Here is a 144,179-nt window from a genome sequence, read left to right as displayed (position 1 = left end):
AAAAGATGTGGAGAAATTGGAAAGGGTCCAGAGAAGAGCAACAAGAATGATTAAAGGTCTTGAGAACATGACCTATGAAGGAAGGCTGAAAGAATTGAGTTTGTTTAGTTTGGAAAAGAGAAGACTGAGAGGGGACATGATACCAGTTTTCAGGTATTTAAAAGGGTGTCATAAGGAGGAGGGAGAAAACTTGTTCACCTTAGCCTCTAAGGATAGAACAAGAAGCAATGGGTTTAAACTGCAGCAAGGGAGGTCTAGGTTGGACATTAGGAAAAAGTTCCTAACTGTCAGGGTGGTTAAACACTGGAATAAATTGCCTAGGGAGGTTGTGGAATCTCCATCTCTGGATATATTTAAGAGTAGGTTAGATAAATGTCTATCAGGGATGGTCTAGACAGTATTTGGTCCTGCCGTGTGGGCAGGGGACTGGACTCGATGACCTCTCGAGGTCCCTTCCAGTCCTAGAATCTATGAATCTATGAATCTATAGCTTACGCCCATTGAAACAGAACATACTGTGTTTTCACATTCTTGCCTAAATCGTACTAGTAAAGGTAAGTGAAAAAACAATAGGGCTTTTTTTTTTTAAACTTCTATTGACATCTTTATGAAAAGCTTTGTTAAAATTTCTGTGAATTAGACGTTGCAAGGGGTATCCCGGCTGTTCAAAACACGGAGGCAAGGGGAAGGAAAGTAGCGAACATTCTGAGCAGCTGTGAGAAATAGGATCAAATACACATACAGTGAAATTCTTCAGCAGGTGCCCATAGGTAGGCCGTATGGTCTAGTGGCTAGTCCGTTAGCCTGGGCTTCTGTAGACCCACATTCTGTTCCCTGCTCTGCTGCTGGCCTGTTATGTGACTTTGGGCAAGTCACTTCAGCTCTTTGTCTTCCTTTCTTACCCTCCCACCTGTTGTCTGTTTTGTCTAGTTATACATTCCTTTAGTGTCTCTCACTCAGGTATGAGCCTCTTCCCGTCCACACACAAAGTGTGACTCAGGTCAGCAAGCACTCAGGACCCGGTCAGAGCCCGAGTCCTGCTGTGATTTGGGTCCGAGCCCTGTCGTTTTGCTGTGTGGACGCAGCTCAAGCGGCAGATCCAAAGGTCTGCATAGCACAGAATGGACATATTCCTGTGGCTGAGAGGCCCAGGTCTAGTAATTGTAAACCCAGGTTTACCATGCAGCGTGGACACTCAAGTACGGGCTTGGAAACACTGAGTCCACAAGCCCAGATCCCACAGACCCAGGTTAGATGTGCCGGGTAGCCATGCCCTATGTGTGCCTAACACAACGGGGCCCTGAGGAGCCCATAGGTGATGCTGCAATACAAGTAAGAGCCTCTTTGCCATGTAAGGCTTGTGCTAGCCCTACCTGAGCAGTCACACATGGAGGCCATGGCCTCCCCCGTCTGCTGTCAAGGCGAGGGCTGTGTGCTGGTTTGGATTAAACTGATGTACCAAGGGCAGCCCAGGGGCACGGCCCTAGCTGTCCACTTACCTAGATGCCAGTGTTGTGATCTGGGGCCGGGCTCCGGTTGCTCTTCCAGCCCCGAGGCCGGACTACTGGCTGCAGAGAGGTTGCCTCGCAACCTGCAGACTTCCAGCCCGGATGGGGTTATCTGCACGAAACCCATTTGCCCTCTCTTGGTTCTCGGTGAGGGTGACTATCACCCCCATGGAGTGATGATCAGAGAAGTAGCACGTGATCTGCTTTTATAAAGAAACAGCAACTGTTTATGGCAGAAAATTCACAAACACTTATTTCTCAGGGGGTTGCGCTGCACATGGGCCACAACTTGCTGTTCTACACCGGGGGGGTCCCGAGTAGGGATCAGGGGATGTAAATACTATGTCCATCCCATATTGCTGGCTGGGAAGAGAGTCCCACAATGCAAAACCGTCGCAAACTACTGCACCATCCCCTCTGCTGCCACTTATCAGCCATGTAGTTGCCTTCGGTTCCATTTCTTTCCACTCCAAACACCACGCTGGCAGGCCCAGCAGACTGGAGCTTTGCCGCAAGCCGGATTGAAGCTCACGTGATATTTTTCTTAAGGACTCAAGTACAAATGTTTGACACGTGTCTGGTTTTCTAACCACAAGAGACGACATCTTCTTCCTCTGGTTACCAGAGGGGGAGGGGGCTTCAGCCTCTCCCCCACCTCTCCAAAATGCTCACACAAAGCCATGAGTAAATAACCTAGAGCAAAGGTCTCCCTCCGATCCAGGCTGGGATCTGATAGCCCATCAGGCTTTGCCATAGGGCCCTGATCCTGCAAAGAGGCAGGGTTAGGGTTCAGAGCCCCCCTAGAGTCTCTAGTTGGGGTTCATGTGCTCACAGAGACACCTACATGTTGTTCCTTGAAGCCTCGGGGCCTAAAAGAGCTCCGCACAGCAGCTCCAGTGGCCTCCTTTTGGGGCCTTCCCCATAGTTCAGGGTAGAAGGGGGCAGGGAGGAGCAAAGGGGCCCGTCTTCTGCCTCAAGGGCAAGGTTAAACATCAAACGCAGTTTAAAAGGAAATAAAAAAAAATGTACGGGCACAGTATTTTTTTTTTTCATTCGACACAGGAAACAGGCATCAAAGTACCCACAGTAACTGCAGGGTGTCAACCTTGCAGCTCTTGTATCAGCTGCCCTTTGTGCTTCATGATCTTTGTTGTTCCTAGAAGGAAAAGGCAAAATGGTTGCACTCAGTTTTTCAGATGGATAAAAATGCTTCACCAGAGCCCCTGTCCTTGTGCTCCAGGAGCCCTGGATGTGACTGAAAAATCCATCCCCAGCAGTAGTTTAAGGTAACCCAGAGCACATCCCTCTACCAATTCCCTCGCTGTACACCTGCAATTCGATGGAACCTCTCCAGTTTTCAAACGCCAGGCTCATTGTTTTCCTAGGCAATGTGCCCTGGATTATTAGTGTCAGGCCGAAAGGGCGATGGGAAGACATTCGTCCCACTCCCTGGCACTACAGGCAATGCCAACATAATCTTCCCTGGCCCCTGCAATGAAATTCATTCGCTTCCCCGGTCACTGATCCATTGTCACTGCCACAGCTGACATGTGCCTGAGGACAAACGTTTTGCCATTGAGCAGTGTACAAGGCCACACCGATTGGCAAGTACCTTCACTAGCAGATCCCTGAAGGATGAAGTCCCCAGATTCCCCCTGCCCTCCCGCCTCTGAAATAGTTTGATCTCCCCCTAACAAGATTGATAACAATCAAAATATTTGCGATTTAGCAAGTTTCCAAGTTTGACCTCAGACATTGTTTTTGCCAAGGAAGATTACCCAGAACGCACTGGGGTGTTCTACCTAAGAGCCGGATTCTGCTCTCGCTCTGGTGTCACTCCATTGGTGGCACTGATTGTCTCTAATGTACGTGAGATCAAAATTGGACCCTCAGTACCTGGCTCTCTTCTGAAGGGCACCTTTGTTCTGAGCCCAGATCGGCAGCTCTTTCTAGCTCGGTTTCCAGAGTTCTGTCTCTGCCTTCTACTTCTCCCCCCTTTTGTTTGCCTCACCATCTGTGTTATCAGCTCCACATCTGGCTATCAAGCCCATGCTGACTCATTGCTAGATTCTGGTGAGCTCTGGTGCAGGTGCACAGGACAGGGGAGGGGCGTCTGGAGACTTTGCTTGAGTGGCCTGAAGAAGGGCCAAGCGGATTTGCAGTCGTTGCACTTGAAGGAGCTCAGGGGCTGTCCCTTTGCTACTTCCCAGGGGGTGCACGACTCTGCAGACAACAAGAGGCAGAGATGGGCCTCCTGTGTCAGCCCCAACCTGCTGAACTGGCTGGCTCCACAAGCCCAGCAAGCTACACTCCGTAAAGGGGTGTAGCAGTGGGCAGGTAGAGCCACACCACCCTAACATTGGGCTTTATCTACAAGGCACAATCAAGCTCTCTGCTCCAGGCTTAGAATCATAGAATATCAGGGTTGGAAGGGACCTCAGGAGGTCATCTAGTCCAACCCCCTGCTCAAAGCAGGACCAATCCCCAGACAGATTTTTGCCCCAGATCCCTAAATGGCCCCCTCAAGGATTGAACTCACAACGCTGGGTTTAGCAGGCCAATGCTCAAACCACTGAGCTATCCATCTGTAATGATGCTGGTTCTGGCGGGACCCAACTGAGAGTGCCAGTTCAGGACAAATTGCTTAAAACAGGGCAGTTACAGCCCTAGGCTGGGGTTTTTCCACCTCTAAGGCAAACCAAACCAGCCAGACAAAGAGGACTTTGGTCTCACTCCACTGGCTAACCACAAATCACACAAGCAATTCCCTTAGACACTCCAGTTTCCCAGTATCACCACCAGTGCCACTCGTTATGGGGACAAATGGTTATGAAAACCAATACCCCATTAAAAGAAAAAAGGTTCTCCTGATCCCAAAGGATCAAGCCCCAGACCCAGGTCAATATACAAATCAGATCTTACTCACAAATCACGCTGTTGCCAATCCTTTAGAATCTAAAATCTAAAGGTGTATTCATAAAAGGAAAAAGATATGGATGAGAGCCAGAAATGGTTAAATGGAATCAATTACATACAGTAATGGCAAACTTCTTGGTTCAGGCTTGTAGCAGTGATGAAATAAACTGCAGGTTTAAATCAAGTCTCTGGAATACATCCCCAGCTGGGATGGGTCATTCATAGGGTTACCATATTTCAGCAAGCAAAAAAGAGGACGGGAGTAGCCCCGCCCCTGCCCCTCCCACTTCCCGCCCCCCTCAGAACTCCCAACCCTCCCCTGTTCCTTGTCCCCTGACTGCCCCCTCCTGGGACCCCTGCCCGCCCCCTCCTGGGACCCCTGCCCCTAACTGCCCCCCAGGACCCCACCCCCTACCTAAGCCTCCCTGCCTCTTGTCCCCTGACTGCCCCCTCCTGAGACCCTCCCCCCATCCTAACTGGCCCCCTAGGAGCCTACCCCTACCTGTACCCTGATTGCCCCAACCCTTATCCACACCCCCACCCCCAGACAAACCCCTGGGACTCCCACACCCCATTCAACCACTCCCCACCCCCTGACAGCCCCCCCAGAACTCCCAACCCTCCCTGCTCCTTGTCCCCTGACAACCCCCCCAGAATTACCGACCCATCTAAACTCCTCTGCTCCCTGTCCCCTGACTGCTCCGATCCCTCTCCCCACCCCTGCACCCTGACAGCTCCCCCCCAGAACTCCCAAACACCCCCCCCGCTCCTTGTCCCCTGACTGCCCCCTCCTGGGACCCCTGCTCCTAATTGCCCTCCAGAACCCCACCCCCTACCTAAGCCTCCCTGTTCCTTGTCCCCTAACTGCCCCCTCCTAAGACCCCCCCAAACTGCCCCCCAGGACCCTAACCCCTACCTGTATCCTGACTGCCAAAAACCTTCTCCACCACCCCCAAAAAGCCCCCCCCCGAACTCACGACCCCCCCGTCTCTTGACTGCCCCCTCCAAAATCTCTCTGCCCCTTCTCCTGCCCCCTGGCCCCCTTGCCCTGCTGCTCAGAATATGGTGTTGGGCTCTGTGTGGAGCCGGACACGTGGCTGCGCTCCCCAGCGCAACACACAACCCGGTCCCTGCCCCTGCACCGTGCTGCCGGAGCGGGGCGCTGGGCTGCAGGGGAGGAGGAGCTGCCGAGGCCGATGCAAACGGCCCGGCAGGCCGGCCGGCTCGCGGGGAGGAGGAGCTCTACAGCTGCCCCGGAGTCCAGCCCGGCAAGCTGCGGGGGAAGGGCTCTGGCTGCCAGAGCCCCATCCGAGAGGCTGACTTTCCTGCAGCCCTCCCAGCTGCTCGCTCTGCTCTGCATGGGGGGGAAATCCCGGACATTTTTAGTGATTTAAAAGTTCCCCCCCGGACGCAATTTTTAACACAAAAAGGAGGACATGTCCGGGTAAATCCGGACGAATGGTAACCCTAGTCATTCAGTCCTTTGTGTAGAGCTTCAGTTTGTAGCAAAGTCCCTCCAGAGGTAAGAAGCAGGATTGAAGACAAGATAGAGATCAGGCATCAGCCTTTTATAGTCTTTTCCAGGTGTAAGAACATTTCTTTGTTCTTACTGTGGAAAATTACAACAAAATGGAGTCTGGAGTCACGTGGGCAAGTTCCTGCATACTTTGCTGAGTTACAAGGCGTATCTGCCTTCTCTCAATGGGTCAATTATATAGCTGATGGTCCTTAATGGGCCATCAAGCAGGCTAGGCAGAGCTAACACCAACTTGTCTGGGATGTTTCCCAGAAGCATAGCATAAGTTTGAAATACAGACAGTATAGAGCCAATATTCATAACCTAAACTACAAAATTGATACACACATAGAGACAGCATAATCATAACCAGCAAACCATAACCTTGTCTTAGACACCTCATTTGACCCCCTTTATACAAGATTTGGTGTCACTACAGGATCTTGGTTGCAACCATGTTCTATACGGTCCCAGTTCAAGTCAATAACGTGACACCCTCCTTCCTGGTTCCTGCACATTCTTCCTATCTCCAGCCACCTTTGGGCTCTCTCTTTTAAAATCCTTTGAAGACCATTTAGTAGGAAGGATGGTCCAGGGGTAGGCCACAGGCCTGTGACTTGGGAGACCTGCATGGTTTTTTTTCTGGCTTTGCCACTGACCTAGAATAAGTCACTTAACCTACCCTATACCTTAGTGCCCCCTCTGTAAAATGGGCATAATACTTCCCTATCTCACAGGAATATTAAAGAGGATAAGTCCACTAATGACTATGAGGCGCTCAGTCACTATAGTGATGAGGGCCATATTGATATACAGATAGACTCACATGGGATCTGACCCTAAAGTTCAGATCAACTCCTTCCCTTGCCTCTAGAAAAACCACAGTCATTATTCTAGTCTTTTCAACAGTGAATCCAACACGTCCCCCTTCAGCAGCGTGGGGGGGAAAGAAATCAAGGCCTGCCGACACCTTTGTAACTCACTGCAAATGGCTTCACATCCTGCTTAGATAGTTGGATGAAAGACGGTGCCTGGCCAGATCAAAGCCGCGCTCACTATCTTTGTATTCGCTCTGCTGTACATGAACACAAAGACTGGCTTCTCCCTGACCAGTTTGACTCGATATAGTACAGAATCATCCTCCCTTCTACTGTATAATGTCATTATGGGATTCCTAGCGGCTGCAGAGAATTAAGGCGGTAACCAAGAACGGTTTGGCAAAGGCAAAGTGATGACTTTGCAAATCAGACATTTTTGCGATTAGGCTTTAGACCAAAGTGTCCATGGGAATGAGGGAGGGCTCTGGGACAGGATGTTTCAAGGGGGTTGTAGTGGGATTAAAAACCTTTTGCTTCCAGGTTACGGGCTCAATGCTGGCAAAATAATGACCCAGTGGCCTCTGCAGACTGTTTGGTATCTTCTGTGAGATAAGCAGCATGATCAGACTTCAGTTCCTACAGTATGCGTGTCCACAGCAAAAATTCATCACCGGGATTTACACTAAGGGACAGTGTCAGCAGAGAGGCCCAGGACTGCATGGGCCATGGATACTGGATTCCTCTCTCAATTCTATGCAGGTGGAGACTGAAAGACAGTATATAAGGAAAGCTCACAAGGCCAATGGATCTTCTATGAAAAAAAGGGACTTAGGCTTGAAGGTTGTCAGCCTGGCACCTTTCAATCACTCAGTTCTCTACAGAGAAGAATGCCTCACTTTCAGATAGCATTTTTCATCAGTAGATCTCAAAGCATTTTACAAAGGAGGTCAGCTCCCTTTTAAAAATGGGAAACTGAGGCACACAGAGGGGAAATGACTTGCCCGAGGTCATCCAGCAGGCCAGTGGCTAAACTGGGACTAGAACCTATAGCTCTCGAGTCACAGCCCACTGCTCCAACCCTGCCTCCTTAAAAAGGATTCCGCTCTAGTATTAAAGTCTTGTCTACATGGGAAAGTCATTCCAGTCTCTCTCTCTGTTTGTGTGTGTGTGAGAGAGAGAGAGAGAAAATTTAAAGCACTTTAGCTTTTCCAGACTAACTTCATGATTCCAGAAAAGTGTGTCCATATGGGACCTATTCTAGAATAGCTATGAAGGTTGATTTTCCCATGCAGACAGGCCCTAAGGCCAAGAATTTCAAAGTTACTAGTTTCAGAGTAGCAGCCGTGTTAGTCTGTATCCGCAAAAAGAACAGGAGTACTTGTGGCACCTTAGAGACTAACAAATTTATTTGAGCATAAGCATCCGATGAAGTGGGCTGTAGCCCACGAAAGCTTATGCTCAAATAAATTTGTTAGTCTCTAAGGTGCCCCAAGTACTCCTGTTCTTTTTAAAGTTACTAGTGATTCTGGGGGCCTCATTTTTGGATGCCGAAACAGAGACACCTTGAAGGCTTGACTTTCAGAGAGTGAGGGCTCGGCCTTTTGTACAAATCTTGTCCCTTTTAAGGTGTCTCCAGGTGGGCAGTGACCAAATGGAGGCAAACTCCAAATCGCTAGTTACTTTTGGCAAGCTGGGCCTAAGAGTAGGGTGACCAGATAGCAAGTGTAAAAAATCAGGACAGGGGGTAATAGATGCCTATATAAGAAAAAGCCCCCAAATCAGGACTGTCCCTTTAAAATAGGGACATCTGGTCACCCTACCTAAGAGTATTACTCAGGTTTCTTTCCACTCTGCTGTTTCTTCCCAGTTTTTGAACTCTGTGATTCTCAGAAGAATAATGACAATGTGTGCAGACATATTCAACCTGGGCTGCTTTGAGATCAGCTGAATATTGCCTTGAGAGTTCAATGTCTCATTTATGCAAATAACTTCAATATGACCTCAGGGATGGCAAAAATGTCTATTTCATTTTGCTGTTTCCTCTTCATTGCCCACCTTTATGAAACAGACACACCCCTGTGTTATTTAGATCAAAAGAAGAGACTCTCTTATACCATCAGGGGAAGAAGGTTAGTGGCCAATATCGAAACACAGTTTATATAGTGAGATGTTCAGCACTGGCCTAACTCTGCTCCTCTTGAAGTCAACCCTTTTGAAAATCTCATCTTAAAAGTTCTTCTCATGGTAAAATTAGCATTCCAGCTCCTTCAAATGCCAGTTTTTATTTAACACTTTATTGTCTTGTACGTCTGAATTTTTAGGTCGCTTTTAACATTCTGGATTTTCTACACCGTGGTCACCTAGTTACTCATACACATAATTTCCATTGACATTAATGTGGGTTGAAACACCACACTACCCGTTGAGATGTATTGTGTATTTAATTTATGTTAATTGTTCTTTATTTATAAAATGTCCATCCACTGCTCTGGCTGCTGTACAAAAATAAAAAATACCAGGCCAGATTCTCAGCTGGTATAAATTGGAGTCACTTTGACTTCAGTGAGGCAACACTGATTTACAGCAGCTGAGATTCGGTATATTTTAATAGGCCCAAAGATCATTGATATATATCCCTCCACCCTGCTCAGCCCCCATACAACAAACAACTTCCACAGCTTTATATAATTACAGGGAAAAAAAGGTACCCTTCTGGGAGGAAGTAGTATAACTTAGTGGCTAAGCTGCTGGCCTAAGGTTTTGGAGACAGGGGTTCTATGCCTGGCCTGCTGTCAATGAACTTCTCTGTTATGTGCCACAGTTTCCCCATCTGTGAAATGGGTATGTGTGACGTTGTGCAGTCTATATGGTTTTATAAAAACTTACTATCAAGTCAATATAATGTAACTGGGATAGTTTTAGAGAAAATACGGTAATAAGTGAATGTAAGTAACTGGGATATGCCTCATGCAAAAGGTCTCTTGTAAGGTATCATTACAAAGCTTATAATCTACTGAGTGTGATCATCTGATTTGTATAAATGTACCACTCTTGTATCTAAAACTAGAAATATAAAATGTAACTCTGAGGGCCTATTGTAATTGTGTAAAGTGTGGACCATTAATGATGGTTTGGAATCTTGATGACTCCCATTGTCTGCAGATGGCTGTATTTACCTGTGAGTCTTCCTGTATATGTGTGTGCTGGCAAGTGAGTAATGAAGTCTTGCAGTGACATGTGATCATGTCACCTGAACTGGAATCCATCTTTAACCTGGTGCTTTTCCAGTGAGGGGGGGTGGAAACCCAGAGAGACAAAGAGTTCCCGCCTTATGCAAAAGATATATAAAGGGGGGGAAGAGAACAGAGAAGGAGAGAAGCCATCATGAAGAATCCCCTAGCTACCACCTGAGCTGCAACAAGAGCTGTACCAGGGGAAAGAATTGTGCCCAGGCCTGGAAGGTGTCCAGTCTGAGAAAAACTTACTGAAACATCTCCGAGGGTGAGATTATCTGTATTCAGTTTGATCAGGCATAGATTTGCGCATTTTATTTTATTTTGCTTGGTGACTTACTTTGTTCTGTCTGTTACTACTTTGAACCACTTAAATCCTACTGTCTGTATTTAATAAAATCACTTTCTATTTAGTAATTCACTCAGAGTATGTATTAATACCTGGGGGAGCAAACAACTGTGCATATCTCTCTATCAGTGTTATAGAGGGCGAACAATTTCTGGGTTTGCCCTGCATAAGCTTTATGCAGGGTAAAACGGATTTATCTGGGTTTAGACCCCATTGGGAGTTGGGCATCTGAGTGCTAAAGACAAGCACGCTACTGCGAGCTGTTTTCAGGTAAACTTGCAGCTTTGGGACAGGAGATTCAGACCCTGGGTCTGTGTGTGGAGCCAAACAGGAGTGTCTGGCTCAGCAAGACAGGGTGCTGGAGTCCTGAGCTGGCAGGGAAAACAGAAGCAGGGGTAGTCTTTGCACATCGGGTGGCAGCTCCCAAGGGGGTTTCTGTGATCCAACCCGTCACAGTATGATACTACTGACCTCCTTTGTGATGCACTTTGTGGTCTACTGATGAAAAATGCTATATAAGAACAAGGTAGTCTCATTTATGACATCGAAACTATCAACCACAGGAACTGGTTACACTAACGAAATTTCAATGCTTTTTGCAAAAATATTTCACACTGTTTTGTGAAAACCTTTTACTATATTAATAAAAAGAACAGGAGTACTTGTGGCACCTTAGAGACTAATAAATTTGTTAGTCTCTAAAGTGCCACAAGTACTCCTGTTCTTTTTGCGGATACAGACTAACACGGCTGCTACTCTGAAACCTACTATATTAATGTCACTTTATAGAGAAGATGGTTGAATTTTTTCAAAAATTCTATGATGTTGATTAAAAGTTTTGAAAAGTTTTCATGAAAAATGGGCTACATTTTTTGACCAGCTCTATCAACCACATTTCCAACCACTAGTCCGACCCCCTGCTCAAAGCAGGACCAATATTAATATTATATTATATTATAATAAATCATTCCAGCCAGGGCTTTGTCAAGCCTGACCTTAAAAACCTCTAAGGAAGGAACTTACCCCTAGACATCCCCTTCCTGCGCTAGTGAAAGCCTAGAATAACAGGTAGGGCCTGCAGTAGATCTTGAAAATCATAAAATACAGGCTCAAGAACTAAGGGGGAAGAAAATTTCAAAGGCAGGGACCTTCACTTGAGCAATTCAGCTGACCTCTGATGCTAGTGTCATCATAATACATATGGAGAGAGAGGCTTGCTCTTGGGTAGATTGGATCAAAATTGCTTGAGGTCTGATCCAAAACCTATTGAAGTCAATGGGAATTTTAAGATTTAAAAAACAAAACCAACACCCTAGCCGTGGAAAATGATTGCTGAGCTGGTGCCATTTCCTTTAAATCACCAACATGTATTATATTTAAAATATATTGAAAACGACTTATACATATAAAATAATTAAAACAAATACCCTGCGTGTTAATTGCAATCCCATGTCCTGTAATGAACAAGCTATCCGATATGTCTTGTGTACAAGAATAGCAGTGTTATCTAGTGACAAGAGCAGAAGATTCAAGAAAACATGCCTTATAGAGATAGACTCAAAGCGCTCGGTCTATTTGGCTTAACAAAGAAACGGTTAAGGGGTGACTTGATTACCGTCTATAAGCATCTACATGGGGAGCAAATATTTAACAATGGGCTCTAGAGGTAGAACAGTACAATGGTTGGAAGTTGGAGCTAGACAAATTCAGACTGGCAAAAAGGTGTCACATTTTTTCACAGTGAGGGAAAATAACCATTGGAACAATTGACCAAGGACCATGGTGGATTCTCCATCACTTACCATTTTTAAATCAACACTGGATTTTTTAAAAAGATCTGCTGGAGGAACTATTTTGGGACCATTCTCTGGCCTGTGTTATAGAGGTCAGACGAGATGCTCACAATGGTCCCTTCTGGCCTTAGAATCTAAGACGAATAGGAGACAGTGCGCCGGGGTTCTAGTCCTAGGTCTGCTGCTGAATGATATGTGACCTTGGCAAAGCCATGCTAGTTGCTCTGTGCTCAGCAAAGCAATCATAAAACCAACAGTATTGCGCCATTTATTATTACAGTAGTTCCAACATGCCTCAACTGAGACGGAGGCCCATTTGTTCCAGGCACTGGGCAAACACATAGTAAGACAATTCTTGCAGCTCACCACTTACAATCTATGGGGAGGAGAAACTAGGGTGACCAGATGTCCCAATTTTATAAGGACAGTCCCGATTTTTGGGTCTTTTTCTTATATAGGCTCCTATTATCCCCCATCCCCCGTCCTGATTTTTCACATTTGCTGTCTGGTCACCCTAGGAGAAACAGAAGCACAGAGAAATAAGGCAACTTGGACAAGATCATGCAACAGGTCAAGGGAATAGAACCCCACTCCCGACCCAGAGCCCTATCCACTAGACCGGTTTGCCTCTGAATTCTACCCTCACCCTTCAGCACGCTCACATGAGTAAAGCTCTGTTGGTGCTTTAGTGTTTGCAGGATTGGGAGCTTCCTTCATAGTAACTTCTTTCCTCTTTAGTAAAGATGATGGCACTTTCTAGACAGGGTTGTGTGAGAGCCAATCCTGATTAACGTGCCTTCACAACATGTCTCTGCTGGGGCCATCAGTTGCTGCAGAATATACCAAGAAACAGTCTAGCACAAAACAATACTGTAGGAAAACACTGCATCATTTGCATTCAGCCCAAAAATTCACATGACTAATAGGTTACCGAATTTTGCCGTTGTCTGGTAAATTCAAGGTCTGTACCATTACCAACGGTTCATATTGCCCTTCCCCACTTCCCCTGGCCCCCAAAGTAATCTTTCAAAGCTGAACATTTTTCGTCTATTTCTAACAGAAAATAACTGTGAGCTTGTGATTTGGGGTGAAAAACCAGGGTTTAATATGTGTTGGTGACGCTAAGGGAGTATTTAATTCTTTGATCTTTTTGAAAAACAGATACAGTAATAAAGACAATCCGTTTGATTTCCCTCCAGAGTGGAAAAGATGAGTCAGTCATAAACAAGCATTGTGCTTCAATCGCCAGTCCCCGATGCTGGGGGAAACCAGGAGCGACACGAGCGAGTCTAGAGAGTTACACCACGGTGACACTACTGTGAGAAAAGTGTAAGGCTGTGATCAGTGGGTTTACTTCACAGCTGCATTTGTTTTGGCCGCGGAAGCCTTTTCCTATTCGACTTGATACAGAAACAAGTTGTGCCTTGCTTCTCTATGGTTCGGGGCATCCTTATTCTTTACTGCCTGGCTTCAAATTGATTCCTCAAGAAAGGCTAAGAAAGGATGACCCAGCCTGTTCATTAAAGGTACAAAACGGAAGTAAATTTAAGGGTATTAGTTGCTGCAAATGTTTGCCCGCACAATCATTCGAACGTATTTATCTGGCCCCCATTACCACAGTAGCTGAGCGCCTCACTGTCTTTAACACGCTTATCCTCCCAATGCCCCACTGAGCTAGGACAGTGCTCTTATGTAGGGTGACCATATTTCCCTATACTGAAGACGGGACACCTGGTAAAATTACTCGAGTTCAATGGCAATCAATCGTGCCAATGTCAAAGTAACATCACGTTGACTGAGCCCCTGTTAAAAAGAAATACTGTGTAGCTGGATTCTTTTTATTTACCTTTTTATCTTTAAGGCTTTAGGGTTCACATGGGGAGGGGTGTCACACACACACCCCTGTACACCTCTTTCACCGTGAACGACCAACCCGACCCTCCCTGCCCGGTGCTCTCCGCCCTCCATACCTGGCTGGGCCCCCGGGATGGACCTGCCTTTCCTGGTACCTGGCCCCACGTCGTCCCGAGGCAACACATGGGCGGGGGGCACACAGAGTCAAATGCCCAGCCTCCCCAGATTTCTGCCAGGGTTCACACCTGAATGTGGCCAGCAGCAGCCTGTCGGTGCTGTGTGGGAGGGAAGGGATGGGAGCTGCTTCCAGCTGCAGGGGAGGAGGAGGAGGGGAGGAAGGGATGACCTGCCCCGTGTCTTTGCAGAGCTCTTCTTCTCTCCCCTCCCCCTCCAGTGGCTGGAAGCAGCTTGTCCCTTCCTGCCCGCACAGTGTCGAAAGGCAGCTAACACCTCCAGGCTGGCCACCGACATAACCCAAGCTGCCTCCTGTCTCCCAGCTACCGCGCGGGCAGGAAGGGGTTAAGTCCTAAGGACACATTATGCACCAGGGCCCAGGGAACCTGACTGCTGCGGCTTCAGCGAAGCAGCCAGAGGGGAGTGGGCCTAGGGGATGGAGCAGCCCCACACTCCCTGGGAGCAGGACCCAGGCGGGAGGGGCACGGGTGAAGAGGGTGCTAAGCCCCTGCCCCGGGGGCTGCTGTGGAACCTGCAGGTTCAGGGTGTGAACAGGCTGGAAATGGCTTCCCCCACCCAACACTCCAGAGCTTAGCTGAAGGGCGGAGAGGCTGCCTCATGCCAGCGCTGTGCGGGGCTTTGGCACATGCAGGGCTCGGCTCCTCCTGGCCAGCGCCGTCGGCCGGAGGGTCTTGGGATTTCCCAGGGCATTGGCCCAGCCAGAAGCAAAGGGGGAAGGAAGGAAGGAAGGGGGAAGGAACCTGCTTGCCAGGCTGTAGGTGAGCTGAGTGCTCCGACCAGGGGCTGGTTCTCCACACAGCGCTGGGAGCGGGATGCACCCCCCTGGGGGGGATATGGCGGAGCAGCGGGGTTGGGGCAGGGGCAAGGGACAAAGCAGGGAGGACAGCGAGAGGGGGAGCACGTAAAGGGCCAATGGGTGGGCAGCAGAGGTGACACGTAAGCGGTGGCTGCCTGGCACCTGCCTACACTCAACACCCACCGCAGCTTGCAGCGCGCAGCCAGCGCCGGCTGGAAACGGGTTGAGGGGGTGGGGCCCTGCTGGCCGAGAGCCGGCACACAGCGGGGGCTGTGCTGACGCACTGGCAGGGGGAGTGGCCGCCCCCACGAACTGCATCTTCACCTTGCCACCAGCCTTGCACACCAACCCCATCGTCAGCCACTGGACCCCCCACCACCACCGGTGGGCAAGTGGCTGGCGAGCAGGGATCCAACTAGCAGCAGGACCCACCAGTACTGATGGGAGGAGACAGAAGATATAGGACAATTTGTCCATTTAAAAAAAAAAAAGTCAGGACACCTGCAGGAGGGCTTAAATACGGGACTGTCCCTTTAAAAACGGGACGTCTAGTCACCCTATACAGATGAGAAACTGAGTCACAGAGGCTAAGTGACTTCCCCAAGGCCACACAGGAAGTCTGTGGTGGAACATGGAATTGAAGCCAGGGCTTCTGAGTCATAGGCTAGCAACCTAATCAGTGGACCGGTATGCTAACCACTGGTGCGATAATTATTGCTAGTTCAGCTCCCAAGGGGAACTAGGTTCTTTAAAATAAAAAATTAAGACACAGGGCCAGATTGTCTGCTGTGTCCAGCAGACGCAGAGCACAGGAAAGGGGTGAGGGGCTTTCAGATAGCCAGTTAGAGACTCCTAATTCTCTAACTGTAGGGCACAAAGCATCCTAGGGTTACTCCAAGCCGGGCCCAGATGGTCTATGAACCTTTTGACAAAGCCAAGGCCTGCCCCTTGACTCCCAGCGACTTTGATGGTTCAGTCCCTAAAAACAGCTCTTCTGTGCAGGTCTAACCCATTCTCCTTGTCTGTGTACAGGACCAGGGCTGCCCAGAGGATTCAGGGGGGCTCGGGCAAAGCAATTTCAGGGGCTCCTTCCATTAAAAAAAAGTTGCAATACTAAAGAATACTATATTCTCATGGGGGCCCGGGGCAAATTGCCCCACTTGTCCCCCCCTCCCTCCCCGGGCGACCCTGGTACAGGAGACTGCCTGCTCTATGGGACAGATTTGCCCCCTACAGGCAGTGTGTGTATGTGCAAGCTGTATCCCCCCTGCTCCCACAGAGGTGGCTTTCCAGAAAGAGAATTCATCCCAGGTGAAATCAGAGGCAGGGTCACCACTGCTTTCCCCAGGGGGTTCCACCAGAAGCGGGCAACTGGCTCGCCAGAGGAGCTCTGCTGGAGGTGGTGGCTCAGGACAGGCACTGAATCAGCACATCTCTGAGCCAGCCAGCCTCTATCCCGCCCACACCTGCTCCTAGCTAATCATGGCTGCACCGCCAGCTGCACTTCCCAAACACTCAGCAAATGTCTTGTGTCAAGGTAAACTCACTGCCCCAGAGGACTTCAGTTTGGCTGGTGCTGGGCTAAGCAGGGAGGAAACCTGGCCCTTTCAGTACTGCATTGACTGGGCAAAATGGGGGTGGCTAAGGCTAGAACTCCAGCCAAACAGCTAGTAATTTCCAGGGCTGCCCGGGGGGACAAGTGGGGCAATTTGCCCCAGGCCCCACAGGGGCCCCCACAAGAATATAGTATTCTATAGTATTGCAACTCTTTTTTATGGAGGGAGCCCCTGAAATTGCTTTGCCCCAGACCCCCTGAATCCTCCGGGCAGCCCTGGTGATTTCCCTGGTTCTGTGGTTTCGTGCTGGGCCCTCTGAGTTACCTGCATCTTATTTCATGATTTAATATATCAAAACTGTTTAGAAGCACTTGTGAATCAAAGGAGATTGAAATAGGCAGCAGGTTTAAAACAAACAAAAGGAAGTATTTCTTCACCCAGTGCACAGTCAGCCTGTGGAACTCTTTGCCAGAGGATGTTGTGAAGGCCAAGACTATAACAGGGTTCAAAAAAGAACTAGATAAATTCATGGAGGACAGGTCCATCAATGGCTATTAGCCAGGATGGGCAGGGATGCTGTCCCTAGCCTCTGTTTGCCAGAAGCTGGGAATGGGCAACAGGGGGTGGACCACTTGATGATTACCTGTTCTGTTCATTCCCCCTGAAGCACCGGTCATTGACCACTGTCGGAAGATAGGACACTGGGCTAGATGGACCTTTGGTCTGACCCAGTATGGCCATTTTATGTTCTTATGAGATTACATCTATTCTGATGCATCTTCCATGGCAACAATTAACATCCTTGTCCATCTCACTGTGCTGTTGTGATTAAAGTGGTGTGCTGTTGTGTAGCACCGGGCTGATGATATATTCTATATTCAGAGAATTTTTCTTTTCTCTTTTTTTAAAGGAAGCCAGCTAGAGTAACTAAGTTCATTAAGTCTCCACCATGCCAAGGGCATACAAACCATTTGTTAAGGGAACCAATACACACAGGTCAAAATGCTGAGTATATTGAAATACAATACAGGTACCATGGCAGCATAATGGATCGCTGACAAGCAAAGCAGGGTGGAAAGTTTAAAAGATTTATAGATTTCAGATTCAGTATTTGAAGCTTCTACTTTTTCATAAAATGGAAATAAGGTGTAAAATTTTAATAGACAGAGTAATTAAACATTAGAACAACTTGCCAAGGGTCATGGTGGATTATCCATTGCTGGCAATTTTTAAATTAAGCTTGGATGTTTTCTCTAAAAGAGATCCCTGAAACAATTCCTAAGGTAAGTTCTCTGGGCTGTGTTATGCAGAAGGGCAGACTAGATGATCACTATGGACCCTTCTGGCCTTGGGATCTATGAAAAAGTTTGCATAGAGCTGTTTAACTCCTCTCTTCCCCAACAAATTATGGAGCCTGTAGTAACAGAAGAGCTAGGAGGGGGTAAAATACAGCCTAGGCAGATCCATTGGTCCCATTAGCACCCACAACTGTACAAGGGAGACCCCTCCACACATACTCACATTCTGGGGGGAAGTAGGATCCTGCTGGTGCCTCTCCACCCCCTCACCATGTGGCCTTGGGGGAAGAACTGCCAAGAGGAGCCAGGGAAAGACCCCAGTTGGCAGGGGCAGAACCAAGGACCTTTTCCAGCTTTGAACGTTCTAGTCAAACCTATAGAATGTTGTGACTTTCTCTGCCCTGTGACGATTGGCTCCTTGCTCCAACCATCTCCCTCCCTCTCTTCCACAATCACAGACTCATAGATTTTAAGGCTAGAAGGGACCATCATGATCATCTAGTCTGACCTCCTGCACATTGCAGGCCACAAAACCTCACCCACCCACTCCTGTAATAGACCCCTACCCTCAGGCTGAGTTGCTGAAGTCCTCAAATCATGATTTAAAGACGTCAAGTTAGAGAATCTACCTTCATCTTAGCTTTACTCCACACCTGCCCCCTGACCTTCTCTTCCCCTGTCCTGTCTTCCTCCTCTTCCCCTACCTTTCCCTTTTCTTTCCATTTAGCTGATTCCCTCCTAAGTAAATCCACCGAAGAAAATAATTGTGGCATTACTATGAGGTTTGCTGCCATCACCTTGTTCACTCGACCTGTGTGTTCTACCCCTTCCCCCACCCTGTGTCTGTCTAGTCTATTTAGATTGTAAGCTCCTTGGGGCTGGAACTGTCTACTGCTAGCACATTCTTGGTTGGTCCTTAGGCACTACCATAACATACATGATCAATAAGTAATGATAGTAAGGGGCTTATCCAGAGCCCATGTCCATTGTCTTCAGGGAGCTTTGCATCAGGCCCTACATTCTCTTCGACCCACCCAAAATAATTCCCTTCTGTCCTGGATGTTAACACCTTTCAGATGTATGTGGACATTTTCCCCCCTTACTCATTGTTTAGTAGGTCTGGTGGGATGGGGTGTTCACCCCCACACTGCCCTGAAAGGGCTAATGCAGATGGAGAAGGGGGCTAATTAACCCAACAGGCCACAGCTCAGGGGAATCAGGTGGCTAATCAATCCGGTGATTGAATGAGGAAGCCCTGCCGAGAAAGAACAAGCTGGGCTGGGATGATAAAGGCAGGAAATTGGCAGTCACTCCCTGGGAGAAGGGAGAATTGTTCAGGCCGGCAAACCCAGAGCAGAGGGAAGCCAGGAAGGTAGGACAAGGCTCAGGGAAAGGCAGTAAGGTCTAAAGGGGAACAGACCTTGACTGCTGGCGGGAGGGTCCCTGAGCCAGAACCCAGAGTAGAGGGCAGGCCCAGGTTCCCCTGGGAGCCACTGACAGAGTGGCACTGTGAGGCAGTGAGTAAGAAGACTGCCTGATCCGGTTTGTGGTAAGAGACTTTCCAACCCAGGACGGGGAAATCATTTGGTGACCTGGCTAGAGGGCTAAGTCATGAAGAGGTAGCAGCAGCTCGTGGAGTGAGAGAAGGAGCTTTCAACTGAATTTGTTTGTGAAAAATGTCTGCTTCCAACTGAAGTCAAAGGGGAGTTTTTCCATTGACTCCCTGGGCACTGGGTCAGACCCTAATGCATTTGGTTTGGACTGTATGACTTTTCCCCTCCCCCGCCTTAGTTAACCTTTTCTTTGCCAGTTACAGTCCATTCCATCATTAGAGCTGGGTGAATAATCCTGTCCCAGGGTTACTCACCACATTTGCGCCTCCTGCTGGGCATTTTGGGAATTAGCTCAGTCCCAGTGGGTGCACCCTCAGGTGATGGGGCCTCTCCCATCCTTGCCTGCGCCTGTCGACCCTTTACTGCTCCTTCCTCTCAGCTTCTGCTTCATGGCCCTCCAGCCATGTCACCATCCGTCCGTCCGTCCCGCCCCCACACACACACTTCTGGGGGACTCCTCCAAAAAGAGCCCAGCCTCTCCTCAAAGCAGCTTGGCAGTCTAAAGCCAGGCCATTCCTTCAGTGGCTAGTGGGGAGGGCCAAGCCCGCCCATTACTCCGGGCCCCATCCTAGGGACCCTACAAACAACATCTTCCTGCTGCCTCTTCCTTCCAGCTCACCATTTCTATTCCCTGGGCCACTTCCCCACAGCCTCAGTTCCTTCTGCTGCAGCCTCTGGCTCCAACTCCTTTGCCCTCTTCCCAGGGCCTCAAGCCTGCAAGTCCTGGCAGCCAATCAGGAGCTCACCCTAGCTCCCCCAGTCCCTGCTAGCCTTTGCCCTTCCTCTATAGCCCTCTAGGAAGCTAGTCTTCTCCCTGGGGCTCCCTACAGCAAATTAACTCACTCTGATCTGCAGCTTCCTTTTTTATGGGCCATCTGGGCCCTGATTGGCTGGTCTAGCCACTGCCCTAATTGGCTGTTTCCCCTGCAGCCACTCCTCTGGCTACCTCCCTAGGCTGGCTTTAACCCTCTCAGGGCCAGTGCGGGGCAGATGCCCCATCACAAATCCACACCAAATAAACTACTGGTCAATTTTCGCCTCTCTTCCTGTTTGCACGTTGCTCATAGGCGGATTGTGATTTCTCAAAAATATTTGGCAAATAGTTTCTGTGAATAATTCCTCATCATCTGATTCTGGGCAAGAGGTTGCAAGTGTTCAGTAGTCCAAACTGGAATTGTTTTGACTGGATAAACAGGGCACACGGTACCTCTCTGTCCCCTGCCTGGGTGAGTGTAACTCTTAGGAGAATTGGGTTTGCAGTCCAAATATTTATGATTATTAATTTGCAATTTGCTTCCCATGACTATTCTGCAATATTATCTTAAAACGTGGCCCCTTTGGTGAACGTTCCTGCCGGGAAACTCATTCACTAGAATATGTAGCTGAGGCCTGTCCTAAAATGTGTAATTAATACATAGAGGGGGGCCTCATTTTTAGAAGATAGGATTAGGGAAGGAAATAAATTATTAGGTTGAAAACAGAATGTTTGTGTTAAACAAAATAAGTAAACAGTTAGGGGGGGAGAGATAGCTCAGTGGTTTGAGCATTAGCCTGTTAAACCCAGGGTTGTGAATTCAATCCTTGAGGGGGACACTTAGGGATCTGGGGCAAAATCAGTACTTGGTCCTGCTAGTGAAGGCAGGGGGCTGGACTCGATGACCTTTCAGGGTCCCTTCCAGTTCTAGGAGATAGGATATCTCCATATATTTAAAAAAAAATAGCTAAATCAGTTAGCTAAGAAGACAGACTGTATGAGCCAACTAAGATAAGAGGGAGAACACCCAGGGAGCTATTTACTATGAACTACATAACAAGGGACATGGAAAGTAGAGATGAGGTAAAGAGGAAGTCCAATCATGGACAGTGTGTGGACTGCACAGGGATTGGTTCCTGCATAGTAACCAAGTCAATCCAAAAAGGGTGATGCAATGTGTAGTAAATTCAGTGAGATGTGTCATGTATTTAAAGGGAGAGGGTTACTTTGGAGCTGTGATGTACCCTGCATCCATCCCTCCTGTGTTTGAGTCTGATCAACTCAGCCTGGCATTGCTGTATGCCAAATAAAGATATCTGAGTGAGGCTGGAGTCGAACTGAGTTCTTGGGAACCGAATGGAAAGAGGTCTCAGAGGGAATCCCAACAGCATATTCATGGTCCATAACACAGCAGAGATGAATTAGCTTTACAGTTTGAAGGAACGCTTGCACAGCATCTGCCTATCTCTGAATCAATACAGTGATAAGTCCTAGGTGGGTGTAACCCACGCTAGGAAAACATGGGTCTTTGTCCCTGTGACGGGGCAGAGCGACCCCACACTGGTACAGCAAGGGTTAACCCTTCTCTCCTAGCAGAGGAAGCCACGCCCCAGAAGCTCTGCTGGGCATGCTCCAACTGGAGCACAGCTATAAAAGCCTGCAGAGCAGCTCAGTCTGGGCTGACTACCAGAGGAGAAGGATGCATGCTGCTAGCTCCTGTAGAGGGAGGGCCTACGAGCCAAGAACAGGGAGGCAGCCATGCTGAGGCACTACCTGAAACCCAGATGGAGGGTGTCACCGGGGAGGAACAGACTGTAGGACCCCCTGCCACAGAGGAACTGGTATTCATGGTAGGAAGTGACCCAGGGGAACTATAAAAACAAATGGTGTTAAAGCTGTATTGATGCTTGGCATCCTGCCAAGTGAGTGGCAAGGAAAGCTTGCCGCTACCAGGGCCCTGGGTTGGGGCTTGGTGGAGAGGGTGGGTCTGAGTCCCCCTATTCCCTCACCACCCAAACCGTGAGAGATCTTATATGGACTCAGGCTGCTAGGCCATGCTACCCTGCTCAGGAGTGGGTTTGTATGGACTCTGACCGCTAGGTCATGCTACTGCTCCAGACAGGGGGGCAGTAGAGAGGAAGGCCGAGAGCCCGTAACAGACCACCCACAGAGGGGCAGCCACAAGGACTGTAGAGTGGTGAGGTGCTGACACCCCATCCTGCCCCAAGGGGGTGCTGCAGTGACAGCCCTGCCACAGTCCCCCTCTAGTCGCTGGGAGGGTATGAGAGTCTGCTAATACTCTCATCTTTGAGGCTTAGTCTTTTAACTTGAGTGGTAAATGCTTGTGCTGAAGTTGCTGGGTTCAGATGCCAATGGGATAAATTACAGTCATTCCCTTCAGCTGCTGACTTGACCCTTGGCGATTATAGATAGTTTGTGACTAACTGTGTAGTTTGGTATTGTAGATCAAAGGAACTTAGTTTAATATACTGTGATGGAGATGACTGTGGGACTGTGTTTCTATTACAAAGTCCATTATTAAGTTATCTCCTTTGAGTGATGATGATGGATGTGCTCTTTGGGGGGTCATTCTTCAAAGGCTAAGATGAGACAGAGAGATGAGGAAAAAAAAGTTAAGAGAATATCACCTCTGTGTGGAGATATTTAAAAAAATATTACTTTAAAAAAATCAGCACCTCCAACTGGGAATCTATCAGGCGGATTCAGCTTTGACTTATCCCAGTGTCTATCTGGAGTTACTGCCATGATTTCAACTGAGTTACCCCAGTGTAAGCGAGAGCAGAATCAGGCCCCAGGTACTCGTATACCAGATATTCATTCGTTTGCTTTATTTTGATATAGATAGATCATGTTACTAGTATGGAGCTATATTAAGAGAAGGTGCCTGGTCACGCTGTTCAAGGAGCCTCCCAGAATGCCCCAGTTCTGCTGGTGGGGAGCACAGTAGGTGACACCCTTCACCACCATATCCCCTGCAAGGTGACCACTGGCTGGCAAACTGGGTGTTGGCATTGAGTCATGGCTCCATCTACTTCCCACCATCCCTGCCCTTTCTGGCAAGTTGCTCAGTACTAGCCCCCTACTCTTCCCGACAATCAGGGGCTGCAATCCTGCCCTCCTTAGGTTTAGACTGTAATTACTTTAGGGCAGAGGCTGTCTTTTATTTTATGTTCAGATGTTCATATATTTTTAAGACCAGAAGGTACCAATAGGATCCTCTAGCCTGACCTCCTCTAGAACCCAGGCTGAAGAATCTCATCCAATAATTTCCGCATCACATCCATAACTTTCCGTTTCAGCTAGAGCATCTCTTGTAGAAAGGTGTCCAGTCTTGATTTAAAGACTGCAAGTGACCAAGCCTCCACCACGGTGCCCTAGGGAAGTTGAAGCTAATTACCCTCACTAAAAACTGGGCCTTGTTTCTAGTCTGAATTTGTGCAGCTTCAGCCCCCAACCACTGGATCTCATTCTGTCATTTTCTGGTGATTAAACAGCTGTCTGCTATCAAAAATCTCTTCCCTACGTAGGTACTTGTAGTCCATGATCAAGCCGCCTGCTAACCTTCTCTTGGATAAACTAAACAAATTAAGCTTCTTTAATCTCTCATTATAAGGCATGTTTTCCAGACTTTTCTGAACACTTTAGAGTTTGTCAACCTCTTGACATCCAAAGTGGACACAATCAGGGCCAGCGCCAGCATTTCTGCTGCCCCAAGTGCCCCCCCCCCCCAAAAAGCCACGATTGCGACCGGTGGCGACAATGGGGGGGAAAAAAGCCGCGATCGGCGGTGGCAGTTCAGAGGCAGGTCCTTCGCTCCTAGAGGGAGTGAGGGACCTGCCGCCCCCGAATTGCCGCAGGTGCTGCCCCTCTCCCTTGGCCACCCCAAGCACCTGCTTGTTAAGCTGGTGCCTGGAGTCGGCCCTGGACACAATAGTCCAATAATGCTCTCACTAATGCGGCATGCTGAGATAACACCACATCCCTGATTATTCCCCCATTTATACATCCCAGGGTCACATTCACCCTCTTCTCTTAGCCACAGCACCCCTCATGTTTAATTAGTTATCTTCCATGATTGCAAGTCCTTTTCAGTCACTGCTTGCCAAGATACACTCCCCATCTTATAAATATGACCTGCCTTCTTTCTTGCTAGATGTACAATCTTGCATTTGGCTAAGCTGAAAAAACAGGTTAAGGACTATTTAGAAAAGCTGGACATACACAAGTCCATGGGGCTGGATGCAATGCATCCAAGGGTGGCTGATATGATTGCAGAGCCATTGGCCATTATCTTTGAAGACTTGTGGCGATTATAAGAGGTCCCGGATGATTGGAAAAAGGCAAATATAGTGCCCATCTTTTAAAAAGCGAAGAAGGAGAATCCAGAAAACTACAGATCAGTCAGCCTCACCTCAGTCCCTGGAAAAATCATGGAGCAGGTCCTCAAGGAATCTATTTTGAAGCACTTGGAGGAGGAGAAGGAGATCAGGAACAGTTAACACAGATTCAACAAGGGCAAGTCATGCCTGACCAACCTGATTGGCTTCTATGATGAGAACTGGCTCTGTGGACATGGGGAAAGTGGTGGACGTGATATACCTTGACTTTAGCAAAGCTTTTGATACGGTCTCCCACAGTATTCTTGCCAGCAAGGTAAAAAAAGTATGGATTGGTTGAATGGACTGTAAGGTGGCTAGAAAGCTGGCTAGATCATCGGGCTCATGGGTGAACAATGGCTCAATGTCTAGCTGGCAGACAGTATCAAGCGGAGTGCCCCTGGGGCCAGTTTTGTTCAACATCTTCATTAATGATCTGCATGATGGTATGGATTGCACCCTCAGCAAGTTTGCGGATGTCACTAAGCTGGGTGGAGAAGTAGATATGCAAGAGGGTAGAGATAGGGTCCAGAGTGACCTAGATAAATTGGAGGATTGGGCCAAAAGAAATCTGAGGTTCAACAAGGACAGGTGCAGACTCCTACACTTAGGATGGAATAATCCCATGCACTGCTACAGGCTGGGGACCGACTGGCTAAGCAGCAGTTTTGCAGAAAAGGACCTGGGGATTATGGTGGATGAGAAACTGGATATGAGTCAGCAGTGTGCCCTTGTTGCCAAGAAGGCTAACGGTATATTGGGCTGTATTAGTAGGAGCATTGCCAGCAGATCGAGGGAAGTGATTATTCCGCTCTATTCGGCACTGGCGAGGCCACATCTGGAGTATTGTGTCCAGTTTTGGGCCCCCCACTACAGAAGGGATGTGGACAAATTGGAGAGAGTCCAGCAGAGGGCAACGAAAATGATTAGTAGGCTGGGGCACATAACTTACAAGGAGAGGCTGAGGGAACTGGGCTTATTTAGTCTGCAAAAGAGAAAAGTGAGGGGGGATTTGATAGCAGCCTTCAACTACCTGAAGAGGGGTTCCAAAGAGGATGGAGCTCGGCTGTTCTCAGTGGTGGCAGATGACCGAACAAGGAGCAATGGTCTCAAGTTGCAGTGGGGGTGGTCTAGGTTGGATATTAGGAAAAACTATTTCACTAGGAGGGTGGTGAAGCACTGGAATGGGTTACCTAGGGAGGTGGTGGAATCTCCATCCTTGGAAGTTTTTAAGGCCTGACTTGACAAAGCCCTGGCTGGGATGATTTAGTTGGGGTTGGTCCTGCTTGGAGCAGGGGGTTGGACTAGATGACCTCCTGAGGTCCCTTCCAACCCTAATCTTGTATGATTCTATAATTCTATGATCTTCCTTTCCTCAGGAGATGGGCTAGTCATTTGGGTTTTTTGCATATCATGACAGAGAAATGACTCAATAAAAACAAGGGAAGATAGACTATTCTTGCCACGAGAGTTTATTAAGAACAGGACCCTGTCTACGCCGCAGTTCTGAGGTCACAGAACTTACTGCCCCTTGCAGCCATATGTAAGGGGACTGTTGCCCCCTTTACTAACGTTCAGTGGGGTGTTTTGGTTGGCTAGTTCCCAGCACTAAAAGATTGGGGGAGAGGCCAATGCGCCAGGTCAGCCTCAGCCTCTGAGCCTGATTGACAGGGCAGGTAGGCTAATCGGGAAGTCAGGAGGCCAGGGGGGTCCCGTCCTCTGTGTGAGCTGGAATTGCCTGGGTCAGACAGTGAGGCTGAGCTAAGGAGACAGCAGGGGCCTGAGCTGAGCTGAGGAGCAGAGCCGTGCCAGATCCAGAGGGACCACAGAGCCAGAGACGCAGCCCAGGGAGAGAGCAGATCCTGTGCTGGGAGCAGAGCTGCAGCCACGGAGCCAGGTGTGGTGAGCAACTGGGGCCAGCCAAGGGGGGACCTTGGGCAAAGGGCCCAGCGGAGAAAGACACCCCCAGCCAAGGGCCCTTGCAGGCCAGACTGGGAGGGAGATCTTAACCTGACGGGGGGGGCTACCGCTGGGAAGAAGGGTCCCACCACCCAAAGCGCAGAGGTATGTGGCCACCACCATTGCAAGTGTCCAACCCGCAGCATCCCTGCAGCACGACCAGGGCCTGAGAAGGAGACTTGGGACCTACAAGGAACAGATTGTGACGTGCCCTGATGTCCAGAGACGGCAAAACCACTGTAAAATAACTCAATAGACTCCCAAGCCTTAAAGTTCAGTTCTGGGCCTAGTACTGAATTTTTACAAAAGTGTTGAGTTCCTGGCTTTTTTGAGTCAGGCACATCTCCAAATAAAACACTGCAACCAGTTCCAATTATTCTGACTAGCAGTGGTAAGAGAGCGCTAAGAGATCTTGACTGAGATTGAGGCTCCGGACAAACACACAGGAAGAGGCACCTCCCGCCTTGAAGAGCTTGCAGTCAAAACAGACGAGACAGGTAGAAGTATTAGTAGCCTCCTTTCCCAGATGAGGAACAGAGGGATGAAGTGGCTTGCAGGAAGTCTGTGACAGAGCCAATCTCCTCTATTTCAGCCAGCGTCTTATCCAGTGGGCTACCCTTTCTCGGTCTGCACGGCAGCTAAAAGCTATGCCAGACATATTTCATCTGGACAGGCAGTTTACATGGTAAGAAGTAATAGGAGAGGGCACCCATGTATTGGGGGAAATTTCAAAACCAAAATCTCCATGTGAAACTCAGGAGGTGCAAACACGCTTGCAGGGAAACTGAAGGAAACGTTTGTATCAGCCCTTGCAAAACTGCTGCGGAGTGTACAGCAGCACGGCTCTATCTAGCAGCGACTGACATGCTATGAAACGGCTCCAAACCCCTGCCTGCAAAGGCTTCCTTTTCCAGCTACACTGCATAAAAGACTTGTATACCATGTACGTATTGGCACCAGGCCAGTCTTCATAGACTCCTCAGACATTTGAAGACTATGTAATGAAGCTACAAACGAGGGCCGGTAATCACCCTTCCATGCATAATTCTATTATGGCTGCAAAGACATGGCCACCTTCGATTTCATGGTTGTCACTACACTGCACACCGGATCCATTAAGAACTGCGCAGGGCCAGCAAGAATAGACCTCAGACCCTTCTGCTCCTTCTGCCCTACTGCTCAAGTTACAATAGATCTCAGCTGACTCCTTCCTGGTCAAATCTCAGCCTCTACTCCATTCTCATCCATCCCTTCTTATTTCTCAGCTGTTTTTGTCACCGAGTAGCATACTGTCCTTGTCATCTTGCCCTCCTTTGGCCTTTTGTGGTCCTCTCCTCTTTGTTCTTCTCCTGCCCCTCTGGGGATTCCCTCAGCACCTCTTTTTGCTCAAGTAAGGACTAGAGAATGTGGCCATCAATCCTTACTCAGGGCTGGATCCCAATGCACTGAAGTCAAGGGAAAGACTCCCATTGATTTCAGTGATCAGTTGAAATGGCTTCAGTGGGATCTTTGATTGGAGATTTGAGCTTCGAGTGGCTTCACCGGCACAGCAAGGACAATTGTTCTCAGCACCATTAATATATTTAGGATATTAGTAAATGGAACCTGCCTCCAGTCACTGGCATTCCTCCCTTGCCAGTCGTCATCCAGTTTACTCCCGATCTCTCTCTTCCTTCCTTTCCTGGCCGCCTCTAGTTGGCTGCTGCTAAATAAATGCTAAATAAAAATCATGGTGAATAATGACCCAACTCTTAAACCCTTGTACCATAATAATGGCAATTTATTTGAACAGCCTGTTTTGAAAGCTGCTGTATCGAGCTCAGCACAAGACCAATTGACATGCAAGAGCCTTTTATAACCTTGTTCTCCATGCACTCTCGTCAATTATCTCCTAATTAAACAACAAGGTTCCCTCAAAAGGCCCCCGGTTAGACATCATTACTAAGCATTTTCCCATCATTTACTGGATTAATGTCACTAATTAAACAACCTGAAGCCTGGAGTCAAAACCATCACACGGCAGCTGAACGGAAGTCTACGAATCTATACATTGTTTTAAGTCAGAGCCTGTTCATCCTTTATTGACACAAAGGATTACTCAGCAAGTCAATGGCTTTCTTTTATTTTGTCCACCATGGAGTGGAAGAGGGGTACAATGGACGGATGACTAATTGTTATTGGAAATGCAGCGCTTTTCCCCATTATGTGAGACAGATTGCATACCCGGCTCATAGGGGTGGGCGTGGGGTGTGTGTGTGTGAGAAGTGACTTTCTGTTCTGATTTTGCAACAAGGCCTGGACACTGGGATGGATCAAAGAACCACAATTAAATACTTGAATCAGCTCTTAAGCATTCATCTTCATCTGCATAGTAACTGGGATGTCTACACTGAGACCACAGCCTATCATGTTGACCAATGCTTTGTCTCATTGTTTACCTGCACTCCCCAGTTTCTCAGTATCCATCTGTTGTCTCTTGTCTTGTGCTCAGGTTGTGAGCCCCTCGGGGTGGGACTGTCTTTTTGTTCTGTATGTGTACAGCCCCTAGCGCAATGGGGTCCTGGTCTACTACCAGGGCTCCTAGGTCCTACAGTAATATAAATAATAGATGCTGGATCAGGACACAGCATAACCATACAACAGGGTGACCAGACAGCAAGTGTGAAAAAGCGGGATGGGGGTGGGGGGTAATAGAAGCCTATATAAGAAAGACCCAAAAATCAGGACTGTCCCTACAAAATCAGGACATCTGGTCACCTTACCATACAATCAGGGGGCTCCATCCAGCTCCTGTTGAAACCAGCAGTATCCCATTAACTCCAATAGAAAGAGGTATAGGACTATGGTGTCAATAGGTACGCCTGCGACTTAACGTGACTGATGTATTTCCATTAACAGAGCGCCAATTAGTTAAGGTTTTTCCTTTTGACTAAAAGGGAAACGCCACAGTAAACTTATTTCTATGAAACATGTGGGTTCCGTGAGTTCAGTTACGCCAGCAGCTGGCCGTAAAAGTCCTTATTCAGCTGCGGAGACTCCGTTTTGGTCCTTCCGGGATCAGGCTTTAAGTTCTGCAGGATTGTGAGAGAAGCACTCGGGATGCCTGGCTCAAGGGCCTATGAGGAGAAAGATTTCAGGGACCAATAGCTACGTAAATACAGCCCAGGCCCCTAGCCTCCCATACTGTGTCACACAGAGGCTTGGCAGGATTTGATTGAAATCAGTCATCATCAGCAAATGTCAGTTTCACTTGACACACAGAAACTGATTGGAAAAAATATCCATCAAGATCAGTCAGCAAGTGCAGTCTCCCCTGCACCGGCTCCCCGGCCCACACTGTCATGGCCCTGCTCACTCACTCATCGGCCAGGAGCGCAGAGGCCATCCCAGGGTAGGAGCTGTTCACCAGTCGGGTGTCCTCCCCTGCATCCAGGGGCTCCTCCTCCTCCTTGGAGTCCTGGCTGGGGGTCTCTGTTCTGCCCCACCAGGACCACAGCCTTCCCCACTCCTTGCTCCTGCAGCGATCTAGCATCACTAAATAATTCCTGGCTGACACCTCTCCCCCTTTATTTCCTGAAATCATCAACATTTAAATAGATAAAAATAAAAACTAAAGTGAAAACCCCTAATGTCACACAACCACGAACATTAAAATCAATCAAACCTAAAAAAAATGGCTGAAAAATAAAAACTCGATGTTAACCGTCAAACTGACAACCAAATAAAAATTGAGTTCTGCCGAGGTTAGTCAGACCCCTTACACCTAAAAGAGCTACTGGACAGTCATCAAGAACCTGGGTTTTAACCTGGATGGATATTGAAGAAATGGTTTGCCCGGAGACGGCCGTCTGTGTTTGCACTGCGCTTTTTAAACAGCGCCTGGGGAGCAAGGAGAATGACTACAGATCCCAAACTTTTCAGGACTCAGAGAGAGAGGTGCTTTATTTTTAACTTGCACCAGACAGAACAAGAATCTGGGCTGGTAACCAGCACTAAACCTTCCCCAGCACACCATTGCTTAATTTTAGCTCATTAATTGGAAGCCGATACTCAAGCCTGACACTTACCGTAATTTACTCATATTACAAGCAGCAGATGTCCAGGAATCCCTGCTGAACCTCTCACTGGATCCAGAACAGAGCTGCAGCAATCAGAACATGCAGACGATTAACCCCAAACTCTGAAACACCCAGGGCTGTAATTACAACTAGCCAGGAGCCCGTAGCCCCACCCCACCAAATCCTCCTATCATCCAACATAATTTTCTCGATCAGAATGAAATGCCAGTGATTGAATGATTTATAAAAGGCACCTGGGGGAAAACTCTGCCCAAGTGCTGTGCTTTATGGCTCAGGCTCATCTCTGTGGGCTAGACTGTGGCAGTCAGCTACAAGCCCTGAGTAGGGAACGGTAGGGAGCAACGTCACGCAGGAGAAACACTGGGGCAGATTGTACTTCAGGCAGGTTCAATCTCCTCCAGCTCTGGGGAGGAGCACATTTCAGACCAACCTTTAGGCTGCCACGGAACAGTCCCCACCCCACAGGCTGAAGCAGGCTATGACCCCGCCTCCTCCCCGCCCCCTTTTCACAGTCCTGCCCTCTGGATGCTCCCCACAGTACAGAGACTGCTACTGTGAGTGGCACCGGTGCAAGCCACGCAAGATGGGGGGGGGGATTTCTTGCATGCCCCCACCTCCCCAGCGCAGCCCCACTCCATGTGGTCTTTGCTGTGTGCGAAGGAACTTGCCTGGTGGGGAGAGAGTATCCTCAGCTGTAATAACATTCCCTTTATTTCTTCACTGGTGGCTAATGTTTTATAGCCAATTGCTATGGGGACCCGCGAGTCCTTTGCAACACAAAGTGCCTCATTCCCATTCACAAAGCCAGGTAGGGTCGAGAATCATGAGGCACGTGGAAGACAAAGGGAGGTACCCTCATGGAATCCTATACATTTATATTGCACTAAAATCCATTGGGTTATCTGTGCTCTGATCTGTGGCTGCTGGCTATAAGCTGAATGCCACATCCAAGTGACAGTGGTGCTGGCGTGCAATGTGTCCTGCTTGCTCTTGGGTGTCAACACTGGGCATTTAGATCCAGATTCGTAATCTGGGGGTTATAAAGTAGCACGCAAACTGAAAACAGCCAGAGTACATCATAGAAGGATACACCAAGGATGCATTATTCAGATCCTGTTCTGGGTGAGCTGCGAATTACTGTCCAGTGTTGAGGTTTCAGGCTGAAACAGGGTTGACGTTTGGGGTTCAGATTGGAAAGTGTCAAAATCTTGCGAGTTTTTCTTGTGTTAGGAAAAAAAAATGACCCCTCGGGCACCAAGCTACATAATTAGCTAGCCCGGGAAATGAGGGACCTATATAAACTAGAGCTGGGTGAGGATTGGAATATCAAATATGAACTTCTAGGGGGGAAAGTTTGGGTTTGAGTCCTTGGCTCACAATCCACCCATATGGATTAGTCCCGTACCATGGATTATTCCATTGCCATAGAATTCACCATGCAGCTCCTTGCTGCAAAACTGTGCTTCAGAATCCACGTTTACTAACACCTGGTTTACACCTGAAATGTAGGTCAAACAAGCTACATCTCAGGGCTGTGAAAAATTTCATACCCTGGGCAATGCTTGTAGGTTGACCTAACCCCCACTGTAGACTCAGGTAGGTCGAAGGTAGGTTGACCTAGCTACCACCTCTCAGAGGTGGGTTTACTACAGCAGTTGAAAAACCCCTTCTGTTGCTGTAGTGTCTACACCACAGCAGTGTGGCTGCAGAACTGTAGCTGTGGGGATTGTAGTGTAGACGTACCCTTAGATTCTTCTCTGGGATAGGGCATTGGGCTGGGAGTCAGGAGGCCTGGGTTCCGTTCTTGGATCTGCCACTGACCAGCTGTGTGACCTCAGGCAAATCACTTGAACTCTGTCTCCCCTCTCTGTCTGTCTTGCCCAGTTTGTCTGGAAGCTCTTCAGGGCTGGGATTATATGTTTGTATAGAACCTAGCACAATGGGGTCCCAGTCCCTAATGGGGCACATAGGCCCCACTCTGATAGTAATAATAACTCTTAAGGCAAATCAGTGTAGCTCCATTCATGCCAATGTAGCTATGTTGATATACACCAGCTGAAGATCTGTCCCATAGGGTACATCTACCCAGCAGAAAAAACCCACCACGGTGAGTCTCAAAGCCCAGGTCAACTGACTTGGGCTTGAGATGCAGGGCTAAAAATAGCAGTGTAGACATTTGGGCTTGGGCTGGGCCAAGCAAGGAGGGAATGTCTTGTCTACACTACTATTTTTAGCTCCGCAGTGCAAACCCCGCAAGCCTGAGTCAGATGACCAGGGCGCTGAGAGTCGCTTCTATCAGTCTTTTTTTTTTTTTTTTTTTTTTTTGCTGTGTAGATGTACCCCTAGACTCATTCACATGTGCAAAAACTGTTTCAGGATTTATAAAGAGCTAGAAGAGATCACATTACTGAAATTCTATCCATGCTATCGAAATATTACTAATGTAAAGGACAGTGATTAGGATGGCCCATTTGTAGTAATTTGCATATGCAAACATCCCCAAAAACTGCACAGGAAAAATAGCTGACTTATTAACGGTCCATCATCAGTCTTCATAGTAGATGGCTTAATAATGCAAAATTAAATGAATTTTCATTTACAAATGAAATACCTTTCATTTCTGTATTTACCTTTGGTACCTTGAACTGCTCCATTAGTTGGATGTTCGTGGGAATCTTCATTTAGCATAAAATTAAGTAATGAAGGATTCAAACTGAAACCATGAAAATTGACACAGTGGCTCCATGGTCTCTTACAACTTCTTGATCATGGAATTCTTGCTTTATGCTCTCGAATTATGCCACCCTCTTCTACTCAGGTGCTTATCCTGGGCCCATCATTGTGGTATCTGACCGCCTTGCAGTAGTGCATTAAGTTATGTGACTGCCATCTGTCATGTGTCACGTGAATTAAATGAATTCATACTCCACCACAATTGGCCCGTGTTAGCAGCTTTTTTTATAAAGTATTAATATCATAGTGCCTAAGTGCCTACCACGATCAGAGCCGCATTGTGCCGGGCACTATACGAACACAGAGTGAGAGACAGCCTCGGCCCTAGAGAATGTATATTGTCAATAGACAAGACCGACAAAGGGTGGGTGAAAGATATATTACACACCATTGTGCGGGGTGCTGGGTAAACATACATAAAATGACAGCCCTTGCCCCAAAGAGTGTATGATCTATGGCATCAAGATGCGGGGGGAGGAAGGACAGTTAATATAAGGAGATGTCAAAATCAGCGGATGGTCGTCTTCAATAATAAGTGTATCGACATGCCAAAAAATCAGCGCTACGTACATTGTGCAAGCTGCTGATTGCAGTGTGGAGCTGCATACGCAGAGGCATAAGAAATCACGTAGAGCAAGAGTTTGTGCCCTGACTTTAAGGGAAACACACACTGAATATCACCCACGCCCCTCAAGTTCCCAGGGCGCGGCAATGGACAGTGACCTTTTAAAAGTGTTATTGGCACTCCCTGCTTCCTGTGTTACTGTAGCTACCCTCACTCTGGGAACTTAAGGCTTTTCATTCAAATTGTTTTGCTGATGAGAAAGGGCGCCTCGGGTTCCCTCCGCTTCTGGAAAGGAGCTGTGACTAATGCTACAGGGAGTGGAAGACTGGGTAAACACTATAAAGGGACAATAGGCAGTGTAGGTGCTGTGTGCATGGATTAAAAGAAGCTGGTCCCCATTTTAATTTTTGAACCAGATTCAGGGTTACCATGTCTTGATGGCTTAGAAGAAAAGGAATCAATCCTCCACACCCTTATTTAAAGATGAAACCCGGGGTCATTACTTAAGCCTTCAAAAGAGTGTTGCAGTGGGAGTGAAATGGTGAGTTAGCTTCCTGCACCGGGATCTATTATAATGTTTTCAGAATACGGTCAGGCTTTTCTTTATATACACCCAGTTTGGATCAGACACCAGGGAACTGATTTCAGGTTTGTCCTTTGGACTAGAGGCAATACTGAACAGGCTTCCGGAAAGCTAGACCTCTACAAGAACTCTCGATAAGAATCAAATGAACCAGAAACTAGAAAAGCCGCAAAGAGTCCTGTGGCACCTTATAGACTAACAGACTTATAGGAGCATGAGCTTTCGGGGTGAATACCCACTTCTTCGGATGCATGCTCCTATATGTCTGTTAGTCTATAAGGTGCCACAAGACTCTTAGTCTGGATCTGTAAAAGCAGCAAACACGGCTACCCCTCTGATACCAGAAACTAGAAATGATTCATATATTTCTCTTCCTGTTTAATACCATCTGGGAAGCCGAACGCTCACACCACTAACACCAGAGTCAAGAGATCATCAGCCTTGATTTCAGTGACCTTTTAACATTTAGTGAGCCCTCAGGAGACAGCGTGGCTGGGGTGAAGGCACCATGGGTGAGGGTCTGGACTGCGCACAGGGCCGGCTCCAGGCACCAGCCGACCAAGCACGTGCTTGGCGCGGCACCTTGTAATAGGGTTACCATATTTCAACAAGCAAAAAAGAGGACGGGAGGAGCCCCGCCCTAGCCCCGCCCCTGCCCCTCCCACTTCCCGCCCCCCCAGAACCCCCAACCCTCCCCCCGTTCCTTGTCCCCTGACTGCCCCCTCCTGGGACCCCTGCCCCTAACTGCCCCCCGGGACTCCACTCCCTATCTAAGCCTCCTTGCCTCTTGTCCCCTGACTGCCCCAACCCTTATCCACACCCCCACCCCCAGACAGACCCCTGGGACTCCCACGCCCCATCCAACCACTCCCCACCCCCTGACAGCTCCCCCCAGAACTCCCAACCCATCTAAACCCCTCTGCTCCCTGTCCCCTGACTGCTCCGATCCCTCTCCACACTCCTGCCCCCTGACAGCCCCCCCAGAACTCCCAACCCATCTAAACCCCTCTGCTCCCTGTCCCCTGACTGCTCCGATCCCTCTCCCCACTCATGCCCCCTGACAGCTCCCCCCCAGAACTCCCAGCCCCCTACCCCCCGCTCCTTGTCCCCTGACTGCCCCCTCCTGGGACCCCTGCTCCTAACTGCCCTCCAGAACCCCACCCCCTACCTAAGACTCCCTGTTCCTTGTCCCCTAACTGCCCCCTCCTAAGACCCCCCCCAACTGCCCCCCAGGACCCTACCCCCTACCTGTACCCTGACTGCCCAAAACTTTCTCCACTCCCCTCCAAAAGCTCCCCCCCGTTTCTTGACTGCCCCCTCCAGAACCTCCCTGTCCCTTCTCCTGCCCCCCCTTACCCTGCTGCTCAGAACAGGGTGTTGGGCTCTGTGCCAGCCGGACACATGGCTGAGCTCCCCTGCACAACACAAAACCCGGTCCCTGGCCCTGCACAGGGCTGCCGGAGGAGGAGCTGCCGGCCGGCTCAGAATGCAGGGAGGGGGGGGGTGGGAGGAGGAAGCTGCTCCGGAGTCCAGCCCGGGACTTTCCTGCAGCCCTCCCAGCCGCTCGCTCTGCCGGGGGAGGGGGAAATCCCGGACATTGTGAGTGCTTTACAAATTCCCCCCGGACGCTATTTTTAGCACACAAAAGGAGGACATGTCCGGGTAAATCCGGACGAATGGTAACCCTACCTTGTAAGGGGCGGCCAATCTTCGGGTGGCAGGGCAGCGCTCGGGATTTTTTGGTTTGGCGGGGCAGCCCTCGAGGTTTTTTGTTTGTTTGTTTCGGCGGGACAGGGCAGCGCTCGGGAGGGGAGGGGGTGGTTTCAGCGGGACATGGCAGCGCTCGGGGGGGAGGGGTTGTTTCGGCGGGGCGGCGCGGTGCTCAGGGGGGTTGTTATGGCGAAGCGGTGCTTTTTTTGGTTTTTTTTTTGTTGGGGCAGCAAAAAAGTGAGAGCCGGCCCTGACTGCACAGAAAGCACAGAACTCAGGGTCTAGGGAGAGCTATGGTGGCTTTAAGCCACTTTTTCACTTTCCCAATCCTGGGCTCCTCTGTATTAAAGTTACGGCATCTGGCCCAGTCTGTCCCATGGACCACAGCACTGCCCACAATCTCTGCAGGCTGCTGCCTTACCTCCAACGGGCCCCTCCTATTCTTCCCCCCCCCACACATCGGGTCTTTTGAGGGGTGCTTTAAGGCATCCCGTGGCTGTCCTCCTCACTTCCTTTTCCCCAGCCGACTCTAGAGTCCCGTTACCCGGCTCCGGCTCCGTGTAAAGGGGCCAGAGCAGGGGTCAGACTCCCCCCTAGTATTGTTATTAACCTCAGAAGCATTCAGCTCAGACTGACTCTGCTCAGGCTTCTGGAAACATCTAGGTCACACTAAGCAATCGCTGTGGCTTACCAGAGTCATTAGTGTAGTTTCTGCTGCAAGGCCAGCGTATCCTCTCATTAGCTTATTCACTCCCTTCCTAGTAACTACGACAGTCATTGTCATTAGTGGTCTTTAATGTTGAGTGTCAAAAGTTTGACCTGGAGACCTATCCTCGCCCAGTGAATATGAGAAAAGTCAACATCTGGAGAGTCCTCATCTCGAGACTTTTGTGGCTGTTGTGGAAAGGACATGATCTCTGTTTTCTTTACCACAGCTTGACATGTTTCCATTGGTTAGAGGTGACGGTAAACACACAGAGAAATGGACTTTTCACAAACAACTGAAGAGCATCGGAAAAATCCTTTGACCTTCCACCCTCCTCCTCCAAAAGAAACGAAGCCGGCAAGCTTGTCCCTTGCCCCCCATAAACCAAGATGGCCAGGTTTGAAACAGCAATGCTCGGGGACTCTGTTATTTTTCCAGTGGACTGCCGTACATTGTAATTAAACAACAAAGTTGAGATGACAAAATCCATGAACTTTGCTGTGGAACATACCACATTTTACTCATAGTTATCCAATTACTCAGGAGATCTCAGCACACTGGCATTTTTCATCTGGAAACAGAATACCATCTACTGCCACCCGAATTCTCTTAAATCAAGCTGCCAGTGGAGGGGAAATTTTCAGGGAGTATTAAAAGATTCTATGACACCAATAGCTCTTCATTGTCTATCATCATCTAGTCCAGGATTAGGGAGATGTTACAGTGTTAATGCAGAAAACTAAAAATATGGGAAGAAAAATTCTAGCAAGTGTTTACTACTGTCTTGTTGGCCCAGACTGCCGAGCCGTGCTTTGGCTGCAGGTCCAGCTAAGGGAGGGTCAATACCACATGTTACCAGAGGACAGCAGCTGAGCCTCTAGTGCAAGATAGAGCAGCCCACGCCCAAAGTTCAATCACCTGAGAGATGGGAGATTCCTGTTCAAATCCTCTCTCCCGCTTTTGTAGAGAAGGGGAAATTGAACCTGGCTTGCCCACGTTCTGGGTGAGTGCTCTAACCACTGGGCTAAAGGGTATAAAGCGGGCACTGTTGCCTCCTCTGGCTGGATTTTGAATGGGACCCAGTCCAGCAAGCATGCTCAGGGGCTGCCTACTGGATTGGGCCCCCCATCTGAGTGAGGTGGCCAAACACCTGTCTTCCCCAGTTTGTGGATCATTCTGGGGCTTAAGTAGGTGATAGGCATACAGACATCCGGAGGGAATCATAGAATATCAGGGTTGGAAGGGACCTCAGGAGGTCATTTATTCCAACCCTCTGCTCAAAGCAGGACCAACCCCAACTAAATCATTTCAGCCAGGGCTTGCCAGGAAGCAGCAGTGTGCATGCTCAGAGCCTGAAACATAGCACCTAGGAAGCTTATACCCTAAAAACTCAGGCACTGAGTGAGTTTAGGTGCTTACAGGGTTTGGCGGCAGTTTTGTGGAGCATCTACACTGCAAATCAACCCCCCCCCCCCCCCCCCCCAGCAGCAAATCTCAGAGCCTGGGTCAACGGGCTTGGGCTCATGAGGTTCATGCTATGGGACTAAAACTAGCGGTGTAGACGTTCCCACCAGGGCTGGAGCCCAGGCTCTGAGACCCACCGCCTTGCTGGATTTCAGAGCCCGCGATGGCACATCCACCCTGATACTTTTATCACCACAGCATGAGCTCTGCAAGCCCAAGTCAGTTGACCAGGTTCAGTGATTCAGTACCGCATGGGGTTACTTGCAGGGTAGATGTACTCTTAGAGGCCTACATCTGGAGTTTAGCAACCAAAAGTGCCTTTGGGGATCTGGGCTTGAGCGTGTCCGTTCCCCCAAAGCGGAGAATAGCACTGCCCTACCTCACAGGGGCGTTGTGACGCTAAATATGTTACAGTGCCCTGTACTCAGCTGCTATACTAATGATCTTAGCTAGAGAGGCGGACTCAGTTTGAGGCCAGCAGAGAGTGAGGGCATGACAAAGTGCAGGGACTCAGCCACTCAGCCCATTCACAAGGAGACTGACTAAAAGAACACAGGGAGGGAGTTCAAGAGGAAGAGAGAGACTGGCTACTAGGGCCTGCCAAAAGCACGTTGGCCGGGAAGAGACACCTTTTCTTCCCACACCTTTGGAGAAGGGGTAGTACCATTGGAGGACATTGTAAAAGCTGTGATTGCATCCGTATGCAGAAGGTGGTGGAGTGAAGCACTGTAAACTTCACCCTGGTAGCTACACAGGAGGTCTCTGAGCTGTCTGGGGAAAAAGCAAAGTGTGACAGTCTATACCAAGATGTTCACCACTTTTACAGAATTATGACACATTTTGTACAAAGTATGCCTTGTGAGAGATCGTTTGAAAACTCATCATCTGCTTAACATTTTTGTCCTGGTACAGGGTGCACACCAACATCGTGTGTAAAGTTATAAGCTTTTACTGTATGACATTGCTGTAATATAGTCCAAGTTAGAAAAACAGGCTCAAAGCAGTTTTTCAGCGACAAAATTACACTGGCGTGCGAGACAGGTATCAACAAAGTCAAGTGAACGATCACGTAGATGAGCGACCATTCTCTGGCAGGGGGGAGGCATGAACAAGAAATTTGCATTTCATCACAAGGACGGTTCAAACCTCACGTCCCCAGAAGTGACTGTTTGTCACCAAGACTCAGCAAGGATGTTTCTAGCACAAGAAATTGAATTATAAAGAGGGGAGAAAAACACTTGACTTCAGTCTACTTCATCTCTGCTCAGTCCATCAACGGCTCTTAAATTACTGAACTTGGGGGGTGGAGGGGTGAGTCCTGGCTGGAAGACTTTTCAGCCAGTATGGACTGCTGTAAGCTTAGGGTGAGAACAAAAAAACTTTTTCTTTTAGGTTCATTTGGCTTGTTAGCTTGCATTTTATTTATTTTATAACCAAGCCTGACTTCTATGCCTCATTACCTATAGTCACTTAAAATCTTTCTTTTCTTTCTGTAGTTAATAAACTTGTTTCACTGCTTTATCTCACCACTGTGTTTGGATTAAAGTGTGGGGGGAAACTCCATCTGGGATAAGACGACTAGTGCATATCATTTTCCATTGATGAGATGATGGACTTCAGATGAGCTTGTTTTGTCCAGGAGTTTGCTGGGCAGTACAAGACACACATTTCTGGGGGAAAGTCTTGGACTAGAGAATCTCCTGGTGTTCTTCTGCAGCATAATTCATGAGTGGCTAGCTAGTAGCACTCAATACGGGGTAGCTGGGAGCAGGTTACATGCTGGAGGCTGTGTTACCTGGCCAGGAGTGGCAGTTCACTGGTAAAGCAGTATAAAAGGCAGCCCAGGTTGGAGAACTGAAGAGACACAGCTATGCAGCAGTCGTACCCTGACGAGTGTCATACAGAGAGGATGGGAGCAGAGAGTGTCCTGCCACGGGAGGGTTTGACTCGCACCTCACACAACGGGGCCCTGTTTTGGTTGGGGCCCCTCAGCACTACCGTCATACAAGTAACAAAACTATGTGAGTTAGTTTGGCGTCAAACCAACATGAGATGGGAACTCAGCCCCGAATGTCTTCCACTGACCGCTGGCTGTTGAAATGAGTCTATGATCCCTGCCCAGATTCCAGGAGACAGCTGGCCAGTGTCCGCAGCACAAAACCACCACCACGTTTGGCCTTAAGCAGCATCTTCATTTGCTGTCTCAGAAAGCAGTGCAAGACAGTAGATTCCTAAAGTACAAGGCTGGGAGCTGGGGAGATTTGGCTAGTGTCTTTCTCTGTGTGATACATGAGTGGCTCTGGGAGCATTCATGCAATCCAGCTCGGTGTGTGGCACCATATCCGGTTGTACTGAATGGTAACAGCACCTGGAAGGGTTTGCTGCTTGCCACCAGTAAGCCATTGTGAGCGACAACCCAGTATAGTGAGAAAAGGGGGCACAGAAGTCCCACAGTCCCAGGTTGCACCCCGGGGATCCTGTCACAGCTTCTCAACTCTTCTTTAGTACATGAGACATCATTTGTTTGGGACACAAATTTCCCTTTTCCCTGGTGTTATCTTACGGTTTTTTCCTGTCAGTTTTACATCAGAAATATTAAATCTTGCATATGAGGCTATCGGAAGTGCAAACGTAATGCAACATCCCTGGCTCAGGTGTTGGGAGCAGGGATCAAACCCAGCATGAACCTGAGATCTCTGGATCAACAGCCAGGAGTCTCTTCTGTCTGAACTAAAAGACCCTGGCAGCTCTTTGCTCAAAAGCTGTACAGCCTCATACAACTCCATGTGGGCCAACCACTAGAGGGGGACAGAGAGCTACACGGTATAAGCCTGAGATGCACACTCCCCCTGCAAGGGAAGGTCATCCTGACATTCCGAGTTCCACTGCAGCTCAGATCCTGGTACAGGCCACCACTTTGATAACACAATACTTGTAGGTGGATTGTCACTAGTAGGACTCAAACCCAGACCTTCTGCATCTACCGTCGATAAACCTTTACCCTCTCAGCTAAAACCCCAGCAATAGGCAATAGCAAACTCATAAACATCTATGCAGTTCAGGCACTAGGAGGGGACAGAGAACCATGTTATACAAGCATAAGGTTACAAAAAATAAACATCAACATTAAAAACCCTACTAAGTTCTTGGCCTTCTTGATTTCTGGTGGCAATGAGTTCCACAGGCTAAAATTGTGTGGTTCATAAGAAATGTAGACTAAACCTCATTGAATTGGGTAGAGGATAGATATGGACATAACACGTGTTAAATAAAAGAACCCAACATTATTTGGTTTTTTTTGTTGTCTACTTCCCTTGGGGTATACATCACATATGTAAAAGGGGCGCACGCTGGCAAGGTAGCATGAGTACACTGTTCTATGTGTCAACAGGAGATGTTAATCTCCAGTAGTTCAGGACCATCCACTAGCACCAAATTAATTTTCAAATATATATTAAAAAACACACCTACCCAGCCCGGTCAGGCATGGTCTACATTTCTCATTTCCTTATGTAAATGGGTCAAGTGTTTTAAGCATACTTGGCCTGTGGAACTCATTGCCACAATGATCACTGAGGCCAAGAGCTTAGCAGGATTTAGAAAAGGTACTGAACACTTCGAATGAAAACGATTTGTTAAGCTCTCTGGGGCAGGGACCATTGTTTTTTGCTCTGTGTTTGTCCAACATCTCGCACAATGAGATACTGGTCCGTGACTGGGGCTCTTAGCTGTTAGTGTCATAATTAATAATGATAATAACCACAGCTATACTGATAGAATTTCTGTTTAAAGTTTGGAAGGGATATAAATCCACATGCCTCAGGGTATAATCCAACCTGTAACTCCTGGAGGCTAGGAAGGAACTTTCCCTGTGGGTTGGTTATTCCATAATTGGCCACTATGGGGCTTTTCCCAATTCACTTGCAGCATCTGTTACTGGGCATTGTCGCAGGCTAGATGGGCAAATGGTATCTCCAAAATTGCCTCTCCAATATTCCTACTATAAGAAAAGCATTAGCTTTGAAAAGTACCCACAGTAATGACGCGTGTTCCTTTCTTTATGGCAAGTGCACCGGCTTCTTAATGCTTAAATCCAACTAACTGAACGCAGAGAGGGAGAGCATTTTTTAGCCTTCTTCCATGGCATCTACTGGATTTGGGTCTCCTGGCCATTTAATATCCCCTCATGGCTAATAAATAACTGTACATAACCAGTCATTAAAAGAAAAGAAAAAAATAACACTGACAAATATTTTGAGGTGAGATACTGCAAAGAGGCCCTTTGCTTGGGTAAAAATGCTTGATCAGTTGCATTTTTTACTAAAAAATGTGGGTGGTTTTCAAATACAGGAAAGAAAACACAACGGCTTGTGGTGATATTTTCCACCAGAAAGATGCAGCTTTAAGGGCTTTTGGTTTCCAAATGCCTACACCTACTTTGAAGGGCCTCCTGTGCTGTAGAAGGTAATGCCCAATTAGCTCTGCATGTAGAGTGAAGTGGCAGCAGTCAGACACACCAGTCACACATATTGCAATGGACGCTCTGCATCAACTGCCACCAAAGCTTCAGCGTCATGCAGCCCAATGTGATCGGCTCTGATGAGAAACCGTGCAACCTGCATTACTCCTCCAATTCATAGACATAGAGCCCACGGGTCCTTTCTTTCTGTAACACCCACCCTTCTCTTGACCATGACCAGGGATCTCTAGAGCTAAAGCCAGGAGCATGTATAGATTGAGCTGGGGAACTACATCCCGAGGCTGGTAGCAGTAGCAGACTCACTGCCTCAGTGGGTCAGGCACAGAGGGGGACCCACAACACACACGGACAAGTGACTTAGACTTCCGCATTGAAATCTCCCATTGACCCTATTGCGAGTTTTGCCCTAATATAAAATGTAGCTTTGGGCCTGAAGAAGTCTGCCGCCAACTCTCACCTCCACCGCAGCACCTGCTGATGTAAGGTCAGTTTAGGGTCTTTCCTTTCAGCTAAATAGTGACGGCTCTGTGATCCCTTCCATTTCCAGATCAGGAATGATCTGCAGATTTAGAAGGCTGAGTCCCCCTGGCTTATTCTATGTGGGGTGCCAGGGGCAGATCAGTGACAGTGTGGGTGCTATTGAAAAGAAATAATAAAATGGTAATAATGATCAACCACTGATTAGACTGCAAACACTTCAGGGCCGGGGTGCGTTGTATAAAGCACCAGGCATGTGTCCAGTGCTATATAAAACTCAAAATTTGGTTTTCTGCAGCTCTCCTTTAGTTTTGGATGCCAAGGAAACCTTTATGTCCTGACCGCTTATGATACCAAAAGCAAATATAATACACCCTGATGTGGACAAGAAGGCGGAATACGTAACTTAATGGAATGAGCGCAGCTAAAATGCGAGATTGTCAGTCTCATGAAATGCCATTTGCGTTCCCCGAGTTGATCTTTGTTTCAATAACAAGAAAATGATTGTACTTGATTGAAATTGGTCTAGTGTATGTCAGAGAAGGGGGGCAATTGGAAGGTTGTACATTTATTTACTCCCTGACTTCCAAAAGCCAAATAGTCTTTTCTTTTCCTCGAGCTCCCTTTTGGGCTTGCCGGGATGATATTTTAGGAAACCTCAATTAGGGTGATACAATAGCATCTAGCATCTACAGCAGCATTCAAACAACCATCCCGGAGTGCTTTAAACTCAGAACTAAAGCTGCCGAATGATTCATTTTGAAAATGCTGAAGAGCACATTGCCCCTTCTAAGGCCGGATTTGGGAGATCTGACAGACAATTGCTCCTTACGTCAAATGTCAATGATTCGCCCCAGCAAAAGTGCAAGGGGATTTAGGTCTTGCAGCACCTCACCCTTAGACACCCTGTCAGCTAGTGGAATCCTCAATGCCCTGGCTCCCTGTACCATGCATCAGGAGATACAGATCCCTAAGGAAGGTGTTCTCAGAAGCCAGTAAACTGAGTGAAGAACTGCCTAAGCTACCTGGGAGTGAAATGCAGAGGAAAGGGACAGGGTCTAAACCCCACCCCTGGGATATATTTATGCACCCAATTCCTATTAATCTGGAGTTCCAAACATCTGATGGATGGGCCAGAGGGATGCATCCTCTGGTGTCCAGTTCCAGCTTCTGGCAGTCAGAGGTTTAGGGACACCCAGAGCATGGGTTGCATCCCTGACCATTTTGGCTAATAGCCACTGATGGACCTACCCTCCATGAATTTATCTAATTCCTTTTTGAACCCAGTTATACGTTTGGTCTTTTCAACATCCCTTGGTAACTCGTTCCACAAGTTGACCATGCATAGTGTGAAGAAGTCCTTCCGTTTGTTTGTTTTAAACCTGATGCCTATTAATTTCATCAGGTGACCCCTGGTTCTTTTGTTATGTGAAGTGGCAAATCATTCTTCCGTATTCACTTTCTTCACACTATTCATGCTTTTATAGACCTCTATCATATTCCCCCTTAGTTGTTTCTTTTCTAATCTCAACAGTCTCAGTATTTTTAATCTCTCCTTTTATGGAAGCTGTTTTCTTAATTGTTTATGTTGCCCTTCTCTGTGTCTTTTATAATTCTAATGTATCTTTTCTGGGATGGGGCAACCACAGCTGCACACAGTATATAAGGTGTGGGTGTACCATGGATTTATATAGTGGCATTATGATATGTATTGTCTTCTTATCTATCCCTTTCCTAATGATTCCTCATATGCTGTTTGCTTTTTTGACTGATGCTAGACATTGAGCAGATATTTTCAGAAAACTATCCATGATGACTCCAAGATTTCTTTCTTGAGTGGTAACAGCTAATTTTGACCCCAACATTTTGTCTGTATAGTTAGGATTATGTTTTCCAATGTGCATTACTTTGTATTTATAAGTATTGAATTTAATTTACCATTTTGTTGCCCACTCACCCAGTTTTGCGTAATCCCTTTGTAACTCTTTGCAATCTGCTTTGGACTTAACTATCCTAAGTAATTTTGAATCATCTGCAAACTACTACCTCACTGTTTACCCCTTTTTCTAGATCATTTATGAGTATGTTGAACAGCATTCATCCAGGTTCAGATCTTTGGGAGACACTGCTATTTATCTCTCTCCACTGTGAAAACTAACCATTTATTCCTACCCTATGTTTTCTATTATTATTTTAAACAGTGAGAAGACCTTCCCTCTTATACCATGACTGCTTACTTTGCACAAGAGCCTTTTGTGGCAGACCTTGTCAAAGGCCTTCTAAAAGTTCAAGTATACAATATCCACTGGATCACCTTTGTCCACATGTTTGCTGACCCTCTCCTATTCTAATAGATTGGTGAGGCATGATTTCCCCTTACAGAAGCCATGTTGACTCTTCCCCAACATATTGTGTTCATCTATGTGTCTGATAATTGTGTTCTTTACTATAGTTACATCCAATTGGCTCGGCACTGAAGTTAGGTTTACTGGCCTGTAATTGCCAGGATCATCTCTGGAGTTTTTTTTAAAAATCGGCATTACATTAGCTATCCTCCAGTCATCTAGTACGGACGCTGATTTAAGTGATAGATTACTTATCACAGTCAGTAGTTCTGTAGTTTCATATCAGAGTTTCTTCAGAATTCTTGTGTGAATACCATCTGATCCTGGTGACTTATTACTATTTAATTTATCAGTTTGTTGCAACACTTCCTCTGTTGACATCTCAGTCTGGGACAGTTCTTCAGATCTGTCAAGTAAAAAGAATGGCTCAGATGTGGGAATCTCCCTTATATCCTCTGCAGTGAAGACTGATGCAAAGAATTCATTTAGTTTCTCCTCAACAGCCTTTTGTCTTCCTTGAGTGCTCCTTTAGCACCTTGATCATCCAGTATCCCCACTGATTGTTTGGTAGGCTTCTGCTTCTGATGTACTTAAAAAAAATTGCTGTTAGATTTTCTATCTTTTGCTAGTTGCTCTTCAAATTTTCTTTTGGCCTGTCTAATTATACTTTTACACTGGACTTGTCAGAGTTTACGCTCCTTTCTATTTTCCTCATCAGAATTTGTCTTCCAAATTTTAGAGGATGCCTTTTTGTCTCTGCTTCGTTTACTCTGTTGTTTAGCCATTGTGGCATTTCTTTTTGGTCCTCTTCATTTTATTATTATTATTATTATTATTATTATTAGGAACATATATTTAGTTTGAACCTATATTATGGTGTTTTTAAAAAGTTTCCATGCAGCTTTCAGGCATTTCACTCTTGTGGCTATTCCATTTCATTGAGCTAGCTTCCTCATTTTTGTATAGTTCCTCTTTTTGAAGTTAAATGCTTCTATGGTAAGTTTATTTGGTGTTTGCCCTCCTATAAGGATGTTAAATTTAATTGCATTATGGTCTCTATTACTGAGAGGTTCAGCTATATTCACCTCTTGGACCAGATGCTTTGTGCCATTTAGGACTAAATCAAGAATTGCCTCTCCCCTTGTGGGTTCCAGGAGTACCTGCTCCAAAAAGCAGTCATTAATGGTGTCTAGAAATTTTGTTTTTGCATCCTGTCCTGAGATGACATGTATCCAGTCAATATGGGTATAGTAGAAATCCCCCAATATTATTGGGGTTTCTGTTTTGGTAGCCTCTCTAATATCCCTGAGCATTTCATAATCGCTGTCATCATCCTAGTCAAGTGGTCGGTAATATATTCCTACTGTTATACTTTTATTATTCAAGCATGACATTTTTGTACACAGAGATTCTGTGGTACCATTTGATTCATTTAAGATTTTTGTTATATTTGACTCTGTGTTTGCTTTCACATATATATTGTCAATCCCTCACCAGCACGATCTACGCTGTCATTCCTATATATTTTGTACCCTGGTAGTACTATGTTCCATTGATTATCATCATTCAAACAACTTTCTGCCTTCTGATGTTCTGTGATGCCCACAATATCAGTATCTTCATTTAATACCAGGCACTCAAGTTCACCCATCTTAGTTTTTAGACGTCGAGCATTTGCATACAAGCATTTATCAAATTTGTCAATATTTAATTGTCTGCCTTCATGTGATGTAACTGAATGAGACTCTTTTTCCATTTGACTGTTTCTCTTCAGCTCCTACCTGTACCTTTATCAACTTCTATCCTCTCCTCTTTACTAGGATATAGAATATCCACTTTAATAAACCCTCCCCTAAGTGATGTCTCTGTCTGAATTGTGTGTTCCTCCACATCAGTTGACTTTCCCCCAGTTTAAAAACTTCTCTACAACCTTTTTAATTTTGCATGCCAGCAATCTGGTTCTGTTTTGGTTTAGGTGGAGCCTATCCTTCCTGTATAGTCTTCCCAACAGGTTCCCCAGTTCCTAATACATTGAAATCCCTCCTCCAAACACCATTGTCTCATCCACTCATTGAAACCCTGCAGTTCTGCCTGTCTCACAATACCTGCACAGGGAACTGGAAGCATTTTGGAGAATGCTACCATGAAGGGACTGGAGTTTAATCTCTGACCTAATAGCCTAAATTTGGCCTCCAGGATCTCTCTCCTACCTTTCCCTACCTAGGTACCATGACCATTGGCTCCTTCCCAGAACTGCACATAAGTCTATCTACAGGTTTTGAGAGGTCCACAACCTTCACCCCCAGCAGGCAATTCACCACGCAGTTCTCTCGGTCATCACAAACCCAACTATGCATATTTCTAATAATGGAATCCCCCATTATAATTACCTCTCTCCAGGGCCGACGAGAGTGGGGGGAAGCTGGTACAAATTACCGGGGCCCGGCAGTCTGGAAGGGGGCCCGAGGCCCGGCTTCCCCGGTTTCGTCGGCCCTGTTTAGCCGGTCCGCCCTTGCTGGGGGGCCCGAAAAAAAAATTTCACCGGGGCCTGAACCCACTCTCAGCGGCCCTACCTCTCTCTTCCAAATAACAAAGGTTCCCTCCCCAAGAGGGATCTCTTCAGTGTGAAAGGACACCATGACATCATTTGGAAGGTAGGTCCCAATCATGGGATGGTTTCTTTCCACTCCAGTTTGCTAGTCTCCTTCTCTGAAACTTCCATCCTCCTCAACAGCACAGAGACCATCAGACTGGGGACGGGACCGGTGTCCTGAAAGTCTCATCTGTGTACATCTCTTTCTCCCTTAGCACCTCCAGTTCAGGCACTCTGATCTCAAGAGCCCATATTCGGTCTCTGAGGCCCATGAGTTGCTTGCACTAAATTCACACATGCACTGCCTGCCCACAAGGTAGGTAATCCTACATGCGGCATTCAGTGAAATAAACTGGGCAGCCTCCCCTCTGTTTAGGGACTTCTGCCTGAATTATTTTTATTCTTGCAGTGGGGGGGTGTTTGTTCTTTGTTTTGTTGCTATTGTTTGGGTTTTGGGAGGTTGTTATTGGTCTACATTTACAGAGCATTAAGTGTATCTGGCTTTCATGTTTTCTCTCTAAACTTCCTCTCCCTGTTTGCTGGTCCTGTTCACTTGCACCCAAGAGTTTTAAAAGAGTTGGCTGAGGAGCTCACTGGACTGTTAATGCTGGTTTTCAATAAGTCTTGGAATAGAGGCTAGGACTTTTCAGCTTGGAAAAGAGGAGACTAAGGGGGGATATGATAGAGGTATATAAAATCATGAGTGATGTGGAGAAAGCAGATAATGAAAAGTTATTTATTTGTTCCCATAATACAAGAACTAGGGGCCACCAAATGAAATTAATGGGCAGCAGGTTTAAAACAAATAAAAGGAAGTTCTTCACACAGCGCACAGTCAACTTGTGGAACTCCTTGCCTGAGGAGGTTGTGAAGGCTAGGACTATAACAGCATTTAAAAGAGAACTGTATAGATTCATGGAGGTTAAGTCCATTAATGGCTATTAGCCAGGATGGGTAAGGAATGGTGTCCCTAGCCTCTGTTTGTCAGAGGGTGGAGATGGATGGCAGGAGAGAGATCACTTGATCATTACCTGTTAAGTTCACTCCCTCTGGGGTACCTGGCATTGGCCACGGTTGGTAGAAAGGATACTGGGCTAGATGGACTTTTGGTCTGACCCAGTACGGCTGTCCTTATGGGAAGAATGCTAATATTGTGCCAATATTTAAAAAAGGGTAAACAGGATGATCTGGGTAATAATAGGCCTGTGAGTCTGACATCAGTCATAGCCAAGATAATGGAGCAGCTGATAAGGGACTTCATGAATAAAGAATTGTGGGAAGATAATATAATTAATGCCAATCAACATGGGTTTATGAAAAATAGATGCTGGCAAACAAATTTGATATTTTTATGAGATTATAAATTTGGTTGACAAAGGAATGGTGTTGATGTCATAGATTTAGACTTTCTTAAGGCATTTGACTTTGTACTGCACACCATTTTTATTAAAAAAACAGAAAGATCTAAAATGAACATGGCACATATTACATGGATTAACAGCTGGCTTGCTGATTGGCCTCAAAATGTAATTGTAACCAGAGAATCATCATCAAATGGCTGTGCTTCTGGTGGAGTCCTTCAGGAATCAATGCTTGGCCATACCTTATTTAATATTTTTATTAATGACCTGGAAGGAAACATAAAATTGTCACTGATAAAGTTTGCAGATGACACAAAAATTGGGGGAGTGGTGATGAGAAGAACTGCTCACTGAAATAGAGTGATATGGATCGCTTGGTATGCTGGGTGCAGGCAAACGTAGCTGAATTCGAATTAATAACGTAGCTGAATTCGAAGTACCTTAGTCCGAACTTACCGCGGTCCAGACGCGGCCGGAAGTCTCCCCCCGTCGACGCCGCGTACTCCTCTCGGCGAGCTGGAGTACCGGCGCCGACTGTGAGCACTTCCGGGATCAATCCGGGATTGATTTATCGCGTCTTAACCAGACGCGATAAATCGATCCCAGAACATCGATGGCGTGCCGCCGGACCAGCCGGTAAGTGAAGACTAGCCTAATAGGCATTTTCATACAGCTAATGCATGTATTAGCTTACAGGATGGGGGGCTTTATCCTTTTAATGACTGAAAAAGATTTGGGATAATCAGCTGAAGGTGAGCTCCCAGTCCGCTGTGGCCAAAAGTGCTAATGTGATCCTGGAATGCATAAACAGGGGAATCTTGAGTAGGAGTAGAGAGGTTATTTTTAGGGCTGTCAAGCGATTAAAAAAATTAATTGCGATTAATCACATGATTAAAATAATTAATCATGATTAATTGCACTGTTAAACAATAATAGAATACCATTTATTTAAAAAATTTGGAATGTTTGCTGCATTTTCAAATATATTGATTTCAAGTATAACATAGAATACAAAGTGTACAGTGCTCCCTTTATATTTATTTACAAATATTTGCTCTGTAAAAAAAAAAAAGAAATAGTATTTTTCAATTTACCTAATACAAGTACTGTAGTGCAATCTCTTTATCATGAAAGTTGAACTTACAAATATAGAATTATGTCCAAAAATCTGCATTAAAAAATAATGTAAAATTTTAGAGCCTGCAAGTCCACTCGGTCCTATTTCTTGTTCAGCCAATGGCTCAGACAAACACGTTTGTTTACATTTGCAGGAGATAATGCTGCCCGCTTCTTGTTTACAATGTCACCTGAAAGTGAGAACAGGCATTCTCACGGCACTGTTGTAGCCAGCATCGCAAGATATTTACATGCCAGATGCACTAAAGATTCATATGTCCCTTCATGCTTCAACCACCATTCCAGGGGGCATGCGTCCATGCTGATGATGGGTTCTGCTCGATAACTATCCAAATCAGTGCAGACCGACACATGTTCATTTTCATTATCTGAGTCAGATGCCACCAGCAGAAGGTTGATTTTCTTTTTTGGTGGTTCCGTAGTTTCTGCACTGGAGTGTTGCTCTTTTAAGACTTCTGAAAGCATGATCTACACCTCGTCCCTCTCAGATTTTGGAAGGCACTTCAGATTCTTAAACTTTGGGTTGAGTGTTGTAGCTATCTTTAGAAATCTCACATTGGTATCGTCTTTGTGTTTTGTCAAATCTGCAGTGAAAGTGTTCTTAAAATGAACATGTCATCATCCAAGACTGCTATAACATGAAATATATGGCAAAATGCTGGTAAAATAGAGCAGGGAACATACAATTCTCCCCCACAAGGAGTTCAGTCACAAATTTAATTAACGCATTTTTTTTAACAAGTGTCATCAGCATGGAAGCATGTCCTCTGGAATGGTGGCCGAAGCATGAAGGCGCATACGAATGGTTAGCATATCTGGCACGTAAATACCTTGCAATGCCAACTACAAAAGTGCCATGCAAATGCCTGTTCTCACTTTCTGGTGACATTGTAATAAGAAGCAGGCAGCATTATCTCCTGTAAATGTAAACAAACTTGTTTGTCTTAGCAATTGGCTGAACAAGAAGTAGGACTGAGTGGACTTGTAGACGCTGAAGTTTTACATTGTTTTGTTTTAACAAAAAAAAATCTACATTTGTAAATTGCACTTTCATGATAAAGAGATTGCACTACAGTACTTGTATGAGGTGAATTGAAACATACAATTTCTTTTGCTTATCATTTTTACAGTGCAAATATTTGTAATCAAAAATAATATACACTTTGATTTCAATTACACCACAAAATACAATATATGTGAAAAAGTAGAAAAACATCCAAAAGTTTTAATAACTTTCAATTCGTATTCTATTATTTAACAGTGAGATTAAAACTGTGGTTAATCCCGATTAATTTTTTTTAGTGCGATTAATGTTTTTTTTTAGTTAATCGCGTGAGCTAACTGCGATGAATCGACAGCCCTCATTATTTTACCTCTGTATTTGGCACTGGTGCGACTGCTGCTGGAATACTGTGTCTAGTTATGGTGTCCACAAGTCAAGGATGATGTTGCTAAATTGGAGAGGGTTCAGAGAAGAGCCACCAGAATGATTAAAGGAATAGACAACATGCCTTATGCCAGGGGATCTCAAACTGGGGGTTGGGAACCTCTCATGGGGTCACGAGGCTATTACATGGGGGGTCGCGAGCTGTCAGCCTCCACCCCAAACCCTGCTTTGCCTCCAGCATTTATAATGGTGTTCAATATATAAAAATGTGTTTTTAATTTATAAGGGGGGTCGCACTCAGAGGCTTGCTGTGTGAAAGGGGTCACCAGGACAAACGTTTGAGAACCACTGCCTTACGCTGATAGACACAAGAAGCTTGCTCTTAGCTTGACAAAGAGACAGTGAAGGGGTGAGTTGATTATAGTCTATAAATAGCTGTATGGGAAACAAATATTGAATAACTGGCTCTTCATTCTAGCCGAGACAGGGAGATCAGGGTCCAAGGGCTGGAAGTTGAAGTCAGACAAATTCAAATGTAAAGGGTCCATTTTTAACCTAGGCGGTAATTAAGCACAGGAACAATTTACCAAGAGTCCTGAAGGAGTCTCCACCACGGATCATTTTTAAATCAAGACGGGCTGTTTCGCTAGACGATCTGCTCTCGGAATTCCCATGGGGAAGTTGTCTTTGCTATATAGGAAGTCCCCTAGAGGGTCACACCGTCCCCTGCTTTCTAGCCTCCTCCGGATCTGTGAATCGCTAGTCACACACTTAGCGCATGATGCTGCCAGGCGCAGGAAATCCACAGAGTGGGGACTGTGCCCCGGGGCTGGGAGGTGACTGAGCCTCCAGAAGAGGGGTGGGGCGGGGGATTCCTTGCCCAGGGGAGGAGGGATCTGCGAGAGGGGCGGGAAGGTGAGGGGAGACCCAGGGTGGCAGCCAGCCAGGCTGAGCTCCCCACTCACTTCCCCCCGGCAGCGGAGGCGGTGGGTGGATGCGGCAGCTGGGGCACGGCGCGGCGCTCGGACGGGGCAGCCGCTGGGATCGCTGAGCCCCGCTGCGGCCCCGCTCCAGGCGGCGGAGAACAGGTGGGTCCGCGGCGCGTTGCGCGGTTTGGGGGGGGTCCCGGGCTGGGGTCCGGAGCGCGGAGCGGAGTGAGATGCGCGGCAGGGGCTGGCGCTGAGCCGGGAGTGGCGGCTGTGTGTGTGTGTGTGTAATGGTGAGCGAGACACACGGGGTGTGTAACTGTGAGTTACAAACGTGTGTATGTGTAGAGGTGACAGTGAGAGACACGCAGGGAGGTGTGTGTGTGTGTGTAATGGTGAGAGAGACACACGGGGTGTGTAACTGTGAGTTACAAACGTGTGTATGTGTAGAGGTGACAGTGAGAGACATGCAGGGAGGTGTGTGTCTGTGTGTGTAACGGTGAGAGAGACACACGGGGTGTGTAACTGTGAGTTACAAACGTGTGTATGTGTAGAGGTGACAGTGAGAGACACGCAGGGAGGTGTGTGTCTGTGTGTAATGGTGAGAGAGACACACGGGGTGTGTAACTGTGAGTTACAAATGTGTGTATGTATATGTAGTGGTGAGAGACACGCAGGGAGGTGTGTGTGTGTGATTGTGAGAGATACACACTGGATGTGTGTGAGAAAGAGAGAAACACGGGAGTGTAATTGTGAGTTACACACATGGGTGTGTAATGATGAGAGGTACACATGGGGGTGTACCTGTGAGAGAGACACACAGGGGTGTGTGTATGTACAATAGTCAGAGATACACATGGGGTGTGTGTGAGAGAGACACACACACACAGGTGTGTGCAATTGTGAGCAATACACACACAGGGATGGGTGTGTGGATAATGGTGAGAACTACACACAGGGGTGTGTGAGAGAGAGACACACAGAGCTGTGTGTGGGTGTAAGGTCAGCGATACACCCGGGGTGTTTGTGTGTGTTATGGTGAGAGATCCGCACAGGCAAGAGTGAGAGAGTTTGTGTAGGTGAGAGTGAATGCAATTGTGTGAAGGGGTCTCAGTGTGTTATTGTGAGAGAAGCATAGAGCGGTGTGTGAAAGAGAAAGAGGATATGTGTGATTGTGAAAGATGGCTGAAGGTATGAGTGTGAACATCAGAGGAGAGTGGAAGCATCTGACAGAGAGACACGGATGTGTAACAGTGGGAGCGATCATGTGTATGTACAAACGATGTGATGTTGGAGGGAGTGTGTGTCGGAGAACACATTTGTGTGTGAGGGAGCATATATGTGTGCGTGCAAGTGAGAGTGCGACACATGAGAATGGGCATCCATGTACATGACAGAATGTTGAAGGGTGATGGTGTATGTATGCGACCGTGTGTTGATATGTGAAAGTGTGCAGCTGTGTGTATAAGTGCCAGAGCGTATATATATATATATGCGTGTGTGTTTGTGTGACCTAGAGTGTTTGTGCCTGTAAAATGTGCATGAGAAAAGGAAGTCTGAAGTTCCAGGAAATTTTAGTTTGAATGAGCAGGAACTGAAAAAAAGAAAGTTTTGAGACTGTCTGGGTGTTTTTGTTGTTATTTTTAATAAAATTTAAAAAAAATTCTTAATTTCTCTCTCATTTTGTTCTCATTTTAAAGTGCCCTGCTCAACCCGAAACCTACTCATTTTTTTAAAAAAGGAGCTTAAATTAGTTTCAAGTCCTACATCTGAGGCTCCCCACAAGTTTCTGTGGTTTCATAATCACATTTTCCTGTCTTTAAAAATTGTTTTTCTCTCCCCTGTTGCTGTATGCAATACATAGAATAGGGGGAAATGACTGGCTGTACATGGGGAACAGAGAAAAGGGCTATAAACAGAGTGTTATGGAATGTCCAAAGTAAACAAACTGGAAAAAATAGAGAAAACACTTTCCCCCTTCTAACCTCTTTCATATATAGTAATTTGAGTGCCTCTTTGTGACAATGGCAGGCAACAGATTTTCAAGCAGAAAGTGGGGTTTTGAAGTTGATGGTGTATCTCTGTAAATCATGTTGGCATCCAGCATGTAAGGAGAGGCACTACAAAATAATATTGTGATAGATTTGAAAGTGTATTTGAGAGGCCTAGAGAAACTAACCAACTCCTGCCTACAGGCTTAGTGTAGTGAGCTGCACTTCCTTTCTCAGGGGGTGGGATTTGAAAACTCAGCCTCCGTCCACTCAATCATGTGACCTTGGTTGTACTGTAACCTTAGAGTGTTGAATGCTAATGAAGTACAGTTAGACTCCTGGACATAGTCAGATCCTTTTGGTCATTGCTTTTGATTGGTGGATACAATACAGTAACTTTTCAATGATACTTTCCTTCATTACAGAGCTACTGACATGCTTTGCAGGGAGAGACTTACATTCTTTTTCCACCAGTGAAATGCTCATTGCAATAAAAATAACTTGACCAGCTGACAGCCACCCAACTGAGTCATGCTAATAAAAGAGTACTTAATAAGGTTACTAGGGCAGAAAGAGATAAAGTTTCACTGAATTGCTATTTTAAAAACAAGAAATAGAAATGTTTGCAGTTCAGGGGGGTTGTATTTTGACTTCCATCTTATTGAATTGCCAAACTTGGGTTCCTGTATTAGTATCATGACATTTCTTATTTCAGAAAAATCCTCTTAAGTCTCCACCAAGACAATGGTATGTTTTTTGCACATTCCCGTTAACAGTGGGATGTGTCCTAAAATACCAATCAAGACACTAACAAAAATTGATTGCTCAATGGAGTTGACCATTTAATCTGATAAATGTGGAGCAGACTTGTACTCACTACATATGGTGGTAATTTGAATGGTCCCTTAAAACAGGAGGCTGCCCTAATAATCTCTTCTATGGGGTTAACTCTATTTCCCACCCTCAAGAGTACTTCCTTTCAAGGAAAATCACCTATTCCCAAAGTTCTATGGTCCACACACATTTAGTCTCCTCTGTTCTGCTGTTGTTGAGAATATTTAAATCAGAAATAAAGAACCATGAAACTGCAGCTATGGAAAAAGTCATCAACACTAAAGAAAGGAATCTCCAGCATTTTAGCTTCCCATCATGAAACATTTTTAGTTTTCCTCATTTTGGGTCTTTGTCACATATCACATCTGCACGTTGGCAGGTTAAAAGAGATATTTTCCACATTTACCCTTACGTCAAAAGTAGGTTTTAACCTTTGATGAGTGCTTTTTAATTTCTTCTCTTGTTGGTTGGATATTATTCAGAAAAAGCTATATTCCTGGCAGAGTATTATATGATGTTGTATTAACCATCCCCCATAATTTTATCTGCTTTGTTGTTGTTGGCTTTTTGTTTTCATTTTTATGGATTTAAGTTTGTATCGGTTTAAAAGCTCTGCTCCTGATTCTGCTGTTGACGTTTCTGCAAACCTGTTAAAGAAAGAATTTGTGAAAGTGGACTGCAGTTTTTTGTGCTGGCTTTGACGATTGATTTTGAAAAACATAAAATAAAAAGAAAGTAAACACATTTGTATGAAGATCTAAAAACTACACCTGTGCATGTACTGCATAGTGCTAACTAGGACCTTGGTCCTACAATCACACATGAGTAACTTTCTGCCTATGATTAGTACCATTGAACATGAGGGACTTCTTGCCTTACAGTTACTCGTGCATAAGGGTTTGCAGGATCTGGTCCTTGGTTCAAATCAGGAAGTGGCCTGAGTTTAGCAGAAACCATGACCACTTATTTCAATTCTAGTGTATTTGTTCTCCTGTAGCCTATACTCACATCCTGACCAGAATGTTTGATTTCTGATCATAGGGCTTTTTGGAAAGAAAACACTAGCAGAGTAACTGCAGATTCTTATTGGTACCGGTAGCTGGCTTCAAGTGATTATCCATATTATTGTCAGTTGAGGTTAGTTTCTGTAATTTTCCTGGCCTGTTGGAGATTTTTAATTTGACACAGACCATGCTACATCCAGCTGCAGAGAAAAAGTTTATTAGTTTTTTGGTACATTTAGAATAAGACCAGGTTGCTCCTGAAATTACACACAGCTGTCCTAGCAGTCAATAACCTCTCCTGTTTTAGTGTTGTCAGATATTAGAGCTATTGTTTTCAAGCAGCTGGTTAGTACAGAATTGTGCTGTCACATTACTCGACTCTTTTGGTACCATATATATTAAAACACAGCCATGCATTTTGGCCTATATCCTACTGCTGGCTCATCAGGGCACATGTGGCCTGAAAGGCTGCATACAGGAAGTGTTAAGGGTATGGAATACCTGTGCAGGGACAGGTTGAAGGGAATACCCATGTATACCACGAAGCTGCCACTTTTCTCCAGGGTAATTAGTCAGTGTGGTCCAGTGGGTAATACACTGGACTAGATCTTAGGAGATCTGGCTTCTAGTTCAAACCCACTGGGTTACTTTAAGCAAATGGCTTCTGTTTTCCGTGTCCTTGTCTGTAAACTGAAATTACTGATACCTTCTTTGTAAAGTGCTTTGAATCTACAGATGAAAAGAGCTAGGTAGTATTTTTATTATTTTCAGGAAGGGTTATTTCTAAGTCACCTTGCAACTCCTTTTTGACCATACAGGTGTTCAAATAAATGAATGCATGCATTTTTATTTTATTTTTACTTTATTTTGCAATGGGAAAAGTGTATCTTTTTTTCCCTACGCTCCGTATGCTTAAGAACACCTGACCCCCTTTTTCTTCAAGCCTTCAGAACAAATCTACCATTGGAGAGAGCCCCCAAGCATGGAAAATTTTAGTCCAAGAGAGGAAAGTTTCCAAATGACTAGAGGGTAAGACGGGAAATCATTATGAATCCTTAATCATTGCAGCCTGCTCTATAATTAGCACAGAGGTTAACTGAGACTCAGGCCTAATAAGGCACCTTTTCGCAACTCAAGCAGTATAGTAAAGGTAGGGAGAAAGAGCCTTAATATTTCTCCTGCTTTAAGACACCTTAACACTGCTAAAGCGGGGAGGAAGGATGGTCTAGTGGATAGCACACTGGCACTAGGATCAGTGGGTTCAATTTCCCCCTCAGTTACAGACTCTCTGTGTGGTCGTAAACAAATCATTCAGTCATCCCCTAGCTGCAAAATGGGGATATTTCCTTATCTTACAGGAAAGCTATGAAAGCTTGTAAGGTGCTTGGATACTTTGGTGAAGGAAAGAAGGCCAAGTGAGCCTTCTGGTTTCAAACAGCCTTCGGAAACCTGAGAATTAAGGCCATCACTTTTACGAAGGCGTCTCAATGGGACTGCTCATGAATTTAAAGTGAAGTCTGGATGTAAGCGTTTTGCTGTATCAGGGCCAGAATGAACCTCGCGTGTTCCTTGCATGATTGAGCCCTTACATCAGGAGAGATGGAGAGCGAAGGGGGAGAGAGACTCTTAATGAAGAAACTGTCTTGTATAATTGTTAACATGATCTTTGCTAGGTCACATCCCTAATGTTGTTTGAGACCCTGCTCATAAAAGACCAATGTCCTATTCTGCCACAGATTATTTCATCCTAAAACGAACACTTATAAAATGTGTCATCTTTGTAATGATTCATGAAAAATACATTAATTTACCAATAACTTATTGGTCCTTTAATGTTCATGCCACCAGAACAACCCTTCTATATTTAACCTATTGTAAACCTCAGAGATTGTGACAATGGAATGAACTGTTAATTATTATTATTCCAGGAGCACCCATAGGCCTTAATCCGGATTAGAGCTAGATCTAGTTTGGGGAACTATGCAATAAAAGACACTCCCTGACCCAAAAAACTTACAATGTAAAGAGGTGCCAGGTGGCTCAGAGGGATGCAAAACATAATTGGGGTGTAAAAAGCAACGAAGAGTCCTGTGGCACCTTATAGACTAACAGACGTATAGGAGCATAAGCTTTCGTGGGTGAATACCCACTTCGTCAGACGCGTTCACCCACGAAAGCTTATGCGCCGATACGTCTGTTAGTCTATAAGGTGCCACAGGACTCTTTGTCGCTTTTTACAGATCCAGACTAACACAGCTACCCCTCTGATAATTGGGATGGAAAAAGGAAAAGAAGGAAAAGGAGGATGACAGCAGTAGGAATGCAAGGCTGCATATATTTTTAACTAAGGTCCTGCCCCTGCAACTCCTTGTGCGTGGGTAGGCTGTGACTCCACCTGGACATAGCAGTCTGCTCAGATGTAAGATGATGCATGATCAGGACCTAAGTGTACAAATGTCGTTTGTTTATTTGTTTTTAATAAGATGAGTGAATAAGAGACACTAAATAATAGAGCGAAGTGTGATTTTCAGCATGGAAAATTTTGACTTGGCAAAAAAAAAAATCAAAAACTGAAATATTTTGATTCTGAAGTGCTGCCACAGTGCCTCATGGTAGTTGTAGTTCGCTGCCTCATGCTACCATTCTCCTCTATAAAACGGGCTCCCTATATGAGCGGATGCAGTTGCATCATGGAAGTCCCAGGCTGTAGTGCATCCTGGAAGATGTAGTCCAACTGGAGAGCCTGCCCAAAAAGGAGAATGGGGAAATGAGGAAGCTGAACTACAACTCCCATGAGGCACCATGATGGGATATCTTGAAATATTTTGATTTCCAGGCATTTGTTTTTTCAATGAAAAATGTAAATTTTCCATAGAAGAAAGGCACTTTTCAGGGAAAAAATGTGTAGAGTTGGGTCTCAGAAAGGGATTTGAAGGACAGGGGAATGGCCAGGGGAGGCCATATGATCCAAGCATATGGGGCAGCATGGGAGGTGTGAGAATGTTCATGGGAGAAATGGGTGAAAGAGGCTGCCATAATTGAGTACGATCAACAAGTCATTACTATGGTGATGGGTGGCCATATTAAACCCAGAGAGAGAGAGAGAAGAGGGAGTCGGGGGAGAACTGGTGTAATGCTCCCCCAGGGTTCTGAGGCATCTCACCACCACCTGCCCTTGTGAAGGGTTGTGTCTATGCCTGTGGTGGATCAGCTCCCTAAAACCAACAGCGTTTGGCAGCACAAGCACTGCCTTCCCTGCGTCCACAGGCCTCACTCTCTCCGGGCAGGTATTAAAAGGCACTCACCAACCCCCAAGTCCTCGGAGCATTGCCTGCAGTGTCCAGCCCCCTTTTCACTGAACGCTCACAGAATTACCCGGCCTGTTGTTCCCAAAGGAATAGCACACACCAGCTTGTAAGATTCAACTCAGGATCATCACTTTGCTTAACACCACAGCACTGAGGTATATTTGTAGTGAAAACAAGAATAAGTTTATTATCAAAGAACAGCGATTCAAGTGCAAGTGGATTAGAATATTGGAAACAAATGGTTACATATAAAACAAAATCGTAACACCCTTTCTAAAGACTACATTTAACTAACAGGTTAACATTCTGTCTAAAGAAGTCTATTGCTTCCGAAGTTCTCTTCAGCGTGTTTGACCAAGCCTGATTGAGACCTCTTTTTCATGAAGCAAAACTGCTGTCCTTTTCGTCCCCAGTCAAGGGTGCCCATGTGTCTTCTCTGCCCCCCAAATATAGTCAAGAAAACCTTTGATGTGCATCTCCAGACAGGGTTCCCTCCCCTCTGCTGTGCTACTCGTCCTGAGAGAGGGCAGGTCTACACTAATGCTTATTTTGATATAACTTATGACATAACTTACACCAACCTAAGTGCCGGTGTGGACAACGCTGTGTCGGTGGGAGATGCTCTCCTGCTGACATAGCTACCACCATTCGGGGTGGTGGAGTAATTATGCCCCTGTAGTGATTCTAGGGTAGACTAGCCCTTAGAGTCTTTCCACAATCTTTCATTTGCCTTTAGTTCAGACTGCTGATGGGAAATCCATTGTGAAAGAGACAATACTCAGTTTACATGTAAACACATAGGTAGAGCTAGATCTCTTGTCTGACAGGAAACCTGTTATTTTACCTTTGCCAGTGACCCGTGCCTTGAGACAGACTTTAAGAACGTATTTTAAATGTCTATACATAACTCCTTAAACAGTTTCTGTATATACATTTCACAATGATACTGATGACCAGTGTGATGCCAGCTTTTATTTGAGACCTCACATGCATACATATCCGACCCAGGAGATCCCTGCACTGCCCATTGCACTCCCTTGCCAATGGACATTAATAGGTTCTTGGGTCACAGCTGGTCATAATGCAGTGAGATTAGAGACTGGATAAGTATATTGTCAATGAATACTCTGGTATTGAGGACCATCCAAGTACCTACATAGATGGTATATCTTCTTTGTGCTGAAAGGTAAAAGACCACCCATAGCCTAGACATTCCGTTCCAGAGTAAACAAACGTGGAGGTGCAGCAGAATGTGCTTTTTCAGGCCACGAAGCTCAGTTCTTTCCATGTTTGTGTTATAGCACCAGGCACTGTCTGTAAAGAAAAATAAACCAAGTCCAGTCGACACAAGCCTCTCAGCCAGTAAGTGCAAGACCTATATGGCATTTGATTATTTTGACCATTTCTGCATCATTCTCAGCATGCACGTTAGCTCAGAGCGCATATGTAATGTTGTACTTCTCCACCATGGGGAACCGGGGCAGTTTAATGTGTGCGTATACAGATCACAGCACCTTCATTGAATTGCTGATGCCTGCTTAGGACATCTGGGGTTTTTTAAGGGTCAGGTAATAAAGTAGTCTGATGATTTATGGGGAAATATAAACCAGCTAAGAAACTTGCTCAGAGTTTAGGCCAGATCCGAAGATCCTTCCTCAGATTTTACTCACTCCTTATTCAAGTGTAACGTTGACTGTCCGCAGGCAGGATTGAACCGGGGATCTCTGGAGCTGAGTGCATGAGCCTCTAATACATGAGCTAAAAGCCAACTGGCCATTAGTGAAGGCTGTAGGGCAGACTCATTTTATCTCTCTCTCTAAGTGGTCTCGGTGCCACTAGATTGGACAGAACACCACACCCAGGAGGTGTGTGGGTTACACAAGCAAACTTCCAGTGGTTTCCTTCCTCAATAATGACCACAGGATTTAGCCCCTTTATTAATTATAACCATATATCACAACCTATCCCAGGGGTCGGCAACCTTTCAGAAGTGGTGTGCCGAATCTTCATTTAGTCACGCTAATTTAAGGTTTCACTTGCCAGTAATACATTTTAACGTTTTTAGAAGGTCTCTTTCTATAAGGCTATAATATAGAACTAAACTATTATTGTATGTAAAGTAAATAAGGTTTTCAAAATGTTTAAGAACCTCCATTTAAAATTAAATTAAAATCTAGAGCCCTCTGGACCGGTGGCCAACACCTGGGCAGTGTGAGTGCCACTGAAAATCAGCTCGTGTGCCGCCTTTGGCACGCGTGCCATAGGTTGCCTACCCCTGACCTATCCACAGTGCAGCTCTTTCTAATGTCAACTCATGGTCCCACTGAAGTCTCCCAGATTCTATGCTCAGATAGTACAGTGATGAGCACAGTATAAGAACCTGTGTAGAACAGAATCGAATATTAAACCTCCCACCGATTCAATGGGACCAGGTTTTGGCTCACGGAGAATTGCACAGGTGGGTGGATCATGTAACCTTTACTCAGCTATGCATATAGATTTAAGGCCCAATGGGCCTGATTTTGGTCTCAGAATGACTTGTTGGCTTTGGTGGAGTTGCTCCTAACTTAGACCGGTGTAAAAAAAGATCACAGTCAAGCCCAACATGCAGTGTGACTTTTGCCCTAATCCAAATGTAGGGTCAGATTCTGCTGTCAGAAACACACATGTAACTCCCATCAACCTCAATGGACAGCTGTGCGTCCATAGCTGCGAAGCCAAATTTGGCCCTTAGACTGGTTTCTAAATAGCCTGCCCAGCAAGATGTTTTTCATTTTTAACCTATTAAAAATATAAATGGTACCAGGCCAAATTTTGCTAACAGTTTCCCTGGTGTAAATCTATAGGGACGCCGCTGAAATGAACAGGCTTGCTCTGAATTTATACAGCTGTGACAGAACTCAGAATTTGGCCTCTTCCTTTAAAGAGCACCACATGTGATGAAACAATGCATAACGATCAAGGGTGAAATCTGGGCCTGTTAAAGTCAATGGCAAAACTCCTGTTGACTTCAATGGGGCTAGGATTTCATCCCAAGATTTTAAGATATAAATTCGGTGTGTTTGCGGGTTTTTTTAACATGCTGCATTAGCATGATGCTGCTTTGGCTCGTCTGTGCACCAATGGGCCTGATTCTCCTCTGATGTAAATTACACCCATGTAAATCAGGAATCACTCTGTTGAAGTCAATGATGGGGAAGAATCGGGGCCAGTCGGAGGAGAGTCAGGTGCAAAAAGAACAGGTTGGGGCGTATGCAGATTTGTATTGGTGTGTGAATGGAATTTAAGCAAGGCCGTACTGTGGCTGCCTGTAAAAATCAAATAAAGGCCCAAGTACTACTATGGGAAACACCGTTATATGCCCAAAAGGGTGAAAAAGAACCAGGGCTGGAATTTAGCCAGGCCTAGGTTTTCCCTTTCCTTCCCCTCCTGCACTAAAGAGCACTGTTTCTCTTTAGATCTATCACATTAGTAAACTAGCGAACACCCACCCTCTAGCTTCCTTTTTCAGCCACTTCCACCCACCCATCTCCCTCATTTTTTCCCCTGTGTTTAAAAATACAGAAAGGGAAAGAAAAAAAAGTGCGGGCCCTAGGAGTGAAAACTGTAACAATTAGTAAAGACACCACTTAAGCCAATATGCTTAGAATCCTCAAAGTCCGAGAGTCGAAAAAGACCCATACAGTGATTTACCCCATGCTCCTGCCTAAGCAGAATTGTTCCCTACTGTGTATTTTTCTAGTGTACTGTCCCATCTGTATTTAAATGTGTTGGTGCTTCCTTCACTCTAATAGATCTGACTGTCAGGAAATTCATTCTTAGAGTCAGCTAAATTTTCTGTTTCCCAGTTATAACCTCCTATGTGTTCTTACACTTCCTTGGTGTTTAAGAATCTGAAATAAATAGAAACAAAGAGGAGTCCTTGAGGCACCTTAGAGACTAACAAATTTATTTGGGCATAAGCTTTTGTGGGCTAAAACCCACTTCATCAGATGCATGGAGTGAAAAATACAGTAAGCAGTATATATATATATATATATATATATATAATATATATATATATTATTTTTTCACGTGCATTTTATCACGTGCATTTTATACAGCACGTGAAAAATGGGAGTTGCCTTACCAAGTGGGGGGGGGTCAGTGTTAACCAATTAAGGTGGAAGTGGCCTATTCTCAACAGTTGATAAGAAGGTGTGAGTATCAGTAGAGGGGAAATTACTTTTTGTAGTGACCCAGCCACTCCCAGTCTTTATTCAGGCCTAATTGGACGGTGTCCAGTTTGCAAATTAATTCCAGTTCTGCAGTTTCTCATTGAAGTCTGTTTTTGAAGTTTTTTTGTTGAAGAATTGCCTCTTTTAAGTCTGTTACTGAGTGACCAGTAAGCAGTATATATATATAAAAATACAGTAAGCAGTATATATATATATATATATATATATATATATATATATATATATATATATATATATATATATATTATTTTTTCACGTGCATTTTATACAGCACGTGAAAAAATGGGAGTTGCCTTACCAAGTGGGGGGGGGTCAGTGTTAACCAATTAAGGTGGAAGTGGCCTATTCTCAACAGTTGATAAGAAGGTGTGAGTATCAGTAGAGGGGAAATTACTTTTTGTAGTGACCCAGCCACTCCCAGTCTTTATTCAGGCCTAATTGGACGGTGTCCAGTTTGCAAATTAATTCCAGTTCTGCTGTTTCTCATTGAAGTCTGTTTTTGAAGTTTTTTTGTTGAAGAATTGCCTCTTTTAAGTCTGTTACTGAGTGACCAGGAAGATTGAAGTGCTCTCCTACTGGTTTTTAATGTTACAATTCTTGATGTCTGATTTATGTTCATTTATTCTTTCTGGATTGCCTGAGTGCATCACGATCACCCGTGAGTAACCACAGATGCTATTTGGACAATTCATTGTACAGTAAGAATGGGATCATACTATACAAGTAAAGTAAAAGTTTGTGCTGCTAAGGTGAAATTCACCCCGTGATGAACCCTGAAGATCCTGGGCAAGGCCCTTCATATCACAAAATCCTGAGATATGCTGTGTAGGGGTGGGGTGGATGTGCCCTACATAGGCCAGCATAGAGGGGGGTGCAGGAAGAAGGCCAGAAGAGAAGCCACTGCATGGGTGACAGCCTTGATCCGGTACCTCCAAGGGACACAGAAGGGCAGTGGAAGCTGTTCTAGCCCATGGACTGACACAGCCATGCAGTGACCCCCCTGCGAGTTGGCAGTAGGTCGTAGCTGCTTGATCTTTGCTTAGTTCTTCACAGAGGATGAAACTCACCTGCGGAAAGCTCACACTTTTAGGAGGGAACGTGACAAAGTGCCTAATTCTCGCCATCCCGGACTGAATGTAATACCCTAGATCTTAATTTTATATTGGATTCTCTTATCCAGTCTGTATCCCACCATACTCGGTTCAGGTCACAGAGGAAAATAAGGGCAGAAAGAGAGAGAGAGAGACATTTGTGGGTATGGATAAAGGAGAAGAGATATCTCTTCAGCTGATATGAGCTGGAAAATGGGCAAAGCAGAGAGCTACAGGGAGGTTGTTCAGAAGGATCTGCCGTGGTCAGATGTGAGATTGTGCGAGGGGAAAGAAAGGAGGCCAGTGTTAACTAGACAGGGAGCTGTGAATCGGGCTACAAAAGGGTTTCATAAACAATGAATGCCACTTTTAACCGGACCCTGGAATGAGTGGGGAGCTGATGGAGTTGTTGATGGATGGGATTGATGTGTTAAGAATGTAAGAAAGCAGACAGAATTCTAGAGTCTGGAGAGCTTGGGAGCTGGAAAGCCAGAGAGAAGGGCATTGCAATAGTAATGACAAGAGAAGATGCAGATACAGGCGAGGACCTCAACAGGACCTCAGCGTCATGGCAGCGATGCAGCCAGGAAACTTTGTGGAGGTGATTTGTAGATATAGGAGGAGAGCTCAAAGTCAAGGCTATGGGCAATAGAGACCTATGGGAGACCTTAGCTGAGGATTGAGATAGAGGGTGTGGAGTTCTGCGAAGGGATGCTCCTCTTGCCCAAGAGAAATGTGCCTGCCTTTCAGATAATTAGCTGAAGGGAGTAGAGATGAAACCACAAGGCACCTGGCCAAGTGAAAGTGGACAAGGATGAATGACTGAAGGTACCAAATGATAGAATAATTGAGTCTCAGCAATGCAAAAGTATTCAGTAATCCTGGGCTAGATGCTCGGCTGGTTCAAGGACTCTTGTACAGAGGATACAGGTTTCCTGGCAGGTGTGAGGTGGGGAAAGGGTAGAACATGACAGTCCCAGGGGATGTTCTTGAGGTGACCCTGTGTTCTGTCAGTCTGCCTTCAATTTGATCAGCTAGCTGGCCGGCAGCACCCTGAGGTGTCCATTTTGCAGGGGCATTACAAAAACTGGGACAAAACACTGGGGACAGGTCGTGAAAACAGGGACAGTCCCAGACTAAAACAGGGCCTAAAATTAGGCTCTTTAATCCTAGTTTAGGCTCCTAAATAAGCATACTTGAGTACTAAAATATGGATTTCAGCTCCTCTGTGTGATAATCTTGGTCCCACTTTTCAGGAATACATGGTCACCCTAAGCATGTCCATTATCTAACTACTGTGCCTGATTTGTGGGTGAGATCAGGGAGCTAGAGGTCCATATTTCTGTCCAGAATTAAGTGTGGGTTCAAAACTGGGCCTGCAAAATGGAGGACTTTTAAACATCAAGCCCATCTTATTTCTCTCCCCCCCCCCCCCCTTTGCATTTTCTTTTGCTTTTGATTGAGAGTGAAAAAAAAAATACAGAAGCCGGTGTGGGCAGGAAGTGCTATGAAATAGATGCCACTCTGACTTAAGGTGGTTACATATTGGTTAAGGCAAAACTCCAGCTGTGTCATTTTTTTTAAAAGTAAACACAGCAGGAAGTCTGTTAACCAATACCAAAATCTTATAGAAATACAGGAACCACCAGGTTAACGAACAAGACAACAAAAGGGCGAAAGGTACTACGGTTGTATCTCAGTGTAAGAGATTTCCCTCATCACTATATGGAATGCAACTGCTGTTAAAAAGCCTTATGAAAAGATCCACCATCCGGTCAAATTTTCTTAGAAGAAAACTAAGACCATGAGAAATATTTTCATGAAATAAAAAAAAAATGCAGTGGAAATAGTTGTTTTTAGACAATTAAATATTCCCCTGTGGTTTTTGCCACCCAGATGTTGCAGCACTGGGGTAATGCGGGACGTGAAATTAACTACGAACAAAAGCAAACTGACCAGTCAATTTTCCTTATGCGTAGCTGAGAAAAAGGCAAAAAGTAAACAAGCAGCAGAAATGGAGGAACGTAAATCTAGTGTTTGTACATCTTTCTGTTTGAATAGGTAAGGCTGTGTTGTGTTTAGGGCATCAGAGGTGGCAGTGCATGGAATGATGGCAAGAGAAATGGTTATACAGTTGCTTAGTAGACAGGGAATTCGGCAAGGTTTTAGTCACTGAATATCTTTGCAGTTCCCCTATTGCTGTTCCTGGTTTGCCTCTCCCTGGTGTTTGCAGAAGTAGCAGAGGATTCAAACCAGCCTGTAAAAATTACTGGTCTCTAAAGGTAGATTAATTGCTAGAGATGTTCCCATTGCCTATTAGGGAACAAGGCAAGTATCCAGCATCTCGGAAAGATCCCTTTTGCATGGAATAATCCTTATCTTGCAGGAAGTCCATCTCTTGGGGATGAAGAGTATTAATCCTTCCCTTAACATTTCAGTGTCTCTTTAAGGCTGCCAAACACCATTAGACATGTCTCCAGTTGTCCATTGTTCAACCCCTGAGCTCTGTCTCTCCTTCATCTGTAGTGTGGGCTGAAGCCTCAACTGCAGTATCTGCCTAGTTACATTAACGTCACTGGACCTAATTTAAACCAGCTGGGGAGTTGGCTCAGTCTAGGAGCTGTGTCTTTTCTTTGTCACACAACAAGCATAAGATGAATGTAATATACAGGACGTCGCACTGGGTGATCTAACGAACCTTCTGGCCTTAAACTCTATGACGTCACATGAGCATGGTGGAGTCCAAATAACCCAGTCTACTAGCCTTATATAGCATGCAAGGCCTAGATACCTTCATACGCTGCTGCTCTGGCAGATCTCTAAACATAGAACACAGAGACCATCACTAGATGCTTCACAAACATCGGCGGCTCCAGGCACCAGCGCTCCAAGTGCATGCCTGGGGCGGCAAGCCGCGGGGGGCACCCTGCCAGTCCCTGAAAGGGCGGCAGTCAGGCAGCCTTTGGTGGCTTGCCTGCAGGAGGTCCGCCGGTCCCGCGGATTGGGTGGCAATTCGGCAGCGGGTACGCCGAATCCGCGGGACCTTCTGCAGGCATGCCGCCGAATCCGCGGGACCGGGGACCTCCCACAGGCATGCCGCCGAATCCGCGGGACCGGGGACCTCCCGCAGGCATGCCGCCGAATCCGCGGGACCGGGGACCTCCCGCAGGCATGCCACCGAAGGCAGCCTGCCTGCCATGCTTGGGGCAGCAAAAAAGCTAGAGCCGCCCCGTCCACAAACTATTTAAAGGGAAATTACCCATCTCCTGAATGCTCCAATGGGCTGCTCTGAACCCTGTACCATCTTTTCCACATGGCAGAAGCATTCGGTGCATTTTCTGGCTGAACTGTATACAGATCAGCGGGGGTGTTGGCCTGGTGCTGAGTTAGGAATCCCCTAGGTGTGGGAATCAAATTTGATTGTAAACTTTTTGGAGGTCTTCACCTCATAGAGTCTCATTCTGTAACATTCCCATAAGTGACAACTGGCTCCCCTCCACTCCCTCTCACTCCTCCTCCACCCCAGGGCCGGCTTTATGACCCACGGGGCCCAATTCCAATACCTGGCGGCAGTCCGGGGCTTTGGCGACACTTCGGCGGCGGGGGGTCCGCTCTGGGTCTTCCACGGTAGCGAAGGACCCCCTGCCGCCAAAATGCCGCTGAAAGCCCCCGGAGCAGGGACCTCTTAGGCGCAGGGCCCGATTCCGGGGAATTGGCTTAAAGCCGGCCCTGCTCCACCCCTCTAAGCCACTTGCTGCAAATTCTGTGGCTGGCTGTGGAGAAAGGGGAAATTAGATAGCTATTCCAATTCCCTTTCGGCCCTCCTCCCACTGCCCAAGGCAGTCTGAAAAAGGGACTGTCCCACCCAAAATGCTTTCAGATGTTCTCTTTATAAAAATATTGTTTTTAGCTCTTTTGCATTACCGGTCGATGTATACCCCTACAATGAAAATGACAGAAGGGAATTATTTACAGATGTTCTCTCCTGAATTTCAGGACAGAGAGAGAGAAAATTTGGCCCTGATCCTGCAAGGATTTATGCATGTGCTCATAGGCTCCGACTTTTCAAAGGCTCCCACTCCACCCCTTTCCCCTAGGCCCCACCCCTGCCCCTTGCTCCTCCCCACTCCCTCCCAGCCTCCTTGCACACTGCAAAATAGCTGATTGCGATGGGCGGGAGGCGCGGGAAGGGAAGGGGAGATGCTGATCGGCAGGACCTGCCAGTGTGTGGGGCGCTGGGGGTGGTGGGAAGCTGATAGGTGGGCTGCCAGTGGGTGCTCAGCACCCACTATTTTTTCCGCATGGGTGCTCCAGTCCCAGAGCACCCATGGAGTCCGCGTCTATGCTCATGTGTTCATCTTTATTCACTGGAAGTAATCCCGTTGAACTCAGTTTGGGAGCCCAGAAGTCACGGGACTACTCCTGGTCTGTAAAGTTATGCATGTGTCCAAGTGTCTTTCAGCTGGGAAGCATCCCTTTGAGAGTTACATTTTTCACCTACAATACCGGCTCCTCTATCTGTTTGTGGTCACAGATGAGAAAGCTAAAGGCGCAAATACTTAGTTTTTTGCAGCTGTCATTTTGCCAGTAAAAGGGAGCTAATTTATGCCATATCAATATGGCTGGAAATAGATCCCATCCTCTCCACAAACTGTGAGTTTAGTTACTGAAAAAAGAGCTGAACTGTTTAAAATCTCCCCTCGGGTAGACCTTGATTCAGCAAAACACTTCAGCACATGCTTAAACCCCTCAGAAGTCAACCATGCTAAGGCCTGGTCCACATTAACCCCCCATTTCGAACTAAGGTACGTAGCTGAATTCGAAGTACCTTAGTTCGAACTTACCGCGGGTCCAGACGCGGCAGGCAGGCTCCCCCGTCGATGCCGCGTACTCCTCTCGCCGAGCTGGAGTACTGGCGTCGACGGTGAGCACTTCCGGGATCGATTTATCGCGTCTAGACAAGACACGCTGAATCGATCCCAAAAGATGGATTGCTTACCGCTGAACCCGGAGGTAAGTGTAGACCTTCCCTAAGTGTGTGATTACGTGCTTTGCTGAATAAGGGCCTTAGTCTGTACATTCCACGCTGTTCAAGTTCATTTGCTTAAGACCATGAAGTGTATTGCTTCCTAATATAGTCAAGAAAGAGTTGCCCTTCCTATTTTCCCAGGTGTGAGGGGCTGCCAGAATTCCTCAGGTTATTTTTTTCCCCTCCCAGTTTAGCTGGGCCTCTTATTTCAGGGGGGTAGGAAATGTTCGAATAGTTGAAGACAAAGAAAGAAGAACAATGCATTTGTTTCTTGTGGGGAGACGACTATCTATTTGGATTGGGTTTTGCCATCAATCCAGGCTAAGTCCTCTTCCTGATGCCCCACCTGCTTTAATATCATGGACCCCTCCCCTAATAAGTAACTTTGGAGGGGGGTTCTACTCACCAGGCTCATGGTGATACTCCATATCTGTTCCCATCTTGTTTGGTGCCATGCAAACCTATCCAAACCTGGGTCGATAATGAGGATGGCCTCACCAGCTTCCCTCAAGGACCTATCTTTCTAATACTGATGTATCTCCAAGCTGCTGAAGCTAACTCCAGAGATATATCGCCCAAGACCTGAGGAGAGATGGATGGTGCTAATTCCCTGCATTATCCTGCAGTACAGAAACTAATTTCAGATACTCCCGCCTGTGATTTACCCTCCCCAGCAATTCCTGGGAAAGCTACAAATCACAGATGCTTCCGAAAATATTTTCTCCTACTTGCGGGCAACATCACATACTGAGATCTTATAGAGAAGCATGTGGATAGTCTTTTGAAGTGACCCTAGGAGCTTTCAGATTTTCACCTGGCACAGTCTGACCATCATCGGTGCACTGCCTGGGGTCTTATGAAGAACTCATGGGGTTTTCTTTCTCCTAGGCATAAGGCCCCTCTCAAGGTATCCAAAGGCTTTCCACTTTCTTAGACATAGTATTTAAGTGCCTGTGTGATTCCTCATAGAGTTCAATCTGTGTCTCAGCCAGATTAGCAGCTACACAAGCTGCCGATCACAGGGTACTTCAGCTAAAATTGGGAGGAGAACCTTCACAATAATGCCAAGCTCGTGGATCGTCCCTATACTGGTGCAACTTATCTGAGAAATCCCTTGACGAACCCCTTAAAAGATCTAGCAGCGAATAAACGCGCCCTATTGCCTGTGCATGAAAAGAGCAGGTGTCCCAGCCTTCGAAGGTGCTGAGCCATGAGTGTTTGCCCCCAAATCTTGTTTCAATCCCAATCCTAATTGTAGATGTTTGTCTTTATTTTCCAAACCAGGAAGAAGAGGGTTTTACCATATTTAGATGACAAGCGGATCTGCCAGAGGCTAGGGTTGTGGGGGACAGTCATGCATTTACAGAGACTCCTTCTGACTGTTGCAGTCACCCACTACATCTGCACGCGGGGGGATGGACTCGCGTCTCTCCAAGTTGCCTGGTAAGACGGTCGCCATTATGGCAATTGGCTGCGGCACGGTTTTGCTCCGACTCCACCCATTCATTCTCCTTTCTCCCACCTCCTTAAACAGAGAGTCCAGAATTTTAAAGGCAGCCCAGCCCTAGGAACAGTGACAATGAGAGACAGCCGTGACATTGCTCCATGTTTTCTACAGATGTGATGAAAAGGAAAACCCATCTAGTTAGAGACTGACCTTGTCTAGCAGTAAAATTCCATTTACAGGTAAGAAAAATGGCTTTATTTACCCTATCCTCCTTTGCGTGACCTTTGAGGTCAGCTGGGTTGTTTCTGCTGTCAGTCCTTAGGCGCACTGGTGGCTGGGTGGTCTCAGGTGTCTGTTCTGGACTATGAGATTTATTTCCACGCATAGTCCCTGAAAGGGCAGGTTTGGCTTTCAGAGCGCAGTGCAAGGTGTATCCTTTTAATCAACGTTGACTGATGCTGGAACTAAGCAGTTCAAAAGGCAGCAGGAGGTTACAGACACAGGGTTTGCCATTTGTGGTCCGTGCGCATGTGTCAATTCTGTTTATTTTAGGCTTTTGTACCGCTGCCCATGACCATATCTGGGCACTTTCTGTGCAAAAATAGATTAGCAATACCAAAATCCCTCCCAGTGACTTTCTTACAGTCTCTGGCACGTCTTACTTTTCAGCGTATAAAATGCTCTGCTCGGGAGAGGGTGTTTGTGTGTATAAGTGAGATGTGGTGGTTGTTCTTGTGAATGTTGTTCTGGTTAGGGTGGGAAAACCTTTCTAACGTGAGAAAGTTTTTCAGTGTTTTCTAACATTGGTCAGATTCTGGATTCAGCTAAACTCTTCTGGAAGTTCAAATCCCCTTAACTGGGAATGCTTTGCCTCCAGCTCTCTCACACTTATTTCTGGGCTTTGTGACCTTCATTGTCCCCGGGAATCACACTGTTTTAGGTGGTTCTTAGATGGAAATTCGCTCTCTTATGTTGGTAGGACCTGAGCCATAAATGCACAGGTGCCGACTTTTCAAACTGCCGGGGGGTGCCCCAGGCCACTCCTCCACTCCACCCCTGCCCCCAAGCCTCCACCCCTGCCCCACCTCTTCCCAGCCAGTTCTACCCACTCCCCTGAGTGTGCCACATCCTCGCTTCTTCCCGCTCCCTCCCAGCCTCCCTGCATGCCACAAAACAGCTGATTGCTGCGGGCGGGAGGTGCGGGGAGGGAGGGGGAGGTGCTGATCCGTGGGGCCCACCAGCGGGGTGGAGGCGCTGGGGGAGGTGCTGATAGGGGAGCTGCTGGTGAGTGCTCAGCACCCACCATTTTTTCCCCGTGGGTGCTCTAGCCGCAGAGCACCCACGGAGTCAGCGCTTATGCATTAATGGCTCTGACAACTAGATGCAAGGTCTTAAACTGGCAGCTGTAGTGGACTGGGAGACATTGGAGGGGCCAGACCAGAGTCTTGAGCTTTTATACTTTGGATGGGACCTAGATATGACTATGGTGGGCACCCAATAATCTGTTATTCTGTTGACACGATGATCACTTTGCGATATCTTTTCACTGCAAGCTGTAAAAGCGCTACAAGAGGAGAACAGATAAGTTGCTCTTCGGCTGTATAGTATTTCTTAGTGGCTTAACTAAGACTTAGTTAGATCTTAGGCCACATCTACACAACCTAACTTACATCAGCGTGCAGCCGCCTCAGTGACTGCATCGCTTGTGCGTGTCTACACTTGGCTCCTTGTGTCAGTGTACATCCTCACCAGGAGCACTTGTATGGATTGTACTGGGGCATTGTGGGACGGCTCCTGAAAGCCAGTAACAGTGGACATAAGCAACACCGTGTCTATACTGACACTGCGTCGACCTACCTACATTGGCTTTGACTCTACGCCGCTTATTACGTCGGCATAGCAGGGTGTTTACATCAGTGGAGGTGAAATTTCAATGTAGTTAGGTTGGCGTAAGCTGCCTTGCATCAACCTAACTCTGTAGTGTAGACCAGGCTTTAGATACAGAAATGGAAGGAGCATGGGGAATAAACAGGAAGAACTGGAAATATTGTACGTAAGCTAAATTCTGATTTCATTGGCATCAATTGGTGGGATAAATCTCATGACTGGAATATCAGTATAGAAGGCTGCAGCTTGTTCCCGAAGACCATATTCAAAGAAGAGTTCTCCACGGCTTGCTGTCAAACTGAGCGGTCATAACTAGTGGGGATCTGCAGGGGTCTGTCCTAGATCTGGTAATATTTGATGTCTTCATTAATTACTCTGGATAACTGAGTGGAGAGTGTGCTTCTAAAATGTGTAGATGGCACCCAGCTGGGATGGATTGCTAGCACTTTGAAGGATAGGATTGAAATTCAAAAGGACCTTGACACATTGGAGAATTGTTCTGAAATCAACAAAACTCAATTCAGTAAAGACAAGTGCAAAGTACTACATTTAGGGAGCAAAATCAAATGCACAGCCACGAAATGGGGAATAACTGGTTAGTACTGCTGAAAAGGATCTGGGGGGTTATAGTGGATCACAAATTCAATATGAGTCAACAGTATGATGCAGTTCCAAAAAAGGCTAATATCATTCTCAGATGTATTAACAGGAGTGTTATATGTAAGACATAGGAGGTAATTGTCCTGCCCTGCTTGGCACTGGTGAGGCCTCAGCTGTAGTATTGTGTCCAATTCTGGGCACCACATGTTATGAAAGATGTGGACAAATTGAAGAGAATCCAGAGGAGAGCAACAACAATGATAAGTGATTTAGAAAACCTGACCTATAAGGAAAAGTTAAAAAAACTGGGCATGTTTAATCTTGAAAAAATAAGTCCAAGAGGGGGGCTTGATACCAGTCTTTGAATATGTTAGGGGCGGTTATAAAGAGGACGGTGATCAATTTTCAGAGTAGCAGCCGTGTTAGTCTGTATCCGCAAAAAGAAGAACAGGAGTACTTGTGGCACCTTAGAGACTAACAAATTTATTAGAGCATAAGCTTTCGTGGACTACAGCATCCAAAGAAGTGGGCTGTAGTCCATGAAAGCTTATGCTCTAATAAATTTGTTAGTCTCTAAGGTGCCACAGGTACTCCTGTTCTTCTTTTTGGTGATCAATTGTTCTCCATGTTCACTGAAAGTAGGAAAAGAAGTAATGACTTGATGTGCAGCAAAGGAGATTTAGGTTAGATATTGGGAAAATCTTTCTAAACTATACGGATAATTAAGCATTGGAATAGGGTTCCAAGGGAGCTTGTGAAATCCCCGTCACTGGAGGATTTTTAAGAGCAAATTAGACAAACATATGTCAGGTCTAGGTTTGCTTGGCCCTGCCTCAGTGCAGGGGGTGGATTAGAGGTTCCTTCCAGCCCTACATTTCTGTGAATCTATGATTCCATTAGTGTTCTCCTCCCTGATCCTGCAAAAAGATCTGGCTCCAATGAGCAGAATTTTCACTTCAAAGGTTAATAAATTGCCAATAAATAAGTGTCAGCTACCCCATGATGCCTGGCATCATTTCCACGTTGCATATAAATAGTGTTTCAATTTTTCACAGCGTCATGTTTCACTTTCAGGTTTCCAATAGACTGGTGTTCCCAAAACTCAGTGTTTCCCCACAATGTTCTGTTTTGTGAGCGTGTGACTGCGCATGAACTACAGGAGAGGTTATCCCATGAATATGACTTGGTTTCACTATTGCTGTAGTTCCAATGTGTGGTTATATGTGAGCTGGTGTTGAATCAGTGGTACTCTGAAGCCAGCTGAGTGCATTTCCAGCAAATGCCTTGTGACCGGTTAAGTCACACCTTGAAATCAACACATCTGGTTACGTTACCTCACTCATGCGTAGTCTCATGACTGTTTTGTGCTAGACAAGCAACTCGCTAGGCAGAAGAGGAAATCATAGAGCCCCTTTTCAGATGGATAAGTAGCTGCTAGTTTGCCCCCCGACTACCAGTGATGTTAGTTAAAACAAAGGGAATTTTTAGACTCCCCCAAATATCATTTCTCTTTTCCTCGACACAGGATCTGTCATGTCACCCTTTCTTCGGATTGGCTTATCAAACTATGACAGCGGCCCCTATCTGCCATCACAAGGGGAGGTGATTAATCCTTATTGTGCGGTGATGGTCAAAGAAGCAGAAGAATCAGGTAAGCATATACATGCTAAGATATACATGTTACGTGGCTGTTACAGATGTGTGCCTCTCTGCATTGCTACTTGTGTGTAAAACGTGTGCTGAGATCCTTATGAGCATTCCTAGCGTCTTGTAATAACAAATTTAAAAACGATAGTATTCCGTAAAATAATTCCTCCATCGTGCACGGCTTGGCTGGGCTCAATGAGGCCTTCAAGACCATGATGTTTTAAAAATGTAGCCTAGAAAAGTCCTCATCTTTACTGTGGGCTCATGGGTGCTGAGGCTATAGATCCCAGCATGCATTGCTCCAGAATTAGCTGAGCCAAGTCACATTTCATTTTTATTCAAATTAGGTGCAAATTGCCTGGGTGTCTCTGAGATACAGCGGTATAACTTAAAACGTTCATTCCATTTTTAGAGCTACAGCCAGGTGCAACCATTTCTCTGTTTGAAGAAGCCTGGGAAATCTCTCTCAAACAGGCAGAATCGTTCAAAACTGAATGAACTGTTTAGCATAATCACTGCCCTGTATAAGATATATTTTTGAGGGGATTTTACACTTAGGTATGAAGAGAAAACACTAGAGTAGCCGGTTTTCCAGCTCCAAATGCATGCATTGTTACAGTTTTGATAGTGGAATGACTAATTGGAGAGAGAGAGCAGTGGAGGGCAACGAAAATGATCAGGGGCTGGGGCACATGACTTATGAGGAGAGGCTGAGGGAACTGGGGTTATTTAGTCTGCAGAAGAGAAGGGGGGGGAATGGAGGATGGAGCTCGGCTGTTCTCAGTGGTGGCAGATGACAGAACAAGAAGCAATGGTCTCAAGTTGCAGTGGGGGAGGTCTAGGTTGGATATTAGGAAACTATTTCACTAGGAGGGTGGTGAAGCACTGGAATGGGTTACCTAGGGAGGTTGTGGAATCTCCATCCTTAGAGGTTTTTAAGGCCCGGCTTGACAAAGCCCTGGCTGGGATGATTTAGTTGGGGTTGGTCCTGCTTTCAGCAGGAGATTGGACTAGATGACCTCCTGAGGTCTCTTCCAACCCTAATATTCTATGATTCTATGACTTATATAGGCCATAGTGCTGAAATCATTTTCACACGTATTTAAGCATGAGAACCATCCTAATGAGATTACTCACAAGTGTAAAGTTATTCGCATCCATAAGTATTTGCAAAATCAGGTCATAATTATTGTTCAAGAATTTCTTGTATTTACTGTTGCATTTGACCATTATTTATTTTAATCATTAGACTAATTGCTGGCCACTGCCTACCATGCTGACCATTGTCTCATTATTTCCTTGCATTCCCCCATCTGCCTGTATCCATCTGTGGTCTCTTGCCTTGTACTTAGATTGCAAGCTTTTGGGGGTAGGAACCATCTTTTTAAGTTCTGTTTATACAGCACCTAGCACAATGGGATCCTGGTCCACGACACGGGCTCTGAGATGCTACAATAATAAATAATAATAATTCAGGTGACTGTCTTAGAAATCAACCTGCCTGAGGAGTCTCTTTATATCACAAGTCCTGCAGGGTGTTACAGCAGTTAGTAAAAGAAGATTTTTATACTTTTAAAACAATTAATTCAACAGTTGACTGTGGGTTGGGTTTTTTTTTAAGAAAATGTGGACTATGTTTGTTTAGACAGTATTAAAATTGACCCTTTCATAATATATTTTAAACGATTTTGGAAAATGTAGGGATATCAATCCATGTAGGTGGAAAACAATGGATGCCACCAGATCCTTAGGATCTTAAAACTCACAGCCTTGATTGAAAGCAATACTTTCTCATTACGCTTTATTTGTAGCCGGGTGTCTTCTTCAGTGAATCCTTTAAAGGAGCCACAACTCAGACTGAAGCCTCTGTCAGTTGAGAAGGGAATAAAATAAATTTGGGGAATCTTGGTTTATTCCATTAGAGAAGACTCTGAAGTTATGTCCCTCGCTTAACAGATTATTGTTCATTAAGTCCCGACAATGTTCTCAGCTCTGTGCCGGACACAAACAGTGACAGACTGTGATTGAGGGATCACTTGGTGCCAGCTGGCAGAGGGGTGCCCAGGGCTTTCCAGGGATTCCCTGGGTCAAATATGTGCATTATTGTTCACCAAAGAGTGGCATGTGAAGTCTCAACTAAAAGGCAGTAGCCCACTGGTCGGCATAATCATTGCAAAATGTATACACGGACAATATTGACAAAGGCATATATCCGTACTGAAAATTATGTTCTGAAGATCTGGGAGTTAAGGTATTGGGGACAGGGAGGGAGAGCTCAGTGGTTTGAGCATTGGCCTCCTAAACCCAGGCTTGTGAGTTCAATCCTTGAGGGGGGCACTTAGGGATCTGGGGCAAAATCAGTACTTGGTCCCGCTAGTGAAGGCAGGGGCCTGAACTCAATGACCTTTTAGGGTCCCTTCCAGCTCTATGAGATAGGTACATATCCATATATTATAAGGTAGGTCACCAGGAGATGATAAACCTTGGACATGTTCCTTTCAGGCAGGCAGAAACAGACGCTCATCTCTGTGTCTGGCCATATATATATTGTATGTCTTACAATGGATGCCTATTTGCACACAACCCAGATCGCAGTGGAAAGATTGTGAAATCTACAAGAAAGAAAATGTACAGGGGAAAAAACAACAGCAGGGTATGTCCTGATTCTGACTAAAGACAAAGCGTTGCTAGGGATACAAGGAAGCACACAGGATTGTTCACGGAGGCAAGCTGACACCATGTTTGTTGTAGGAAAGTGGGGTTACCATCAGTCTGGCTGGCAAACACTGAAAGGACTTGGGGTGAGCATTGCTCTACAAGGCAGGCGCGTATCTAGTTAACGAAGTCTACGTTCTAGAATGTGTGCTACGATTTTACTTTACTTTGTTTCCAATACTGCTGTTACTTGACTCTGCTTTGTTACATAAACTTACACTTAATTTCACTGCAAACATACCTAAGTGCTGTGTGTTAAGTGGTGCAGTAATCTGAGGTGGAACTGGTAAACTGAGGCGAATTGTTCCTTTGGATGCAGTGGATCTGTGAACCCTGCGAGCGTCCAGTAGAACAGGGGGATGGTCTGAGGGCTCCAGGACCTGAGTGTACCTTTCGCTAGTCTGCAGAGTGACAGTAGGGTCTGTGTAGGCCTAGAAGGGAGCACTTGTGTTGCCCGTGGCTGGTGGGGCTGGGGAGCTGACCCCCCAGCAGGCACAGACAAGACTTCCTCACACTAAGAGCAGGCGGAAGCAGGTGCCTCACAGCCCTGGGTACCCGGGGAAATGTCACACAGACCGTGCCCAGAAGAGCTTGCAATAGGCACAGATAAGGCAAAATGCACTGGGTGACTTGATGGAAGGTGTTTATTTAATGGAGTTAAGCACCCAGGCCCAGATCCCTAAAGGTATTTAGACAACTAACTTTCACTGATGTCTTTGCTTCCACACTGATTTCAATGGGAGTTAGTTCCTAAATATCTTTGAGGAGCTGGGCTCCAATTCCCATTGAATTTCAGTGGGATTTGGGCACATTACTCCCTTAGGCCCCTTTGAAAATCTCAGTTTGTATATTTCCTATACAACCTCTGTTCCAAAATGTTAGGGCATCTGTTAGTTGGCTAGTGTCTCTGATCCTTGCTGAAGATATGGGGTTTTAGGAAAGAGATGAAGAAGGAGAAGACGGTGGGGGGTCTGATGCCCTGTGATAAGAGGCAAGACCTGAGATGTAGGCAGGAGTAAAGTTGTACAGGCCCTTCAAGCATATACAGTCTTGAAGCCAGATTTGTCTTTTGCCCCCACTGCTCCCCTTGGAAGGCTGTTCCGGAGCTTCACTCCTCTGATGATTAGAAACCTTCATCTAATTAATTTCAAGTCTAAACTTCTTGATGGCCAGTTTATATCCATTTGTTCTTGTGTCTACATTGGTACTGAGCTTAAATAATTCCTCTCCCTCCCTGGTATTTATCCCTCTGATATATTTATAGAGAGCAATCATATCTCCCCTCAGCCTTCTTTTGGTTAGTCTAAACAAGCCAAGCTCTTTGAGTCTCCTTTCATAAGACAAGTTTTCCATTCCTCGGATCATCCTAGTAGCCCTTCTCTGTACCTGTTCCAGTTTGATTCATCCTTCTTAAACATGGGAGACCAGAACTGCACACAGTATTCCAGATGAGATCTCACCAGTGCCTTGTATAACGCTACTAACACCTCCTTATCTCTACTGGAAATACCTTGCTTGATGCATCCCAAGACCGCATTAGCTTTTTTTCATGGCCATATCACACTGGTGGCTCATAGTCATCCTGTGATCAACCAATACTCCAAGGTCCTTCTCCTCCTCTGTTACTTCCAACTGATGAGTCCCCAGCTTATAACAAAAATTCTTGTTATTAATCCCTAAATGCATGACCTTGCACTTTTCACTATTAAATTTCAACCTATTACTATTACTCCAGTTTACAAGGTCATCCAGATCTTCCTGTATGATATCCCAGTCCTTCTCTGTATTGGCAATACCTCCCAGCTTTGTGTCTTCCACAAACTTTTATTAGCACACTCCCACTTTTTGTGCCAAGGTCAGTAATAAAAAGATTAAATAAGTTTGGTCCCAAAACTGATCCCTGAGGAACTCCACTAGTAACCTCCCTCCAGCCTGACAGTTCACCTTTCAGTATGACCCATTGTAGTCTCCCCTTTAGCTAGTTCCTTATCCACCTTTCAATTTTCACATTGATCCCCATCTTTTCCAATGTAACTAATAATTCCCCATGTGGAACCGTATCAAATGCCTTACTGAAATTGAGGTAAATTAGATCCTCTCAATACTTGAGATCCTGCTCAACACCTGTGAAGAACAGGCTGTTTTTATTTAGGTGCCCAAACATGATACCCAAGCATGAAAATATTGGGCTTGGTGAAATGCTCAAGGAGATTCAGTTAATTAGTTGCGAAGTTGGTAATAGAATCCAGGAATCCTGGCTCTGAGCCTTATGCTCTGACCATGCTACCTCCAAGACTTTTATGGGGAAAAGATGCTAAATTCCCACTATAGGACAGGGAATGCTCAATGCACTTTTGGCTATTGTTGGTGTCTTTTATAAACGTAAATTATTTAAATGGATTTGTTTTTGTTAGTTGGGTCCAATGATATATCAGGATGGAATGAGCTTGTGATGGAACACACCCCTGTGTTCACACCCTACACGCTATTGTAATAGTCTTTGTACAAGGTATGCCTTGTGAGGTATAATTTGAAAACTCACCACTTGCTGATCAGTAATAGCATGGTAAAGTCCATATAGCCACATTATATGTAATGTTAAGAACATAAGCTGAAATCATGACTGAAATAGGTTTCCCAGATAAGTCTAGAGAGTGATTATACCAGTTTCCCAAAGACAAAGAGCAAGCTGATGCCCCAGCCAGGTCTTAACAAAGTTGATGGGCCCTTACCTACCAAGTGACCATTCTTTGGCAAGAAAGGGGACAGGGACAAAGAGAGCTGCATCTCAGCAAAAAACAGCCAGGAGTCACTTTCCTCCAGCAGACTGCCTGTCACCTGGTTCTCAGCTGGAAATGCTTTTCAAAGAGGGGTTAAAAACTATAAAAAGGAGGGGCAAACACCCCAAGACATCCCTGACTTTCCCTGTCTGTCACTGGCATCAGACCTAAGGGTAGGTCTACACTTACCTCCGGGTCCGGCGGTAAGCAATCGATCTTCTGGGATCGATCCCGGAAGTACTCGCCGTCGACGCCGGTACTCCAGCTCGGTGAGAGGAGTACGCAGCATCGACGGGGGAGCCTGCCTGCCGCGTCTGGACCCACGGTAAGTTCGAACTAAGGTACTTCGAATTCAGCTACGTTATTAACGTCGCTGAATTTGCGTACCTTAGTTGGAAGTGGGGGGTTAGTGTGGACCAGGCCTTTGAAAACAAAGGAAAACAGCGATTGGACTTTGTGGGGAGGGGTCCTGACATGAAGTGTTTTAACCTTGTTAGAAGCATGTGGTGAGAAACTTTGCTTGAATCTTATCTAGTTTGTTAAGTTAGGCACTAAAAAGCATTTTATCTTTGTTCTTCTTGTAACCATTTCTGACTCTTATGCCTCATTGCTTGTACTCACTTAAAATCTCTCTCTTTGTAGTTAATAAACTTGTTTTATTGTTTTATGGAATCCAGCATTGTTAGTTAAAGTGTCTGGGTAACTGTTTCAGGTAATAACTGTTGTGTATTATTCTCTTCATATATTTGGACTGTCCAGGAGAGGGCTGGGCAGTATAAGACATACATTTCAGGGGGGAAATCTGGGACTGGGAGTGTGTTGAGGTCACCCTTTAGTATAACCAAGGCTGTTGATGTGCATTTACACAAACACATCTGGGAGTGACCTGCATGCTGGTGGTTGTTTATGAGCAACCCAGGTTGGAGGCTACAGCAGCAAGGCACTGCAAGGCACCCAAAGTTATAGGGCAGGGGTGACACAGCCCCCCATTGGTCTGGGTTCCACTCTGGTATCTCACAGAGCCTTATCCCAATATGCAGCTACATTATGTCTGATTCAAAGCCCCTTAAAACTCCCATTGATTTCAATGGATTTTAGATCAGGCCCTCTATGCTGGCGCCGTTTTGGTAGGAGATTCTGCCTTGATACTTTGCAATGTGCATTGGTGTCATCTTTCACTGCTGTGTCTGTTGAATGCTGGTTTTTCTGCACTTTGTAATTTTAGGCAAGGTTTTCGGGTTGTTTGTTTTAAACAAAGGAATCGCCGTATTTAATCCATTCTCCAAAATAAAAGTCAAGTGGTTGGAAGGGCTACTGCAGCTCACTACAGAAGAGAAACCTTTTCAGATATCATAGGAGCCTTTGAGGCATAAAAAAATCTGCCCTTTAAAAGCTGCTCTGGACCTAATGGGCCACCTGGATCCATGCCCTTTTAACACCTGGCTTGATGACATTTGTCTCATGAGAGATTCTGCACTGTGTTTGAACTTTATACGCAGTCCCACTGATCAAGAGACACTGTCAGCCAAGGAGAAAGCTTTGCACTACAGGAAAGGCAGCTGCTGTTTCATCTTCCAGGAGCATGGAGGTAAATTAATCCCTGATATAACTCTATTCACTTCAGTGGAGTTACATCAGAGAGAATTTTGCCCTTATGCATTGGCCAATTCATTACCATCCCAGTGTTTGTTTATTTTAGCCATATATTTTCCAGGGCACTAAAAACTGAGAGATTTATTTTGCAAATGATTGTGTCTCTTGGATAAATTGATTTCTCTATGTCGGGTGGCTGGGTAGCTGATGCAGTGAGGAAGTCATGGCTCTTCCTGTTAATATTTTTGTTCTCAGTGACATCTGGAAGTTTATGTTGCACTCGGCTGCTTTTCTTTTTGTGCAACTTTTTATCAAAAGATACTGAATGTATATTTATGAGCTTGTGCCTTGAAGCAAGCCTCTGTTATTTGACATACAGAGCCATAGTCATCCCTGATGAAATTCCATCAAAGCCAGGAATTACACCAGGGATGAATTAGGCCCACAGGCTATTATCTAAGTATATTAATTGCAAAAATCTACATACATACAGTGTTCAAGTGTGAGTAAAATATGCCCAACCACACACTTACTAAATATGTGATGGTCCTTAATCGTAGAGATGGGCCTGATCTAGACCCAAATTCCCCTGAACTTCGGGAAAGTCCACGTACAGATTTAAACTTTGGACTGAGTGGTGCAACCTCTACTCATATTGGGAGACCCTTATACGAGAAGTCCCAATTCACATGAGGAAACACTGTGTGGTTAGTTTTGTGATACAGGTTCTTTTTGCAGAAGCTGTGGCAAGCGGTAAGAAGTTTGTTCTCTGCCTTTATTTCCCTAACGTCTTGGTGCAAAATTGCTCCGGGGAACAACACATCAGAGTTTGGGCTGAGATTTCAGGAAGCAGGGTTTGCCAACATACCATTTGTGACCATCTCTGTTCAAGGACTGGTGTATATGGCGTAAATAAGCCAGTGTGAGTAAAGGTTCACGATCTGGTCCTTACCATATAAAACCTCGAGACATACAGGGAGCTGGGACTGGATTCCAGATCCTTCCTTCAAGACTGTATATTTCTTTTCCCAGCCCTTGTCTCTACTTCCTTAGTGAAAGCAGGGGTGGGGATCACTGCTGTGGTGATATGTAAATAGGACAGACCCAGGGAGCTGAGAGGCAGCATCCTAGCAGAGGTCACACTGGGACGCAGCACCAGGTACAGTAAGAGACATCTTTTCTCTGCCTTTTTCTCCAGTGGTCCAGCTGCTGGAAGGGAGGGGAGTGTGTGGACTCCTAAGGTGAGGGAGATGGAAAGGAGCAATAAAGGCAGCTTTCTGTTGTCATTGGGTGAGCCGGACAGGGAGTGGAGTTTAAAAGCTTTCCATGTGCTCCCCATTCTTTGTTCCCTCCCCTCTGGTTCCTGCTCCTCCCTTCCAGCAGCAGCAGGTGGCCGAGGGCTGGTTCTCCCCCAAGCCCCAATCAACAGTAGGTTGCTGTATCCTTATATTGCCTCTACCCACTCTGGACCCTTAGAGAAAAGACAGGGGGGTTGGGGGGGTTCTTTTACCTGGGAGTATGGGCTCTCTTAAAATGCTGCTCCTTCAAGACCTAGTCTGAATACAGAACTTGCCGTGGTTTACCTTAAATCAGTTTGCAAACTGATTTAGTTAAACTGGTGCAAGTCTGCGTGAAGACACACTTAATTCAGTTTAAGAGTGGTTCACTGCCTATTAATCCATTTTTTTAAAACTGGATTAAGAAAAATCAAAATGAACTACTTTTAAACCAAAATAAGTGTCTAAACCAAAACTCATACCAATGTCACCCAATTGGTTTATAAAACCACCTTTAGTTAAACTGGTTCCAGTTGGTTGCACACACCCAAGTATTTAAAATTGACTTGATGATGAATAGGAGGAGGATGCTAATTAATAATAATACCGAGCTCTTACATAGTGCTTTTCATCAGTAGATCTCAAAACACTTTACAAAGGAGATCAGTATCATTATCCCCATTTCACAGATGGGGAAACCGAGGCACAGAGCACTGAAGTGACTTACCCAAGATCACCTGTCAGGTCAGTGGCTAACCCAGGAATAGAGCCCAGGTCTCCTAAATCCCAGTCCAGTGCTGTGGTTTCTGTTGCTTCTGTGTGATATATAAAGAAGTCATGGAAGTATTTTTATGAATATTTGTAAAGCATTTGTAGATTATCTGAAGTAAGAGGCTGTGGAAGTGTAAAGTATTATTGTTATGGAGGGAGTCACCAGATGGTACCATTACACACAGCATGCAAGCAGTGTATATTCTTTGAAGAATGCTGTATTGTAATTAGTTTTTTTGACATAGCTTCTTTTAAAGGAAAGCTGTTGCAAACAGCAAGCGAGTTTGTTCTCTGCCTTTATTTCTCTAATTCCAATCCATACTTGGTGCAGAGTTGCTTCCTGGGAACCAGGTATTGGCTTTTGGGTGGAGATTTCAGAAAGTGGGGGTTTTCCTGCTTGCCGTTTGTGACTACCTCTGTTCATGGATTCATGTATATTGTGTAAATAAATGAGTTACAGTAAGGGTACACCCCCTCACTCTGCGTCATTGATTTTTCCTTCAACGGGAAACCAACCTGGAGGGTCCTGACCTCTGCTAACGCTTGGCAGAGGGGCAATATTATTATCCCACAATGCACTGAAACATGCTTTCTATTTTTAATTTTCTTATTCCATTAAATTAACATTTTATAAGAGGAAAAGTTAAGGATGGTTATTGTTAAACAAAACTCACCTTGAGTAAAGAGTCCAAGTTGACGTGGTGTATAAACTGATAGTTATAAGACTAAGAAAGATGGGTGAGGTTCTTTTCCATTTTTATGGTCACAATGGGGATAAAGCTTTCCCCATAATGGCTTCTCCCAGCTGCTCCAAGTCCGTGTGGGTTTGGGCACTGGAACTGAAGACAGGCAGCCTTTCTCCTGTCCTCTCGGTCACCCTTCTGCTGGCACCCAGGCAGTGTGGAGGAGCAAACTGTCTGATTCAAATGCGGAGAGGGCTAAAGCCGGATCTAAAGAAAGGAGTAGATTGGGACAAAGAGGCTGGTGAGACTTGGACTAAAGAGTGGGGGCAAGTATGATTGGCACTGGCTGGGCAGTTTTATGGTAGGCCTCAAAGATATCTCACCTCCTAGTAAGATGTGTCTCCTATCATAAGCGTTGACGCCATAGGTGCTCCAGGGCTCAAGCACCCAAGGAAAAAAAAAATAGGGGTGGTCAGCACCCACCAGCCACAGCTGTTCAGCAGCGGGCAGGAGGCGCTCGGGGGAGGGCAGAGAGCAGTGAGCAGCAGGCAGGCCGGGGCCTCAGGGAAGGGAGTGGAGCAGGGTGCGGGAAGAAGTTGAGTGAGTGCAGGGCCTCTAGGGAGAGGGGCAGAGTAGGGGCAAGGCCTCAGGGCAGAGTGCAGACATGCCAAACCTGTGAAAAAATGCAGAAATTGCCCTTGTTTTTGGCTTAATTGGCTTGTGAGTTGCTTGTTGGCAAGTTTTTGGCTTGTAACTTGTTTGGCTTGTAGCTTGTTGCTCCTTTTTTCTGATCAGCTCCCAGCATACGGGGCAAAGGGGGCAAGCAGGGGCAAGGGCGGGAGAGAGTCAGGGGTGCACAGCAGGCCCACCACAGTCCCAGACTGCATGCCGGGAGGATCTAGTCACATAGAGTGTTGGGGTTCTTAGGGATTGGCTTGTTTTGGCCTCGTTTTGAAATGGGATTCGCTTGATTTCTGGCTTATTGTGAAAGTCAGGGTGCTTATTTAACATGTGAAAGTTGGCAATTGTGGTGGAGTGGGGATGGAGCACCCACCGGGAAAAATAGAAGTCAGCACCTGTGTCTCCCATGTCACATTTTCCTGCCCCTATTTCCTTCAGTGTTTCTGGCTTTGATGGAGTAATTGTGAGGGAAACCAGTGATTATCCTCCCACAGAAGCCTAGGTTCTGTGACTCCGGTCTCATTTCCTCCACAGAAATGATCTAGCCGCCGGTTTCTTGTTTGGGTTCAGAGTGAATAAGCATGGAATTGCTTTACTTGTTTTGGTTTCATCGTGGAAGACAAAGAAGTTTAGAGGCAGGAATGTTGGAAAAATAATTTTGACCGAGACAATATTAGGGCCTGATTCATAACTGCATTACTGCAGATTAACGCCAGTGTAACTCCACTGATTTTTAATGGACTTGATTCTTATTTACACTAAGTCACTTTACATCACTGTGGCAGAATAAAAAGGTCTTTAAGTGGGCACAAATTACATTTAAATCTAGTTCAAGGGCCCCTTCTCGCTTGCATGGTGGCCTTGGCATAAATGAGAATCGGGCCCATTCTGTCGCATCCTCTCAGGTGGACATCCCGATACGTCTAAATTCATAGATTCTAGGACTGGAAGGGACCTCGAGAGGTCATCAAGTCCAGTCCCCTGCCCTCATGGCAGGAGCAAATACTGTCTAGACCATCCCTGATAGACATTTATCTTTTCCATTAACAGAGAATGGCCAGGTGTACGTCCAAAAGAAGCCCACCATGTACCCACCCTGGAACAGCACGTTCGATGCCCATATCAACAAGGGTAGGGTCATGCACATCGTTGTGAAGGACAAAAGCGCGGAAATGGTTTCAGAAACCACCGTCGAACTCAACGTACTGGCGGACAGGTGCAAGAAGACCAATGGGAAGACAGAAATATGGGTAAGCGCTTTGGGTTCTTAACACCACTGATGGCTTGTTAGAGATAACTGTTATGGAATAAGGGGAGGCGCTAGGTGCATACCAGATTTCAAATGTAAGTGATATGCCAAAAAAAAATTGTCTGCCGTCCAAGGAACACATGTGGAGTCATCTTGTGTATTGCTTGATGGAAAGCATTCCATGAACATCAGAAAGAGCAACCTAATGCTCTTATATTAACTGTCGCTGCTATATTAAAACTTATACCTTATATTAGCAAGGATTCTGGCTCCTATGAGTCATGCAGACAAAATAGCTTTGCTTAGACAATCCTTTGGGGGCAGATAGTAATATGAGTGACTACATATGAATTATCTTAGGTGCCCTAGAGAAATGCTCTTAACATTTAATCTTTCTAATATCAATGAACGGATTCCCCGCTGCATCACTTCAGTGTTGTATCACTGTGACTCCATTAAGCATCAGTGGTGTAAATCTGAAGTAACGCAGTGATGAAACAGGCTCGAAGTATTAATTAGGTGGCATGATAATCCCAGCAGGCAGGCTGCAGGTAATACAGTTTAGCCAATAGGATTTTTGTGATTGCCGTGCTCTTAATAGGGACATGACATTTGGAGAAATGTTAAATTACTTGAATCGCCGGTAGTTTTTCCTGTCAGTTTTCAAGCTAACTTGCAGAGGCACCGACTTTCTGATTTCCCGGAGGGTGCTCACCCCCACTCTGTCCCAGGCCCTGCCCCCACTCCACCCTTCCCCCAAGGCCCTACCCCTTCCTAGCTTGTTCCACCCCCTCCCCCGAGTGCACCCCACCCTCACTCTGCCTCTTCATGCCCCTGCTCTTCCTCCCCTCCCCAGCTCCTCCTGCCCGCTGCTGAACAGCTGATCCTTGGCTGGTGGGAGGCACTGGGGAGAGGGGGAGGAGCTGATTGGCGGGACGCGCCAGTGGGTGTTGAGCCCCCACTATTTTTTTTCTGTGGGTGCTCCATCCCCGGAGCACCCACAGAGTCGGCACCTATGCTAACTTGTAAGATTTACCCCTAGGGTGACATTTTCAAAAGCACCTAATTTCTATTTTAAAAACAGTTTGGGTACTTCAGAGCCTACGGGTAGATAGAGCCTAAGAGGATGTCTGCACAGCAAAGAAAAACCCACAGCTGGCCCATGCCAGCCAACTCGGGCTCGCGAGGCTCAGACAGTGGGGCTGATTCATTACTGTGTAGACCGCTCGGGGGGTTGTTTTTTCAGCAGAAATCCTTCAAAAACAAAATGGAAAATTTCACGTTGGGTCGAATCAAACTTTCCTTGAGGTTTTTTTTTACTTTTTCTAAATGCCGAAAAATTTCATTTGGGGTCAACCTGAAACAATTAAAAAAAAATAAAAAACGTTTTGATTCAGCCAGCAAACCAAAAATAGCGCTAGGCACCTAACTCCCATGAAAGCCTATGGGAGTTAGGCACTTACAGCCAAATTTGCAAAAGTGCTGGGAATGATATGTTCTCTTGATGGAAGCTGGTGGATACCGAGCTCCTTTGGAAAATCTCAGCCTTTTTTATTATTTTATTCATACTTAGAATCATAGAATCATAGAATATCAGGGTTGGAAGGGACCTCTAGCGGTCATCTAGTCCAACCCCCTGCTCAAAGCAGGACCAATTCCCAACTAAATCATCCCAGCCAGGGCTTTGTCAAGCCGGGCCTTAAAAACCTCCAAGGAAGGAGATTCCACCACCTCCCTAAGTAACGCATTCCAGTGTTTCACCATCCTCCTAGTGAAATAGTGTTTCCTAATATCCAACCTGGACCTCCCCCACTGCAACTTGAGACCATTGCTCCTTGTTCTGTCATCTGCCACCACAGAGAACAGCCGAGCTCCATTCTCTTTGGAACCCCCTTTCAGGTAGTTGAAGGCTGCTATCAAATCCCCCCTCATTCTTCTCTTCTGGAGACTAAACAATCCCAGTTCCCTCAGCCTCTCCTCATAAGTCATGTGCTCCAGACCCCTAATCATTTTTGTTGCCCTCCGCTGGACTCTTTCCAATTTTTCCACATCCTTCTTGTAGTGTGGGGCCCAAAACTGGACACAGTATTCCAGATGAGGCCTCACCAATGTCGAATAAAGGGGAACGATCACGTTCCTCGATCTGCTGGCAATGCCTCTACTTATACAGCCCAAAATGCCGTTAGCCTTCTTGGCAACAAGAGCACACTGTTGACTCATATCCAGCTTCTCGTCCACTGTGACCCGTAGGTCCTTTTCTGCAGAACTGCTACCTAGCCATTCCGTCCCTAGTCTGTAGCAGTGCATGGGATTCTTCCGTCCTAAGTGCAGGACTCTGCACTTGTCCTTGTTGAACCTCATCAGGTTTTTTTTGGCCCAATCCTCTAATTTGTCTAGGTCCCTCTGTATCCGATCCCTACCCTCTAGTGTATCTACCACGCCTCCCAGTTTAGTGTCATCTGCAAACTTGCTGAGAGAGACTTATGTATGTTCTAGCATGCTGTTCCCAAGCCTCTGATGAGAAGCAGCATAGTCCTATACCCATATTGTCTGTCTCTCCTCCCACAACCCTCCTATACACTTTGTTCTCCGGTGTACTTTGTTGTCCAGTAATTACCGTGTCTAATAATGAACAAACCAAAACCAAGCATTTATTGCCAGTTATTGAACTCTGTGTGGAAATTCATTCTTTTCTTGCCAGCTGAGATTATTGCTAGACTTTAGCTTTGCGTTCGCTCAAGCATCTGACGTGATTGCCATGAAGTAGTATTGCTGTCTAACATCTACACTTTTTTTCTTTCGCCTTGTCTCAACCAGCTAGAATTGAAACCTCAAGGGAGAATGCTAATGAGTGCAAGATATTTCCTGGAAATGAGTGGCAAGTGACACTATTTATTGATTAATTGATTTGATTTCTGGTTATGTGGGGCAGACAAGTCATCTTCAGATAAACACCTACCATTTAAAATAATGCTCACTTCAATACTGGTGATTCACCTATAGACTTGTATTGAGATTATTGCAATGGGTTGAATGCGGCTCCACTATGAAGAGCAATTCGTATAGCATTGCGGGGTTCCATGCTTGCTGTCCCTCAGTTATTTGCATTCAAATCTGCTAGCTTTACCAGTAAAAAAGTGGATTCTCTAACTGCCAGCCCTACATATGCATTCCCTTAAGCCAACTAGGATAGACCCAAAAGAAAAAAGGACCTAATTCCAGATCCAGCTCCCATCCAGGACAGTGGAAAGACTCCCACTGATGTCAAAGGTTTGGACTAGCCCCATATAGAGATCCTAGCTGAAAAATGTATACATTAAGAATATATTGGTTTGGAACAATCTCAACATAAAGGGATGGCAACATGCATAAAACACATTTTCATCTTTTGACCTTAATGACAAAACTCCCATTGACTTTGATGGCTGCAGGATGGGAGGACTAGATGGAGAGGTAACAACCTGAACTTAGAAAGATCTTCCAATGAGACAATGAAAATAATTCATTAGGAAGCGTGTGTACGTTGGTACTTTTCCTCATCAACTCCTACCTCTGATGGGTAGTAAGGCTTTTGCTGTCACGCTGTATCAGGTCAGCATTGAAACAGAAGTCTTAACACATCATAGGGGATAACCTTTAGGGAAGTTAGGTGTATAGTTCATCTCTGAATTGCACAAGGTCAGAATCAATACTTCAGTGCAGGCTACGTCCTACAGAATACTTAGGTGAATTGTTGCACAATCCACTATGTGGCTATTATTATATTATTTAGCAAGGGTTGGGGTTTTTTCCTCGCAAAGCTTGCAGAATCACGCTAACTGTGAATATTTTCATGAATACAGCATATAGGAAAGCAGTACTGGCCTGGTAGAATGACAAGGAATATGCAAAAGGAATCTTTCAGCAAATTATATATAATTCTAACCACTTTTTTCAGGGCACAATTCTGTGTAAATTGAAAATCTTACACCTGAGCACTCATGTCAAGAGTCGAAAGGTCTATATTTTTGAAAACCGCTTCATTAATATTTACCCCATGGCCCTGATCTAACTCCCATAGTTGGATCAAGCCCTACATTTTTGTAGTATTACAGATTGTAGTTTGAACTGCAAAGAAACTGCATCTGAAAGAGCACCCGCTGGGTTTTAAAAAAACATGCTTAAAAAATACTTCCTCTTGTTTATGCAACACTTAGTATTTTAACTGTTCGTTTCTCTTAAGATCTTGATTCAGATCAAGGTGCCATCAGTGAGGTCAACAACATCCCAAAGAGATACTTGTGACTGTTTTCCAGGCACATTCTCTCCTTTACCTCTAATCCAAGGCCAGCACTTCCATACTGCTGGGGCATTAGCTCAATTCTGAATAGAGGGACGTGCACGACTTACTGAACCACACAAACCACTTCCTTCAAAGCTTAGGGTTTCCTTGGAAATCTCCCACCCAAATACTAACCAGACCCAGCCCTGCTTCGTTGGTGAAAGCCAACAAGAGGAGAAGACAAGAGCTTGTCTGTATTAACACATTCTGCTTCTGCGGGCTATAGAGATCAGAAAGGGTTCAATGTCTTTTTATTTTAAGAAAATTATTTGCTGGAAACAATACATTAAATAATTCCTATGCTCTGCATATTATGAATTAGCGTTAGCAACAATTCATTGGTCCCTGTTGTCTTGTAATTCAGCATATTAAGCCAATTCCAACCTTTGGAAACATATATTTAGAAGCATGGGGCTGTAGTTTGGGGGGGGATTATCATGTAATATTGCTTGCCACAGAATGAAATAGCCTTTTTCTAATAATAAATAGGATCACCCAAGATTCTAGAATTTAAATGTAAACACATATGGGAAACAAACACACTATTTAAAATATGGGTAGAGGTGGGAGGAAAGTCAGATAGGAGGGCTCAAGGCATTGGCTATAGGATCTAGAATTTTCTCTCTTAAGTCATCAGCTCAGCGCTAGTTCAAGTCAGTAGAAACCAAAATTCTGGGGTCCCAGGTGAAATAAGGTGGTCTCAGTCCATTTCCTAGTGGATAGTTCTACCGGCACAATTGACCTTATTATTAACACTAGCTAGCAAGACTGAACATGGATTGAACAGACATGGAAACGGAACTGTTTTCTTGCCGGTAGATGTGCTCTACCCGCTATTCTGATCAGGGCTGAGTTACACTGGGGATGCACCATGAAGGACCCCTACACTGTCATGGTAGCAAACAGTTCAATCCACTTCATCATTAGAGTTGGTCGGGAAAATTCCAATGCAACAGTAATTTGTCAGAATTTGCCAATTCATCAAAAATAAAATATTTCACGGAGATGGTTCAATTTCACCAACGTTCCAATGGAACCCAGGCAGTGTTTTCTGCCAGCTCACCCACCGGGCTCCTTGGCAGCCTGTCCGATGGGCTGCTGGGGACCTCAGGGCTTCCATGGTCCACGGCTCCAGTGTCGCATACTAGGCAGACTGCTTCAGAGTCAGAGACTCCAGAGATTCAGGGGCCACCTGGTGGGCTGCTGGGGACCCCACGGTTTCCAGGGTGCACAACTTCCAGACAGCCCATCAGCAGATTGACCCAGAGCTGGGGATCTTTTTCAATGAGAATTTTGACATTTTGGGGTTTCGTTCCCAGTTGGAACGAAATATAAAAATCCTCCCTGAACCGGAATGACCTTTTTCCACCCAGCTTGGATTATCATTGTGAATTTTGCCAGCTGTTCCCCCCCACCACCCTTTTTCCTCTCCTAGGTCATGCCCCCCATCATATGTTCACATTGTAAATGCTGAAAGGATCTTCTACCAGTAGTTTCACAGCAGCAAATTGGTATTTAAACTGATTAACTGCTTATTTGGAGGACTTTCCCTTTCTGTTTTAAGGTGGTAGAATGAAAGCCCTCACGAAACAGACATGGGCACTCTGTCTGCTTCATTTCTAACCAGAGGATTCGTGTGTAATCTCTTATAAGTTTTATACTAAGTATCTGGGTTAAAGAGTTTGGTGTCACATTAGTGGCTTCCATGAGCATAGTTACAGAGAGGAGGCGAGAGGATAGGGCTGGGACTCAGGCCTGCTGGATTCTATTCTCAGCTATACAGCCGCTGTCCTTAGGCAAGTCATTTAACTTCTCTGTGTCCCAGTTCCCCATCCGTCAAATGAGAGTAATACCTGCCTCGCCAGGGTGGTGTGTGGCTTCTTGTATTAATGCTTGTAAAGCACTCTGAGATTCTCCAGTAAACGACAGCTCAGAACACAGAGTATAAATACATTGTAAGTATAGTGAGTGTATACACACACTGTAGTTATACTGTACATACACTGTATATACTTATACTGTATATATCCACACACATACACAATAACTGAATTTCGTAATGAACTTTTATGTCTCCTTTCTTCCCAGATGCTAAAGAGCTGATTGACTGCGAGACAGAGGGGTTTTTCTCCTTGCATCAGCGCCGGGGAGCTATCAAGCAAGCCAAAATTCACAACGTCAAATGTCACGAGTTCACTGCTACCTTTTTCCCGCAACCCACATTCTGCTCTGTCTGCCATGAGTTCGTCTGGTACGTACAATGATTCAGTGTTTCCTCCACCTTTCATTCTGAAACTCATTGTCTGTTGTGTTAACTGGCTGCCCTTCCATAAGCAATCTGTGACTATGAATGAATGAGAGTTGGTGTGACGGGCTGGATCACAGAATCCCCCTTGGGAGCTGCCACCCGATGTACCAAGACTACCTCTGCTCCTGCTTTCCCTGCCAGCTCGGGACTCCAGCACCCTGTCTTGCTGAGCCAGACATGCCCGTCTGCTCCAGCACAGACCCAGGGTCTGAATTACTTGCCCCAAAGCTGCAGGTTTACCTGAAAGCAGCTAACAGAAGTGTTCCTGTCTTTAACACTCAGATGTCCAACTCCCAATGGGGTCTAAACCCAAATAAATCTGTTTTACCCTGTATAAGCTTTATTCATAAATTGTTCGCCCTCTCTAACACTGATAGAGAGATATGCACAGCTGTTTGCTCCCCCAGGTATTAATATATACTCCTGAGTTAATTAACAGGTAAAAAGGGATTTTATTAAATACAGAAAGTAGGATTTAAGTGGTTCCAAGTAGTAACAGACAGAACAAAGTAAGTCACCAAGCAAAATAAAATAAAATGCGCAAATCTATGTCTAATCAAACTGAATACAGATAAGATCCTCACCAGTTCCAGAATGCTCCCTTTTACAGACTAATCTCCTTTTAGCCTGGGTCCAGCAATCACTCACACCCCTTGCACACTGTCCTTTGTTCCAGTTTCTTTCAAGTATCCTGGGGGAGGAAGGCTCTCTCTTTAGCCAACTGAAGACCAAATGGAGGGGTCTCCCAGGGGTGTAAATAGACTCTCTTGTGGGTGGAGACCCCCTCCTCACTCCTATGCAAAGTCCAGCTCCAAGATGGAGTTTAGGAGTCACCCGGGCAAGTCACATGTCCATGCATGACTCACAGTTTTTACAGGTAGCATCCATTGTTTACATGCTACCTTGAACATCCTCAAGTAGACTTCTTATGTAGATTGGAGCATTCCAAGATCCATTGTCCTTTAAGTGTTTTTTGATTAGGTACTTAATTTCAACATTCCTTTCTCCAGGAACTGACCAAATGCTCTACTAAGGTTATTTAGAAATCAAGCCAGTCCCCAGCCAACATTCATAACATTCATAACTTCGAATACAAAAATGATACATGCATACAAATAGGATTAATACATTCAATAGATCATAACCTTTGAGATATGTTACATGGCATATGTAGCATAAAACACATTCTAAGCATATTTCCATAAAGCCTTATGGGAGGTACCGTCACAGTTGATGCAAGTGAGGTGCGTTCAAGTCTTCCCTGGATCACAGCCCAGTGTAATTCAGCATGTACGTGTGTATACAGATGTCCCCAGGCACGTCTGTTATACACTAGACACTAATCATCATCTCAGGAGAACCTATTCCTCCAAACATCAGTGAAGAAACATTATTACTGCTCACCATTAAGACGCCTGACCCCACAACTCTCACTCCCATACTTGACTCCAATGGGCCTTTTCAGTGAGAGTTTGTCTGAGCAGGGCCCAATCCAGCTCCTATTTAAGATAGTCTGGCACAAATCCCCAAAGGTATTTAGCCTCTCAGCTTCCTTTGAAATCAATTGGAGTTAGGTGCCTAACTATCTCTGAAGATCTGGGCCTGAGAATCTTTCCATTGACTTTAATGGGAGTGGGATCAGGCCATTAGGACTGGAAACTGAGAAAAGGCCTCCGGATTTGGGGCATTGGAACTGTTTGAAGGAGTAAAGACTCCTCGTGTGAGTAAGTGTCACGGTATCAGGCCCTTTATCCGTTACATGTAGGGGCTACATGTTTCATTCCCGGGATATGACACACACAATGGTCATGTTTCTAATTGCATTTGCACCAGTGTGAACATTCACTCCTATCTTTTACTTTTTATGCAGTGACTAAAAGACACAAGTTTCTAATAAACAGTTTCCCATTAACTGATGCAAAATTAAAAGTTGTAAAGTGCACAAAAACTGCTGTGAGGGCCGCAGGCAGTCATTCTAACTACTAGCTGAAGTGAATAAAGATACTTAATCTAGATAAGCCCCACAGGAGCTAATAAAAATCAATGTGGTTTTATTCAATTTTCATTGCATAAATACTGCTGACATTAGCGCTCTGAAAATTCAAAAGTAACCAGTTTTGTGTTTATTCCAGGGGTCTTAACAAACAAGGCTACCAGTGCAGGCGTAAGAAGCTTTATTTTATTACTATCATTATTTATTCCGTTGTTTTTTTAAATGGCATTTTTCCTAATATGGTGACTTCTCTGTTCTTTCAGAATGCAATGCTGCCATTCATAAGAAGTGTATTGATAAAGTAATAGCTAAGTGCACAGGGTCAGCAATCAACAGCAGAGAAACAATGGTATGTGTCACATTTCGACGTAGGGATTTTATTCTGATCTTTCTCATGCTGATGTAAATCAGGAGTAACTCCAGCGAAGTCACTAAAGTCACTGATGTAGAATGGGTGGAAGGGATCAGATTGCTTGCACCTTCCTAATCGGTCACACAATCTCTTATTTGTGATGCACTCAAATTTAATAACTGAATTTGCAATATTTAGATGAAGACTGGATGTCTTCCATTGGTCCTGCTTTGAGCAGGGAGTTGGACTCGATGACCTCCTGAGGTCCCTTCCAATCCTAATATTCTATGATTCTAAAAGAGATGCTGTACCTCAGATAGAAGTTATGGGCATGAGGGAGACATTATTGGGTGAAATTTGTTGGCCTTTATGATGCAGGAGGTCAGACTCAATGATCATAATGGTCCCTTCCGGCCTTAAAATTGAGGAATTTACCATTTCAAGAGTGTATATATTATCCAAAATTTGCAGATTGTTAATAGGAGATGTGTATATTGACAAGTTCCCCTTTATTATATTTTTATCTTGTCTTTCATCATAGAATCACAGGGTTAGAAGGGACCTCAGGAGGTCATCTAGGCCAACCCCCTGCTTAAAGCAGGGCCAATCCTGAGACAGATTTTTGCCCCTGATCCCTAAGTGGCCCCCTCAAGGATTGAACTCACAACCCTGGGTTTAGCAGGCCAATGCTCAAACCACTGAGCTATCCCTCCCCCCGTCATTGTTCCAGGGAGCATTCCCCTACCCTGTGCAAAAAGGAGAGTAAGCTGCCATTTCCGCCTTGATGTTAAAACTACATTTTTCTTAGTTGATTTCATCCCACAGCTCCTATTTATACCCATGTAGCATTTCCCTTCATCAGCTCTGATCCCTCCATGGTGTTTACACCCTTCAAACTCTTTAGGCTGTTATTCTCAAAGCTAACTAGTGGGTTTAGCCACACAATTCCCATTGACAAAGATGGGAGCTTTGTGGCAAAATCCCCTACTTGGCTTTGTAAATCTATAGACAATTTCCTCTTTTTGGTCAATTCCAATAACAAAGATGCAGCACTGGCATGGATGTCACTTTTTTTCCTACCTTGTTTTCTATGTACAATATATTGCTTATTCCCAAGGATTTCCCCCCCCTGGGCATGGTAAAAACCCTGGCAACTAATAATAAGGCTGCCAAAAACCACAGTGATGGGCAGCAGTCTAATCCCCTAAAATAGATAGAATAATATGGATGATGAGTACTACATTTTTTTAATTCAGCGCTGATGTAGAGTGGGCAGTATTTTCACAGTGTCTTTTTTTCTTGCAGTTCCACAAGGAGAGGTTTAAGATAGATATGCCTCACCGGTTTAAGGTCTACAACTATAAGAGCCCGACATTCTGTGAGCACTGTGGCACGCTTCTTTGGGGCCTGGCGAGGCAAGGGTTAAAGTGTGACGGTGAGTCCCGCTGCTCTGCAAATGTAGACGGAATGGGCCTTTATAAGGCTGCTCTCCTGAGGAGCTGCAATCTAAGGGCCAAATCCTGTTTACGTTACACATGCAAATACCTCCTTAGTAGTTGGGAGCATGGGGACATGCTGAGGGCAGAGCCCAAGGATCTCCCCCCACACACACAACAGGATCATTTTGGGGGGGATACACAAGGATGCATGATCCATAGGGCTGAAGAGTGGATCCACATCTGTCCACAGGCTTAGGGAGGAAAATGCCCGCATGCATCCTCCAGCCTGTGGCTTATTCAGGTTGGACCAGCACAGTGAGTATGCACCAATAGGATTTAACTGGTGCTTAGGCCTTGAGCTACAGAGGGCTTCACAGGGGCAAATTTCACCCTCAGCTGTTGGCTCAGGCCAATAGAAGTGCTCTGCCTCGTGTCAAACAAATGCTGTTTATAATGCAAACCTCCCCAGGCTCTGATCACCTCATAAACTTCTTCCTTTCAGCATGTGGGATGAACGTCCATCACAAGTGCCAGACAAAAGTGGCAAACCTTTGTGGAGTTAACCAGAAACTAATGGCCGAAGCACTGGCAATGATAGAGAGCACCCAGCAGGTACAACAGCTCGTGGGCTGAAACGGCATGGTATAGTGGATAGGGTGCTGGTGTGGCATTCAAGAGACCTGGGTGCTAGTCTACTGACACGCTGTGTGAGCTGGGGCAAATCATTTCACCCTCTGTGTCCCCTTCCACTCTGTCTTGTCTATTTGGATTGTAAACTCTTCGGGGCAGGGACTGTTTCTAACTCTTTGTGTGAACAGCATGCCACACAATGGGACCCAGATCTTGTTTGGGGCCTCTAGCCATGGCTGTAATATATATATATATATATATATATATATATATATATATATATATATATATATATATATATATATATATATATATATAACAACACGGAGACTCAAACTCTTCCACAGTGTGTTGCTTTAAAGAAACAAAGACTCCAAAAACATGAGCTACCTAATGCGTTCAGTCAATTACTTTAGTTTGTAGCCACCTCCTTGTCTTTCTGTAATTACGACTGTGCGGATTAAGCAGGTTTAATAAGATACCTGTGCGTGTAGGCATTTTCAACCTAAACATCGCTCCTTTTTTGCTTGTGACCCAGGCTCGCTGTTTGCGTGACACTGAACAGATCTTCAGAGAAGGACCTATTGAAATTGGCCTTCCCATTCCTATGAAAGAAGTAACTCTGCTTCACACTGTGCCAGCACCTGCAACTGGGAAAAGAGGTAGCTCTCCAATTATGTGTATTCACGGTGCCAATTATTTAAACTGTTAGCCGGAGACAATGATAATAATGAACTTAGTCCATTCATAGTACAGGGAAACAGACATCCTATGTATTACGTATATAAGCCATGCCCACTCTGTGCTCTGTCCCCCTCTGGTGGTGGCTTTCATCTCCCCCTGACCAGGAAGCGCTTCCCAGCTAGATTCCATGTATGGACCATCACTTGTAATGCTGATGTCTCTGGATGGGTTGTTGACAGCAGGGATCAAACCTGGGAAATCCATAAATGAGCCGCTATTACTTGAGCTGAAAGACCCACCTCTCTGAGCCAAGGCCTAGCCGCCACCAGAAGGAGACAGAGAGTCGCACCGAGTGGGTGTGGCTTACACTTACAAGAGGTTCCTTCCAAGCCTCACGTGATGTCATGATTCTGACATAGAAGCACGGACATGATTTATGGCTTAGACCTAGTCAGCAACAATTCCAGTGCATGCTCCCAATAATGGAGTTTCCACAAAATAACTCACTCAGGTGATGTGTTCATTAGTCAATACAAAGCAACATCTGTCACTTCTAGAGTCATGCCTCTACCAAAACATATCCCTCTCATCCACACTCTGTCATACCTACCCTCAAACTATTCCCAGCCACTCCATAGAGGGGCAACTAATCCCCCTGGTCCCAGTGCAATTCCCTTCTACCTCTCCATAGACATGTGCCCTAACCCATCCATTTCTGTCCTCCAGTGACATGAACCACAAAGCACCACACACACTGCTGGCAAAATCTTCCCCAAATCCTCCTTTAGGTCAGGTATCCCAATACCCACCACTTCCCCCACCCACAACCATATTCATCAGAACCTCAAGAAGAAACGTCACCCACTGTTTAGTTCAAACTATCTGCTCACCACTGAAAATTCATATCCCGGTTTTATTATTTTCTCTGTGTTACGGCTTACAGCTACTGAAAGAGCAATGCTCTCGACAGGTAGCAGCTTCATAATCGTTTAAATTTTTATTTACTTATTTATTTATTATTTTAGTACTGCAGGCATGTTGTTATAGTCTTAACTAATTATGCTGATTACAGAAACTGCTGCAAGCGTTTCCGTGTTGTGTTTATCTTACCTGTGTACCCTGCACGTGGTTGGCACGCTACACTCTGCTGTTGACATGTGTACTTGGTCCAAGAACTGGCTTAATTAATTTTGTTTCACTTTACCCTTTTCTCTCCTCTCTTGGATGATATTTGTACTTAGCTTTGTGAACATCCCTGCAGGTAATGACCATTGATGCTATGAGCCTTTGTGAGTGTGGCCCACCTTCATAGCATGGCCAAATCGCACATTTCAGAACAATCTGCACTCGTGTACAAAAAATGACCATTTGGGGGGAAATCTTTCAAAGACACAAATGGCAATTAGGTGCTGAAGAGCTTGTCTACACCGGGACACTCAAGAAGGTGAATCCAAATTAATGTTTAAAGTGGATTAGTTAAACCACATTAAATCCCGGCACGGACAGTATAATTCAGAATTAAAGTGGCCTTAATTTGATGTGTCTTAATTCACTTCCAAAGTGTGCTTCAAGTTCACATCTTTAGTTAATTTGGATTAATTTTCCTGGATGTCCCCATGTAGCCATGCCATCATTCCCATAGAAAGTCAATGGAAAATCTCCACCTTACTCACCCAAAAGCTGACCTAAACATCAAAATGTGGGTTTTAAGTGGAATCTTTCAGCTCCCACATTTGGAAATTACCTCCCCCTGTGAACCACAATAGCTTTTATTCCTTTTAGTATTAGCAGTGAAGATTTCAAATTCAAAAGAAATCAGAGCAAATTGGCCCAGATTCTTAGTGGTGTAAATCACTGTAGCTGCTGTGACAAAGTTCCTCCTCTATCTTGGTGGGTCCTGCGCTTATTGGCGGATTTTCTTGTCTCAGAGATTCACCATGTGGGTTGGGGAACAGCCCAGAGACCTTCCCCTCTGGGAGAACCCACAGTCCAGATCAATTGGGAGGTTTGGGGGGAACCCGGGCTCGCCCTCTACTCCGGGTTCCAGCCCAGGGCCCTGTGGACTGCAGCTGTCTATAGTGCCTCCTGTAACAGCTGCATGACAGCTGCAACTCCTTGGGCTACTTCCCCATGGCCTCCTCCAAACACCTTCCTTATTCTCACCACAGGACCTTCCTCCTGGTGTCTGATAACGCTTGTGCTCCTCAGTTCTCCAGCAGCACAGCACACCCTCTCACTCTCAGCTCCTTGTGCCTCTTGCTCCCAGCTCCTCACACTCGCACCACAAACTGAAGTGAACTCCTTTTTTTTAAAACACAGGTGCCCTGATTAGCCTGCCTTAATTGACTCTAGCAGCTTCTTAACAGGTGTCCTAATTAGCCAGCCTGCCTTAACTGGTTCTAGCAGGTTCCTGATTACTCTAGTGCAGCCCCTGCTCTGGTCACTCAGGGAACAGAAAACTACTCATCCAGTGACCAGTATATTTGCCCTCTACCAGACTTCTTTACCCCACTGGTCTGGCTCTGTCACACTGCATTGAAGTGAACGGTGTGACACTGATTTACACCCGGTGAGGATCTATTAATAAAATGATTGAGTTTTGGCTTGACAAAGCCCTGGCTGGGGTGATTTAGTTGGGGATTGGTCCTGCTTTGAGCAGGAGGTTGGACTAGATGACCTCCCGAGGTCCCTTCCAACCCTGATATTCTATGATTCTATGAGTTGCATGGTAAATTTAAGAATTACAGTATATGCTATGCCTACCAAATTCAAGTATCATTGTGACTGGATAATTGAGATCAGGGTGCATACATGCTAATCTGCAGTGCTAATGTGCACCTTGACGTGAAAGAACTGCATTTGGAAATAGCCAACAGGAGGCCAGACAAGGAAGCTCCCCTTGTCCTTCCTGCTGTGAAGCAGCATTCCATGACAGCATGCTCTATGTTACCGGAGAGAAGGTTCAGGTGGGCAGGGCAGGGTACCAGGGTAGGGTAAGAGCATAGGCCTGTGGATCTGGGCTGGAGCCCAGTGACCTGGAAAGAGGATTCTGTTCCCCTCCCCAGTTGACCAATGTGGGGAACCCTTGCACATTGTCTTCCAGCCTTTGAGCTGGGAATTTGCCCAAGGGGAGTTCAGCGCACAAGTCCCAATGACTTTCACTGCACTCCTAACTCACATTGACCTGCTGGAAAATCCCACCTTTGGTCCATAGTGCCTATTATTACCTTGGCATCCAAGGGCTGTAGCACAACTTATGAAATACAGCTCATAGAATGGGTAGCACAGAAACCACCTCTCCTGCAAGCTTTAAAATACATGTGTTAGGAACAAAAGCAAAACTAAACCAAAGCTTAAACCCAATAAAGGCCTGAACACTGGGCTCCCAGCTTGGATTCCAGTGGAACGGTGAGAAGAGCACAGTGTTTCCTTTCCAACCTTGCTATAATTATCCATGGCAGTGTGAAGCTGTTGCAAAAAAAGCAAACATGATTCTGGGATGTATTAACAGGTGTGTTGTGAGCAAGACATGAGAAGTCATTCTTCCGCTCTACTCTGCCCATTAGGAAAAAGTTCCTAACTGTCAGGGTGGTTAAACACTGGAATAAACTGCCTAGGGAGGTTGTGGAATCTCCATCTCTGGAGATATTTAAGAGTAGGTTAGATAAATGTCTATCAGGGATGGTCCTGCCAGGACGGCAGGGGACTGGACTCGATGACCTCTCGAGGTCCCTTCCAGTCCTAGAATCTATGAATCTATTAATCTATGGCCTTATCGCCTTAAGATCGCATTGCTCTGCATGAGGGCTGCACATGGAGACCATTGGGAAAATGAAGCTTGTGCAGAATGCTGCAGCCTGCTTATGAAAGCAGAGTTGCCGATCAGAAGCACGTTATACCAATGCTCTGGAGTCTTTGTGATGACTACCGTCTTGGTCAACACCAGAGGCCTCTCACACCAGAAGCATGAATCTCTACAGCTTGAGTAATAAGTAAAAGGAAGAAAACAGTGAGCAATTCTTCTCCATGTCCACTCAGAGTAGGACAAGAAGTAATTGGCTTAGTTTGCAGCAAGGGAAATTTAGGTTCGATATTAGGAAAAACTTTCTAACGTTAAGGATAGTGAAGTACTGGAGGAGGTTACCAATGGAGGTTGTGGAATCCCTATCATTGCAGGTTTTTAAGAACGTGTTGGACAAACACCAGTCCAGGGTGGTCTAGGACAGTGTTTCTCAAATGCGGCCACCGTGGCCACATGCAGCTACCAGGGGCTTTTCTTGCGGCCACAACCTCCTGGGCTGTGATGGAGGGCGAGGCAGGGGGAGCAGCAGCTCCTCCCCTTCCCTGGTGCTCCTGGATGCCTTGGTGTTGGTTGCTGGGGCTTCCAGCCAGGGTTGGGCCCTGCCCCCCTCTGGAGATGCCTGGGGCACAACACTGGAGGAGCAGCCGGTGAGTTCCCCACCTTCTCTGGGGTGGTGGGGACCAGGCTTTGGGCTTCAGCCCGGGAGTGGTGTGGAGGTAGGCTCTGGCCACAAGGGTTCAGGCTCCAGCTCCGGGCTCCAGCTCTGTGGCTTTGGGTTCCATCCCCTAGCCACGGGGCTTCAGGTTCCATCCCCCGGCTGCCTCCCCCAGCCAACCCTCCCCCACCCCAGCCCCTGCTATTGCCTCCCCCAACCTCTCATCCAGGGCTTAATTTGTCTCCAGGCTTGCCAGGGCTGAGTAAGTCTGCTGTGAAAAATGATACTTATATGTTTGTTAATATCACTTTTCACAGCAGACTTACTAGCTAGCCATAAATAAATTACAGTGATTTGGACGTATATATGTGCAAATGTCTTTGTTTTTCCTAAAGCTAATTAAGTATTTTAGGTGAAAGTGGCCACCAGCAAGAGTTGGTCGCCGCACTCTGAGGCCACCAAATCATTTGTCATGAGAACGCCTTGTCTAGGTATATTTGGTCCTGCCTCTGCGCAGGGAACTGGGCTGGGTGACCTCTTGAGGTCTCGTCCAGCCCAACATGTCTGTGATTCTTTGACTCTAAAGAGCCAGACTTGCATCCTTTGTGAATTGGCCCCAGTGGAGGATGTCTGACATACGCCGATCAGAGGATTACATCTGCAGTGGCTTGCCGTTAGTTTCTAGTTGGAGTTTGGGACCGGGCTTGGGACCGGATTACCTAAGGCACCATCTCTTCCCCGGTGGATATTTATTTTATCTGTCAAGGTGGGCTGAGCAATCCTCTATATGGTATTGCGTGTTTGAGTTTGTGGGATAGGTTCAGTAAGGAATAAATTCCTATACAGGTTTTGATAAATCTAAATAAATAGAATACCTAGGAAACTCTTGAAAGTCCCACTCCAGGAACTGACAGCAAAGGCAGCCAACCTGATCTGAACGTCTGGGATAGGAGCATGAAGTATAAACAGTGTCTCATCTGTTTCACACAGCAACCTTGGCAATGGACTTGCAAGAGCCCCAAGGGTAAGATGTCATGGCACGGTGTGACAGCCAGCAAGAAGCAATGTCAAGGAAAAGAATCTAAGGGCTTGGCCCTGTTCTTCGGCTATGAAAGCAACATTGCAGTTAAAGGGTGTCTTTCTCTTCTCATTTACACCCACGTAACATCAGGAGTCACTCTCCTTAAGTCAGTGGAGTTACACCACTGCAAAAACTGATGTAACTAGAAGGGGATTAAGGCACAATGCCTGAGGTTTTCAAATCCACCTACTGAATGTGGACACCTGATTGCCATTGATTTTAATTGGAACTGGGTGTCTTTGAAATATGGAAAACTAGGATGTGGATTTTTTGGTTTTGTTTCTGGGTGTTTATTTGGCTTTGGGGTTCATTTCAGAGCCACAGGGAATCTCCTGGGAGACGCCGGTGGAAGACGTGACAAGCCCCGAGTCTCTCATAGAATCAAAACCAGGAAAAGACCAGAAGTCTGAGCAGCTGAAATTAACAATCGACGATTTTGTCTTACACAAAATGTTGGGAAAGGGAAGCTTTGGCAAGGTAAGTGAGATGGGGCTGACGTGTGCTAAGCAAAACCAGGCAGTGCACTGCTGGAGAATATAAACCGCTTTTCAATGCCTACGTGGCCGTTGCATTGCCAGGGGCAGAAGGCATGACTCTCTGTTTTCAAACCTCCAAAGAGGTCAAACCTGACCCAAACGTCCTCAATAGTAAATAAGATTTAAACATCGCCAAGGGTACCCAACTGTTGCATTGCATAGAAACCTAATTCTCCCAGGGCTCAATCATAAACCCAGCCCCACCTCTGCATAGGAGAGTAAATATACTATAGTGGCCCTCTTACTCCCCTGCACCGGCTACCCACATGACTGTGTAAAAGGGAAAGAAGCAGCCAGGCTGCTACTTCCCCTTTTATGCATGTGGGTGGGGAGAAGGTGGGCAGAGAGCAGACTGGGTGGAGTCCTGGCACTGCTATCAGCCAGCACAGTTGAGCTAGCTCAGAGGAGGAAGTAAGCCGCACCTGAAAAAAAGCTGGAGTAGATTACTTCCCCCTCCAGGGCAAAGAGGAAACAGGGACCAGATTATGAAGCCCCCTATTCTTGGGGCAACTATGCTCTGCCCCTTACTCAGGCTGGATTCAGCTACCTCCCTTAGATGTTTGGGGCCCGATCTCCAGCTGATGTAAATCCGTATAGCTCCACTGAGTCAATGGAGCTCTACCAGTTTAAATCAGCTGGGGATCTGTGCCCTGGATCTGAAACGTGAATCTTCTACCTTCAGTGGATTCATTCGTCTCACTTTACATTGTGTGCCTGATCATTATTAATTCGTAGAAGCGTCCTCTAGGATAACGTTAACCATGATGAACTCATTTGGCGCTAATGCAGTTCTGAGAGGCAATTCGGAAGCCACTCTTCATTGCAATTTAGCATCAACTGTTGAGTGTGCACGTATTAGATAACGTGTTGCCCAAAGACATCAGAGATGGAACCTCCCCTGGGTGTATGGCTGATTCTTGCATATTTTATGGACTGATGCAATTGCAGTGGCCACATCTTAAATTGTTAATGAAACATCTGATTTATTTGTTTCCATTTTGCTTTCCATAGTTGAACAAGCTTAGGACAAATCAGGCCCTTCCACAGAAAACCGGTTGGGAGTAGAAAATACTACAAGCTTCCTCCACAGAATTATCTCCAAATTCTTCCATTGGTTGGAGTGGGGTGTGTCCTCCTTTGGAGAAGATGCAGGGTCTGCAGCCTTCATACCCTGCCAATCTCCAGAGATCTGCATGGGTTTCAATGGTACTGGGCCATCTGTGTAGAAGCCCATTGCTGCATTGACCCTACTATCTCCTACCCTCTCCTGCCTCCCAGTCAGACAGTTGCACTCTGGTTACTATCCCTTGAGCCCCTCTCTTAAAGAATATTCCATAGCATGGAGAGGGCACTGCGAGAGAGTTGTTGTAGCATCAGCATTAATATTACTGATTATTCCCCATATCGCATGGGAGAGGCGATACACAGCACACTGATAAGTTAAACATACAAATAACCAAAAGAGTAAATAAAACTTGCAAAGGGATTGCAGATCCCCTGCACTTTTCCATATCTACGGTTCAGTAAACAGTACTGAGGAAGCTTTATTGATTATTCTTGAATGTTTAGCTAACCAAGGGGCATGTTAATAATAAGACCCAACTCTTATACAGTGTTTTTTATCCATCGATCTCAAAGCACTTTATAAAGGATGTCAGTATCCCCATGTCAGAGATGGGGAAACTGAGACACAGAGCGGGAAGTGACTTGCCCAAGATCATCTGGAAAATTTATAACAGAGTTAAGAAGTGAGGCCAGGTGCTCTGAGGCCCAGTACAGTGCTGTCCACTAAGCCACATGGTTGCCTAGTACTGTAATTAGCCTGTGGGCCTAGAAATCAGTCTACTTCCAACACTGCTACTGGCTCATTCGGTCATTTTGCCTCTGAGTGCCTCAGTTTCCCCATCCAGAAGAGAGGTATAATAAAGCTTGCCTATTTCTCTGAGACTCAGTTCATTAGTATTTGCTAAGTGCTTTGAGATCCTCAGACGAGAAATACTGTAGAAGTGCAACCGCTCTATTCATTCCTCACTCTTGTAAATCAGTCAATCAGTGGAGCTACATTGATTTATCCCAGCTGAGGATCTGACCCCAAATGTTCCCTTTATATATTGCTGACAAAATAATACTCCCCCATATGTCTTTTAGAGTATTGTAGTGGTTAGCAGAGTGGCCAGAAAATGGAAACCATTATTTATGAAAATGTGCATAAAACTGGTTTCAGTCATCAAAGTTTTCACATGTCAGAAGTGTTCCATCTACTTACATGGCCCACATTACTGTAGTAACTACGTCATTAGTGGATTTATCCCCACAACACCCCTAGGAGGTAGGAAAGCGTTATCCATATTTTACACATGGAAACTAAGGCATAAGGTAGATTGAGTGACTTTCCCAAAGCCTCATACATTTGGGGCAGAATCAGGACTTGAATTCAGGCTACCTGAGTCCTAGTCGGGCGACTTAGCCACTAGATCGGGGTAGGCAACCTATGGCACACCTGCCAAAGGCGGCACATGAGCTGATTTTCAATGGCACTCACACTGCCTGGGTCCTGGCCACTGGTCCGGGGGGCTCTGCATTTTAATGTAATTTTAAATGAAGCTTCTTAAACATTTTAAAAACCTTATTTACTTTACATACAACAATAGTTTAGTTATATATTATAGACTTAGAGAAAGAGACCTTCTAAAAACGTTAAAATGTATGACTGGCACGTGAAACCTTAAATTAGAGCAGTGGTTCTCAAACTTTTGTACTGGTGACCCCTTTCACATAGCAAGCCTCTGAGTGTGACCCCCCTTATATATTAAAAACACTTTTTTACATATTTAACACCATTATAAATGCTCGCGGCAGAGCGGGGTTTGGGGTGGAGGCTGATAGCTCGCGACCCCCCCCCCCCATCAGGGCCGGCTCCAGGCACCAGCCCGGCAAGCAGGTGCTTGGGGCGGCCAAGGGGAAGGGGTGGCACGTCGGGCTGTTCGGCGGCAATTCAGCAGTGGGTCCCTCTCGGAGGGAAGCACCTGCCGCCGAATTCCCGCCGAAGAAGAAAGCGGTGCGGTGGAGCTGCCGCCGGAGTGCCGCCGATTGCAATTGCGATCGCGGCTTTTTTTTTTTTTTTTTTGCCGCTTGGGGCAGCAAAAACCCTGGAGCTGGTCCTGCCCCCCATGTAATACCCTCGCGACCCCCTCAGGGGTCCTGACCCCCAGTTTGAGAACCCCTGAATTAGAGTGAATAAATGAAGACTCGGCACACCACTTCTGAAAGGTTGCCCACCCCCTGCACTAGATCATCCTTCCGCTCTAAGTTGTCTGATCAACCTTGGTGTTGAGCCAGTTATTCTCAACTCTCTTCTTTAAATGGGTCTGAACATGATTTGAGAAAATGCACGTCTTATATGAGTTGGCCTTCCCCTTCCAGGTCTTCCTTGCTGAGTTAAAGAACACGGATCAGTTTTTCGCTGTGAAGGCTCTGAAGAAGGATGTGGTTTTGATGGACGATGACGTCGAATGCACCATGGTGGAAAAGAGAGTCCTCTCCTTAGCTTGGGAGCACCCGTTTCTAACCCATGTGTATTGTACATTCCAAACCAAGGTAAATACGTGCTTTCCATTTGTGCCGGAACATGCTGGGGACGCTCTGCTTTACTCCTGTTACTGGGCAAAAGCCTGAGCCTGTTTACTCTGAGGAAAGTTCTCTCAAACAAAACAGGGCTAAAGGAAGGAATCTTCAGTCTCAGCATGTGCCTCAGAAACTTTGACCTCATCCCCAGCTTTCATCCGACGAGTGCTGGGTGTAGGGGTGGGTAGGACACTTGGCCAGCTGATCCGTTCCAGGGAGCATGCTTGGACTTTGGCCCCTGTAGATTCATGCTTCTTTCCCCACCTAAGACTGGCAGTGCAGAGAGTCACCGTGGTGCAGTATGTACTAAGGGTGAAATTCAGTCCCGTGCAGAGGGACAGCACAAGACATATCACTATTTAAACTCTCAAAACAAGGCTTAAGTGGGACTTTAATAGTGCATGAGCCTTGTGCACCCTAATGCAAAAAGTAGCTTCCAGAGTTTGCCTCTGTGTCCCTGACCAGCCTTTCAAGCACCATACCAGACAAATAAAAAAGAACTAGTTTGTTTCCTTCTCTTTATATCAGTGGTCCCCAAACTTGTCAGGGTTACACACACCCTTACCTCTGTCCGCACCCCCGCTCTGGAGCCGGGGTTGCGGCTGCCGGGGGGGCGCACGGACAGGGATAAGGGGGCCGAGGCTGGGACCAGGGCCGGCTCCAGGCCCCAGCCCACCAAGCTTGTGCTTGGGGTGGCACCTGGAGGGGGGCGGCGCGGTGCTCCGGCTCCGGCCGCCGGGGAGAGCGGAGCCCCGGCCGGGGCTCGCCGCCCTCCCCCCGGTGCTCTGGCCGCCGGGGAGAGAGTAGCCCCGGCCAGGGCTCGCCGCCCTCCCTCCGGCGCTCTGGCCGCCGGGGACAGCGGAGCCGCGGTGGGCTCGCCGCCCTCCCCCCGGCGCTCTGGCCGCCGGGGAGAGCGGAGCCCCGACTGGGACTCGCTGCCCTCCCCCCCGGGGCTCCGGCCGCCTTCCCCTGCCGCGCTGGGGGGGGGGCGGCCGGAGGCTTTTTTGCCTGGGGCGGCAAAAGAGCCAGAGCCGACCCTGGCTGGGACCACGCCTGGGGACGGGTCTGGGGACGGAAACAGAGCTTCAGCCAGGGGTTGAAGGCTGAGGCCGGGCCGGGAGCGGAATCACGGTTGGGGGCCAAGGCTGGAGCCGGGAGCGGAGCAGCAGCTGGGAGGCGGGGCCACGGCAGAGCTGGGGGTTGAGTGGGGCTAGGTGGTGCTCCCTCCCCGCCCTCCATGGGAGCTGGCCCGGGCCTCACCCCCGCAATGTTCCTCTGCACTCCCTAAGGCAGTTTGGGGACCACTGCTCTATATAGTAACATTTTAAACTGGCATTACGACAAGTTTAACTGGGGATAAAATCTGGAATGATATCCCAATGACCACTCTGTTCACTCAGGCAGCCCTGGAAGGTCTGGATTCATCTCAAGAGGCTTCCATGCTTATTCGTATACCCTAATTTAGCAACGCTAGATGTTGCTCAGTGCTGGTTAACAACAGAGCAGCCAATGTCATAGATAGATAGTACCTCTGCTGCATATACAGTTAGCTTCCCAAACAACGCGTGTTTAAGGACAGTGGATGAAATTTACTGTGGAAAAGCTTGTGAACTCCTGTGTCAGTAGATCATGAAATTTTGAATCCTGGCATCTATCTTAATCCTTTCAGGACGATGAGCAAAGGGATACCCATAACTTACAGGAAGGAAATTATGTACAGTTTCAGCTGATGGTGGGGGAAAGATAAATGACCTGAAACTAAGGAAAGAAAACTGAGACTAGATAATAGGAAAAGTATTCTTGACAATAATACCAACTGGGAAGTGGAATATACTCCCAGTGGGGGTGGTTGATATTCAAGGGTAGGTTGGTGAGACACCAGTGGGAATGATATGTAGCAATGTATACGTTGCTAGAATAGAGCATTGGTTTATATAGTCCAAGATCCTGTCATCAACAGTGGCCAACACCGTCTGCTTCAGAGGAAGTACATGAAACCCTACAGCAGGCAGTTATGGGGTAACCTGCCTCCAGCACAAACTTCTCCTGTGCTCCTAGAGTCAGCGGTTGGCTTACACCCTGAAGCACAAGGATCTGTATAGTGAATAGTACTGAAAAATGCAACGAGGTCAAATGAATGATCACTTCAAGCCCCCCTCTCTACTGCATGATGCTATATTGCCCTCTTGACGTACGTTAAGCGTCTTCTTCGGTCTTACCCAAGTCAACTTTTCAACATTTTAAAGCAGTTTGGCCTCTTCATTTCACACTATAGCTGTAGGAGTTAGCGCACGTCTTTTTAATCCAAATCGCCCGTAGACTGTGATTGATTTCTGACTTATGTTTTTCTCCTCTGACCTTTCCGAGTCAAGCAGTGATCATTCAACTCATGAAAGTCATTCTGAATGAGAGAGCTGTAACAAGCCGCAGACATTCTCTCACCACTCGATGGAGGCATGTTTTAATCATAATATGCTCAGAGTAAGCATTTCATAGCAAATGCACTGGTGTGTAGAAGCCATGCCTAGGAGTTATTATTGGAATCTCTTTTTGAAGGCTTCACTGGAATGGCTTTTGATAAGTGGCTTCAGACAGAAAAGCGTGCGTCAGAAACCTTTCTGAAATATTGATTTGTTGGCAATGCGAAGTTTCTGAGTTCCTTTATGTACTGAATGCATCTACAAACAATAGTAGAAACAGGAACATAGGCATCTCCATACTGGGACAGACCAGTAGTCCTTTCAGTCCAGTCCAGTCCATCAACATCAATATCTGCCACATGTCTTCAAAGGAATAAAATATCTCCCTAATGTACCTCGTTTAGACAGTATTATCCATTACGGAGGGTAGGTTCTGCTTGATCCCAGCCAGTGATGATCAATGTAGGCTATGAAGCGTGAGAATTGATAGTCCTTTTCAAAGATGCTGAGCACCTACAGTTCTCACTGACTTCCATAGAAGATGCAGCACTCGTGAAAATCAGGCAACTTGTCATTTTTAGCCTCCTTAGAATAAATGAAGATGCCCTTTTTTTCAGATGTTTTTGATATTTATCTTTTTTTTTTTTTTGCCACAATGATCTCAGCAGTGAGTTCAACAGGCTAATTATATACTGTGTTCAACACCTTTTATTTTATGTGATTTAAAGGGACACTGTAAAAACTGTTTTATAATTCCTATGCTACTAATCCTGAAATTATTGACACCGATACAGTGTTAATCTCTGAATTAACGCTTCCCCATTTATGCTGCTTCTTTTTATTGATTGATTTTTGCATTTCACTGAGCTTGAACAGTAAAAATAGACTTTCTATTTTTGAAAGTCAGTTTCATTTTTGTTTACAGCTTGTTTCACTTCATACCCCAGATTCTAATTTACATTAAGGCCCCTCTCACAGTAAAATAGAAACCAGATTTATTGTAGTTTAAAAGCAAATGTTACGGAAGCATTTCTGTGCTGTTAGCCTTATCTTTTGTAACAGCTCATTTATACAACACCTAAAGGCTGAGCCAAATTTGACATAGCATGTCACGTTAACATATGAGATTTAACACTTTAAGACTCCTGTTCACTGACAGAATAATATAAATGGCCTTAGGGTAAAGGAGAATCAGACCCTGGAACTTCCATTAAAAAAAAAATCTTAGGAGCCAATTCTGTGGTGAGCTGAGAGTTTTCAAAAAGCTTCAGTGGGTGTGGAGCGCACTCAGGATGTCATGGTGAACACTCAGTACCAGGGCCAGCTCCAGGCACCAGCTGAGCAAGCAGGTGCTTGGGGCGGCCAAGGGGAAAGGGCGGCACGTCGGGCTCTTCGGCGGCAATTCGGCGGCAGGTACCTCGGTCCTTCTCGGAGGGAAGGACCTGCCGCTGAAGTGCCACCGAAGAAGAAAGTCTTTTTCTTTTTTTTTTCCCCGCTGCTTGGGGCGGCAAAAACCCGGGAGCCGGCCCTGCTCAGTACCTTGCAGCATTAGGCCATTAATATATACAAGCGCTCCCGTCATCCTCTTATCAACATATCAAACGTACATCTTGATTAGAGCTGGTCAGAATGGCATTGAATGTAGAGAATGTTGTTTCTGGAAAATTGAATTTTCCATGGGAACATTTCAATTTTGCTGATTTTTTGTTTTGTTTTGTTTTTTTAATTTTCCATCAATCTGAATCAGAATATTTCAGTTTGTCGAACATTTTGAGTCAGTTCAACATTAAACTTCATTTCCGTATTGTGCTGCATTGCCTAATGGCAGTTGTACTTTGGAGCCCCATGCTCTCCTATGGGCAACATGGATTCCCCCTTCTGACCAAGCTGTGTGGTGCATCAAAGGATACACGTGATTGCAGGTGTATTATGGGAAATGTAGTCCAGATGCATCAGATGAAGTGGGTTATAGCCCACGAAAGCTTATGCCCAAATAAATTTGTTAGTCTCTAAGGTGCCACAAGGACTCCTCGTTGTTTTTGCTGATACAGACTAACATGGCTACCCCTCTGAAACCTGTAGTCCAATCAGGGACCCTGGCCCCAATGGAACCTTCAGGCTCTCAATCTAAAATTCCCATGGGGGCAATGTGGCATCATAAGGAAATGGAGTTTAATTTTGAACTTATTCTAAATGAAACATTTTGGGTCAGTTCAACAAACCACAATAAAACATTTCAGTATGGGCACGTTGACAAATTTCATTGTGAAATGCTTATCCATTTCTGAATCAAAATTTTTCAGAACACTTTGATCCATGAAAAATTTCAATAATCCTAATTCAGGACAAAAAAAATATTGAATGATTAGATTTTTCTTTGAGTTTGAAATTCCTGGCTAGGTTTTCTGTGCCTGTCACTGTGCTGATATATCAGCATCACACACATTTAAGCCAGCGCAGTTCAAAAGACTAGCTTCCCCAAAAGTGGTAAAAACACAATTGTCCCCCACGTTCAAGTTCACAATGGATTATTGTCACATCAAAAATATAAAGTCTGTATTGAAAAGACTTTACAGTACTCAGATGATGTCAGTACATGACGGGGGCAGAGTTTTGCCCTCTGCACAGCAGGTAGGCAAGGAAAAGGGGAAAGCAGATGTCAGTGATTATTAAAGTGACAAAGAGACATAATCTCAGCTGGAATAAATCTGCCTAGCTCCATTGACTATCCATTGCTCTACTGACAATCAGCTCCATTTATCCCAGATAAACATCTGGTCGCTAGGTTGGAGTTTTTAAGAAGCGCTGGTCAGAATTTTTTTTTTCCATTGCAGAAAATTTTGACTTTTTATCACAGATTTAAAACCAAAGTGTTTTGGCCAAAAACGTTTCAGTGTTCAGCGGAAAATTAGAGCATTGGTAGGTTTTCCAACAAAAGACTGAAATTTTTTGAGCAAAAGGCAATTTTTGCTTAGTCAAAAACCCATTTTTCCATCCGAAAAGAATTTTTGAAAATGTTCAGCCAGTCCTGAAACCGGCAATAGGGGCAGTTCTATCACCTTGTAGGAGGGGTAGGTTAGCACTTAAGCACCGCAGAGAACTCTTGTTTTGAAGTCCTAAGTGAGACTTAAGTAGTGGAATTAGCCTTTTGCTGACAGAAAGAACAGGAGTACTTGTGGCACCTTAGAGACTAACAAATTTATTAGAGCATAAGCTTTTGTGGACTACAGCCCACTTCTTCGGATGACGTTTGCTGAATTATGCCAGGAGGCCTTTAGTATGTGGAGATACCATAATCTACACCTGCATCTTTGTATATATATTCAGATGTGTTTGCTGCTTTAAATGAAGCAGATGGACTTGCAAAGCAGAGCATACTGAATCCGGTTATTTAACATGCAGTAAAAGATGCTGCAAGAGCAAGAATCAGAATAAAAAGCTAATTGTGTGAGATGAGGACTGAATTGAATTGGTGGCAGCTGTAGGAAATGCTGCCATCTCTAGCGAATAGGCTGATATTGCACAAGAGGAAACATTCTTTAGCCCTGAAGAACAAAATTAAACCCTCCGTCATTTTGTCTTTAGCAGCTAAGCTTTGATTGTCCCCAAAAGCTTCCATTGCAAGTAGTATCTTCTGCACTTCCTATAACCACAAATTGACAGAGGTAGAATCCTGCACAAGCCATTCATCACCTAAGTAGTCCCACTGAAATCAATGCGTCTAAGGATGGACAGGGTCAGACCCAAGGCAGGACTATACCTACTGATATAGGTGGGCTTGGAGGGCCAGATCCTTTGCTGGTGTAAATCGGCCTATTTCCATTGACCTCCGTGGAGTTATGCGAATTTACACTATCTGGGAATTTGGCCCTAGAATGGCACACATTTGCTAGGATAACAAAGGAAACCAACAGCAGGTGTACGTGGTATGCATGCCTATCACATGAACAGGTCAAATATTTGTGACCGTTAAAGCCCTGGGAAGATATTTCTTCCTCTTCAGTAACTGGTATGACATTATATCTATTTGTATGTATGCAGTGCTTAAAAAATAAACATACCCCAGGGAAAGTGCTGTGGAGTGTTTCCAGCTGGTCACAGGATTAGTTAGACCACACCTTCACAAGATTCATTTAAATGCTGCCCTGTTTCATACTTCCTGTTTATAAAGGCAAAATCACTACGGCCAGCAACTATTCATTTTCACAGGAGTTGCATGTAAAGCGGGAGCATGTTGATTTAACTCTATGCATGCCACACCCTGAGAAGGTAGACAATGAGCCAAGTGATACAACGCGCTTTGGTAGAATGTACATTCTGTTTCTCAAAGCACTGAGAGTTTGATCATGTAACGCATCTCCCACTGAAATCAGTCAACCCCTTAGAGTGCTCAGCACCCAGGAAGGGTGACATCATTTTATGATGGTTTCCCATTGCACACTGCCTTATGTGGGTTTGTTTTTTCAATTACCAGTTCCTCAAGGCAGAGCATGCCTTTAATGTTGTGTATTGCACAACCCGGAGCAACACAATTCCCTGTGCCATGATAATAACACATAGCACACTCAGTGGGCGCCATTAAAAATGGGTGCTTATTACAGCATGGTGGTATTTATAGTCTTCTCTGTACTTAGAATGGGAAAGGCCATTGTAAGATTGACTCCAACAGGTGGGGAATGTCCAGCTTTGAAAGGTGCCCACTGTCTATAGCGTTTTTCATGTTCACGGGACACTGCAAACATCGGGCTATCCTCTGACCCAGAATATATGCCCAAGAATGGGAGGAAGAATCCCCCTTACGATCCTAGCCAGGTCCAGGAACATGGGAGTTAGCAGGACTATTTGCTAGCTGATAAGAGGGAGGGGTAGCTCAGTGGTTTGAGTATTGGCTTGCTAAACCCCAGGATATGAGTTCAATCCTTAAGGGGCCAATTAGGGTTCTGGAGCAAAATCAGTACTTGGTCCTGCTAGTGAAGGCAGGTGGCTGGACTTAATGACTTTCAGGGTCCCTTCCAGTTCTATGAAATAGGTATATCTCCATATGTTTGTTTATTTACTCCCACCCTGGAGCCTGGCAACAGGGAGAGGAGGGGAACTGGCTGGCAGGGTTGGAAGAATAATTTACTGCTGATACAGGCCAGCTGCAAATCACTACCCTTCAGGATCAAGAAAGAAGCCAGGGAGAAATTGTGACTCCCAGGGTATCTCTGAGGCACAGTGCTTCCTGGCATGACGCAGTTTATGCACCAACACTCGTTTAAAACTTTGCCTAAATTCATCATCTAAGTTATTGTTTTGTTGATGTTTACAACAGGATTTTGGGTCAGTAATGAATATCCAAGTTCTGCATATGCACAGGCTACAGTCCTGCTCACCTCCTGAAAGGTACTCGGCACCCTCAATTCTTGAGGACCACAGTGGGGGTTGATGTCACTGGCTGTCCCGCGGAGCCTGGCAGAATCAGACATTGAGGTCAAAGGATTTTCCTAAGACTCCAGAGGAAGTTTGTATCAGAGCCAGGGCAAGGGCAAGCACCCAGCCTGGCATAATTCTCCGTGGCGTTCTGACACCACTATCTTTTCCACGTTTTTGCACTATCAAAACCATATGCAATGGCCATACGCAAAGAACTGAAATGGAAGCTTAGGAATCCAGCCCTGCTATTGATTCCCTGCGGACAGACCCTTGCATCCGTGCAGGACCCCATTTATATACTGGGGCACCGTACTAGCCCCAGGGTCTTCCAATTGCAGTATTAGGACACTTGTCTGTATCCAGTTTGGAAGTAGGAACTGTGTCTTTCTAAAGCTTCTGTGGACTGTTGGCACATTTGGGACATACTACAAGAATTATTATTCGCTTAAACCTTCGCAATAATTGTTTAAGTACTGCCCCATCAATAGAACGATTCACTTGCTTAAGTGCTTTGCTGGATCAGGGCCAACGTGCTCAGCACATTGCAGGATCAAGCCCTCTATTGGACTATTCCCATACATAAAGTTGCTCACATGGGCAAGTGTCTCTCTGACTGGGGCCCATGGCAGGCAGTGTGGCCTAGTGAGCAATGCACTGGACTGAGACTCAAAAGCCCTGGGCTCTATTTGCAGCTCTGTCACTCTGCTGGCTGGCCTTGGGCAAGTCACTTCGCTGCTCCTTGCCTCAGTTTCCCCATTTCTGAAAGGGGGATAATGAAACTGATCTCCTTTGTAATGCACTTTGAGATCTGCTGATGAAAAATGTTATGTGTGAGATAGGGATTGTTTATTATTATGTTTTTTAACAGCGATTACACAAATCTGGGCAGTGGGAGCTAGGTAGGGGGTCAACGAAAAAAACGTGGAAAGGAAATACCGGTGAAATAAGTTGCTTGCTTCAGAAATCCAACTTTGTATTGTACCCTTCTTTCCTTCCCCTTTCTCCTCCCCCTCCTTCTTCATGGTATTTTTCCTTTCAGTGCCTAATTCTAGTCTTTTATTGTGTTTCTAGGAAAACCTCTTTTTTGTAATGGAATATCTAAATGGAGGAGACTTAATGTTTCATATCCAAAGCTGTCACAAGTTTGACACCGCCAGAGCAACGTAAGATGGTTTAATTGCCTTTTACTTTATAGGTCACATACTTAGTGTAATAGGGAGGCAGCGTGACCTAATGGATAAAGCATGGGGACTCAGGAGACGGGTTTTGTTTCTGGCTCTGCCAATGGCCTGCTGTGTTAGCTTGGGCAAGCCAGTTCTCTTCTCTGTGCCTCTGTTTCCTCATCTGTAAAATAGGAGTAATGATACTGAATCTCCTTTGTAAAGCTTTTGGACCTACAGGTGAAAATTATTATATTAGGGCTTGGTATGATTACTGTCATCTGGCCTCAGCTACTGACTTTGGGCATGTCATTTCCTCTCCCTGTGCCTCTGTTTCCCCTCCCACCATTTCTCTGTCTTGTCAATGTAGCTTGTAAACTCTTCAGGACAGAGACTTTCTCTTATACTGCGTATGTACAGCACCTAGCACCATGCAGCCCCAATCGCAGTTGAGGGGTCTAAGTACAACCATAACAAAAGCACAAAGTGTACTTTCCATTTCAAGATCTTCCAGTCACGCGTAGCCTTTCATTCAGCTGATTTTTCCAGTCATGGACCAGCGGGCCCAGTCTGGCTGCTGAAGTAGGTACCTGGGCCTTTTCATACAAAGTCTGAATCATTCAATAAAGAACTAAGATGGTAGGGTTACATTGATCCACATCTCCAGGTAATCTACAGAGAAGAAGACTGTAAGACCATAGCAGAGCTTTTGACAATACACCAGGGCCCTGATTCTGTGCCTTGTTTTGGCCCCTCTGTTTGGCTCCAGCCACAAAAGGGCACAGAACAGCTGCTGGGGATTTATCCAGAAAGGAGGGGTTCCCTTGGCTCTGCAGGGGTGGCATAAGCCACCTTCCTTCCCTGTCTCTGGCAAGACACATCTTGGGGCAGGACGAGAATTGGGGGAGGACAGTGCCATTGCTGGAACACTCTGGGCCGTGCAGCAGCCCGTAGGTGGCTGTTGAAAATTAGAGCAGCCCCTGGGCTGCCCTAAATTGCACTGGGAGCTGGGTAGGCCCCGGTTAGACTACAATTTTGAGAGCACAAAGGTGGCTTAAAGCTCTTCCGCCCCCCTGCGATTGTGCCGCACTTTGAATTTCAGATCTGGGCCCTGGTTCCGATCTCACTGCCACTGATGGAAATCAGGAGTAAAACCCCTGAAGTTAGTGGAGTTACAGCAGTGTAAAACTGGAGTAAACGAGAGGCTAATCGGGCCTCTGAGGCTCAGTGTCAAATGTCTGGGGACATCTTCTGGCCCTGTACGCATGTGGGCAGTTCACACTGAGCCATGTGCAGCCCTGACGTAAATGAACAAACTCCCACTGTAGGGGAACTAAACCAGCCAGGATTTCCCAGTTTGATTGCTGAAAGTCTTTGCCGGCAGGAGAAGACTCTCTCCAAACTCTTAGGGTGTGTCTACACTACAGTTGGGGGGTGTCATTTCTGGCTCAGGTAGACATACATGCCCTAGCCTAAAAACTGGATGGGGATGGGGATGTACTCTGGGCAGCTAGACTCTCCCACCTCCTGAACGGCTGCAGCTGCTCTACTACTTTTACGCTGTTGCTCAATCAAATGTAGCATGTGTACATCTACCTGAGCTGGGAGTTACACCTCTAGTTGCAGTGTAGATGTACCCTTAGAACAAGCCATTGAGCAAAAGGACTACAAAAGAATCCCATAATCTTCAGCCATTCCCAGAAGTTGAAGCTCTTTAGCTTTAGGATGACTGTGTAAGCCACATGCCCCTTTATGCAGAGATCCTGAGACCACCTACTTTGGACAGAAATAGTGTTTTACGAAAGAAAAGGGAGTCTCTTGTTTTCGTCACCAAAGCAGCAAAAAAGCGGGACGGGGACATGAATCCTGTCAAATCGAATGGCAAAAAGGTAAATTTATATAAAAAGTAAATACGCCAAGGGAGAATTAAAAATGTATTTAGCCACGATTGAAATAGAGGAATTGAAATAAATAAAAGCTTTTTCTAAGTCCTTATGCCAGCAAAAGATATTGTAAAAGTCAATATTGAAACACCTTAGAAATTAATTTCTATTTAAATAACAGAGCCTAATTTAAATAAAAGTTTGATTTGTTGGGTTTTTAAAAAAAAAAAAAACCTGAATGTTGAGGACTGTGCCCCCAGCCTAGGACATTCAAGGTCTGATGAGAGGATGCAGTCGAATCCAGTGGAAATATGGTCCTAGGGTTACATTCACCTCTGGGCAGAAGGTTCCTATTTTGAGGGCTGAAGTGAAACTTAAGTGAGGTATTGGTCCTACACTGGGCTTGCGTATTGGGGTGAAGTTTCACCCCAATGCAGAAATGTGCTGTGAACAAGGGTCTCTAAAGAACCTTGGTAAAAAATGACTCTACAAAGGACACAAGTAGCCAGATCTGTAGCTGGTGTAAACCGATGTGGAGTACAATTTCCAACAGCACCTAAGTGATTTAGGAGCCTACGTCCCATTTTCAAAAGTGACTTAGGCATGTAGGGGCAGATTTTCAAAGATGCCCTAAAGATGCACACGAGGCGCCTAAGAGGATTTTAAAAAGTGCTTAAGCAGGTAAGGGGCCAACTCATTGATTTCCCAAATGATTTAAATGGCAATTAGATCCAAACCCTTTCGAATATCCCACTTGGAGCCTATCAGCATTTTTAGGTGTCTAAATAATCTGTCCCTTAAAAGCCAGAATCAAAAGTCAATGGAACTTGGGCTCTTAAGTGCCTAAGTCATGTTTGAAAAAGGGAGTTGGGGTCCTAAAATCACTCGGCTGCTTTTGAAGACGTTGCTTGTACTCCTTCGACTGCCCTGGAGTGATGCCAATTTACAGCAGCTGCGGATCTGGCCCCAAATGGAGAATTATTGTGGGGAGACATCAGTTCTGATGCATGGTCTTTTTCTTTCCAGGTTCTATGCTGCTGAAATCATTTGTGGTCTGCAATTTCTTCATTCTAAGGGAATAATATACAGGTAGTTTTACACTTTGGAATTTAATATACGGCACAGTTAGACTTTTTCTTCAACATATTGATTTTACCTGCTAGTTTGTACTTTGTTCTTCTTACTAATATTGAATTTACAACCCGCTCTGTTTTTCATCCCATTCGCCTATTTTATTTTGGGAAAGAGAGCTCGGAAAAGAGTCAGTCTTATGCACCCTTTTGGGGATCCCATCCTACTTCCATTGAGGTCAATGCCCACTGTGTATTCCAAAGCCAGTTTGAGATGTTATTGACATTTACAAAGTGCCTTGCACTGGAAGATCCCAAAGACATGATTGCAAAACATGGGCCCAGTCCCTCCATTACATGTCCATTCAGAACTCCCACTGACTAGGTGGTTCTCTCTCAGTAGTCAGGACACCCAACTGGGATGTGGAAGACCTAGTTTGAAACCCCTGCTCCTCCTGACAGGAACTAATGACTTGAACTTGGGTCTCTTACAACCCTAGTGAGTGCTCTGATCACCAGGGTATTCACTAGCTAATTGGCAGTCAACTGAGATCTTTCTGTTTCGTTTTGTTTTCACACAAAAAACCCTGCCAGACATCATGGGCTTGTTCCACATTGGAACCTCAAAATGTTTCGCAAAATGGAATTCTTCTTTTCCATCAGTTCTATTCAGGGGATATGTACGAATTTTGAAGGTGTCGTTGTGTGTTTTCTGAATTATTTTTCAAAAGTAGTCTAATGAATAAGTTATTTATTCATTTTTTAATCTGAATTTATGTCATTATTATTAAGAATGTCTGGGTCCCTCTTAATTTCCAAGATCTGACACATTTTAAGGAAATATTGGGATGCAAACACCAAGGACACAAAACTGGATTTACAATGGACAAACTATGGGCCTCAAACCATGGGCCTAATTCTCAACTACACAAAGGCTACTGCACACCACTCTAGCAGTGTAAAAGGGCCTTTAAATGCCACTTCACATTCTGAGAGCAGTGCAAAGTGCCTCAGGCCCCGCCTGTTTACCGACAGATGTAATGGGTCTGATTCTCTTTTACATTAAGAACCGGAGTACTTGTGGCACCTTAGAGACCTAAGGTGCCACAAGTACTCCTGTTCTTTTTGAGGATACAGACTAACACGGCTGCTACCCTGAAACCTGTCATTTTACATTAAGGTCACTTTACAGTGACTTTATATTTATATCCTTTTAAAAGTCCCTTTACATGACTCAGGCCTTGTCTACACTGCCACTTACAGCACTGAAACTTTCTTCACTCAGGGGTGTGAAAAAATACCCCCCTGAGTGATGCATGTTTCAGCGCTGTAAAGTGGCAGTGTAGATAGTGCACCAGTGCTGGGAGCTACTCCCCTTGTGGAGGTGGTTCTCCCAGCGCTGGAGCCGTGACTACACAGCCACGGCAGCACTTTAACCTTGGTTCTGTAGACATACCCTAGAAAAGCGTAAAGTAGCCTCAGGCTAAATGAGGATCAGACCCAACACCAGGGTTTCTTTAATGTAAACTAACCTTGCCAGCAATCAGTAAATATTTGAGCTGGTTGGAAAACAAATTTTCTGTCCTGTGAAAAATTGTGAGCTTTTGTGGGGGAAATTGTTCAAAATTGGGACGGGACCAAAAGCCAAACTTTTACATTTTTCATTGTTTCATTTTGTTTCAATGAATTTGAATCACTTTGTTTTGATTTTGACCCTTTGCATTTATTTATTTTTATAAAGTCACGTTTCAAAATGAAAAACCAAAGCTTTTCCTTCAGACACTATCAAGAGGAGAGGATTCAACATTTTCTAAATGTTTTCCCCCATTTTTTCTAAACAAAATTGAATCAGACTTGATCTAATTTAACACACACAAAAAGTCGGTTTTGTGTAAACAGTGTTTTCTGATGGAGAAGAGTTATGATGAAAGTTTTTTTGCCCAGCTCTAGTAAATATCCAGGGCCTGATTCCCTACTCCTTTGCACCTTGTGTAGCCAAATACCCCTCTGCCAAATGGATGTCAAATCCTATCAGTCTGATTTGCCTTCTCTTAGCACAGTTGTAAATGACTAGACAAGGTATGGGGAATCAGGCTGCCAGTTTTGTGTGTATATAACAAACAGGGATTACATTTAATTCCTAAATAAAAGGGCATGGGAATAATGGGGAGTGGAAAGGGCTATTAAAATCAGTCTTGTGGCTCATGTTCCCTATGACGACAATAGCTGGCCTTTGGAGTAATAACTGAATGTGTGGGAACTAGACTGAACTAGTTCGTTACAGGCCAATTGACCTTCCAGTGCTCTGGTAAAAATTAGTTGTTAAATTATCACCTTATAAAATGAGGACGCAAGCGGATCATTGAAAGAAAATCAGAAAATTCTCAGAAGCAACAATGTTTACTGAAACCAAAATCAGTTTATTTCAAGGTTAGTCATGAAGTGTAAACATGGTAACAGAAATTACAATTGAATGACTTGTTTACAAACAACTTGCCCATTAAAACAAAAGATTTGACTCACATAATTCTTCTTATTCGTTATTAGTATTCATGTGGGAGCAGTTTATATAATCTCTATTGACCAATGACGGTGATTACGTCAATACGAGAGCAATATCACTGGCATTAAGCTAAGAAGATGCTATCCGGTATCTGAATGTGTCTTTATTTTTATTCCAGCCCTTTGGTGTTTTTGAGAATTTTACTTGAAAGTTCTTAGTAGAACTGGATGAAAAACATGGGGGAGGAGGATGTGAGTTTGCAGAATATCAATAGTTTTTGGCGGAAATTTCAATACCAAAAAATGTTGGCCAAAAAGCAAAATATGTTTGCTGAAATACAAAATATTTTGATTTGGAAATGCTGCCCTGATGACTCATGTGAGTTGTAGTTCAGGTAGCACATGCTGCCCTTCTCCTCTACAGGCATTTTCCCGGATCTGACTACATCTCCCCTCTGAATTTTAATAAACAGCCTGGGTTTTAATTGGCTGAAGCATGCTCAACGTTTGTCCCTTGAGCCAATAAAACTGTGGCTGATCAATGATGGAGGTGGGGGCAAGTGATACTGTTCTTTGTTTCCATCTGTCAGACAAAACAACGTCACAGAATGGGATTAATCTCTTTTGTGTAACAGAAATAAAGTCAGTGAAGTTGGGAATGATGACAACATGAATATCTGCCGCTTGGAGAGTGAACGCAACTGTTGCCTCTATATTTCTTGTTGGTCAATGTCTCGCCTTTTATCCTGGCAGCAGGAGACTATTATCCTGTGACAATGTTTTCTTCTCTTGATATTATGGTCCCTATTTTTAAACGTAGGTGCTTTGTCTGGGATTTTCAATGGCGCCTCAACTGAATGGGATTTGAATGCCTAACTCCCTTTTCTTTCCTTCGATAAATCCCAGTCTTTAATAGGAGTCCAAGGAGGCTCATGTTTGACTACTCAGAGAGAGTGCTCTAAATTTTCAGAAGCAACTAAGGCCATTTCTACACTAACACTTATGTCGGCAAAATTGATGTCACTCAGGGGTGTGAAAAAAACACATCCCTGAGTGACATCAATGTTGCCGGCATACGTGGTAGTGTGCACAAGTGCAATGTTGGCAGGAGAGCTTCTCCCACCGATATAGTACAACCACTTGCTGGGGGTGGTTTAATTATGTTGATGGGAGAGCTCTCTCCTGTCAGCATCGAGTAGCTACACAAGAGACCTTACAGTAGCACAGCTGAATCGGTACAGGTGTGCCGCTGTAAGGTCTCTAGTGTAGACATAGCCTAAGTAACTTTGGTTGCCTTTATTTTTGGGCTGCTCAATTTGAAACATGTTCTGATTTTCAGAAGCTCTGAAGGTAGCCACCCATTGGAAGTCAGGCCCCTTTCAAGGTGCCTCAGATGGGGTGCCCAAAATTACAAGTCACTTCTCTATGCAGTGTTGTTGTAGCTGTGCCGGTCCCATGATATTACAGAGACAAGGTGGGTGAGGTAACATCTTTTATTGGACCAACTTCTGTTGGTGGGAGAGACAAACTTTCATGCTTCTCCAGAGCTCTTCTTCCGGTCTGGGAAATGTACTCGGAGTGTCACAGCTAGTCAGGTGGAATAGATTGCATAAGTAAGCACATATTTCAAGGGACCATTCAAGGTAAAGTGGCTAAATCACATGCTTAAGGGCCTGCTGGCGCATGTGAGTGCAGAAGAATGTGCTCTTTAGAAAACCACGTGAAAATTGGTCCCTGTGACTGAATCACTATTTTATCAGCCGTAACTTGAAGTTTAGGTCAGCTCTGGAGACTAACCCAGAAGAAGCCATCGCCCCATTTCTCCTTTCAGGGGTCGTTCCTGTGTGGGCACCTCTTTGTTCTGTGTTGATGTGTGTGATTCCTTGGCTGGCTGGCTTTTTATTTCCCCCATACACATTTTTCTCTCCAAGCTCTCGGCTTCCCGCAGCAGCCTGCAGAATCTGCAGCCTCAGAGGAGAGCTTTGCAGTAGTGTGTGAAGGACTTATGTAAATACTTCAGCTAGTGCAGCCCGGGGAGGGAAAAGATGATGGATGTTCTACTTATGTTCTGGGGAGCTCCCAGCCATTGCGAAGCCAGCTTGGCTGCAGCTTCCCTGCAATTGTTTTCTGGGCTAGCTAGATCAAAGCCAGCTCTGGTATAGGTCCATGTGCGGCAGCACACATGCTTCTCTAACTGCAGTGTAGACATACCCGTTGAGGCTAGCACCGGAATTCGATTTTGGGGACAGGACTTGTGGCCTTTGTCTCAGTCTCCATGAATTCCTAATGTCCCTCCCTGTCCCCAAGAGCAGAGCTGCTTATACCGCTATTTAACATGGATGTTGCAGGGCTGCCAAATGAGAAAGAAGGTGTAAAAAAAAAAAACCTCCTCCTTGTACCCTGGCTCCGCGGCCAGGTAAAAACTACAGCCCATGTGCTTCCCTGAGTGCAAGGTGTGCATCTTCCTTGTGTGCCCTGGGGGTCAACGCAGCCCAAAGGGGACGGGGTGAGGCTGTGTTCTTGCCCCTCCTACATAGGCAATTTCATTCTTGGAGCCTCTGAGCAGGCAGGACAGCTCTATGCTGCTCCCTGTTAATCTTCACAACCCCTTTCCAAGGCATGGTAGGTACAGTAACTATTTATAAGCCCGTATGACAGGTGAGGAAATGGGAGTAGAGTAGACAGGGTGAACTCACTGAGTTGGCTGTAGAGATTGCTGGGGTCAGGATGGAGACCTTGACCTCCCTCTTGTGTTCTCAAATCACCAAATCTTGCCACTGGCCCATTGCAAGAACATATGTTATGTACTATTATAGATGCGCTTACGCCGCTGGATAACATTTCCATAGGAGATGTTTACTTTGCTCTTCTCTTGCAGAGATTTGAAGCTGGATAACGTTCTGTTAGACAAGGACGGGCATATCAAAATCGCTGACTTTGGGATGTGTAAGGAGAACATGTTTGAAGATGCAAAGACAAGCACTTTCTGTGGAACCCCTGATTACATTGCTCCCGAGGTAGGTATGACCTGAACTTAGGTCAAATCTGTTCTCAGTCCAACCTGCACGAAGCCCACCAATGTCAATGAGGTTGCGCGGTTGTTACTGAAAGCATAATGTAGCCCAGGGGTTGCATCATTTTCTTTGAGGAAACAGACAATGTTTAATCACTTGCAGGGCTGCAGGAAAAGTATAAAAAAAGGGGTGGCCAACCTGAGCCTGAGAAGGAGCCAGAATTTACCAATGTACATTGCCAAAGAGACACAGTAATACATCAGAAGCCCCCCATCAGCTCCCCCCCACCCTGCTTCCAGCGCCTCCCACTCACCGGCAGCCCTGCCAGTCAGTGCCTCTCCCTCCCTCCCCGCACCTCCTGATCAGCTGTTTTGTGGCATGCAGGAGGCTGGGAGGGAGGAGCGAGGGCACAGCAGGCTCAGGGGAGGGCACGGGAAGGATTGGAGTGGCGGCAGGGCCTGTGGCAGAGCCAGGGGTTGAGCAGTGAGCACCCCCCAGCACATTGGAAAGTTGGCACCTGTAGCTCCAGCCCCGGAGTCGGTGCCTATACAATAGGATGACCAGACAGCAAATGTGAAAAATTGGGACGGGGATGGGGGGTAATAGGAGCCTATATAAGAAAAAGACCCAAAAATCAGGACTGTCCCTATAAAATCGGGACATCCGGTCATCTACTATACAAGGAGCCTCATATTAACTTCTGAAGAGCCACATGTGGCTCCGGAGTCACAGGTTGGCCACCCCTGGTATATAAGGTTCTTGCGAATGGTTCCCCTAGTTAGAAACTGGATTTCTTTGGCTTGTTGGTCCCTTTGTTGCTCTCTGTGAACATAGGCGCCGACTCCATGGGTGGCTGAATCAAGAAATGAGATTTGATCTGTGATTAAATGGAATTCATTGCAGGCAGTAGCTGTTTATAAAGGCAGGTCATCCAATCCGGCGACAGAAATGCCATGCGATTAAAGTGACCCGTCGCGAAACTCAATAGAAAATCCTGAATAGTTGATTGAATACTCCCTAATTTCAATGGGATTTAAGCCCCTGCTTAAAGTTAAGCATGGATTGAAAGGGCTTTCCAAAATAGGGATGGACTAACACATGCTTTAGTGCTTCCTGAAGCAGGGTCTTTGCTGAGTAGTAGTGTTAACGTGACTGGGCCCTAAATAAGGCACAGTACAAGCTTATGAATCACAACTGTTTTTTCATATAAATATATAGGGACTCTCACTTATACCAGGGTCAATCTGAAGTCAGTGTGCCCAGTTCTCCCTTATAGTCCCAAGGGGGCAGAAACAACCCCTGGGAAATAGCCCAGTATAAGTAGCCACCTTGTCCTATGTATGGTGCACGACATGGGCAGTGAGGGGATATCAGGGGAGTGGTCACTGTGCTTTCATTGTTTTCAGTTGCCTTTGGTTCCTAGATGGGAGTGGGGAAAGCTTAACATTATTTACCCCGAGGCTGCTCTAAAGTGTATTGGGCTGGGATAAAGGGAGACACAAAGGTGGCTTAAGGTCCCCTCTGTTCCTGCACTCCTCCTTGTCCTCTTCTCCTTCACCAGGATGCATCAGCTAATGAGCTGTGTATAGAGACCAGAATCCGGTCTTAGTGTGCCCTGACTGATGTAGCCTGGTACAGGAGTGCCGGAAGCTCTCTAGAAGTGTGGAGGGTGGGGGGGAGCCCACCGTTGCCCAAACCATGGCCCTGCCCCCTGCTCCGCCTCTTCCCCTGAGGCCCCACCCCGCTCTGCCTCTTCCCCCTGAGGCCATGTTCCACCCCTTCCTCTGAGGCCCCACCCTCACTCCGCCCCTTCCCCTGAGGCCCTGTCCTTATTCCATCTCTTCTCCCAAGGCCCTGCCCCCACAATGCCTCTTCCTCCTGCCCTCACCCTGTTCCGGCACGCCTGGCCTTGTGGTTGATCTGAGTGGGTGCAGACTCCAGCTGAAAGCAGACACAGATCTTACTGGGGAGAGACTTTGACTAATTTAGCAGCAAGCCAAATGTTTCTCAGGAAGGAAGAGAACCCAAGAGCCCTCAATGCATCATGCCTGGCATCGCTCTGAAATCCATTTCTTTGCCTTTCAAGATCCCGTTCCCCGAGTTTAGTGTTTTCGTGATGGATATCGGTGCTTGCCAGATGGCTTTTAAAGGCTTTGTTTTCCCCCACGCTGTATTTCGTCAGTCTTATACTGCACTCCGGGGACCTGATTCTGATCTCAGCGGTAGCCGTGCAATTCAGGAGCCGCTCTGTTGAAGTCATTGGAACGACGCCGGCGGGCATGAGATCACAATCAAGTCCCCAGTGGCTTTTATTCAGCTTCAGCATTCTTTTAAAGACATCTTTTTCTGATCCTAAACCAGAGCCACGGTCTCCAAGAGATAATCCATTATCTGCGATTTCACTTAATGCAAGCTGGAGAGGCCAGGCGCTTTAATCTCGGCACCATCATTTACTTTAGAACTTCAGCCAGTGCATAGAAAAACCTTTTCCTTACAAACTGAAAGAACTGGTGGAGTTGATTAATCATCTTTCAAGCCAAGTAACAGACTTTTTCCAGCATTTCAGCACAGCTGCCTATTCCAGTTATTTGTATTGCGGTAGTGCCTGGAGTTTCTAACTGAGACTGGGGCCACATTGTTCTATGTGCTGTACTTACCTGGTCCTAAAGAGCTTACAAGCTAAGTAGAAAAGACAGATGGAGGGTGGGAAGGGAAACAGACACAAAGGTAAAGTGACATGCCCAAGGTCACATAGCAGGTCAGTAGCAGAGCGAGGAATAGAGCCCAGGTATCCTGACTCCCACACCAGTGCCCTGTTCCCCGGACCACATTGCTTCAGCCATCAGTGGCTCTGTCTGCACTTATAAGAATAATTGTCTTCTGTGGTGTTAATCATCTCCACCGTTAGCTGTTTATAGCTACAGCAACTCTAGCATACCGGGTCAGATTGTAATCAGCCCCTGTGCTGAAGAGCATAGGGGAGAAGCCGCAATGAACTTCCCCTCCATTTCTTGAGCCCCTTAATATGGGCAAGTTACAGTGGGCAGTAGCTGTCTGAAAAGGGGTGGAAAGGGGAGAGGTGAGGGCTGGACTAGGGCCCTAGAGGGAACTTCCTGAAAGGTGATGTCATTTCCTCAGAGCCCCCAGGAAGAATTCTGGCTGACTCTCCCAGAGTTCCTTGCAGGGGGCAGCTCCGGGATGGCCACTGCAGACTGAATGTAGCTCATGCTATATAGATACAATTGCATTTGAGGCTCAACCCAGCAATCTGACTCTGGTAAAATGCCCATTGATTTATCATGTCTCCATCCCACTTCTGGCATTGGAATGCTGTCATGTTGCCCTATCTCACTGGCCTCAATGGGAGATTTACCTTCGTAAAGTCTACAGGATAGAGCCCTTACAATTCAAACAATGAATGCTGGCAAGCCCACACCTGTGTCTTTTGCCACCTGCCAAATTGCTCACACTCAAGGGCATTCTACCTTGGCCTTGCTCACTCACAACTGGGCTTGGGGTTATATTCTTCTTGCTCTGGCTCGTCTCGAGAAAAGGGTCATTTCTGGGCTCCATGCAATCACCCAGATTCTGGCTACAGGGGAGTTACTCCAGATGTAAATGAGAGCAGATCTGGACCAATCATATCACAGTAGGTTTGCCGGGCCAAATTCTGTTCTCAGTTCCATCGTTGTAAACGCATTGCCTTCAAGATGGCCATGTGATTGCCCGTAACATGAAGCTTAGTTTATGCACTATTAGTAGGTGAGTGAAATTCCCTCTGTGCTGTCCCATTCCTTTCCTGGGTAACTTAGAGCAGTGGTTCTCAAACTTTTGTCCTGGTGACCCCTTTCACACAGCAAGCCTCTGAGTGCAGCCCCCCTTATAAATTAAAAACACTTTTTTATATATTTAACACCATTATAAATGCTGGAGGCAAAGCGGGGTTTGGGGTGGAGGCTGACAGCTCGCGACCCCCCATGTAATAACCTCGCGATCCCCTAAGGGGTCCCGACCCCCAGTTTGAGAATCCCTGAGTTAGAGTGATTCCACCACACCAGAGGATAGCTTGTAAAATTACAACTGGGGTCTAGTGAACACATTAAAGATCCCATGTAGCTGCTTACCGCAAACCTTACAAGACACCGCACTCGACTATTACGCGATGATGTTTGCACCTCCTGCTGTGGAAATTGAACCCTGTTTGAACAGGGATTTGGGAACCAAGAAGTTTTTGAGTCATCATTGCAAACAAGCTGTCAGAGGCATTCCCTTCTGTGAATCAAAAATCTATCCAGTACAGCGATAAACCGTGGAGTGAAATGAAACCCTTGTTCATTAAGGTGCAGCTGACAGAGGCTTTATGCATTGGTGTAGGGCTGAAGTACGGATAGTGCATGGATAGGCAACTTTCTGGCCAGTTGCACATTAACGTAATTACTAACGTTGTCAGTGGTAAAAGAGAAAATAACAAGAACAAGAAACCTAACAAAACTCTGTACAAACGACTGGATGATTGTGGACACTTGAGCACATTATTTTATTTTTAAACTTTATTCTGGCGGTTTTGATTTTGATTTCTCAAAATGTCAGATGCTATTGGACCACGTTGAAGACCAGAGGTTTAAACTTGTTCACCTAGCGAACTACATCCTAACAACCAGGCCAGCCTAGTGTCTCTGACCCATTGCACCACCTTTGCATTGATACTTCCTAGCATGCGGGAATCCCCACCCAGCATAGAGCCAGCAGAGTTGCTTCCTGTTACTGCTTCCCTGCAGACCCTAGTGCTGGGGGAGGTGGGTGTCAGGATGGGCAAGAGGACTGGCAGAGCACAAAGTCAGCTGGCATATGGTCCTTAGGGAATAACACACTGGTGCATTTTAGAGCAGCCCCATGGCTTCTCTAAACTGGTCCAATTCAAGGGCAAAGACTCAGGCTATTGGAACAGAATAACAAGTTCCCTACTAGCCAACACACGCATACATTTTGCTTCACCCACTATTAACTGGATGTAACAGAAGTAGGTCCATAATCTATTGGTTACCTCTCCCCCACTGACTGCCACCCCTCCTAATAAAGATCCTATTCACAATTGCACAACATCCCTGTGGGAATTACAACAATTACATTACATGCAGCTAGGCTGGCTTCTTCCTTCTTATCTTCAGCTGCTTCCCCAGGCCTCAGGGCTTTTCTTTATAATGAAGAGCATGGATGTCTGTAGAATAAGCTAGTAACTAGGTGGGGCTAACATCATATGACCTGCTCTCTGTGGGCTACCAGAAAGTGATTCATAGACCACAGTCTGAGGAACACTGGTATAGACTACTAATCAGTTCCAAATTCAGTTCTTTAAAATGCAGCTCTGATTAATTAAATAAGCCCCACAATGCACCTCACAAACTGGGTTTTTCTTTAAATGATGGAACTCACAAGTCTGAGGTGATTTTTTTTTTTTCTGATGAATTTTGCAAAAGAATCTGGCTCAGGCACGACTTCCCATGTTGCAACTCCACAGTTTAGCTCCGTGTTTGTAAGCAGAAAAACAGCAGGGTTTATAATGTAACTTTAGCACACCTTTAACTGCTAGCCATGTGTCTATTTTTGCTGCAGCAAATTGCACTAGTCTTCTACCGTTGCAGGAAAGTGAACTGCGTAGTAAAATTACACTTGCTAGCGACAGCTTTTCAGGCATAGATTTCAAAGGTGGGTACATATTGTTATCCCTGTTTTTTGTAACTAAGGAAACTGAGGCACGGATAGATTAAGTGATTTGCCCAAGGTCACACAGTAGCTTGTTGGCAAACCCAGGTCTTCTGACCCACAGGCTGGTTCCCCATCCACTTGATGATGCCGATGATGATGCCAATTAATTGCTTTCTCCAAATCCTTGGTCCAAATCCTCCGCTGCATCCCAGCTCTGGGTGCAACTTGTGGAAAAGACATGGGGCAAAAGGGTCTTTACATCACCTTTCTGTCCCTGATTCCATTAGTGGCCACGGACCAGTTAAAGAAGCCTCAGGGAAGTCCCTGACTTATACCCAGCAGTCTATGGCCCAAAGGGAGGGTTCAGGAAGCCTAGGGTTGCTGTGATTTAGAGCTGCCCTGACCACACACACCCCACACTGGCAACTGTGAGGAAGGGTTCTCCGGTAAGTCTATGCCATCCGGAGGTTGCTGAGGAAAATCGTCCAATGGCTGTTTAAAACAGCATCATGCCTGTTTTCCTCTGCCTAAGCAGCACAAAGCAGCTGTCGAGGGGTCCACTAATGGACACCATCTAGAGGATAGACTATTAATGTCAAATATTTTGTGTCTGCCTTTCTCACTCCCTGCCAATCTCCCTCTGACACAGATTTTGCTGGGACAGAAATACAACACTGCAGTTGACTGGTGGTCCTTTGGTGTCCTTCTGTATGAGATGCTGATTGGCCAGTCTCCTTTCCATGGCCAAGATGAAGAGGAGCTTTTCCAGTCCATCCGCATGGATAATCCATTCTACCCTCGCTGGCTCAATAAGGATGCAAAAGATATCCTAGTGAAGGTAAGAAGACACAGCACTTCCACTGTTACAGGTCAAATACCTTTTGCCAGATGCTAACATCTCTCTTTGATTTTTGCATCTTCTCACTGGTCTGCAGAGAAATGGGCTTAGTCCTATGGTGAGAAATAATCACATAGAATCATAGAAGATTAGGGTTGAAAGAGACCTCAGGAGGTATCTAGTCCAACCCCCTGCTCAAAGCAGGACCAACATCAACTAAATCATCCCAGCCAGGGCTTTGTCAAGCTGGGCCTTAAAAACCTCTAAGGATGGAGATTCCACCACCTCCCTAGGTAACCCATTCCAGTGCTTCACCACCCTCCTAGTGAAATCGTGTTTCCTAATATCCAACCTAGACCTCTCCCACTGCAACTTGAGACCATTACTCCTTGTTCTGTCATCTGCCACCACTGAGAACAGCCGAGCTCCATCCTCTTTGGAACCCCCCTTCAGGTAGTTGAAGGCTACTATCAAATCCCCCCTCACTCTTCTCTTCTGCAGACTAAATAAGCCCAGTTCCCTCAGCCTCTCCTCGTAAGTCATGTGCCCCACACCCCTAATCATTTTGGTTGCCCTCCACTGGACTCTCACCAATTTGTCCACATCCCTTCTGTAGTGGAGGGACCAAATCTGGACACACGATTATATACAGTGGTTTGTCTGAGGATCTCAGAGCACAATGGGCCTGATCCCAGGCCCCCTGAGTCTTAACGCCTACATTGATCTCCACATCGTCTCCATCCCCCACCTTGTTCTCTCATGTTTCATATTAGTCTTTCTGGTTTGGACTCGGGGGAAGGACCATTATATTTATGTGTCAATAAATGCTCCATCAATAATAATGGAGAAAAAGGATTCTCTGTTCTATGTATGAACAGCACCTAGGCTAGCAGGACTCAGGCTTCTAGGAACCACCATAATAAGAATAATAAACAATAATGAAGTACTAACATGCTTGCTCAAACAAAGCACAACGTGTGAGACAGAGATTATGGAGGCCTGACTAGGAGTCTCTTTGGTGAATACGATGCCATCTTTCTGCACAAGCAAACTGAGCCTTTGTGAGCTTTATTTAATGTAGTATCAGAAATAAAAATCATCCTTATTGCTAAACACTAAACTCCCTTGCTGAGAAAGAGACAATTAGCCTGGTTATTGGCCACTTCCCATTAGCACTGAATTTATATAGTTATACATGTTGCAATATTTAGCTCCATTAGCATAAGCACTTAATTTAGCAGAGGGAACTCTGCATAGCTGAATTACAGCTGCGCAATCAATCTCCTTTGGTCTATTTCAGCACTGCGGCCAGGTTATGATTTGCTGGCACACAACCGAAGACTCCATTCTTTTCAAATAAGAGTAGCTGGGATTTCTTTCCATCTGATTCTTCAGTGGCTACCTTTGGCCCTAGATCTTATTGCTTATTAGTTGTGGAGCAGCAGCTGTGTGTTTGCTTGCTAAGGAGAATGCACATAAAAGACATGGTCCTGCCCCAGATAAAAGGCCAGATTTTCAAAAGACCTCAGCACCTACAACTGGGGGGCCAGGTTGCCCAAAGAGCTCAGCAGCCAGGTTCTTGTGTCGAGAACAACGGGAGCTGTTGGGCGCTGAGCACTTTGGAAAATGTGGCCACTAGCGCTGGGCAGGAAATGGTTTTCCTATCGCGCAAAAGTTTCTGAGATTTAAAAAGAAATTGTCCTGTTCTGTATTGGGACGAGAACAGAGAGCTTTGAAAGATTTTCATGAAAACACACACACACAGACCCATGCCATTGTAGCCAAGGTGGTTAGCTAAGGTGGAGAGACCCGGGTCTGAATCAGGGAGAGATGGGTCTTGAACTTAGGTTACCAACCTCTCAACAGATTCTGTAGTCACTGGTCTTTTTGGATGTTGGGAGGGGACAGTCTTTCTCCCTCTCTCTCTATCCAGAAATTCCATCCTGGACCTAAGCAACCTTTCCCCATGAAACTTTCATTAAACCTGATATGTTCTTGTCTCTCTAATACCTTGGGTCCAGCACGCCTACTACAACACTGCTCACCTACAGAAAGTCTCATTTTTGTCCAATTGGCATTTTCTAGTGAAAACGCATTTTGTCAAAACATCCCTGACCCACTCTACATGCCATTTCATTTAGGGGCCTGCAGGAGAGCTCAACTCTTTTGAAAATCTGTGTCATAGACAACCATCTTCTTCTAGGGCTAGAAAAGTCTTCTGTCTTTTCAGTTGATCATGATAAACAAGGGAACCTGTGGCCGTGGCAGGGATGGTGGAAGCTTCCTAACAGTAGGGGGCCCTGGGCGCCCGAACCGTGGCCCCACCCCGCACCGCCCTTTCCCCCTGAGTCCTCGCCCCCACACCGCCCCTTCCCCCAAGGTCCCACCCCTACACTGCCCCTTCCCCTGAGGCCCCACCCCTTTCCCCCGTTGCTCGTCCTTACGGACGGTAAAAAGTGGGAGGGCATAGCCCCCGTTGTTCCAGTGCCCCTGGGCCAAGGTGTCATGGTAAAAGTGCCAACAGAAGGGAAGACAACACACAGGGTGCAAGGAGTGACTTTTAAGTAGCTTTGCCACATCTTAGCAGCCTTTCTGATTCAGAGAGCCCCACAAAATGCAAGACCAGATGACTGGAATGCTTGGTAAAAATAAAGATGGGCAACACCTTCCTTATGAATATTCCAGCCGTCAAGGCCTAATTTTTCCAACACTGATGCCTCAGATTTATCTACAAAATATTCATCCTCACACAGGTAATTGTACACACATGTAATTGTGCAGGCATTTGTGCAGGCAAACAGGTGCAGTAATTGTGCATCTAAGCACCTATTTTGTTCACACAATTCACCATTTGCTTGTGCACCAGCATGTTTTGAGGGCACAGCTTAATGGCTGACATTGAAACATTGGCCTCAAATATCAAACTGAAATAATGAGGACAGGACAAGATGATTCAGCTTCCCGCTTGGCATGTGGGCCTAGGAATCAGCACCACTTTGCCTGCAAGATTCACGTTTTCACTGAGTAAAGAGGTACCGTGGGTGACACATACCCTGGCTACGTGTGTGCTAGTCAGACGGTGCTATCCACAGAAGAGTAAGGTGCTCTGCTCTCTGCTAACTTCCAGCTTTTCGTGAGAGAACCTGAGAGGCGGCTCGGAGCAAAGGGGAACATCCGCCAGCATGCCTTTTTCCAGGAGATAAACTGGGAGGTTCTAGAAGAGCGGGAGATGGAGCCACCATTCAAACCCAGAGTGGTAAGGACTATTCTTAGGTCCCTCCGATCAAAACGCTTTTCTTACCACATTCTTTTGTTCCTGAACTGTGCGTTCACCCCAGTGGCGTAACCAGCATAGAATATTTGGGTGGGCTCCGATTTCGGGTGGGTGGGCAATTATGAGGGGGCTGGGAGGGCAGCAGAGATGGGGGGCCTGCCTCTCCCCACCCCATGCAGCCAGCCTTGCGGGGGGGCAATGGATGGACCCTCTGCCCAGGGGCTCCCCGGAGCCCTGAGCATGCACCAAGCTCTGGAAGGAGATGCTGCTCTCCAGCATGCATGGCTCCCGGCTCTCTTCCAGGTGCCACTCCCCTACGCAGGGGCCCGGCTCACCCAGGCAGCGGGCCTACCTTTTTTGAAGATCTCCTCTACCGCCACCGGCTGCCCACTTGCTCGCCCTTCTCTCAATGGTGGATTAGCCATTGGGCCAACCCAGGGCCCCGGAAAAATGGGTGCTCCCACATCCCCACCCACTCTGCCTGCCCGGTGCTCCTGCCAGAGATCGGGGTGGGTGCGCAGGGGCTTGCTCCACTCCACCCGCCCCACCAGTGCTCCAGCCGGGGAATGGGCTCGGGGCACAGGGGCTTTTCCTGCTCCACTCGCCAGGCCCCGGCAGGAGCGCCAGGCAGGCAGAGTGGAGCAAGTCCCCGCACCCTGACCCCACTCCCCGGCTGGAGCATCGGACAGGAGCAGGGCAAGCGCTGGGACCAGAGCAGAGCCCGGGCTGGGGGTGGGCCTGGATGCTAAGTGGGTGGGCCATGGCCCACCCAGGCCCACCTGTGGCTATGCCACTGGTTCTCCGTACCAGCACTGAAGCAGGCACCAACAGCCAATCAGAACAGCCTGCCTGGAGAGCACCAGCGGGATTCAGACCAACACTTTCAAATGTAGTCGCCTCTGGTCAGACATACTGGGCAACATTTTCAAGCTCCAGGGTACAATGTCAGGGACCTCAACCCACATTTAGGCACCTAGGGCCTTGTTTTTAGTTGTGCTGATTTCCCACCTGCAGCACCCATTGACTTCATGCGGAGTTGTGGCAACTCTTCGCTTCTGCAAATCAGTCCCTGATCCCTCCACGTGGATTGACTTTGGACACACAGGGTGGACAATGTTGGCCTTTGGTTAAGTGCCTTAGTATATATGAAGCACCTAATCATAGACATCCAAATGTGAAAATGCTGAACCTAACTTCTGGTACCCCATGCAGTGCTTAATTTCTGCCAGGGCTTGCCAAGGGCACCTGTAGGCTTGGCAGTTCATAGCCTTGGCACCTCTGGGCTTGCTGCATCAGTTATGAATGTAAAAAAATGGTTTGAGGCCCAGCACCTAATCGCTTGAGCCCCGGCACATCTTTCATTACAAATTAAGCACTGGTCCCATGGGATTTTCCTTCATTAGGACACACAGAATTAAGGTACAAAACCAAATCAAGCCATCAGCTTCTCTGTGAAATCTGGAGAACATTGATGTTGTCAATAATAGCAAGAGCATTTATACAGTACTTACAACACAGCATTTATGTAGAGCCTTTTACCTTCAAAGTCCCTTCCAAACACAGGTTAATTAGCCTTCACAGACTGATACATAAGCATAATTATCCCTGTTTTACAGAAAGAAAAACCAATTTTCTAATATCCCTACATGATAGAATTCACCGGGGTCACACTGTTGCCCATATAATCTGTACTCCCATTTACATTACTTAGATAGCACGGTGATAGATAGGTGATTGACACCAAGGTACTGGATACTTTGATACCACACTGATACCAAGGTAACCAATCCCAGGATGATGGATATTTAGGCCTGGTCTACGCTTAAAAATAGATCGAACTAACTATATTGCTCAGGACTGTGAAAAATTTTGCACCCTGAGCACCATAGTTAGGTCGACCTAACCCCTAATGTAGATGTGGCTAGATCAATGGAAGGATTCTTCTGTTGAGCTAACTACCACCTCTTGGAGTGGTGGATTAACTACATCAACGCAAAAACCCTTCTATCAATGTAAGAAGTGTCTACACTACAGTGCTACAGTGTAGATATGCCCTTAGATACCAAAGATATGGGTGCCTTAAATATACCATTAGATTAGATTTGGATAAATGGTAAATGCTGTGAAATGAAACAACTGATTTTTTCGTTCTTTTCTTCTTCCTTCTTGAAGAAATCCGCAAGTGACTGTAGCAACTTTGACAAGGAGTTTCTCAATGAAAAACCTAGACTGTCGTGTGCAGACAGAGCGCTGATTAACAGCATGGACCAGAATATGTTCAGCAACTTTTCATTTGTGAACCCTAAAATGGAGAGGATGTTATCCTGAGATCTGCCCTCCCCCACACCTTCCTTGCTAAAGGAATTCTGTGAATTGATTTGAGTAACACTTCTATCAACTGAAAACCAAGAATGGTTCATTTGGACGAGGACCTGAACAGAAGCACTCACCAGTGAAAACTGATACCGTATTTGTGGGTTTCCACCTGGTGGTATCCTGTAGCAGATGCCAAACGTACTTCACTAATGACCAACTCTCTTTCTGGTCTCTCTCTCTTTTCTGGATGCTCTTGAATTTGAAGGCAATAGAAAAGGAGTAGGTACAAAATACTGTCACCTTATTCACACACATAGCCGGTGGGACTCCTCGTGTGAGTAAGACAACCTCATTTCGGCCCTAGCGGTGCGCCTCAGATTTGCTACTCCAGTGTCCAGTTCTGACGTTCTTATTGAGGCAAAACTTCCATTGAGTAAAGGGTTGTGTGTTCAAGAATTGGCTCTCCTAGAAGGCTACCTTTCCAGGTAGGTCTTTTTTCAGCCCCCACCTGTGCACCTGTAAAATTGTACGTACACCTCCGTGCACTTGGCGAAGAGGAACACCGGCCTGCACTCTTTGAAAACGCCTCGATCTAGGCAAGAGTTAGAATTTGCCCTCACAAAATAGCCTTGGCACAGACGGGCTTTCCGGGTGCAAATTCCAGTCCTTGCATGCACAGAAATGTTCGATTTGCCTAGGCGCGCAGGCAGGGATTTACACTTGCGCAGGCTGGGGACATGTAGACGTGATCTTCAAACCACAGACTAAACATCTCGCCCTAGGTCAATGCACTGAGGCTCAGCTCTGAGCTTTATTCATCGCCTCTGCATTGTATGGGCGTGGCTGTGCTTCAACCGGGGGGTGTGATTGGCAGCTCGAGGAGACGTACCCACGCTAGCTCTGCCTGCGCTCAACTTAGAGCATGGCTGTGGCACCGCAAGCCGCGCGAGGATCGAGCTGCCCCAAGTTCACGCCTAGCATCTCAGCCATGTACACACTCAGGTAGGCCATCCCCCCTCCGCAGTCGCTCACAGCACTGCATCTGCACTCTATTTTTAGCCCGCCAGCTCCATCAAAGCTAGTGTGGCTGGGTCTCCTGGAGCTGCGAATCACACCCCCAGCTCCAAAGGTAGACGTACCCTATGGGTGTTCGTTCACACAGGACTCTCTAAATCAGGGCTTCTCAGGACAAATTTTTTGGTGGCCTCAGCGTGCGGCCACCAACTCTTGCTGGTGGCCGCTCTCACACTTTTTCCTAAAATGCTTAATTAGCTTTAAGAAAAACAATTAAATATGCACCTATGCAGGTCCATATCGTTATAATGTATTTATTGCTAGCTAGTAAGTCCGTTGTGAAAAGTGATATTAACCTACAAATATCTCTTTTCACAGCAGACTTACTCAGCCCTGCCAAGCCTGGGAACAAAGGCCTGGATGAGGGGCTAGGGAGAGGCGTGGGGGGGTAGAGCCTGAAACTCTGCTAGCCCACCACCCCAGGACTGAAGTCCGAAGCCTGAGCCCCACCACCCTTGGGAAGGTGGGGAACTCACTGGCTGCCTGCTCCTCCAGCATTGTGCCCCACGTGTCTCCAAAGGGGGGCAGGGCCCAACCCCTGCTGACAGCCCCAGCAACCAACACCAAGGTGGTGCATCCAGGAGCAACAGGGAGAGGGAGGGGCTGTTACTCCCCACACACAGAGCCCAGGGGCTGTGGCCGCAAGAAAAGCCCCTGGTGGCCAAGTTTGGGAAATGCTGCTCTAAACTCCTGTCCCAGCATCAGGGTAAGATCTGGGCTGAGTTCTCTTTGGGGGAGTCTCTTCTTAGAATCATAGAACATCAGGGTTGGAAGGGACCTCAGGAGGTCATCTAGTCTAACCCCCTGCTCAAAGCAGGACCAATCCCCAGACAGATTTTTGCCCCAGATCCCCAAATGGCCCCCTCAAGGATTGAACTCACAGCCCTGGGTTTAGCAGGTCAATATTCACTGAGCTATCCCTCCCCCTGCCTAACACCTGGTCAGGATTATGGAGAGACTCTCCCCCAAAACATTATTTAGGGATTTCAAGATTGGGCCTCCAGTCATTGCCCTGCAGGTATTAACTTGAAAGATAGTATTCAGTACTTTCAAAGACTGAACAACTTAATACTACTGCTACAAATGATGCTGCCCCTGGTCTTTGGTATTCAGCAGAGACCTGAATCAAGGTACAAAACTGCACACAACACTCTAAAGATGAGACAATACATTGCATGGTATGGCAATTATTTTCTCTCAACTGTTGACAAGAAGTTGCTGACCTATTATGTTCTGTTTTGGGCAAAAAATATTGTAGCAGTAATGAGATTTTAGTGGAAATCCTTTACAATAAATGTACGCTGTCTTCTGAGATTTGCAAAACTACCATCCTATTTATTCAGTTGCCGTTCAAGAGATAGAAACGGAAAGATCTAATGCCTCTAAGTTACTGCTTTTCACTGATAGTCTTATGGAAATATTTAGCCTGGTTATCATGTCAAAGCAGAAATAAAGAGCCAGATTCTCTGCTCTGTGTAGCTCTGTTGACTTCAGCGGAGCTATGTTGGTTTATTCCAGCAGAGGATCTGTAGGAATATTTAGAGATTTCCAAGGGAAATGTAATGTTCGTGACTCATTACAATTAAAACTGTCTGAGGCTTTCTACCTGTGCAACCACGTTGTGGATATCAGTGTCAGTGGCCATGGTCCCATGTGAGGGAATGGGCACTCAGCATAATACGGTGATGGGCAGCAGTATGAAAATCTAAAACAGAAAAGAAAACCACCGTGCTGTTAAAAGAATATCCCAGTAATGTGAGTCTCCTGCCTCTTGTGAAGTCGCTGTTTGTGCTGTATGAAATGTAGGCAAAATCTGTGCACGCTGTTTGCCGCTAGTCATCATGTTTAATTAGAACCGTTACCATGAATTTTTAAAATGTCAGTGCTGTTTGTACAGTTTAATAAAACGTTGGGTACGATTGGCGAGTCAGCGTAAATGTGGTTAAAGGGGAACAAAGAAAGGAGCCGCTCCGAAAAGCCATTACAATTGTGATGGGCGCGTTGCTGTGCGTTCTTCAGGGGCATTTCGACCAGGTGGTAAGGAACCAAAGTCAGGACGCATTTGGATATTAAAAACTGTGCTATGGACTAACGTCTATTTCTGCATGACAGCAAGTGTAAAACCAAATTGTGCCCTTACGTAGGAGCATGCCTCTCCTGCTAATGTCAATAACGGGATTTCCTTGTGCATCGTGGGGCCAGATCCTCAGCGGGTGTATCTCAGTTTCGCTCCATTGAAGTCGACGGAGCTATGCCAGTTTATACCAGCTGAGAATCAGGCCTTTTGTATCTAAGAGAAAAAATTCATATTATAACAAGGGAAAAGGGATCAAAGAGCCAAATTCTCCTCTTAGTGACAAAGGGAGTTGCATGGGAATAAGAGAGAGGTGTAACATCCACCATAGTGTTCCAAATATGCTTACGAGGCCGAGATTTAGGCACCCAGTATGTTGTTTTAAAAAGCACTCAGCGCTGGCTTAAACTTAGCTCCCATTGAAGTCAATGGTTAAACTCCCATTGACTCCAGCAGGAGCAGAGTTAGGCCAATGTGGTGTGCTTTTGAAAATCCCACACCTAAATCCTTAATCGGGCATGTAAAAGAGGATGGCCTGGTTCTCACTTGCAGTGAAGTCAGTGGGAGCTGGGAGTGCTCAGCATTGCTGATAAGAAGGAAACTTCCCATTAGATTCTTACATTCGGAGTTAGGAGCCGATTATTAGGCATCTAACTTTGAAAGGGTGGGTCTTTCTGTACTTAAACCTAGAGTGATGGATTGTGTCACTTCCTGCTTGTTGAATTCCAGCCAACCCTATTCTACTCCTGGGGGAATTCTGCGCTAAAAAATTAAAAATTCTGTGCCAAAAAATTAAAAATTCTGCACAGGATATTTTAAAATTCTGCAAATTTTATTTGTCAAAATAACACTATATAATCATGCCAGTTTCAATTATTTTGGTAATTTATTTCAAAATACCTGTCAGCAAGAATGTCTGTAACAATACAGACACACACATGTACAGTAATGCCCCCAAGGTCCCCGATTTTCAGCACTGTCCCTTAGTGAGCACCAACAGTATGCTTAGGGTTATACCAGAATAACTGTTGAACCGAGCTGTCTTTTGGCTCAGGTTCAACTTCATAGTACTGTGGATTGGCATTGCAGACATACATCAAGTGGAAATACTGCCAAATACCCCCCCCCCCCATCAAGTGGAAATACTGCCAAATAGATACATCACAGATTGCCTCTTAAAGGCATATCACATTTAATATCTGAACTGGCTCCTTGTCTCCTGCTTTGATTTTCTTCTGAATTTTGGCTCTGAGGTTTCTTACTATTACCTAATCCTGTCTGGTGTTCCACACTGAGGAACTAAGACAAGTTTCATTATTAACATTGTCATCCAAATTAGAAATGAACCCAAATCAAAACCTTATTTACCAACACGCCTACCTTATAGGAAGCTTTGGATCTAAACTTTGTGCTCAGCCCCTATCTCCAATGGGATGAACAAAACCTTTGAGATCCAAGACTTTCAAGAAATTCAGAGCTGGGTTTGAAAAGTCTAATCTGAACGGTATTGTTCTGAACTGTTGCCTAAATGGTTCCCATTTCTCCTTCCCCCAACCCACACAAACCATCCCCAAATAGCCATCCTGACTCACTTGTCTCTCTCACCAACGGAAACTGGTCCAATAAAAGATATTACCTCACCCACCTTGTGTCTCTAATATCTTCACTCACTAGACATAGAAACTCCCTCTCCCCATCTGTAACACTATCTACTGACATTCTTAAGCTGGTTCAGCAGAACGCCAGAGGAAGTACTGTATTTCCTTAGCTTTTGGTGCAGAAGCTCTGATCAAACACAAACAATTACTACATACAGAAGACAGATGGTCTAGTTGTTGGGCACCTCCCTAGAACTTGGGAGACCTGGATTCAAGATCATGCTCCACCATGTGCGTCCTGTATGACCTTAGACTAGTCTCTCTGGGACAGATTTACAAAGGATTTAGGTACCTAAGGCCAGAGTTTCACAGACATTCAGGCACCTAAAAGTGCAGATAGGTGCTTAAGTGCTGACTCCACCCCTTCCTGCCCCCGCTCCGGCCCCTCCTCCAAGGCCCCGCCCTCAGTCCACCTCTTCTTGAC

At 45.8% G+C, this 144,179-nt stretch overlaps 1 protein-coding gene and 1 long non-coding RNA gene across 4 annotated transcripts; one reads left to right on the top strand and one right to left on the bottom strand.

Annotated features, from left to right (window-relative positions):
• Positions 1-53,125: 53,125 nt before the first annotated feature.
• On the top strand, positions 53,126-141,942 carry PRKCQ (protein kinase C theta). 3 transcript variants are annotated; one of them, XM_005291929.4, is made up of 20 exons: positions 53,126-53,263; positions 71,881-72,039; positions 72,131-72,282; positions 76,056-76,181; positions 87,728-87,927; positions 90,744-90,804; positions 94,336-94,498; positions 96,688-96,719; positions 96,812-96,897; positions 98,206-98,335; positions 98,842-98,951; positions 99,508-99,631; positions 105,508-105,668; positions 109,151-109,324; positions 118,258-118,349; positions 121,256-121,318; positions 126,680-126,818; positions 133,171-133,359; positions 136,487-136,615; positions 138,806-141,942. In XM_005291929.4, exons 4-20 carry the CDS (start codon positions 76,064-76,066, stop codon positions 138,959-138,961), a joined length of 2,127 nt encoding a protein of 708 aa, XP_005291986.2. In that variant the 5' UTR covers positions 53,126-53,263; positions 71,881-72,039; positions 72,131-72,282; positions 76,056-76,063; the 3' UTR covers positions 138,962-141,942. The 3 variants fall into 3 exon arrangements, with proteins under 3 accessions (XP_005291986.2, XP_023962114.2, XP_023962115.2); XM_024106346.3 differs by lacking the exons at positions 71,881-72,039; positions 72,131-72,282 and having other exon boundaries at positions 53,138-53,263; XM_024106347.3 differs by lacking the exons at positions 53,126-53,263; positions 71,881-72,039; positions 72,131-72,282; positions 76,056-76,181 and having other exon boundaries at positions 87,789-87,927; positions 90,748-90,804.
• On the bottom strand, positions 60,399-72,575 carry LOC135972843 (uncharacterized). Its single transcript, XR_010589407.1, has 2 exons — positions 72,306-72,575; positions 60,399-61,552 (listed from the first exon to the last, which is right to left on the bottom strand). It is a non-coding gene; the product is annotated as an uncharacterized LOC135972843 (long non-coding RNA).
• Positions 141,943-144,179: the final 2,237 nt, after the last annotated feature.

Source organism: Chrysemys picta, chromosome 1, assembly GCF_011386835.1.
Source record: "Chrysemys picta bellii isolate R12L10 chromosome 1, ASM1138683v2, whole genome shotgun sequence".
Lineage (NCBI taxonomy): Eukaryota > Metazoa > Chordata > Testudines > Emydidae > Chrysemys > Chrysemys picta.
Note: the sequence above shows the minus strand (reverse complement) of the source record. Positions and strands in the feature narration are given on the sequence as shown.

Coding starts and splice junctions, on each gene's coding strand:
- PRKCQ (XM_005291929.4), top strand. CDS start 76,064: ATGTCACCCTTTCTTCGGATTGGCTTATCAAACTATGACAGCGGCCCC. Junction 99,632..105,507: donor ACCTGCAACTGGGAAAAGAG/GTAGCTCTCCAA, acceptor GGTTCATTTCAG/AGCCACAGGGAATCTCCTGG. Junction 133,360..136,486: donor CAAAAGATATCCTAGTGAAG/GTAAGAAGACAC, acceptor GCTAACTTCCAG/CTTTTCGTGAGAGAACCTGA.